Source organism: Xenopus tropicalis, chromosome 6, assembly GCF_000004195.4.
Source record: "Xenopus tropicalis strain Nigerian chromosome 6, UCB_Xtro_10.0, whole genome shotgun sequence".
Classification (NCBI taxonomy): Eukaryota; Metazoa; Chordata; class Amphibia; order Anura; family Pipidae; genus Xenopus; species Xenopus tropicalis.
The window spans coordinates 98,574,806-98,718,984 of record NC_030682.2 but is presented as its reverse complement, the minus strand read 5'-3'; the positions used below and the strand labels follow the sequence as shown (position 1 = coordinate 98,718,984).

The window sequence follows — 144,179 nt, the reverse complement described above, 5'->3', positions numbered from 1 at the left end:
GACAGTAGATCCCATACATGTATATACCTGTGAACAGCAAATCACAAACCTCTTGCTAAGCACTCATGTTATATGCACAGTACTTATGCCAAATTAGCTGTTACGGTGACATTAGACTTTCCTTCTAGGAAAAACAGCAGCAAGGCCTTGTTCTGTCTGCTGATACATTCAATATTGTAGCAAGTTCAGGTATGCTTTTTTTATGTCTATAAAAGATTATGACGACATTTTTTAAAGGGTAGCCTTGGATATTTTCCCTGCTACAGAGATATTTTATTTTGAGATTTTTTTACTGTATATTAATTCTGTCTGCTTCTTATTTACTTTATTGAAATTACGTTTAATTAAAGGGATATTGTGCCAATGAAGTTGAAAATAAAGTTGAAAATCCATACAGGAGGGTGCTGTATATTTAGGTTATTATCGCAGTGTCACAGTGTCATAGACAGAGCAAAAATTAAATAGAAATTAAAAGGGTGAAGGTGTAAAAATGAAAGCTCTTTGGATGCAGATGATTGTCTCAGGGGAAACTTGACCAATGTCTTTATTTACTGAGAACATTTATTTTGAACCAGATGAACAAGAGATAAGAGGTAATTAACTATCACCCCAGAAGCAAGCACAAGAGCACTATTGGGGTTATGTAATAAAAGACACTAAATTTGCCCAGGGCAGTAACCCATAGCAACCAATCAGCAGGATGCATTTACTGGTCACCTGTTTTAAAGGAAACATCTTATTGGTTGCTATGGGTTTACTGCTCCTGGACAGACTTTTATTGCCTATAGGGGTAAGTCTAATGCCAAATGGGACTGATTCTTGGGATGTGGATAAAGGAAGGACAAGAATCGTCCCGTACACTGGCAATAGCCTTTCCCTGTGCCTACACCTGGAGCCATGAAGCAGATTTTGGGGACAAATGCATACTTGCACATTTCTGTGCTGTAACCCAGGAAGTTACATGGAAGTTATGGGTTATCAGTCTATCTATTTTTCTATGTTGACTGGTTCACCCTGGTGCAATATCTGCATCCATCTTGTTATGCCAATATTTGTACTGGGTATCTGTGCATCACATTCTTGGCACTAGCTGAGTAATGGATAGCTCCTTTCATCTGAAACTCTCGTGATCTGGGGTTAGTAAACCTGAAATATTTGTTCATGTGTAAATATATGGAACTTCAAACTCCAAGACATAACAAATTGGGACTATCAATCATTCATAGTAATCTTAAATATTTGCACAAAGATATAAATTGCTTTACCAACCATTTCCTATACGTTGTTTTCCTTCCAGGTCATTACATGAGGAAATCTTTACAAAGCCATTATTCTACTTTGTAGGCATACTTTCTATGGATACTTTGTATCCTTATTCTAACTGGCTATATTATATGCTTCTCATTTAAATTATTACTTTATTTGTATTCATTTAGTTGCAAGGTGATTGGTAACTTGGAAGTACAGTTGTTCCAAAAAAAAAAAAAACAGGGTGCCAGCAGTTCTCAAAGACAATAACTTCCTTACTGGCAGGGAAGCAACATTAGTCAGATAATACAGCAAAATTGTTTAGCATATACTGACATACAGTCATATGAAAACGTTTGGGAACCCCTCTTAATTCTTTGGAGTTTTGTTTATCATTGGCTGAGCTTTCAAAGTAGCAAATTCCTTTTAATATATAACATGCCTTATAATGTCCATACAAAATCTCTCCAGTTCAGTTAAATGTGATGGCTGCCGAGCATGGACAGCCTGCTTCAAATCATCCCATAGATTTTAGATAATATTTAAGTCGGGGGACTGTGACGGCCATTCCAGAATATTGTACTTCTCCCTCTGCATAAATGCCTTTGTAGCTTTCCAACTGTGTTTAGGGTTATTGGCTTGTTGGAATATCGGAATGTGGTGTTCTTCTGCCATGCAAAACACTTTTTGTTATGACCAAATAACTCAATTTTTGTCTCATCAGTCCAAAGTACTTTGTTCCAAAATGACTCTGGTTTGTCTAAATGATCTTTTGCATACAACAAGCGACTGTTTGTGGCGTGAGTGCAGAAAGGGCTTCTTCCTCATCTCCCTGACATACAGATGTTCTTTGTGCAAATTGCGCAGAACTAGAATGATGTACAGATACACCATCTGCGGCAAGATGTTCTTGCAGGTCTTTGGAAGTGATCTTTAGGTTGTCTGAAACCATTGTCACAATCCTCTGCATATGCCGCTCCTGTATTTTTCTTGACCTGCCAGACCTGGGTTTTACAGCAACTGTGCCTGTGGCCTTTCATTTCCTGATTACATTCCTTACAGCTGAAACTGCAGTTTAAACCTCTGAAATAGCTTTTTGTAGCCTTCCCCTAAACCATACTGGTCAATCTGTTCAGTATTGTTTTCAGATCTTTTGAGAGTTGCTTTGAGGATCCCATGCTGTCTCTCTTTAGAGGAGAGTCAAACAGAAGCACAACTTGTAATTGGCCACCTTACATACCCGTTCTCATGATTGGACACACTTGCCTATTAAGTCCAAGGCTTAAGGAGCTAATCCAACCAATTTGGTGTTGTCAGTAATCAGTATTAAGCAGTTACATGCATTCAAATTAGCAAAATTACAAGGGTACCCAAATTTTTGCACAGCCAGTTTTTCACATTTGATTTAATTTCATATAGCTAAATACTGCTTCACTAAAAATCTTTGTTCAGAAAACACCTCAGTACTCAGATTTTCCTAGGAAATGAAAGACATACCACTGTCATCTTTTTTGTTGAAAGTGGAGTAAATTATTATGCAGGCTGAGAGGGGTTCCCAAACTTTTTCATTTGACTGTATATTTGCTCCTGTCTCAGGGTGTTGCTTGGTTTGAAAAAACACAGGAACTGGATGCTTGTCTTTCCAAAATTGTAGCCACATATGGGATGACTATGTTGTTTTGTCTGCTATGCTCCTCCCCTCTGTTTGTTGGTCTGGCCTTTTTGCTTGACCTTAATTTTGCTTTAATAAAGGCCCAGTCTGGGTATCCACAAGTTTAATCAAACAGCAAATACTGATCAGTATGAATGGGTTTCCTATATACGACAATATCCAGGTGCCCATCCTCTTTGATAACTACTGCATAGTCAAAAAACTCCAGTTTGCGGTTTTTCACATCTTCTCTTGTGAACCCGATGGCTTTGTCCTCAAGCTGATGTGGTCAGTGAAGGCTGGAACCTCATGTGTTCAAATTTTGACCCAGGTGTCACTTACATATCTGAACCAATGCCTTGGTGTTCAGGGTTTTCCATGTAAAGTTTTGCTATGATGGGAGACACAGGCAAACCCATGGCACAGCTATGTTTCTGTCTATACAAAACTTCTTTATGCTTGTAATAAGTGGAATTGAGACATAGCATGCACATATTTTTGCTGCTTTTGGTATTTTACCAGGTAATAATTAATCTTTTACTTATTACTAAGTAAAAAAGCTAAAGAGAGTAGGTGGCAACCCAACCCTCCAGTGATATCAGATAAGGGCAGACTTTGTGCAGGATTATGCAGTAAGTGAGGATGGAGCCCTGGATTGGGTGGGTTTTGGGCTAGGTGCGGGTTTGGGTTGTGGGGGTCATGCACGTTTTTAAAGTTCAGCACTTGTTGATGAGGAGGAAATTGCTATTAAGGGAGGGGACTTAAAAGACACGTCAACCCCTCCTTCTAAAATCATTCCAAGCAACCTTTCAATGTAAAATTTTTAGTGCTTTTAAAGTTATTTGTAATTTAATTGCTGTTGAAAGCAGTATTTGCTGAACATCTGGTTGTTACTTTTTTAAACAATGTTGCAAAGGTCTCCTCCAGCAAGTCAGGTCTGTAAAATATGCTGGCTTGTGTTACATTGTTTCAAATGCCAGAGCCATCAGGGCAGGAATTCAAACACTACAATGGCAAGCACTACTTCTAAATGCTGTTATATATACAAATATGTCAAAAACAATGGCAAATTTGAAATGAATGTATATTGCAAAGTTGCTTTTAGGCAAAAAAATATATTTTGGTTTGACTTGTCCTTTAAAGGACAATGGGGAATTTGAGTAGCAAGGACCAGGCATGGGTTAGCATTCATTTCCCTGGTTAGCTTAAGAAATAACAAAATCCATATTGTGATTAAATCAGTACACAAAAAGTATGTACAAGCCCTAATAATTGAACTCATGTTGAACAAGGGGTATACTGTGCCTTTAATGTAGATTCTGATTTAAAACATTTAATCAAACTAATGATGCATCTTATAAAACAATGTGATAGAAAATGAGATGGCTTAACTAATTTACGTTAGGAAATTAAGCATTTCATATTGCATTTGTCATGAAGTACTATACATCAACTTTCATTGTGTGCAGTTTATTTTCTCTTCTCGTTTAAAATAAATTGTCCTTGTCATTTACTACAGGTAATAACTACGTGAAACAGTAATTTCTTCCCAGAGCTAGATCCCATAGCTTTCAATCATTATCTATAGTTGAAAGCTATGGGACAGGGACCTGGCACACATAAGCAATAACACAGGCACTATTTATGAAGGAGCAAAATTCTGAGTATATGACATTTTCACTCCTCACAGCTACACCACTTTATTAGATCCTTTTCTGTCTAATAATAAAACACTACCTTGTACTTGATAATAATTACCTTCATTAATCCATATTGGTGGAAAAACAATCCTACTAGCTTTATTTCATGTTTTGAATGTTTATTTTTTAGGTGTTTTTTAAGGTATGGTAATCCAAACTAAGATCTCTTATAAGGAAAGCCCCAGGTTCCAAGCAGTCCAGATAAAAGATCCTATACCTGTATATTTCACTTTTTGTTCTGTTTGCATGTGATAGTTAACTCTTCAAAATATGGGGCATCAGATATACAACTAGGGCATCCTCAAGGATTTCCACATTTATCCACACTTTTCTGTCTGTCAGGAGCATTTTCAGAAAAGCCAGAAAAGTGTTTTAACACAAAGAAGATACGTGTGACAGTTTGTCTGAATACCATACTTCTTGTTCATCATGCACCTAGAATGGGACCTCTGTAATAAGTAAAGCTACAAAATGTTAAAATCATTTATAGCAGCCTTTTTTGAGTTGTACATTAAGGCAGGAATACCTTAATACATTTGAACAGGTGAGTATAATTCAAGTGCCCAGTATTTCCTGCACTTGAGACGAATGCAAATACATAGGAATTATTGCACCAGATATAGCTGACATGGATACAAAATCATTCCAACACTTAGGACAGCATGACAAAGGGACTCAAGAATTCTACTTAGAAGAAATGCCTCATGCACTTATGAGTAATATAGGTGAACAATAATTGTGACCTGGAAGGAGGGGTACATAATGCAATAATTATTATAGCACATATAAAAATACTTCATAGTACATAGAGATGTAGCAAACTGTTAGCCAGAGAACTAATTCGCACGAAAATCGGGTGTTCGCAAGTTCGCGAACTTTTAGCAATGTTCGCAATTTTGGCTTCGCCTTAGCTGGAGCCAAATTTTGACCTCTCACCCCAGAGCCAGCAGATACATGGCAGCCAATCAGGCAGCTCTCCCTCCTGGACCACTCCCTTCCATATATAAACCGAAGCCCAGCAGCCATTTTACATTCTGCCTGTGTGTGCTTGATGAGTTAGTATAGGGAGAGAGCTGTGCAGGGATTTGAGGGACAGTTTAGGTAGCTTTGCTGACTAGTGATCTACTTTCTACTGCTAGTCTAGCTATGTAGCTAGCCGTAGCCGGATTCCGTATCCACTACTGCAGCGTTTTGTCTTTGTGTGTGAACCGGCTGTAACCTTTACACGGCTTGATTGGCATGTAGACGCCGGACGTTTTAAAGCAGTTTATTACACAAGTTTAGAAATGTAGTGTGATTTCTGCCCTTTACAGCACAAAACGCAACGCTGTGTCAACAACGTATTTTTCAGATAAATTTTTGCCCTTGATCCCCCTCTGGCATGCCACTGTCCAGGTCGTGGCACCCTTTAAACAACTTTAAAATCAGTTTTCTGGCCAGAAATGGCTTTTCTAGTTTTTAAAGTTTGCCTTCTCATTGAAGTCTATGGGGTTCGCAAAGTTTGCAAAAGTTCGCACTTTTCGGCGGAATTTCGCGGACGGGTTCGCGAACATTTTTTGTGAGGTTCGCTACATCTCTAATAGTACACTCACTAAAACCTGTTAAGTAATGTCTGCCCTGGAGCTGATTATAACCTGCATGGCCAAAGATTTGGACACTTACAGTAAAAATAACCCGGGTCCACTGAATTTCTTGCACTGAAGTTGAGCCTAAGCAGGAGCTTGGACATAAGATGATAAGTCTAAAAAAAAAGATGAATGTGACAATATTTAGCTTAAACCAACTCTAGCTACTGCTCTTTTTCATGAGCAGTTTTTGAAATTTGAATGTTTATTACTGGCTATTTACATAATCATACATCACATCTTTCTCTCTTTTTTAGTTCACCTTTATGCCTCAGCCATCAAGGAGCAATCCAGAATAAACTGTAATTATCCCTGCAAGTATAAGATTCTTTTTAAATCTTTCCCTATTATCTCTGATTGACAGACAAGTCTTATATTCATTTTTAGATAATGGTTTTAAATGTACACTTACAGTTTTCAATTTCATTTCCAAGTACTTGAGATTTAAAATATGCAGCAAACACACGCATTTATCCTAATGGGTCATACTCTTTATATTCCTAGTCTTATCATTTTTTTAATTATTTCAAAACAACCTACTGATGATTTGTAGACTCAACATAAACCCTACAAAATAAATATACTTTTACACTTTATTTTCCTAGTGACAAATAAATTAAAATGACCTCTGTACTTACCAAGTTTCTTACAATGTAATAATGTAATCTTTGTGAGTATTCTGGAGTATGTAAGTTGTAAGGGGTAAGTAAACTTCACACATTGGCAGTGCACTGCCAATGTGTGAAGCTTTGTGATGAGATTTGTCCCCTGGCTATGGACTCAGGGCAGGAGCACCCGGGTCAACAGGACTGTTTGATAAGCATAATGCTTTCTTATTTGGAAGTGAGTTATCCTTGGCCGTGAGTTTTTTCACCTGAGTGCAGGGTCCGGGGCAGGTTGCACCTGGACCAGAGGATTTGAGCGGTGAGCAGATTTTGTGTGGGGGAACCTGTATTGCTTTTTCCAGACAGGCACCTGTATTTTTATACTAATTTCTATGTTTAAGCTATCCCTTAAACTGCTGTGGAAATATAATTTTTTCGTATGGGGTAAGTAGTAATACATATATATACTGTTTATATATATATATATATATATATATATATACTTGTGTAGGATTTTTTGTACATACACCGATGGGTGATATTTATAAGGAATTACTTAAAAATGTAAAACCTGATAATAAAAGATGGTTGCTTTCCTAAGATCCTTGATGTACAGTGTACAAAATAGTAGAAATTCTTCTCTTGGCTTCTCCCAGTGGTATTAGCAGATATTCAGCAACAAAAAAATCACCTGTGCTATTTAAGTGTGCTTATTTGCTAGAGGCCTTACCTAGTTTCCGGTACCTTTAAAGGGATTCTGTCTTTTGAAAACATGTTTTTTTTCCCCAAAAATGCATCAGTTAATAGTGCTGCTTCAGCAGAACCCTGCACTAAAAGATGTTTTTCAAAAGAGCAAACATTTGTTTTTTTTAATAATTAAATTTGAAATTTGACATGAGGCTTGCCATTTTCTTACTTTACTAAGTGCTCTTAGCCATGTGACTTGTGCTCTGATAAGCTACAGTCTCTCTTTACTGCTGCATGGCAAACTGGAGCGATATCACCCTACTCCTTTTCCCCCCCAGCAGCCGATCAGCAGAACAATAGGCAGGTAACAAGCTTCCTGACACCTATGCTGAAGTATTCAGCTGCCTAAACTGATGACCCCTTTGACTGATTGCACCTCCATGTTTCTGTGCAGCTGGCCCTACGCTGCTTTGGGCTAACAGCACCGCTGGTGGTGAAACTGTCTTGTGGGGAAATGGGGAAAACTGCCAATGCTGCCTCCCATCCATTTTTGGTTGATGACACACGAGAAAGCGTTTGAATGAACGATCCGAGCGTTCATGTCTTAGTAAATCTGCCCCAATATGTAGAGTAAGCATTTTTACCTAACTGCGTGGGTGTTGGGTATCACCTGCACTTTGTACTGCAATATTGATTATGCATGGTACACCAGGGGTTCATATTTGATAAAAGCAATTTGCACTATTATTTGTATTATTATTCTGTTTATATTTTTTATGCGCTTCCACCATGTCTCACATGTCTCTTGGAGTCTGATCAGAGGGGACTTTGTCAAGTGGAGGCTGCAACAAGAAGGATTTCATGGGAAATTGATCACGCAATTTTTTCACAAACCGTAACCTTAAGAAAAAATAATGAGGCGTGCTAAGCCAAAATAAAAAAAATTAACATTAAAAATCATGGTTTAGGTCAGGACTTTTCCAAAAAATACTGATAGCCAGCCTAGTGAAACAGTATTAATTAGACACCGGACATGCTGTTTGTATCACATCATCAGGGTACTCAGTTAAAAAATGGGTACCAAAATATTAATTTGATATTAACAAAGCAGTGGCATTTGATCAATAATTGGTGCCCTCAAAGGCTTGGGTGATAAGTTGAAGTGGCTTGGCATGTGGGAATACATTGATATCTAATTCAATATCACCAGTCCCAATGGGCCTGCCTACAGCCACTAAGTGGCATTAACAAAGTACTTATAGCTTTCCAGCACATACCCCAAATTCAACCTGCCTGTAGGGAAATCTGTGCTACCCACATGTGAGAAATCTCCTGAAAATTCCTTTGCATTGAAGGGAGTCTGAATCTATTTACAATAGGGAGTGTGGCATGGACCCCCCATATTCGACCTGGCTGTAGGGAAATCTGTGCTACTCACATGTGACAAATCTCCTGAAAAATCCTTTGCATTGAAGTCAGTCTGAATCTATTTACAATAGGAGGTGTGGCGTGGGTGGCTTCAAGCATTTAAATAATGGTACAGTGACTTCCAAGATCATACATACATTATATTGTGAGAGACAGACCATAGTGGCACCACAAATACATTAAATACAGTGAGAGGCAGTGGAAACTTTAGCCCCAAATATAATAAACACAGTGATAGAGAGTTGGAACATTACCTGAAGCCTGGAGGTTTCAACATCAAAATTAACTCAGATATCGTTTGCATTGCTGAAATGCTTCCAGGCCTCACCTAGAAGTAGATTTGAGAATACTACTTAAACAGAACTAACAGGAGACAGCCACATACCACCCGCATTGAGAAATAACATAATTTGGAGAAACAATAGGTTAGCTGAAAGCAATTCTGTTGTGCAGCGCTAGCTCTTTCTGGAAGCACAGGATTAGGCACAATGATCTAAGATGGCTGCCTACACTTAAATATTACAACTAAAAAAATACATTTATTTAAGAATAAAATGAATTATTTGCAATATACACAGAGTAATTCAGTAACAAAAACACCATACAAAAACACCATAAAAATTACAACTGAATCTCTTTAATTACACAGTGTTTTTATGACCAGCACTTCTCCAGTACTTTTTTCAAGCCAGGATGTAAAGCAATGAATACCAATATAAAATAATATAGTCTTGGATTACAGTTCTGTGAGACAACTGTAGAGTCTCAAAAAAATGTCTGACAGTGCACACCGGTAAGCCACACTTTGAAATGTCTGGCTAGTCCAGGTAATTATAACTGGCTAGTCCAGGAAATTGTAATTATAAATTATATATAAATATATTCAGTTACTATATTATTTATTGCAGTAGGTTCATGTAATAGGGTTCTTAATATCCAGCACTTGCATATAATATAACAGTACGGTAATTCTGTATATATTCTCTTGGGCTAGCCTTCTTCAGTGAACTGTTTGGGGGTAGGCTTAACCAATCCTGTAGGAATTAAGGAGAACTAGGAGAATAATGTGTGAGGACCAGTCCAGTCAATTATGGGATTATAGTGTAATAGCCAAGAGAAAGCAGGCATTATTAGAGTATTGGTTAATCAGCAAAGAATAAGAGAGGATGCTTTCTCATTTACTACTTGAATCCTTGAAAGGGATCTAAAGTGTAAGGCAAGTGCTTCAAATAGACTGCACCTGTGCACTTTGTAGAGATTGTATAGATTGTATATTTTGCAATAAATAACAATATGTAACTAAACAACTGTTCTATTGCTTTTTTTGCAGGGATGGGCTAATTCCTAACTGCAAAGCCAGGTGTCCCCATAGGGCACTGAAAAAGCTTCCCCTCATTAGAGAACCAGGTGAATTAACCAGGTGAATTTAGTGAGCCAGGAGGTGTCTGGAACTGTCAGTTTGACACGCGGAAAGCTTCAGCTATAACTCTTCTCATACATATGTTTCAGCTGATATTTTAAGGAAATTAGATTACCTTGGTTTAAATTAATCTTGATTCATATTTTTTGTATAGAGCAATTTTGGTCAGATCTGTATACTACATACTTAAATTAATATTCATTTAAAGAAAATTAAATGTCTCTCCCCTCACTTGTATAATCTCAAATTTTAAGTTGCTGTGATTAGTTACTTGCCTGCCAAGTCAAAGGACTAGGGTTCTATTTACCAAAGTGTACTCTAATCACTGGAGACATTCTTATAGTAAAATGCAAAAGTTGCAATTACAGAGCAACAGAAGCGAGAGACACTTTTTAAGCAATATTTCCCTAAGAATAAAGTACTTGGGTGTACAGTCGTGCATTTAAATTGTGCTTTAGAAAGCACCACAGGCATATATTTTTTACTTTTTCTGTTGAAATATATAATTCTCAGTATGCAGTAAAGTGCCCATGGCCTGCACATCTACTTTCTATTATAAAGTGCTATTATCTTTGAGAAAAGAGCTAGTTGGAACTGGTGATAACAGGGGCCTTTCTACATATCCACTTTGTATCACTTAAATTGCTTAGCTCCCTAGTAATGCTTAAGACTGCATAACATATGTGCAATCATGTAATCTTGCCGTGTTAAAAGTTTGGGCCACAATTTTTTTATCTGCAAAATGCACTGCACTCTGTACATCTACAAGAGCAATCTACATTTATGTACAGAGAAGATATGGGTTCAAATTGTATGGTAAAGATAGTCCATTGGGCCTAAGGGATTGGCAAGAGGAGGAAACGTTAAGTCAGGTTAATTTACATTGCAGAGGTTCTTTAGTTCAATATAAAGGCCTGAAGAGCTTGTCATTTCGTATAGAATCCAGAATCTGAAAAAGGTTTATGTCAATAAAGTGCTAAACTTCCTGAATGCATTTTGTACTATTTAAATCACAAATATCAGCAGCTCACAGTTCCTGGCTTTTATCTAAGGCCTTGCAACCCTTGGGAAACCAAATTCTCCAGGCAAAAATTACCATTCTTGTATTAGGGTACAGTAAGACTGCACATTGAGCCTCCTGGAAAACATCAAGGGCTTTTCCATAAAAGCAAATTAGCTAAATATTAATCCTTTCTCATAAACAGGCTTTTAAATATTGTCTTGTCTGATGAATAGTCTTGTCAATAGTTAAAGGACAGTAGTGAAAAACAGAAGGGAAAGCACATAGCAGCTGATACAATAGTCTGTTTTTCATCACTTGTATTATCTGCAAAAATACAAGATGCCACAGTAATGAGTGACTGTAAATGATCATGCCAACAGAGGTTCTCTCATCTACCTTTCTGAAAGTGATAATTTAGTCAGATGGAGCTTTATTTGGCTCCAGAAAAACCAGGTGTTTACTTGCACCTGCCGTATATATCACAACATTCTGCGGATTATACTGATGATCATTTCATTTACTTGCCAAAGGTTGCAGGAATTTTTCCACATTTGTTATTTTACTGTTTGGACAAAAAATGTACACATAACAACTGTTTGAAAACTTATTGCAGTTAACAAGGAGTGCAGGTAGCCAAGCCTGGGGCATCATCATCAGCATTGGGAGTGGGTTGACCGGAGCAGTATAACTGCAGAAAGTCACACACTGGAACCCCCTTTGACTGGATCCTTAAAAACATAAAATCATTGACATTTAAGATAACCCATAGCAACCTCCAAGTATTACTCCCTTCAAAGCAGCTGAATTATTAGTAATATTATTATTTTTATAGCACCATTGTTCCCCACAGAGCTGTACAGATTCAAGACCAAATGGTTTTCATATACAGGCAAGCATTCACAGTTACAACTGTATATTGTTAGGAGACAAAAAGCTCAATTTATCCCTAATTCTTGCTGTTGGATCTCCCTGCAATTTTTCATAATGCAGAACCTGCTCAGTTGAATATTACTGTGCCAATATTCACAGTCCTCATCTGCCTGTTGGTTGGGCATTGGTTTTCTAGGTCCATAATCACTGAGGCTTTAGAAGCATCAATAGAGTCATTTTCAGGTGGATTAAAATAAATCTTAGCACTTTATCAATAACTGCCGTAATGGAGGGAGTAACATGGTTTCACTGGTATTGCTTTTGTGTCTATTTGTACCTTCATAATTAGTGTTGCTAATTATGGGCAAAACCATTACCCTCCTATACTACTATTAGAACATTAAAGCAAGGGTCAAATAGGTTTCTATGTGCAAATTCAGTAATTCAGTAATGCAGTTTATATTCACATTTGTTAGTACTAGATGTTAAGATTTGAAAAGGGCTGAAAAGGGACAGTTTATTGTAAAATGTTCAAATGAGGGAATAGATTCTGATACATTAGATTTCATAATCAGGTAGGATTTTTTTTCCCTCTGTGGCAAATTAGAGAGGCTTCAGATGGGTTTTTTGCCTTCCTCTGGATCAACTAGTAGTTAGGCAGGTTATATATAGGCATTATGGTTGAACTTGATGGACATATGTCTTTTTTCAACCTAACTTACTATGTACTATGTTATCAGGCTTATCAGTATTGTTTGCTTTCATTAGTTGCAAATGTAAAAATATACTATAATAATTCTCCAAACTGGCAGATGCCTTAAATGAATATTGCATTTTGTGTGTTCCACCTCAGACCCATTGTACTGACAACTTAAAAATGCAATGTTTGTCATTACTTTCCTCCAGGTAAATCATTAATAATATATACACAGATGATTTAACTAACCCACTTTTAAGATGGTTGTAAATTTGATTAAAACAATTAACCACTGTATTGCATATTTTTCTCTAGCTCTAGTTTATATACCGTATATATATATATATATATATATATATATAATGAAAAAATATCCCGCACTCACAGGACTTACGAATACGAAAAACTTTTATTGGCAAATGACTAACGTTTCGGCTGACACAGCAGCCTTTCTCAAAGTGAGTGTGCAGCACACTTTGAGAATAAAAGTTTTTCGTATTCATAAGTCATGTGAGTGCGGGATATTTTTTCATAATGTCTATGCTTCTGACATTCTGCACCCAGGCATCTGTGACCCATTTATGAGACGTGAGTGCCTGATTTTCTGTGTCTGTATATATATATATATATATACTGTATATATTGCAGGAGTAATGCCAGCACACACAGGGTTTCATACAAATGTATATAAAATGATATTTGTTAAGAAAAAAAGAGCAAAATAAACATAGCAAGCCTCAACGTTTCAGTCCCCACTGGGACTTTCATCAGGAGGCAAAAACTGAAGCACCTGCAAACACATTCCAATACCATGACAGAAGGTACGCTTGGGTACTTGTGGCATTTGTGTCCTGCTAGAAAGCTCCCTGTGACAGAAGGCGCACCTCCCCCACCCCCTTCCTGCTTCTTGTTCCTCCTCTCTGGCTGTCGGCACCCTGCCCTTATTCTCCCTCTGTGACTTTGCGCTCTAATTTCCTTTCCTATAACTTATACCCAATAAATATATGAACACTTCTTGATCATGTTTAAAGAGACACAGATATTGTGTACATGGGTTGCTAGGCAACCACAGACTTAGGCGCCAAAACCTACCTGTAGAGGGGGTTTAAAAGGTCATGGTATTGGAATGTGTTTGCAGGTGCTTCAGTTTTTGCCTCCTGATGAAAGTCCCAGTGGGGACTGAAACGTTGAGGCTTGCTATGTTTATTTTGCTCTTTTTTTCTTAATAAATATCATTTTATATACATTTGTATGAAACCCTGTGTGTGCTGGCATTACTCCTGCAATATTTTAGTTTATATGGCTCTTGCACCCAGGTTGTATTTTTTTGTTAGTGGTGTGCACCATTATGATCTCTCTCTCTCTCTCTCTCTCTCTCTATATATATATATATATATTTAACACATGAAAAATCACGGATGTTAAAGGGGAACTCCACCCAAACATGACTTTTTGAAAAGTAAACATAATTTCAAGCAACTTTGCAATATACATCAGCAGCATCATGCAGCCTTTTAATTATTATTATTTTAATGTAATAATATGGTTTAAAAAAGTTAACTAAGCCCAGCCCCCTGTTCTCCTGCTGATCTGGCTGACATTGTGGGTTATGTAGTTCCTGCATGCTCCCTGTAAGCTGTGGAGAATTTGTAACATCAATGTTTTAGTCCCTCCTCCCCTGCCAGGATTTCAAATGATGCAAAAAGTCAGGACCTGTTTTGCTGCTGGATTTAAGCATATAGAAATGATATTTATTCATACTCTACAGTGATTACATTGATAGGAATATTAGGCGTTTTGGTGTTGTATGCAGCTCTTAAACAAATTTTGGTTTCGGAACCTGGAGTTCCCCTTTAAGATAGATTTAGTATCTGTGGCAATATTTTGTGCTTATTTTAAATAATATGCAGGAATTTACCATTTCTAAGTATACTTTAAAGTAAGTTAAAGTTGATTGAAACAGAAATGATTAATTGCCAAGTTTATCCATAGAAAGATGTGTTGCTCCATTAAACAATAAAAATTTCATAGCTGCAGGGGATAAAGAAAAGACAAATGCAGCGGCACATAAGAAGTACTTTCAAAGTAGTAGAACAAATGACTTAGCACAAATAAATTGCCTTGGTTCTTACAAGACATTGCATAAAACACATGAGAAAAAGCACCTCGGGTCTCTGAAGAAGTTTCAGAGAGTCTGGGTTTATCTGGAAAGTTAGGTCTTCTCTCACTTACAGTATATGGAATGCTTCCAATGCATATGCATGTATGTATATCTACAAAATATATATATATATATATACTTTTTGGTACAATAGTACAGCACACTGCAAGATAGAAAACAATGGTGCATGTCCAAAACAGGTTCCGATGTCCTTATATATAAAAGAAAATTCAAAAATGGACAGCACACATCTTAAAGTGCAAAAAAGTGTATTAGCAGATCATATCCTTACTGTACACAAAAAATGCGACGTTTCGAGCCCGGCCGGGCTCTTCCTCAAGGCTTGTGGCCAGTAATTCCTAAAACATATTTCCAATGGAAGATACTTATAGTCTATAGGGAGGAAGTGACCACATAACATATAAAATATACATAATACAGGGTTCCATCCCCATTTCAGTAAAAATCGAGCATATCAAATATACAGACATGGAAAAACAGGGTTCCATCCCTGCAATTTTTCACAACTTAGTAACAGAGTATCTCATTATATGGCAGCACAAATTCAGTGTAATTATGACAAATCCTTTGACGTTTCAAACAAATAAATATAGGTTATAATCTTTATTAAGTCCATTCGGATATAGAGAATTCAATCTTTTAATCCACCATACCTCCCTTTGTTTAAGTCTTAATTCCCGATCTCCCCCCTTCTTTTGTGGGGGAACTCCTTCCAGGACAGTATACCTTAACTGTTCGGGGGTATGGCCCTGTTCCTTGAAATGTTTTGATAATGGTAATATATTATTTCCCACATTAATTGTGGATTTGTGTTGTGAAATCCGCGACTTCACTTTCTGAACTGTTTCTCCTACATAAATCTTTTTACAAGGACAAATAATGGCATAAATCACATATTGGGACAAACATGTAAAGTGGCCCCTTAGTTCAAACCTTTCTCCTGTTGTGGGATGTTAAAATACCCTCCCCCGCCACACATATCTGCACTGTTTGCAGTCTAGGCAAGGGTACATTCCACTTTGGGAATATCCAAAGATTCCCCTAGTGTCCTGGCGACCTCCTCCAGACATAGAAGAGGTGACCAACTTAGAACCAATAGTCCTACCTCTTTTATAAGATATTAAAGGGGGCAACTTAAATTCTCTTACTTGTGGATAAGCATCTTGTAAAATATGCCAAAGTTTATGCAAAATCGCAGCTATCTGATTACACCCAGCAGCTATCTGATTACATCCGAGGGGATCTGTCCTTCACCCCCGTGACTGGGAGATCCGAGTCTCCGCTCTCTCCAGGACTTTAGTTGGATATCCCCTGTTAACAAATTTATGTTTCATCTGTTCAACCTGTGCTGTCCTGTAAAAAAGCTGCGGTTGCATCAGAAAGGTGACGCGGTAGCCAGATTTTGTGTGAGTGTGACGTAGGAGGGTGATTTATATTCACTGCTTCTATGTCAGAAAGCAAGCGGGGGAGATTGTTTATTATGCGCATGCGCACCAACCAACATGGCCGCCTGCACCCGGAGCTCCCTCCCAGTGCAGATAGCACAGCGCTGGCAGAGGGATATCTTTTTAAAAAATATTATTTCCCCCAACTAATTACCAACAATTTCTGGTGGAGGAAACAATATAGAGGTGATAGGTGCCCTTTAAGGCCTGCTTGAAGGTGGTGGAGCTGAGTCGCAATATGTTCACAAAATATTTGCCAGTTAGAGCAAAAGAAAGACTTGTTTGCACAGAAAAAGATGTTTGTAATGCAAATATTAGCCCCACGCAGGCCATTAATGAATCATTTTGCAGAAATTCCTACATATCTGTCTCCAACTATATCTGGAAAGCACAGGACATAGTCAATAATGGCCAAAGATTTTTATTTTTATTTTTTTATTGATTTTTAGACATAAAGCCACAACTGCATGCAAGACAAATAAGACTTGCATTGATTGTATCCTGCCGACTACAGTGTCCTGCTTGAACAGAAGTGCCTGCCAGTGGCTGAAAGATAAGAATTAACGGCGGCCATTCACAGGGCGACGCATCAGTAGATAACATATGCTTACGCTAGCATTATACCATAGCAAACATTGATTTTAGTAAACAGAATAGGCACCAGCAGAAGTACAAAATGCTGTTCTTTTAAACACCATTAATTTAATTGGTTCATAATGCTACTTAAGTCTATTACTTTGTTATTCTGTTTTATTAACTGATTATATTCATCTATTCATCTAAACAGTCATGTAAAGTATTATTTAGGATGATATGCTGGTTGGCAGGTAATAGTGTGCTGTGTCCTTTCTTCTGCGTGGGTATTAGGAAATCGCATTCCTTTACTCCTGTAATACCTGCAGATGGACTATCTTGGGCTTGGCGGCGCAAGTCACAACTACTGATGAGCAAATCAGCCCCATTCCGCTTTGGCGAAAAATTTACAAAACAGCAAAAAATTCAACAGGCAATTTTTCTGACGCATGACCAATCTTTACGCGTGCAACATTTTTTATGCACAACCTTTTTTCTTACTCCAAATGCATTAAAGTTTTTGTTGTTTTTTTCTTGTTGCAACTTTTTTGTGTCTGCAGCATTTTTATCTCGGTGACTTTTTTGTCTCAGCAACACTTTTTGTCTCAGCCACATTTTTGTCTTGGCGATTTTTATGTCTCAGCAAATCTTTTTTGCGACACATTTTTGCTGAAGTTTCGCAAGAAAAATCACTGATGGCGATATGCCAAATTTTCATGCAAATCCATGCCTGGCGAAAAAATTAGCTCATCACTAGTCACAACTCCTTACAAATACCGATAGAGCAGCAGGTACATAAGGGTGAAGACACATGGAGCTACTAGTAGCAGCTACATTTTTGTGGCTACTAAATGCTAGAAAATGCCCTGCCATAGACAGTACTGATAATTGCCTCTGCTAATACACACATAGATACAATTATCAGTAAATGATCAGCATTGTCTATTTTAGTAGCCACAACAAGTAGCTGCTACTAGTAGCTCCATGTGTCTTCATTCTTAAACTCTTCAACTTAGATGAGCCCTCTTTTTACTGGTGGTGGAAGAATTTACTATAATGAATAACACACACAGAGCACAATAAATTGGGCACCAGAGGTTCACAGTCTCTTTGCTGGTGCTGATTAGATGGTGCAAACATCAATCATTTCATTAATGCTTAAACACTGTCATCCCTCAGATGATACACTAATCCTCAGGCATAAGTGATGCTCACAGTGGTCCCTTAGGTCATAAGTGCCAATACTGACGGCTGACACCGCAAAGTACTAACCCTTCCTGACCTCCTGGTTGGAGCCTCTAGCTGCTCTACTAAGTATCCCAGTCCTGCCTCTCACCTTCTGTCACCTACTGAGGCCTAACTTCACCTGAGGCTTTTCAGCACACAACCTCTTCCAGCAAGTGGGGACCAAAGAGACAGAACATGTGGTGACTAAGGAACCCTGACATTCCGTCGCTGGATACTGAACTGCCATGGAAATACTTTATCCTAGAAATGTGAAACACTCCCTCTCCCAACTGTAAATCAGGGCTAGTTGTCCAAAACCCTCCTAGGGGGCTATCCTAAATAAAGGTAGGCAAGATCATTACCTTCCTACATTATTATTATTATTACAGTGTTATTATTATATATTTTTTATATTAATATTGCAGTTTAGAACTTGTATTTCTTTACAGTTTTAAAGACATACTGACACCACAAATTAAATTTTTTTTACATCTATTATAACATTGTCTTTGCAAGAAGTTTATAATTTTGCCATAAAAGTATTTGCCTGATGCTTTCACATTACCTGTCTGATCTCCCATGTTTCTCAAAGAGGGGGCTGCCATATTTGCTCGTTAGCATTGGAAGCTATAACTGACAGGCTGAGAAGGGACAGTCAGGTTTAGGAACTTCAAGTAACAATTACTTACAAAAGCAAACCGGTCAGCAAAAAACCGTCAACACGACCTATAGGGAGCTTTTTATGTATATTCATATTTTGAAAAGTAGTTTTTTTTATGTCAGTATCACTTTAATGAATAAAAGCATGTATAAAGTAACAGAAGAGCATAGAGAGGCAAGAGGTTAAAGATACTACATTTTTCCTTGAGAAATACAGTAAAAAAGAAAAGTCAGTAATATATATTTTGTCCGAGGCAGGATTGCTTACTGGCTTGCAGCTACAAGTCTGATACAAAACTGAACTATATCTCGAGGTAATGCATGTTATGAGGTCCAACTGATACACCCTAGGGCTCCCACTAGGAAAGAAAACAGACTGGCATATTCTAAAATGGTAAAAAGGCATCTAATACCGTATTTCAACCTATAAAGGAAACACTTGGGACCTGCCTAGCTAATCAGCATAACATAAGCTGAGTGGCTTCTCACATTGTCCATTTAAACATACAGTTACCTTATTCATTGCCAGATAAGTGACTTTAAAAGTAAAATTAAGTATTTGCAATACTAACATCGCCTCTAGGTCACAGGAAGCAAACTATAGTTACTTATGCAATGACATTATGCACCATTAAAGCTAAGTCAAATGTTTAAAACAGTGATTTTTAATCTGGTGCAAGGTGCAAAGTGTAACTAGGTACAAGTGCTTGTTAAGTGAGCACCAAGGGGCATGGAACCATGGAATTGTCAAAAATGCCATTGTATGCTGTAGCCTTAAGGTTTGCTTTCGATGGAACTAGGGGCCCTAACTCAAAACCAAAGAAATGCCCCCCTGACCATTTCCAAGCAATTGCATTAGCCATACTAACTAAATATATAAATCCAGGATTCAGCCAGAAATATGGATTTCATAAGTAAATAATAAAAGAGGAGGCGATTTAAACTTTGTAATTCAAACTTTTTAATGCACATTTGCTCATCTTTACACACATAAAACAGTAGCTATCAGTGCATAGTTGATATCATTCTTACAATAGGGTAATTAAGCAATACTTTGATTATCATAGTGCAGGATTTAGTTATGGCTATAACAATACATACTTATTCCCTGAAAAGCCAACTATACACAGAAAAATCTTATTCGCACAGTTACTTAATGAACCAATAAAGGTCTTGTCACATTGCCAAAGAAAGAGCTTGCTCAATTAAAAGTTATATAACTGACTAAATGATATGCAAAATAGGTACCTCTGTGCAGATTATATAACTGAAAGTGGGTGAGGAGGTAAAATCATTGAGGAACAAAGAAACTAAGGTGCATAAGGGAGCCGAGGGGAAAAGAAAACTGCATAAGGCAAAGCTTCATAAAGAGACAGAAGAGGGGCTACAAGAAAAGGTTGCATGAAACTGTAAAAGTGAAAAGAATAATGATTTTTGCCTCTATAGTGTGCCTGTTCCCAGAAAACATAGGAATTAGGTTATTAGGATATTGTTCTCAAAAACAGAAAAATCTGAATCACAAAAATTATTTAAATTGTCCTTTTCGAAATAACTCAGGCTACCTTAATTCATTCATTCACAGGTCCAGATTTATATCGATCACTATATTTAATTATCTCCCAGAGTTTTGCTGAGTTCCTAAAATGGTTGTCCGACACCTACAGTAAGGTTAATGGGCAGAAGCATCCTGCTTTAGAGCTGCTTCTTATCACCAAGGACTGGATTTCTTATTGCTGAAGTAATAACTGATGGTATAAAATACTTTTTCTTTAGTCCATGGATCATATTGGTTTCTAACACGTGCTACAAATAAAAAAAAATGTAACATGAAAAAACGGATGCCTTGTACCTTCTGCTGTTTCTGTAATGCACTTTTCTCATGCTACCAAAGAAGGTTAGCACCACAATATCTGCACAGCTAAACAATGGATGTGAAAGGCCTCATATTGTGCTGATATTTAGATATCTATATTAACACTCAGGATGAATATTGCCTTTTCGTATTTTCTAAATGTCCGTTCCATTAACTAACTGAGTACCAGTGCATGACAGCACAGTAAAACAACAGTATACTTAGTACATTTAATTAACAATGTTTTTCAAAGATTAGTTTCAGAAAATGCATATTAACACAGTTATATTGTGTGCTTGCACAAACTATGACTTGTTTATTTGAATTGCTACATAGTGCTAAGTCTATTTGGGCCCTATATTTAACCTCTGTTTTATTATGTGTAATACATATATTTTGATATCTATGTTCACTTAATGTCAAGGCAAGAAAAATTCAAGATAAGCAAAGGGACAGCATGACATGGGATCCAAATATCCTGCAGTAGGATCATGGTGTTTATGTTGGTACAGTTGTTAAGTACAGATATTTGCTAGAAGAAGGTGGAGAAAGAGAAGGAAATGTCAGACTAAAGAGACAGTTTAAGGTGGCCATGGAAAGGTAGATTCCTTTCTTTCTAAATAATTCTTTAGAATCCAGTGGGAAAACTAAAAGTTAAAGGCTTTATTATTTCGGCTATTTTTGGGTTATTATAGCTGCTATGCCATGTCCTCTCATGGGCAGTTAGATTACTAACAAAAATGTTGCCTGCATAATCAAGAAGAAGTAGTTGTGGTGGGCAGTTATACTGTACTGATATAGTACAGTAAACAGATGAGAAATGTCCCTCGCACATGCTGGCATCCATCTTCCTTCTGTCAACTGTCCTTAGTCCTGGGTCTCCCACAGGAGAAGTACATTAGCTACTAAACAAACAGACTGCACTAGGCAGAAGGATGGAAAACACAGCAAAACTATTTCTTTGGATGTGAATAGTCAGAATAAGTATAAGCCTTTGGGCAAATTACTGCTAGCTTACTGAATAAAGTAAACACTAGAAAACAAATACAATCATTATGAGGATTTTTGAAAACTGTGTATTTGCTGATGAGCTAAATGCTTTTTAAGTTTTCATATGAGAAACACATACAATTTACTGACATTTTAGGATTCATTCTCATAGAAAGTGGGCAGAGACAGAGCCATAAAATTATTAAAAAGAACATATTTATTTATAAGGGGTTTAATCATTTCCCATACTAGGCTTTCAAATGACTACAGATGCTTACTCTATACCCCAATTTAGAATGCAACCATTTACTGGAAGTATTTTCTGAGGTGGGATTATACTGCAAGTCACCTGCATTGCTGCTTACCAGCTGGCGGTTAGGCAGAACTGTGCCATGTAGTATTACAAGGCAATATTACTAGGCCTGGTGCCCCACCAGCCCACTCAACTCCCTTGCCACCCCTACTGCCTCCTCCATTATTGTTGATGCCTCTGCCACCATCACCTACCCTATTACATTCTGTCACTAATGTCTTATCACACATGCGATGCAGAGGCCAGATGAGAAGCAACTAGTCAGCAACAAACAGCCAATATTTAGACAATCATGATCACAAGGCAGAGGCAAGGTGAGAATGGGCAGAAGGTTGGCAACAGGCAGGATGGTCAAGCAGAGTCCAACAGGCAGGGTAAGCAACCAGAAGATCACAAGAAGAACAAGGCTCAGTAACGCAGCTAAACTGAAAAGTCACTATTAGCAAGGAATTGCAGCGCCGGTGTGTCCTTAAAATGGCTTTGTGCATGCGTTAGGGGCTTGTGGCAGAACTGGCACAGTATGTGGCAGAATTGGTGCAGAGTGTGCACATCTTTTGGAGCGCCAAAGTATACCACAATGAGCAGGATACACGTGCCTATGAGCACACACTTGCCAAACAGGATGCAAACCATCTGGATGTTGCGGAGCGTGGTAAGTTCTCTGATAGTGTCTGCCATGATTTGATACTGGAATGTGCACTTGAGAGTTTCTGAATACTGAATGGCAGAGCTGGGCTCCCATGAAGGTGAGTTTGGGTTGCAGTTCTTCTGACATCTAAATCTGCCCCATCCACACAGCAAGAAAACATTATCATCTGCCTGATCGGTACTGCTACCTAGGCACCAGCCAGCGCAGGCTTCCTTGTCCTCCCCCCTCCCCTCCCACATGTATCTGTACTTTGTATGCAGTTGTAATTTTATTGTTCTTCTGTATAGTATTGTGTGCATAAGTAGCACCATATAAATAAAGAATACACAATACATACATACGTATGTATATATGTATTGTGTATTCTTTATATGGTGCTTCTTATGCACACAATCCTATACAGAAGAACAATATGTAAGCACTAATGTATTTTATAGGCAAAGACAGGAGAAGAAGTTTGAGTTTTCAGTGATTCTCATAAGGCTTAAGTTGTTGTTTGTGTTTTGGCCTTGAAAGTTTGTAGTGGAGCCTCTAAACAGAACTTAACAGAATTATAAATAGAATTCTTAATTAAAGGAGAATTATGTAAAGCTAGTATCCCTTTTATACAACATTAGCTAGCCCTTGAATATATATATATATATATATATATATATAATCAGAGGCAATGAGAATATCCTTGAATTTCATTTAAAAGTTCTGATGCTTAGTTGGAAAAGGTTGATTACTTTATATTAAAAATGTATAGAATTGGAAAATCCATTTATGAATTGCATACTGTTTTGTTTTTAGCTTCTCCTGAAACTATGCAATTAAATAGCAATTTACTCTTCAGGGAAAAACACGTTTATAAAAAGTATTGCTTTTTGTTTACTTTGGGCCTTTGTATTTAAAACTGATTTAAAAGTAATAGATTTGCAAATACAACATTAAAAAATATTTTTTTTAATAAGCATATTTTGGAAAATGTTGTCATTTATCATTATGACAGGTGTTTACAATGTACAACCAGCAAGCCTAACCCTGGTGCTTGAAGGAGAAATGGCACTTAAAGTACAGAATATCCCACAGGATAGAGTAATAACTAACGTTCCTGCTTTTGGGCGCATCTGTGCTGTGGATTTGCACTTAAAAATTAAATTGGCTTGCACTGCGAAACATGGGGATAGGAGATTATGGACACAGTGGTGATACTGCCCTACAATCAGCAGAAACTCTCCAGTTCATTATATTCTGTTTGCTGCTCTGATTTGCTGAAAAGGATCCTCTATTATCTCTTTTCTCCAGTAATATTATTTGAGCACAGCAATAACCTGTTAGCACTGACACCTAGTAATGGATAATGTCGGAAAATGCACCAAAAAAACAAGGTTTGTGTTTTGACTGCCTTAAATCTTTGAACATTGGCAGAGTGGAATAATAGCATTATTTCAGTTTATTTTTAAACTTTTTTAACTTTATCGTTAGAATTCAGTTCAGAATGTTGTAAATATATCAGTTCAATATATTCAATAAACAGCCATATACAATTCATGTGTTCTCAAAAAAGCATATGCTTCCTGGTATAGCTAAAAGGGTCAGAGCTGGCAAAATATAGTTACAAGATAGCAGAGTTGAATCATTTCAGATAAATACAAACATTCTTGTAAGCACATATAGCTGAAATGTGCCACACTTAAGTGCCAGATGCCAAAAAATAATGTGGGTACTGGGAGTTTAAATAAACTTAGGCACAGTTAGGAACATCAAATCCTTTAGTTGTGGAAGTACAATTTACAGACGTTAGATTTATATCCAGACAGATTTATTGCAAAGTCAAAAGTCCACAGTTAGTCCCAAGTATATACTTAGCCAGTCCTTCTGTTCCTTCAACCACAGCCTACAGAACTATAACTCAGGAGTACACTCACACACCCCCATTACAAGGTAGAGCGTAATGGTACCAGCCTTGCCAGGTTCTTCTCCAATGGTTCTCTTGGGACTTCCTCCTTGGGCATTATGTTTAAAGCACATCAGGGTATCATTCTTTACCTAAATTGAACACCTGTCCCTAACTGTCAGGGTACCCACTGGGATACTACCTCTTCTCCCTCCTATGTGGGAGTTGTACTTATTAGCTTTTTTTTAGTTAACCATCTGCCTCTCACCACTGCAATGAGCTATGGCAATAGCTACCTCTATTTTGGCCTGAAGGCACCATTACCTGGAGTCTGGAGTTTCAGGCTTCCTGCTCAGGACCCCCTCTCCTTTTTAGAATTATATTGGGCAGCTTCCTACTCTAATGGTTACTAGTAGTACAGACTTATAATTAGCTACTTTATATTGGCGAACATTATACACTACACCCAATAATATTTAACTCTTTGTCACCCTCTTACATTCTTATTTAAGAATAAACTTAAATGCAGTGAAGTCTGATACTGAGTGTATGTGCATGTTTAACATACATATATACTATGCAGGTTATGTATAAATATATTTTATAACCCATATCAGCCAACCAATCCAGTGCCTCTATTGGATGTTAAAGGGGTAGCTGATAAATTAACTTTACGATGCCAAACTGCAGAGATGCTGAACAAAAATCCAAATCATGTAAAAAGAATCAGACCAACTGCAATGTGTCTTAAGGTTAACTATCCCTTTAAGGTATACCAGACTGGAGCAAAGATATTATTGTATTATTTTAGCAGTTGAATTGTTTTAAAAAGTGACTTTAGTGTACAGCAAATGACAGAATAAAGGAAGTCCAGAGACCTTTTCCAGGTAGTTATATATGAGTCCTGTGAGTGACATTGGCATTCTGCTGTTTGGGTAGTACCTCATACCTTATACTTATACTTATACAAGAACCACAGTCACACTTGTCTTCGGTTTGCCAGCTCCCACACAAAAGTTGCATTGTAGAGTAATTTCTGTTTACGCATAAAAATGACAAATTACATCATACGGTGTCTAAAATAAAAGAAAGGCAACTGAAATCTACACCCCATTAAGGTTTGTGTGGTGAGACAAAACTCGTTTCTACAGGGAACATAACAATGTAAAAAATATACAGTATTATATAATACACACTCAGGGTGAATGCAATTACCCAGTATTTCATATTTTATGAAAAAAGTAAAACTTTTGTTTTCATTTTTGCAATAACTTTATCAGCATTTGAGAGATAACTTATTCCTTGCCTGTTGCATGTTATTTATTGGTATCATTTTTACAACCTGCTCAGAAGAAATGATCAAACTGGCTCCAAGTCTGTATTCATCTTGATTATAGCAATATAAGTAGCACAATGAATGCCATGGAAAGTTTACATTTAGTAAATATATTAAATTAGTATAGAAGATACCAAATCATGTTTGCTTATGATGATAGCAACCCTGGCTAAATGCCCCAAATCTGACAAGATATATGCAAGTTATATAGCCAGACTAGGAGGGCTAGATTGTCATCCATTTATAATACACAAGAGCTATAAATATCCTGTAAATTATATTCTTATAAACAGAGCTTAGTGATATAATGTTATAATTGTTGCTTAGTGATGTAATTTCTGTCACATGACTCACTGAAACATGTATATTATAATAAATAATGTGCCTCCTGTTGTAAAATATGAGGAAATTGGAGTTCCATTACCTGTATAAAAGCATATATGGTCATTAAAGAAGAAAGAAAGGTAAAAACTAAGTAAGCTTTATCAGAAAGGTCTATGTAATTACAGCCATAAGCACTCACAGAAATGCTGCACTGAGTTCTCTGTGAAAAGATCTGTTTTGTCTGTTTTCCTCTCCCAGAGACATGCACTGTAGCTCTCTCCTCTCTCTGCTCCCCCCCCTTAGAAATTGTGGATCTGAGCCAATCAGCAGGAAGCTTCCTCATAGTCTTACACACTGAGCATGTGCACTGGTCTTGCTTTTGGTGCAGGAGTGAGGCATTATGGGAACTTTAACACAGCTTTCTTTACACAACTCAGAGTTTGGCTTCTGATCATCTGAACAGGAGAAATATGGGGAGACTTAAGGGCACTATTGAGACAACTGAAGGTATGCCTGCAGCTTGAGATTAACTCTTTATTAGCCTCTCCTTCTCCTTTAAACTCCTCGGTGAGTTACATTATCCCTTTATTTTACAACAGGGGATACATTATTCACTATATAAGCTTTGTGTCCAATTATCAGTTGGAATTTAATATACTGGGTATTATCACATGTTCCCAACAGTACTAGTTCAGGTGGTAGGAGTATTTAGTTTAGAACAAAACTTTGGTTTAACAACACATGTTTTGTCTGGTAGCACCTACCACTCAACTAATATTTCCAAAAGGTATTCTACTATGGGTGAGATGTATCATGTCATATGAGATATATATTAGGGTATGCAATGAAATAATTAGAACCTATAGAAAAAAACTGTGACAGAACCTCTCTAGTCAAAGGTTTAAGGTAGTGTTAAACAGCCATCAAAATGGTGATAAGCCAGATCCAGTGAAGTAACAATACGCCACCGGGCCCCCTTGCAAAAAAGCCTACCCATCCCCCCACCACGGGTAGACACACATGTACATGTCTCCTATAACTGGCCAGTGGCTGTAGCCGAAGCAGACCCCACGGTCTGGGCTCCCCTGTTCCAGAGACCCCACCACCACTGTGGGATCACCATATTTTATGCCATTATTTTACAGCACAGATATTTTTAATGGATAATTTCCATAATCACGATGGAGTCTAATCACATAAAACTGAATGTCCGATGTTGTTTCCAGGCTTATTAGCAAGTGATTGGCTTATTCAACGGCAATGACTGTTTCATTTACTTTTTTGTCAATCATAATAGCTGGATAAATTAATATAACGTATAAGCCTGGATTGCTCTTTTGCACCACAAATAGATTTTATAAAAGAGCAGTGGACCGTTTATTTAGAAAAAAATTGAGTTTTCTCTCTTTTCTATGAATTATAAGGAGCGCTTTAAGAATACTTGTTATTTCCAGCTCCCCTGCTACTTTTGCTTTTCTCCTTTCATAGCAGTTTGTTTAAATCTGTATTTATTTTGCAGTTATTTAATGGCTGAGATATGATCATGGACTAGGATACGGTTTCTTAATTCTGTTTTCATTAATATTTTGGAGCAGTCTGTTGAAGCAGTTGTGCTTAGCAATCTCCAACAAAGCCTATAGATCAGGAGCTTAATGATCCCCAATGACAAGCAGTTGATGCTGGGGGAAAAAATGACTGCGGCACTTTTTAGTAAATGTAAACTGGTCTTTACATTTTTTGGGAACCTGCGTGGTACATGAAATGCTTCACTCACCGGAAATGTTTTACTCCACTTTTTACTCTGCATGATAAATATACTCCTAAGTGATTGCAGTTGAGGTGCCAGGTTAAACATGCCATTAGTCGCTGTAGTCTTGGGATGAAGGGCATCAGCCACAAATATATGGTGATTTAGACAGAATGTTCAATAGTATTAATTCTATTATTATTGTTTCAACATTTTTACACCATGAAAACTTATGATCAGCAGTGATTTGCTAAATATTTATGAGCATTTGATATCTGCATTTGTATTTTGGCACTGCTCATCCTATAATCTTTATATGTGTTTTGTATTTTGAGTGCAGATAATATTGCAACTTCAGGTCCTCTGACAGTAGATGGTAACCTACCAACACTAGTTGGGAGGGTTATATAAAACCCTTATAAGATTATGTAGCAAAAGGTGCAAAGGTTTCTACAGGTCTTATCCCCTGTACCAACCAATAAGCAGGTATCAAGCAAACATCTTAACAAATAACATATTGGTTGCTATGGGTTACTGCACCTGGACAAACCTTATACCTTTTATAAGATATGGGGGTTAGTTCTCAGAAATTATTTCTGGCCTGTGAGAAATAGTATTTTCAGTGTAAAGTCAAAGATCATGAATGGATTGCAAGATTGTTTTATACCTGCTGGTGCACTTCATTGTACCACATGCTGGGAGTATTACATTTGTGATACATTTATTTTTAACCATGATAGGGGAAGGAAACTCTCAGGTCTCAGACCAGTTATAAAAGGTTGTACAGGAGCCTTATTCTGTAGAAGGGTTGCCACCTTTCTCTTTAGATATATCTGGATGGATCCGCGGCAGTGATGTCAGGGGGCTGGTGCTGTGACATAAGGGGGTGTGGCAGTGAAGTTTAGGGGCGGGATATGACCTAGCGGCCTGTAATTAGCTGTATTTCTAGTCAATCAGGGGACAGTCTTGAACCAGGCATCCCACCATCATCCTAACATTTTGGCACCCCCAAGTGACTTAGACTTTCCTTCTCCTTTAATTCCTTCTTAACGAAGAAGGAAAGGCTAATAGTCACAGCCAAAATGTTAGGCACCCCCAAGTGACTTTAATCGCTTACCTTGTACCCCCCCGGGCTGGTGCCCTTGTTAGGAGAGAATAGCACCAGCCCGGGGTAGCTGCAGCGCTTCCTCCTTCCTGTTCGCTCGCGCTCACGCGCGCATGCACAGTAGTGTGAAAATGCCGAAATTAACCTATAAAGTCGGCTTTTCACTCTACTGCGCATGCGATTGTCCTGGGAATTTGCAGCAGAACGAAGCAGGAAGAAGGAAGCACTCACTACAGGTACCCCGGGCTGGTGCGGTTTTCTCCTAACAGGGGCACCAGCCCGGGGTACAAGGTACGCGATTAAAGTCACTTGGGGGTGCCTAATATTTTGGCACCCCCAAGTGACTTATCCTTTCCTTGTCCTTTAAACCAGTAAAATACAAATAATGTTTTCCTGTAGCAACAATGAACCTGTGGAATTTGTAGTAAATTCTATTTATTTTGGGTATACACCTGAATCAGTTAGGTAAAGTATCTCCCATTCATTTAGGTTGCAACATGGATCTGATACATATAGTGCCTTTTGGAACTTAAGTCTGTATCTTTTATGTGCAAGGTCTGCCTTTTATTGGTGCTACAGGCATTGATCTGCTATACTCAGTACATCTAATTTATTTGGGATATAGACCTGTATCTGTTATATACAGTATCTACCTTCAGTTGGGGTTAAACACTGGAAGCTTCCATGACTTTACATTGACTGGGGTGCATATATAGTCCTTTCTATTTATGTGGGTTATAAACCTGGATTATGTGCAATACCTCCCATTCACTGTATAGTACCTCCCTTTTAACTGTCTTGGGTCTGTTACATATAGGTATACTTTATATCCAAGATACAGTTTGGTATTAGCCAAATTACAACTTTTTTGCATGATTTGGATTCAGCCAAACCAGAATGGCAGCTTAAAATTGGCATTTGGAAAATTAAAGTGATTTTTAACAACAGATGCATTTTGTTCAAATAGGAATACACATGGAATACACATTTTAAAGGTATAGTGACATGTTTGAGGTTTTCATTAAAACTCACCAATATGTTCTATGATTTTTTTCACAGGTGTCACCAAAGTGACTGCCACTAAGGGGGCCATTTACTAACGCTCATTTTTTTTAACGCTCATTTTTTTCTGGTTCAGATTTTTAGCTCTAAAAGTCACAAAAAAATTTACTTTGCATCCAAATGCCTAAAATACTGAATCCGACAATTGGCCAGGTAAAACTTGCTGAGATCTTGTAGAAGTCAATGGCAGAGGTCCCTTCCTTTTCTTGAAGATCCTTTTTAATCTCAAAACTTTAGAGTTTTCGTATTCTTGACACTGGTTTTGTGCAGCAATTCTAAAAAGGCACGGTTTTTGCGCAACAAGTTGAAAAATGTGGGTTTTTCGCAACTATTCTCATGTGGACTTTTTCAGTTAGTACATGGAAAACTTTGGTGGAAAGGAGTTTATTTTAATTTGCCCCTTTAAATTTGTAAAGTGTCGCTATCTCTTTAAGGTTCAACTTCACTTCAGTATTGAGTCAATTCTTTTGTTATGGATGTTCAAGTATTTAGCTGAATCCAAAAGTTATGGAATATCTGTATCCCTAGTTAAATACCATAAATCCAAATTATCTGGGTTCTAATTTTGATTTAATTTGATACACCTGGATCTGTTATGTACAATACTTCCTGTTTATCTGATGTGGTTCTTTTATTGCATGAATTTATGAAGCATTTCCAAATGCAATAACCTGGCCATCCTGTCTTTGTGTTTATTTGTATTCATTTTCGAAGGAAAATGAAGACTATAATTAACTAAGACAGATAAAACATTATCATGGAACAATTGGATTGTTGCCAAGTCCATACAATCCTGAGATTAAATAAATCCATAAGGTTTTGAAACTGTTCCAGCAAGGGCATAAATATTATTTTTTTTTTATACTACGGAAGTTTTTCAGTGACTCTAATATGTTTGTTTATACTTATTGCATCTGTCAGAAGTCTCAAATAAATATTGGAAGGTGCCTCGATCAGCTTTGACATACCCATGACTGGCGAATAATAATATGAAAACAAAAAATGAGTGTGTGGCTTTGCATACAGAGACATAATGGGCTGAATTAGAAAACAGTATCTTAGAATCCCAGTTTAACATTAAATTAACCAAACCATAGCAAAGATTTACACTAGAAATGCTACTTCTTATATGTTTGGGTTTGTATACAGGAAACTGACCCCATTATCTGGAAACCTGTTATCCAGAAAGCTCCAAATTAAAAAAAGACCATCTCCATTTTAGACTCCATTTTAATTAGATAATTCCAATTTTTAAAAAATATTTCTTTTTTTATGTGTACCTTGTACGTGATCCCAACTAATATATAATTAATAATCCTTATTGGTGGCAAAACAATCCTAGTGGGTTTATTTAATGTTTAATTATTTTTTAGTAGATTTAAGGCATGGAGATCCAAATTACGGAAAGATCCCTTATCCAGAAAACCCCAAGTACCAAGCATTCTGGATAAAAGGTCCTATACCTGTACTAAAATAAGGCAATCACAGCCTTTAAATTGCTTTGCTGTCACTTTCCATAGCTTAGTGATCAACTCACGATATACAGTAATTGTACTTCACCTTCTGCTTATTGTTTATGATGTCTTAGTGTCTCTATAGCAGCTCCGAGATCACTAATCACTAACCTCTGGCATGGTACCGTAAGTTCAGTATTTAAAATACAGCACTTCTAGCCATATTCTTCTTACAACTTTAGTTTTGCTTTAAACAACATAGCCACAGGGTATACATTTGCTGATGTCCTTTCATCACCTTATAGTTGGGTTTATTTTCAGGGAACCACTTAGTTCCTTGCAAATTTAAGCAAAGCAGCATACAATTATTACCTATTAAAGGAGAACTAAAGCCTCAAAGGCTCAGCAGTCTTATAATAGAATTATAAGGCCATCTTTTAAGCACAAGCTCAAGTTTTGAGAAGCTAAGTTTAGCCTTGTATTGCAGTTATGTATATATATATATACACACATTACCCCACATCACATCATCACCACAGATTGTGGTGGATTATTTGAATTATTTGAAGTAGTAGGAAAGCTTCTGGAAGGGGTAATAAGGGATAGGGTACTTGAATACATTGCAAATCACAATACTATAAGTTTGTGCCAGCATGGTTTTATGCGTAACAGATCTTGCCAGACTAATTTAATTGCCTTTTAGGAGGAGGTGAGCAGGAAACTAGATGCTGGAATGGCAGTGGATGTGATCTACTTAAATTTAGCTAAAGCATTTAATGTGACTCACAGAAAGTTAATGATAAAATTAAGGAATATTGGCCTAGAACATAATATTTGTAATTGGATAGAGAACTGGCTGAAGGATAGATTACAAAGAGTGGTTGTAAATGGAACATTTTCTAATTGGACCAGTGTGGTTAGTGGAGTACCGCAGGGGTCAGTCCTTGGTCCTTTGCTTTTTAACTTGTTTATTAATGACCTGGAGGTGGGCATAGAAAGTACTGTTTCTATTTTTGCTGACAATACTAAATTGTGCAAAACTATAAGTTCAATGCAGGATGCTGCCACTTTCCAGAGCGATTTGATTAAACTGGAAAACTGGGCAGCAAAATGGAAAATGAGGTTTAATGTTAATGAGGGTGCACTTTGATAGATATAGAGAGATAGAGGGTATCAGCACTCACAGGGTTTCAGCAACAATTTCAAGGACAACAAATCATAAATAAATGCAAAAGGTGAGATTTATTAGTCCTACGTTTCAGTTCCCTACTGGAACCTTTGTCAGGGAAGCAAGAGGGTGTACAAAGCAGTGTTTAAATACATAACTTGGCGCCAAAAGTCGTGTTGCTAAGCAACGGAGAATAAACAAAACCTGTAAGTGACATAGAACGAAAGAGTAAAGTAAAGTAACAAAAATAAAAATAAAGTGTCACAAACTTGTGTGCGATGTCGTTATGGAGCCCGACCATCATAACCTTTTAACCTACTGACCGATGTTTATTCATGCCCCGCTCACTGGAACGAAATAGTATAGTATATAGTTTATGTAGAGTATGTGAGTGTATAGATAAGTCAGTATGGGTCTGTATGAGTGTATAGATAGGTCAGTATGGGTCTGTATGTGAGTGTATAGATAGGTCAGTATGGGTCTGAATGTGAGCGTATAGATAGGTCAGTATGGGTCTGTATGTGAGTGTATAGATAGGTCAGTATGGGTCTGTATGTGAGTGTATAGATAGGTCAGTATGGGTCTGTATGTGAGTGTATAGATAGGTCAGTATGGGTCTGTATGTGAGTGTATAGATAGGTCAGTATTGGTCTGTATGTGAGTGTGTAGATAGGTCAGTATGGGTCTGTATGTGAGTGTATAGATAGGTCAGTATGGGTCTGTATGTGAGTGGATAGATAGGTCAGTGTGGGTCTGTATGTGAGTGGATAGATAGGTCAGTGTGGGTCTGTATGTGAGTGTATAGATAGGTCAGTATGGGTCTGTATGTGAGTGGATAGATAGGTCAGTATGGGTCTGTATGTGAGTGTATAGATATGTCAGTATGGGTCTGTATGTGAGTGTATAGATAGGTCAGTATGGGTTTATGTATGTGAGTGTATAGATAGGTCAGTATGGGTCTGTATATGAGTGTATAGATAGGTCAGTATGGGTCTGTATGTGAGTGTATAGATAGGTCAGTATGGGTCTGTATGTGAGTGTATAGATAGGTCAGTATTGGTCTGTTTGTGAGTGTATAGATAGGTCAGTATGGGTTTATGTATGTGAGTGTATAGATAGGTCAGTATGGGTTTATGTATGTGAGTGTATAGATAGGTCAGTGTGGGTCTGTATGTAAGTGGATAGATAGGTCAGTATGGGTCTGTATGTGAGTGGATAGATAGGTCAGTATGGGTCTGTATGTGAGTGGATAGATAGGTCAGTATGGGTCTGTATGTGAGTGGATAGATAGGTCAGTATGGGTTAGTATGTGAGTGTATAGATAGGTCAGTATGGGTCTGTATGTGAGTGTATAGATAGGTCAGTATGGGTTTATGTATGTGAGTGTATAGATAGGTCAGTATGGGTCTGTTTGTGAGTGTATAGATAGGTCAGTATGGTTTATGTATGTGAGTGTATAGATAGGTCAGTATGGGTCTGTATGTGAGTGGATAGATAAGTCAGTATGGGTCTGTATGTGAGTGTATAGATAGGTCAGTATGGGTCTGTATGTGAGTGGATAGATAAGTCAGTATGGGTCTGTATGTGAGTGTATAGATAGGTCAGTATGGGTCTGTATGTGAGTGGATAGATAAGTCAGTATGGGTCTGTATGTGAGTGTATAGATAGGTCAGTATGGGTCTGTATGTGAGTGGATAGATAAGTCAGTATGGGTCTGTATGTGAGTGGATAGATAGGTCAGTATGGGTCTGTATGTGAGTGTATAGATAGGTCAGTATGGGTCTGTTTGTGAGTGTATAGATAGGTCAGTATGGGTCTGTATGTGAGTGTATAGGTAGTATGGGTCTATGGGTAAAGTGGGTCTGTATGTGAGTGTATAGATAGGTCAGTATGGGTCTGTATGTGAGTGGATAGATAGGTCAGTATGGGTCTGTATGTGAGTGTATAGATAGGTCAGTATGGGTCTGTATGTGAGTGGATAGATAAGTCAGTATGGGTCTGTATGTGAGTGTATAGATAGGTCAGTATGGGTCTGTATGTGAGTGGATAGATAAGTCAGTATGGGTCTGTATGTGAGTGTATAGATAGGTCAGTATGGGTCTGTATGTGAGTGTATAGATAGTCAGTATGGGTCTGTATGTGAGTGTATAGATAGGTCAGTATGGGTTATGTTTGTGAGTGTATAGATAGGTCAGTATGGGTTTATGTATGTGAGTGTATAGATAGGTCAGTATGGGTCTGTATGTGAGTGTATAGATAAGTCAGTATGGGTCTGTATGAGTGTATAGATAGGTCAGTATGGGTCTGTATGTGAGTGTATAGATAGGTCAGTATGGGTCTGAATGTGAGCGTATAGATAGGTCAGTATGGGTCTGTATGTGAGTGTATAGATAGGTCAGTATGGGTCTGTATGTGAGTGTATAGATAGGTCAGTATGGGTCTGTATGTGAGTGTATAGATAGGTCAGTATGGGTCTGTATGTGAGTGTATAGATAGGTCAGTATTGGTCTGTATGTGAGTGTGTAGATAGGTCAGTATGGGTCTGTATGTGAGTGGATAGATAGGTCAGTGTGGGTCTGTATGTGAGTGGATAGATAGGTCAGTGTGGGTCTGTATGTGAGTGTATAGATAGGTCAGTATGGGTCTGTATGTGAGTGGATAGATAGGTCAGTATGGGTCTGTATGTGAGTGTATAGATATGTCAGTATGGGTCTGTATGTGAGTGTATAGATAGGTCAGTATGGGTTTATGTATGTGAGTGTATAGATAGGTCAGTATGGGTCTGTTTGTGAGTGTATAGATAGGTCAGTATGGGTCTGTTTGTGAGTGTATAGATAGGTCAGTATGGGTTTATGTATGTGAGTGTATAGATAGGTCAGTGTGGGTCTGTATGTAAGTGGATAGATAGGTCAGTATGGGTCTGTATGTGAGTGGATAGATAGGTCAGTATGGGTCTGTATGTGAGTGGATAGATAGGTCAGTATGGGTTAGTATGTGAGTGTATAGATAGGTCAGTATGGGTCTGTATGTGAGTGTATAGATAGGTCAGTATGGGTTTATGTATGTGAGTGTATAGATAGGTCAGTATGGGTCTGTTTGTGAGTGTATAGATAGGTCAGTATGGGTTTATGTATGTGAGTGTATAGATAGGTCAGTATGGGTCTGTATGTGAGTGGATAGATAAGTCAGTATGGGTCTGTATGTGAGTGTATAGATAGGTCAGTATGGGTCTGTATGTGAGTGGATAGATAAGTCAGTATGGGTCTGTATGTGAGTGTATAGATAGGTCAGTATGGGTCTGTATGTGAGTGGATAGATAAGTCAGTATGGGTCTGTATGTGAGTGTATAGATAGGTCAGTATGGGTCTGTATGTGAGTGGATAGATAAGTCAGTATGGGTCTGTATGTGAGTGTATAGATAGGTCAGTATGGGTCTGTATGTGAGTGTATAGATAGGTCAGTATGGGTCTGTTTGTGAGTGTATAGATAGGTCAGTATGGGTCTGTATGTGAGTGTATAGATAGGTCAGTATGGGTCTGTATGTGAGTGGATAGATAAGTCAGTATGGGTCTGTATGTGAGTGTATAGATAGGTCAGTATGGGTCTGTATGTGAGTGGATAGATAGGTCAGTATGGGTCTGTATGTGAGTGTATAGATAGGACAGTATGGGTCTGTATGTGAGTGGATAGATAAGTCAGTATGGGTCTGTATGTGAGTGTATAGATAGGTCAGTATGGGTCTGTATGTGAGTGGATAGATAAGTCAGTATGGGTCTGTATGTGAGTGTATAGATAGGTCAGTATGGGTCTGTATGTGAGTGTATAGATAGGTCAGTATGGGTCTGTTTGTGAGTGTATAGATAGGTCAGTATGGGTTTATGTATGTGAGTGTATAGATAGGTCAGTATGGGTTTATGTATGTGAGTGTATAGATAGGTCAGTATGGGTCTGTATGTGAGTGGATAGATAGGTCAGTATGGGTCTGTGTGTGAGTGTATAGATAGGTCAGTATGGGTCTGTATGTGAGTGTATAGATAGGTCAGTATGGGTCTGTATGTGAGTGTATAGATAGGTCAGTATGGGTCTGTATGTGAGTGTATAGATAGGTCAGTATGGGTCTGTATGTGAGTGGATAGATAAGTCAGTATGGGTCTGTATGTGAGTGTATAGATAGGTCAGTATGGGTCTGTATGTGAGTGTATAGATAGGTCAGTATGGGTCTGTATGTGAGTGTATAGATAGGTCAGTATGGGTCTGTATGTGAGTGGATAGATAAGTCAGTATGGGTCTGTATGTGAGTGTATAGATAGGTCAGTATGGGTCTGTATGTGAGTGGATAGATAAGTCAGTATGGGTCTGTATGTGAGTGTATAGATAGGTCAGTATGGCTCTGTATGTGAGTGGATAGATAAGTCAGTATGGGTTTATGTATGTGAGTGTATAGATAGGTAAGTATAGGTTTGTGTGTGCTGGGTTTTCTTGGAAGGGTTGAACTTGATGGACTTGATCGTCTTTTTTCAACCCTTTGTAACTATGTAACAGATTGTGGGGGATTATTGGAATTTTCAATAAAACTTGTTTTTCTACATTCATGAATTATTCCAGTCTGTGGAACTAATTGACTTTACTAGGAAGTGTGGTGAGTGCTGGTATCTAGGTTTTGGCTTGACACAGTCCTCTGTATTCAATTGGGTTGTGGTTGCCACATAGTTTATGTTAGGAACTGTGGGGAATTGAATGTTGGGTTGTATGCTGAACTGTGATTGCTGTGATCAGCCACAGGAGGCTTTTTAAGCAGAGCTTGGTCAGTTGCCCTGATGTGCATCTGGCAACTCTTCCTGCTTCCCTATCGTCTCCAGCAATTTTGTTAATCACATGTGTTGCTGGTCTAGCAATTAGGGGCCTTTATAAACCTGCTCCTTGCAACTCACAGTTGCTTAATTATTGTTGCTCCTGAGCCTGATCTAACCTGGTATCCTGTCATTCCTGCCTGATTCCCAGCTGGTTGTTGTGTCCTGCCTGATTCCTGTCTGCTCCCTGCTCCCAGCCTGGTGCCCAATTCCTGTTCCCTGGTTTTGACCTCCAGGCTGTTTACTCAACCTAGTTTGCCTACTGCCAGCCCCAGATCTCAACCTGTTTCAGACTCTGTTTGTCTTCAGCCTGCCCTGACCTTTGGCCTGTTACAAGCCTTGGCTCAGCCTGATGTAAGCCCCAGGCCTGTCTTTTAATGTATTTATTTTATTCTGTTTTGCTATTTCTGTTTTGTTTATTAAACCTCTTTTCATCATACCATGGCCTCCAGTCATTATCTAGCCATAAAAGGGCATATTCTGGGTTACTCAGCACACTGGCTTCTACTTAGTAATCACTCATCAGTGGGAAGACCTGACATATTAGTTTTCACAATCTTTTTGACATGAACTCATTCAGTTGGCCTTGTGTAGAAAATGCATAAACACTAAATTTACTTCCCAAAAAAATATACACCTTATTTCACAGATTGAAAGGAAGCCATGTTACTCTAATGAACCAATCCCAACACCCTTCCATGTGCTTTTATAGTGGTTGGTGCATAGAATCTTTAGACAGCAGAGATACTTCAAGTTCCAGAATCCATTACAACACAATGGAACATGATAAGGGTAGGGTTGCATTAAAGGGCACCTATCATAATGAATGAATTTTTATAGGGCTTTTATAGGTCATATTGAAGCACATAGACTTGCACATACAGTAGACCAAGCAGACTTGGACCCTTACTAAGATGATTTAAAGCTATGTAAGTTACTATGTGGCAGATTTAAGAAACATTAAACCGGGTAATATAGAGCGATTTCCAGCTGTTTTAGAGTTTTGCCAAGATATGAACATTCCCATGACAGAACGTGTTTGATAAATTGCAAGATTTATCAAAACATTTACTGCTTTGATCAAAGTGCCAGCTCATCAGAAATGTGTCTGACTGCTTTGAGCAGTTCTGCTCCATTCTGTGCACGGGAATTTAGTGCTTAGGGGCATGAATAAGTCACAGGAAATTAACATGCTTTTAGTTCAAATCAGCACAGTGTAAGTAATATACAGTATATATATATATATATATATAGAAACTGGACAGGAGTATTTTGGAAAAATGCTAATTATTAAGTGCCCTTTGTCTTGCAGGCATTCTATATGCATATATATCAAGGTGAATATGTTTGATAGAAGCAAAAAGTTGCCTTTAGAAGGGATATCTCATTTGCTTTAACTCTTCAGTCAAAACCATCTCCTGCAACCAGCTTGAAGCAAACTTAGTTGCTGTATCCATTTCTGTATAAATACTTGTCAACCTTTACTCGCACATCTCTCAGCATTTCTATCAAGCACTTATCTGTCATTTGGAGCTTTCATTAGCACCACAGTGACAGCTCTATCAGTCCAACACAGCTGTCACAAGGCAACAGAAACCATACTTGTTAATCCTGCCATCATAAAATCATACACACCTGGAATTACTGTATACCATAGCCACAGTATATGGCGGCTTTACCTCCGACTACCACACGTACATCAGGCCAATAAACATGAGCAGAGCATTTATAGCAGCTATATGCAAAACACCGCAATTGTTTGTATATAAGTCTAACATAAGTCTCACATAAGACCCAAGACTGCTTTAATTTATATAATTTTGCCATCCTGCTGCACTCATAGTACATTTACATTGTAAGCTCTATAAGGTTGAGACTCCCTCTTGTCTCCTTAAAACTATTTTTGTTCTATTGTATTTTTCTGTTGTACAGTGCTACATGCACATGTAGTGCTATATAAATAACAAATGCATACAGTACATAAATATTGTCTTCCATAGAGCCATATGTTCCTTTCTCTCAACAGTAAGTGGTCCTAACGTAATAACAGATGAATCTGTAATCTTGTTTTAATCTGACATAAGGAAATGACTGTGGGAGCAGTGCTGTTTAGGTATTCAGTACTAACATCAACACAGAGTAATAATACTCTACAAAATCTGTCTATTGTGGTTCTGAGCAGAAATCAGTAGAACCTCAAACAATGCATTTTTCTTAAAAAGGAGTATGCCTATTACAGGTTTTCTAGATCATGCCTTTAAGCCTTTCAGTGCTGCCAGTCAGCTCTTTGATCTTTGCTATACGGTACATTACCATGTGAACATCGGCACAGCACGAATCAAAGCCCCGGCTGGGAATGTAACATCTACTGTGCTGGGGCTATGGTCTTTTTATGCTCTGAACATAAGATTATTAGTTGTATATTTTACAAAGGGATAATACCAGGTATATATGAAATCCACATGCTACAGGGCTACTAGCAATAAATGTAGATTCATGCTGCACACAGCACTGATTTCTATGTAGCCATGTAGAATCTATCCTCTGATTTACTGCTATTATCCTTTTAGTTACACATATTTAGGAAAATATCTAATAAAATACTGTGCAAACTCTTAATTTCTATTAATGTCAGCAATTGAAAGGCTAATTTGGCAAGCCTTGCTGTTAAAGGGGGAACTAAAGCTTAACCAAAGAAGTAGGGCAGAAATGTTGCACATTATGTTTTGGGGCTTCTGTACCAGCCCAAGGCAACCACAGCCCTTTAGCAGGGAAAATCTGTGCCCCCAAATTTGCCCCCAGTAGCTCCCCACCTTCCTTTTTTATGATTTACTGCACATGCTCTGCGCTGCTGTCGGTTACTGAGCTTAGGGACCAACAATATACTGTATATTTAGAATATAAAGGTCAAAATTTAAGGCTGATTAGTAATTATACAGATAATTACTACATGGCAGTTCTCAACCAGTGGAATTGGCAGCAGATTGTAATATGTAACATGCACACTGAGCATGTGAGTATCACTGACACTTCTCACAGAATCCAAGATGGGGAGTTCCTGTAACAACTGTAAAGGCCTGAATCATTGCTGCTATGCTGAAACTTTGGGCTGGTGCAGTAAGTTCAGTATATGAAATATTAGGGTTGATTCACTAAAGTGCGATAACGCATATCGCATGCTTTTTTGTGTTACAATTGACGTGGAAAAAAAATGCGCAATTCGCTAAAGTATTATCACGTGCGTTAAGTCTCATATCGCATGCGTTAAATTTTGCGCTACCGCATGCGTTAATTTTACCGCTTTGCGTTAATTTGTGCGCAGAAATAATACTAACGCATGATTCACAAACACTTGGACCCGCTAAATATCGCATTTGTCTGTGTGAAAAATAACACCTACTACAAGTACAATTAAAAATATGGACTTTGCAGTGTTATTTATCAAGTATGTGTTGGCCCTAGAGTGACGCAGCCTTCAGTTTGCAGGGAAATGGTCATTTTCATAAAATTAGTTTTACGATACATGGGTATTGCTAATATGGCGTGCATTTTTTCGTACGCGGCGCGCGTTCCGTCAAATACCACACAAAAAAAGTCTTTGTGACTTAAATAACGCAAACAGCATTGAGTCTAAATTAATAGAAGTATCCTTTTAGTGAATTGTGCTTTAAGACACGAAGAATTAGACGCGGTAACATTTTTAACGCATGCCATAAATAGCGCACGTTTTAACGCACTTTAGTGAATCGGCCCTATGGTATTTTTAGCCACATTCATTTTTAGGGTTTAGTTCTCCTTTAAGGATATTGCAGCACAACCTGAATGGCTTTGTTACAGGACCTACTGTACCTGTCCCTTTTGGTCAGTTCTTCTCCCACATTCCTGCTCTTATAATCTTGATGGAGTTCTGCTACATACAGTCTCTTCTATTTATTTTCTTGCCTCCCCTTATGTCTCTCTTTCTTCTCTACATATTTCTCTTCTCTCTCTCCCTTGTAGATGAAAAAAAGTTCAGGGTAGAGGGACATAAGGGTCACTGTTTGTATAACAGTAGGACCTGCTGACACTTAGACCCACAGTTTGATTCTGAGTCTGACCAGAACAAATGATTAATAGTTGCAACTGTAGATCAGATTTATGCAGCTTTATTTATGACAATGTATATAGCCACTTGATATGTGTCAAAAGCATCAGTACTTTCTCATGTCTTGTAGAATTCAGGATAGCAATGTCCAGATGGGGCAAAATAATGATCAAGTGCAAGTACAAATGGCTCATCAATCAACTGTGCCGAGGAAGTGAGAGGGGTGACTCTACAGTAAAATGTATAGAGTTGATTGATGAACTGTTTGTATCTTTACTTGATCGTGACTTGTAACCATACCTTCCCATTAAATAACACAACACAGTGGTTTCGGTGATTTTAAGAAAATGAAATATAACATTTACTAAACCATACCTTGAGTAGCTCTACTAACAAACAGTATGTGTTGCATTCCACTAGCAAGATCTGTAATACGAAGTCAATCTACAAAACAATGAATCAACTTATTAGTGATTTACTATAAATATTTTCCTTAGACAGACAGATAGATAGAAAGATGATAGATAGATGATGATAGATAGATAGATGATAGATAGATAGATAGATAGATAGATAAAGTTATCTCATGTTTTTTTATGTGAAAACTAGTGGATGAAATTCAGTTTAAGGAGAAAAAACTTTTCTTATAATTCAGTTCCAGATTTTTCCCATAGACTTCAATAGAGTCTTCATGTAATAAACCATGAGATAAATTTTTCTGAATTGAATTGCATCTCAGATTGAATCTCGTGTCGTTTCACTTGATAAACCTTTTCTCACTAAATTGAATCTGGCCCATGGTTATATATCTAGACAGACATACAGACATGATTGGATGGATGGGTAGACATACATAATAAATGGATGGTTGGATGGATAGATTAGTTAGATTAGAGAGATGATAGATAGATAGAGATAATTTTTGAGCTATGGAGTAAATGCAAAACACTGGGTAAATAAAAAACAATGTAGAAGCTAATTTTCTGCCTTTTACTGCAATTCAGTCCCATAACACATTAAATTTGATTCATTTATTTTAAATGAGCTTCCCTGAGGCTGCTGCAGGGCGAGGGCTTTCAGTTTAACAGTGTGGATCTCTGTGCAAAACATCTTTATGACACACAATAAGCAAAACCCTGACACCCAGACTCTAACCTAAGAACATGCAATTTAATGAAAGTGACATTACAGTGAGACCGTGACAGCAATGCTTCAGCAAAGGCAGATGTGACTACCAGGCTGTGGTTAGAGAAATCAAGTTAATAAGGCAACTGGCTGCTGCATTCTTTTCCTAGCCATGGACCACACTGCCTCTCCCTGTTAGCAGTCTGAAATGCAAGATATTACATTTCTGGAAGCTCATGTACAAGGAAAGACATTAAAGCAAATGCAAAGGGCATGTAATCCCCAAATACTATGTTGCCAAGTAAAAGAATTATGAAATTCTCAGCAACAGTGATGAGCAAACTTGCAGTGTAGTCATTTGGGAAACCATAGAAAAGTTTTAGACAAAGTGCATTGGAATAAATGGAAAGGCAAAATTAAATTGGAGTAAATGTATATTTCAGCTCTGCAGTAACCTATACACTATTAGATATGCTCTTTCCTCTATGCTACCACTGAAAAAATGACTAGAGGCAGATAATAATGATGTCTACATCAACAGATTGTATTTTCCCCAGTAAAACTGGGTCCATGGCAAAATTCTAGCAAGGATTCACAACAAAATGACTGATTTTGATGTAAAACTGTACTTCTCTTGGTAAGAACCACGAATGCAGAGAGTAGAAAGGGGCAAACAGACACTGCTTTCAATAGCTATTACAATTTCAGAAAACAATAAAATATGTTAATAAGGTGCTGACATTACATTATTTTGGGGTTTATATCCCCTTTAACTTTGGCAGCTATCCATACATATAGTTATTAGCTAATACAGATCAGGTACATCGCACACCTATAAACGTGGGGCTGGATAAATGAACAAGCAACAGCCCAGACTCCTGTTCTCCCCCCACAACTGGATTTCCAGCGAAACAAGAGTAAAAGGCAACGTTCCATTAAATGGCCAAATCCGTCTGCAAATTGATGGTATAATCGTGGGCTGCTGCGAGGAAATGAAGCATGTTGGCAGTCGTACATGACACCGCTGGAAATCGCCGGTGCCTGCATCTATTGCAAAGTAGACTGCGACTGATTGGACAGAGGGAGTTGCAGGGCACGGCACATAAAATCGCAAGTAGTTTCGCTGCGCGTTCAACAGGCGTCAGGCAGGGAGAAAGAAAGAGGTGCTTAACTGAGGGCATTGCAGAGAGGGGCAAGCACACACACACACATATACACACACACACACATATACACTCACACACACACACAAGCTAAGCACACTCCTCCTCTCCCTCCTCTATTCCAGCTCATGGACAGTCGCAACAAACTTCATACCGTGTGTGCTGCCCCTACACGCTGCCACTTGTTAGCTTCCCGCTGCGGCTGCCACCTGCCTCCCCACAACCGGACCGGGCAACGTTACGCACGGCAGCTCCACTAGCGCACAATTACGCGCAGTTAGTTTAAAGCGATACAAACACTTATTGTCTAGTGGGCACAAGATAAGAGAAGATGGATCAAGACACAGATGTCCGGAACGATAGCGAAGGGTTTGAGCTGGACCCAAATAGTTCAGAAGTGCCATCAGCTGTAAAGCCACTTCTCGGAATTGGCATTGACAATGTTATCACTCTGGTTGTGTTCGGGATGATATTCGCTCTAGGGGTGCTGGGTAATTCCTTGGTTATAACGGTGCTGGCTAGAAACAAACCCGGGAAGCCCCGCAGTACCACCAACATCTTCATCCTGAACTTGAGTATCGCAGACCTGGCTTATCTGCTCTTCTGTATCCCTTTCCAATCCACTGTCTATGTCCTGCCAACCTGGGTGCTGGGAGCCTTCATCTGCAAGTTCATTCATTACTTCTTCACCGTGTCCATGCTGGTCAGCATCTTCACACTGTCTGCCATGTCGGTGGATAGATACGTGGCCATAGTTCACTCCAGGAGGTCATCTGCTATCAGGGTGTCTAGAAATGCCCTGGTGGGAGTAATTGTCATCTGGATCCTCTCCATTGCCATGGCTTCTCCAGTTGCTTACAACCAGGGTTTGGTTTATAAGAACAACCAGACTTTCTGTTGGGAATCGTGGCCAAATGCCCAGCAGAAAAGGATCTATGTGGTGTGCACCTTTGTCTTTGGATACCTGCTGCCTCTTCTTCTTATTTCCTTTTGCTATGCCAAGGTAAGGTATTATCTCACTGCTTCATTTACATGGTGGGACCACCTGGGTATGTGGCTCTCCTTACTCACAACCACTGGCAGCATTTGCTTCTGCCACACTAGTAAGAGATTCAGCAGTTCTAAATAATAGTTATTACCATATATCTCCTGATGTAGTTAGTATGCTTGGGTACAATACACTGTACTTTGTATTGTATCTCTTTGAGTATAATGATACATATTACTATTAGGTGATCCTACATATAATGTGCTGTCATTTATAATGGATATCCTAATATATTCTTTATTGGCCCTTGGTATAATACACTATAATTGTATTTGTATCCTAGAATATAATGGCCCAGAATTACTATTGGCTTTTCTTGGGTGTAATTCACTATATTGAATTTGATATATTAGGATTCATTGACAATAGTTGCTATTGGCTGTAACTGGATATAATGCACTGTAATTTGTATTTAGCATCTTCGGATATAAAGGTACATAGTTGCTATTGGTCGTCCTTGGGTATACTGCATTAATATCTGTATTGGATGCCACCAAATTTGTCCAGGTCCAGTAACTCATAGCAACTTGCTTTTAAACAAGTGTTATGTAAATGTTACCTGCTGATTGGTTGACCTGTAGAAAACTTTGCTCCTTTTTTTACATAATGCATTGTCTATGAATTTTATATAGCAAAGTTAGAACAGGTATTGGCTGCCTCTGGGAGCAACATTTAACAATTACTGTTGGCACTCTAAAGGTGGCTATACATGGACAGATTTAAGCCGCCGATTAGAGGCCTTTAAACTGATTCGCCACCATATCTGCCTGTGTATGGGCCCCAATGAGCTCCCTTGACCGATATGTGCCTGAAAATTTGGCAGGTGTCGATCGGCAGGTTTGATTTTCCCATTGGGTCGGGGTCAGCTTCAGCTAATTGATGCAGTTCTCCCTCAGAAGGCTCCTAAACCTGTCATTGTAATTCTGTTGTTTGGCCCTAGTGCAAAACAATTCAATAAGCCCCATATCGTCCACCTTAGGTAGGCATATATGGAGAAAGATGCACTCGTTTGGCCACCTCACCAAACGTGTATGGCCACTTTAAGTACAGTGGTCCATAATTACTTTTAATAGAGATGATAGTAATATCCTTGGATAATAGTCCATAGAGGGTCCTGTGTTCTATAATGTTATGTTACAACTTTATAATTCAAATTAAATGATAATTTCTTAATACACCAGTCTCCATATTTTGAGTCTGTAGTTATTACTGGCACTTATTATTATTATTGACTATCTCAGAATTATCAGTCCATATATATAGTTATTTCTGTGTATTGATAATTCTGTAGTTAGTAATGCCTGTCTGGAGATAATAAGGTCCGTTGTTAGTATTTGCTGTCTCAGGACATATTATTTCATGGTCAGTAATGGAAACCATTTGATAGAATACTCTGTAGTTAGTATTCAGTATCTTTGTAGAAGATAAATAAGTAATTAGTATTGATTCTATACTGATACTGGTAATTCAGCAGTTAGTATTGGCTCTATCTGGATAAAATAGTCCAAATCTGGTTCTGCTGTAGCTGTACTTTGGGTGTATGGTATCAGTCCATAATTGGTCTCTAGTTAAAAATTATAGGTGGCAACATCATTGTAAAAATATGTAACTGTAAATTGTCAGGATATGTATTTAATAAATATATGCTGATCTGTTGCTCAGTGTTTCCAAATTTTGCTTTTGTCTTCCGGCTGTGCCTCTTACCTATTTGCACTTGTTTTATGCTGTGTATTTATCAGTTCATGGCTTAGAATTGCCAGCCTTCAGCAATAAAACACAAGCAACAATTTAATGGATGCACAGTCCCATCCTTATCTCACCAGACAATGGCTCTGTTCATGATATATGGCATTTCTCTACATCCCAAACAAATAATGACGGGAGACCTTACAAAATAAGATACAAGTTAACATCCATCAGTTATAGGCGCAGGTTCTGTTTCTCGGAAGAGCTGACAAGGTCAGTGTGGTGCAGGCTTCTTCTTGGCTACTTTCTTTCATTTGATGAATCATCTAATAGTTTGATGAATGTTTTTTTCTCCTAGGACTGAATAGAGAACAATTTCAGTATAGGCGTTAGAGCCCATGACACAACACTGGCCTTATTATAAGATGAAGTTTCCTATTAACTAAGTAAAAGGAATCCTGTAGCTTTATGTTTTGTTTTTTTTACTTAACCTGCAGATAAGGACACACACTCAGTGCAGACCGGTGCATTTACATCTGCCATGCTATTCTCTAATGATCCCTCATGGAGTACAAGTGTAAATGAATATACTGATTCTTGCTTAGTGTTCCAGGAACATGTCCATATTAATGTGCAATATACCTATCGTTGAGTATGCAGGGTATTACTATTGCATGGGATTTGTAGAAAATACCTGCTATGTTCATGTGGCCTCTTCTCAGAGAAATGCATGTCAATAATTCATTCAGCCAGTGAGGTTACAAAGGACATAAGTCCATCAGGGTTCGCCTGCTAAACCCTCTTTATCCCTATTCAAACCATATAAAACAAAATCCCCAGAAATTCACCTTCCACTGGATAATTCTCAGTGTGTGTGAAACACCTTAATTACCTTAAATCTAAATGCAGATATCTCCCTTTACCAAATATTCTAATGAATATAGTTGCTGAACATTGCTGCTCTTGTCTGAATAAATACGATGATACGCCTATGAATTAAAAGATAGGAAATATTGCTGAATTGTTGCAAATAGCTATATAAGGATTAAAACAAAATTGGGGTTGAGGGTTATGTAAACTACAGAAGAGCCTGGACAATACTAAGTATGGCAGCCATATTTGTAATTGTAGCCACTTTCATATGAAGTAATATTTGTAGTTCTCTAGCTGTATTGGAAATATCCCATCATTCACAGATGCATTGGGTTTATTGCAGCAGAATAAAATTTATATTAGGCCACATGCCAAGAAGACTTGTCAACAGCTTTGGTGTTGGGTGTATTTCTTCTGCAATAATAGAGCAGTATAGTCAGAGCTAAATGACATATTGCACTGCAGAGCACAACATGGTTTAGAGCTGAGAGTTGCTTTAAAGCCTTTAAAAACATACACCTGTGCCTGGGGGATAGTTGCACCACTGGGGCACATAGCAACCAGTCAGATCTTTGGTTTTATTTTTTTTTTCAATAGACTGATCAAAACATATTGATGATTGGTTGCTATGGGCAACTGTACTTGCGCAGTGTATCATCTGCTTTAGGCAATGAGCCCCTTTTAAGAAAAATATTACAGTAAAGGCTGCCTTTCTTTGCCTTCATTCTATATAGGGATGGTTTTGGGATTGGAAAGGTAATGTATTTGCTCTAGGCTTTTTGGCCAGAGAAGGTCCTTGGAAAAACTGAAAATTGCATTTTATCACATTGTGCATTAACTGATATTTAAAGGAACAGTAACACCAAAAAAATTAAGTACAGCTGTATTTTACAAAGCTGTTATCTGCTATGTAACTCATGTAATTTAGCCCTAATTCGGTTTGAATAGCAACCCCCATAGCTACACAGCAGCTTATTTATATAAACTATATTAGTTTTTATATTAGTTTTTCTGAAGCAAACACACAACTATTACATGTATAGGGCAACAGTGCATTTTATTTGAATACTTTAAACACTTTTATTTTTGGTGTTACTGTTCCTTTAAGTATTTACATGACTGATGTCACAATTGGTGCTCCATCTGTTGTTGAATTACTACTTTAGCTCTTGCTGTTGGTGCATACACCTTTTCAACACCTGCTGGAAAGCCATAAGATTGATATGATTTATGTTGTTTAGGGGGCTGTGTGGCATGTACATGCAGGGGTAGGGTCAATCCAAGTAAAAGGGGTCAACCCCACTTTCCTGGGCCCCTCATAGGGAACATTTTAGCAGAAAGAGAATTGGAAAGTGTAATAATGCATCAAAGACATCCCTACCAACTGCTCAGGTAACACATGTAACATTAAGGAAGGCATTTACTAACACAAAATTTTTTCAAATCAGATTTTTTGGCACAAAATACGCTTTTGTCATAGAAAAAAAAAATTAGATTTTTTCTGTGATTTTTTTTTTTGACAAAACCGCAACAAATTTAAAAGCAACAATATGCCTTCTGAAACCTGCCGAGATCATTTAGAAGTCAATGGCTGATGTCTGGAAGATTTTTCTTTGCTTTGTGGTTTTAGAGGTTTTCGTTTTTTTTTTTTACACTGTCGTTTGTATGACAATATACAAAAGTTGTGTTGTTTTGTGTGACAAATCGATATAGTCTCAGTTTTTATTCGTTTGTGCTTTTTCAGTTTGCATCTTTTGATAAATGACTGGCATTCATGGAAATAAGTTTAGTCTTGGTTTTAAAAATCTGAATATTGAATACCGAGTAATATCCTATAGAAAAGGACATCAGTCTAGAAAAGCAGGAATAGTATGAGAAGACTTTATTTTTGTCCAGATTGTGGCCCTTCAGCTGTTGTTAATATAAAGCATTAAGGAATATTGTAAAACCCAGGCTTAAATAGTGCATAGCATGGAGCTTCATTTATTAAGGCAATGTTTCTGCTGTTATTGAGCCTCAGCTCCCGGAACCTCCTGCTGTTAAAAAAAGCTGAAAAAAAACTGAAAAGCCCTACTTTAAATATTGAGGTCTTATAAAGTCTGTTTCGCCACAGGTCCCATCGTTACTAAATATGACACTGTGTGTAATGAGGTGAGACAGACAAAACTTTCACTTATGCTAGAGCAGAATGCATCATTTTGTTGTAGTTTATTCTGTGCCAGAATGTAAAATAGTATTCCAGCTATATTGCATTCCAGATAACAGCAAAATTAATTTTAGATCACGTATTTCAATAAAATACTGTGCAAAATAAAATCATTGCATGCTAATATGGCAAGAGATTTTGCAGCTGAAGTAGACTACGTAATCCATACCTATATATTTCATGCATTCATATATTTCCATCATATGTCCAGATACAGTATCTGTCCCTTTTATGGCACCGTTTAATGGATATAAAACCGCCTAGACTCCGAGCAGCAGTAAAGCATTTATTTTGATTTCCGGATAAATACACATTAAACAGGAGTGAAATAAAGCCAAACACAATTTATTCACGGAAGACAGATTCCTTTCTATTTTGGATGACCGTTTACCCAGTCGAGTGGAAGTTAGAAATACAATCGTTTCCAATTTGAAAAACAGCATTGATCGGGATATTTTTATAGTTCTCATAACTCACTGGCTGTAAAGTGATAGTTAAATACAGTTATGGAATATAAAGTTGAAGCAGGAGATCAGTAAATAATGATGTACAATAAAGGAACAAAGAGATCCTTAACCAAATACATTCATTTTGCACAGCAAGCAGCCATGGGCAACAAGTATGATTCAGTGTTTAGTTTCTGAATCCGGAATAAATGTCCTTTTTGTGAGTAATATGTACCCATGATTATGTGCAGTTTCAAAGTTTATAATTATCTACACAAGACCATGCCATCTGACTTTGGAAAATAATATTTCTTTGTCAGGGTGCCAGTTTCCATGCATTGTCCTTGGGGTATGAAATGACACAAGATGTGCAGAATGAAATGAAGATCCATAATATTGTAACTTATGTTTAGTGCACACACTGGAGCAAAATGGTGAAATTCAACAGTAACTTTACAACCCGCACTGTGTGATATTAGGGTGAAGACACATGGAGCTACTTACTAGCAGCCTCTTGTCATGCCTACTAAATGCCAGGAAATACATTGCCATAGACAATACCAATAATCAGTAAACTATCAGCATTATCTATTTTAGTAGACAAGACAAATAGCTGCTACTTGTAGCTTTGTGTGTCTTCACCCTTATACTGCACTGTGTTATATAGATAGTAATTCAGCTTAGACTGTAAATTATTTCTGCTGAGGCTGTGTACATACGGGTATAGGATCCCTTATCTGAAAACCCATTATTCAAAAAGCTCCAAATTACGGGAAGTCCTTCTCTCATCTCAGTCCATTTTAATAAAATTCACATCTTTAAAAATCATTTCCTTTTTCTCTGTAATAATAAAATAATACCTTGTACTTGATCACAACTAAGATGCAATGAATCCTTATTGGTAACAAAACAATCCTATTAGGTTTAATATGTTTAAATCATTTTCTCAGTAGACCTAAGGTGATGGTGATTCAAATTATGGAAAGACATTCAGAAAACCCCAGGTCCTGAGCATTCTGGATAACAGGTCCCCTACCTGTTGTATAATAGTGTCTCTAATAGTATATCAGGCACCACAATAGTGGTATTAAATGAATAGAAAAGGACCAAGATCATATTCTAACTCTAACCTCTGCTGATTAAGGTAAAGACATTATGAGGGTAATGCAATTACTCATTAAAATGTCCACCTCTTTCTTGTTTGTTTTCAATAAGACACTATTGCCAAAGTATATAATGTGAGAATTGTGGCTTGTTAACACAAATCAATGCTTTGCTACAAGTGTTAAGGATCCACTGATAATGATACATCAATGCATTACACCAAAATAAATTAAACAGACTTGTATCTGAATGAACATCACCCAGTTATCAAGGCTTTGTATTCAGAAGAGAGCAATTCTTGTATTTAGTGTTGGGAGCTTGGAATCTACTAGCAATAATGTCAAGGTCTACTTGTGCATTGGAATTTACCCTCACATAGTTGTTTATTATCCTTTTTATTCCAACAACTGAAAAACATTATTGTGTATTCTAAGTGGGAAAACCTTGTGTGGTATATCCCAAGGTTCAGGTTATCTTTGTCCATCTAATATAAATAGCACTTCAGAATTAATAGTTAAGAGAATTTCATAAACATGTGTTGTACTAGCACTGTGCGTTGATACATACGTCACTAAATTATATCCCATATTACTAGCTGGAAACTATTGTTTCTGTGGCAACATCTTTGTTAGTTCCAGTGGGTAACAATGTAATAGACATACAGTAACACATAAGGAATAAAAACCAGCATTAGGGTTGTAACCTTGTGGCACAATATTTAATTGAGGTCAACTAACCTCCTTAGATGAAAAATTACTACATTAACAATGTCCAATGACTGCAAATGTTATTGAAATAACAGTGTCAAACCAAATCCTAATATGATTATTCAGACTTGAGTTAAAAAATTGCATCACCAGTAAACAAACATTTATAATGGGCAGTTCAAGCACTTTCATGTCACATTACTTTAACAGGTTCTGATTCTACTGATCCAATCCTGGATGTTCTCATACAACACACTGATCTTGAACATTTGTTCAGTGCTGTAAATTCTATAGAATGTCTATTAGGGCTTGTTAGAAAAGGCAAATGGAATGCACAAGGCGCAAACAAATATTGCAAAACACCATAATTCTTATCCATAATGCAGTGGGTTTCCCCAGAATTCCAGCATAAGGTGTAGATCCCCAAATAGTATACTTGTACTCAATTTACTGATGTATCTATGATTTCCCGCATCATGTTGTTGACTAACCGCACAGTTTCTAGCACAGATGTTTGTGGTGTAAAGCTGGCCATACACGTAATGATTTTTCCTTCCTTAACAATCAATGTCAGTGTTATCCAACAAAACCTGCACTGAACGTACATCTAGTGATTGGTCAGGTTTAAAAATTTTCATCTAAATTTATTTTCCATTGTCCAATTGTTTGCAGGACAAGCAGGAAGTTTTCCTAGCTTCAACTAGACAATATTGCTTGAAATGGTAATTTTTGTTGATGGACAAATCGTACTTTTAAACAATCATTTCAGGATAAGCTTGGTCCCACAATAATGAAAATATCTTTTAAAAGTCTTATATATAGCCAGCTTTAGAGAGAGCGGTATTCACTAAGCGCTTGTAACTTGGTGCAACAGGCAAAGCGAACCTTGGAAGTAGCATCTTCTCAAGGAAGGTGGTGCCTCCCAGGATTTCTTATTTGGTTGCTTAATACTTTGCACCTTGTGCCCTTATAAACAAGGGGTAGGTAGCCCACATTTTGTGCAAGGTGCATGTTAATTGATGCATGGATCTTTGTGAATAGAATATAAAAATTTGCGGAAATTAACAAACAAAATCGCAGAAAATACGCACAGTTCTAAAAGTTAGAAAAAATGTTTTTTTTCCATTCGGACTCAATCTTACTTTAATGAATAGGTCCATACGTGTGTGTTTTTCCAGCCACATATTTCCACATTCAAAAAAAATGTTGGAAAACCTGAAATCATTCACTCTTTAGGTCAGTTGGGTCTTAGGTGAAAAATTTGTGTGGAGAAGTTGCATGTAATTCTTGTCTAAAAGTGTTCATTGTGTGACAAATTACTCATTTACTTCATTGTGTGGCAAATTACTCTTTTTCATGGGGCTTTATTGTCATCATCAGAGATGTTTAATCTCTTGTTACACACGGTGAGCCAAGAGAACCATGGGCTGTTGCTTTTTGCCAAAAAGATAAAAAGAAAAATGAGCACCAAGAAATACACTCACAGGATGAAATACTTTTAACTGTTTCTCAAGCTAATGAAGGCAGCACTACCTGCAAGGAGTTTGAATGTTCTTCCAAAGTCTGCATGAGCTTTCTCCTGGTACTTTAGTGTCCCCCCCCCCCTCCCAATACAGGCAGGTTATCTGGCTTCTAATAAAAATGACCATAGTGTGTGCTTGTGTCTTAGACTGTAAACTCCACTGGGACAGGAATTGATGTAAGTGATGTATAATCTCTGCTGTCAGAAGAGCAGTGGCAGAGATGCCATTCCCTGTATACAGTAAGTGGAGGAAGGGTATTAGCCTGTCACTTTGCGTATGGGGCAGATTTTGGCTAGAAAACACTCCTGTCCATTTTTCCTCAAGTGGAGAACTAACATAGGGGGGATTTTCTATCGGTTACTTTTTTCTAGCATTAGAAATCGCTGAACTTTTCCGAGATTTACTATGTACTACTTACTCACTTCTTAATAAAGTACAAATGAGAAAATATGAAACATTAATAAATCTGCCCCATAGTGTGACATTCACCATAAAGTAAATCTCTATCCCTTGCACAAAAATACACACAATTTTAATACAAAGTGCATTTTTTTTATTTAGTCTTTACGTATACAATTTGTATTCTGCTGACATTATACCCAAACAGGATTAATTTCTATATTAATTTTGATAATTGAACGTGGTGTTGAAGCATTTACTGATCCTATCTTAATTATCTTTTAACAGCAGATTATTCAGTTCCCTTTCTGAAAAGCACGATGAAAAATGCATTTAGGCTTTAACCCTCTATGTCTGAATCAGTCCCTGGTGGTGGATTTCTTTCTCTGTTTGTTTACTTAACATTTCATAAGGAATCATTTCTAATTTCTGATTAGAAATCTTTAATCAGTTCTGGCTAATATTCCTGCTGTGTGTGAGAACATTGGAAATAATGACATGCCTGATATTAAAAAAAAGTTTCAGCTTTCAGTAATTTACAACTGTAACCCGCAAAGACAGACCAATGCAGGGGGGGGGGGGGGGCAGTGGCCCAGTGATATTGAAAATACTGTATTTGGCTCTACAGTTGTCCTCATAGGCATGTACCAGTCTGGCCTCCCTCTTGTCCTAGTTTTGTTAGCCCAATGATAACACCAGTTGGGGAGTTAAATCTCCCAAGAGTAGAAAAAGAGAAGAAGAGAAAAAAAATGACACTGGTGTACCCCACTTAGAACCCTACTCTAGTTGGAGGACACACCTTTGATAAATTCTCTAACCCATTATCCAGAATGCTCGGGACCAAGGGTATTCTGGATAAGGGGCCTTTCCATAATTTGGAGCTCCATACCTTAAGTCTACTAAAACATCAATAAAACATTAATTAAACCCAATAGGATTGTTTTGCTTTCAATAAGAATTCATTATATCTTAGTTGGGATCAAGTACAAGGTACTGTTTTATTGCTACAGAGAAAAAGAAAATCAGTTTTAAAATTTGGAATTATTTGATTAAAATGGAGTCTATGGGAGATGGGCTTTCCGTAATTTGGAGCTTTCTGGATAACGGGTTTCCAGATAAGGGATCCGATACCTGTACCTTGTACTTGATCCCAACTAAGATAGAATTAATCCTTATGGGAGGCAAAACAATCCTATTGGGTTTAAATGATGTTTAAATAATTTTTTAGTAGACTCAAGGCATGGAGATCTAAATTACGGAAAGATCCCTTATCCGGAAAGCCCCAGGTCCCGAGCATTCTGGATAACAGGTCCTATACCTGTAGTAGCAAAACAATTAGAAGGAAAATATTTTAAGCCTGACTTTGTCAATTTTTATTCTTAGACTGCAGAAATATATGTGTTTGAGTTATCTGTCCAAAATCAGCTGTAAAAAAGCAGGGGGCACAGGGGCTCAGGTCTAACTGGAAAACAGTGAGCAAATTCTCAAATCCACATCAATCCATTTCACTTTTTTTAAAGCCGAAGGCCTAATGTTTGAGCTGCAGCTAGAACAAGCTGGCTTCTGAACAACAGGATATTGAAATTATGCTTTGTTTTTTCCCAAGTGTCTCTTAGAAGACCCTGGTTTTATCTAGAGTGCCACTTGTTTAGTCAGAGCTCAGATTTATTTAATTTTTGCTTTATTTTGTGAAACCGCTTTGATGTTTAAATAAAACACGGATTCTCACTTTACAGATTTTGTTTCCAAGACCAATAGGTTTTAGTTTAAACAACAAATGTGGCTTGGCAAGATGTAGAAAGACCACATCTGCTACAACACTGCTGTCCAGCTTCCTACACATTATATTATAAAATGCAAGTAAATTTGGATGAGTCTTTCATAGAATCAATTTCAGACTTCAAAACATCGGGCATTAAATCTACGTCTAGAATTGTGAGGCTGTAAACATGTTCATAAACTTTCTCCTAATCTATTGGTACTATATCAGCAAGAGGACAGTTGTTCTTGTTATTCCAGGTCAGTAACTATCTGGATTTCATGCTGGATCAATAGTCTAATTTTACCTAGAACTTTTACCTATATAAACTTGATTACAGTAGTGATATTAGTGTGAATAAAAAAAAAACATAAATCAATCAAGTTTAACCAAACCTTTTATAAATTTGTCCAAATGAATGGAAACAAAATCCTTAGCAGGCAAAATTGTTGTAAGTCTAAAAATGTTCAATTCTACTTGTGCATTATGCAATTTTTTGTTAGCATTTGCATAAAAAAGAATGCCGATAGTACATGTTTGAATGAAGTTTTTTTCATCTTGCAAAAAAAACGAATTGATTTTTAATAAATCTGACCCTACATTTTTTTTCCTAGAGCAATGCAACACCCAAAAAATGAGCAAGAATGAATTCGCAAAACACATTAAAGCCGATGTGAGGTTTTTTTCCTTGCAAAATTCACTGAAGTCAGTGAGCATTTTTTGTGGGTTTTTTCACAAAGTACATTGAAGTCATTGAGCTATTTTCAGGGTTTCTTTCCCCCCAGTATAAAAATTGGAAGATAGCAAGATAGCAGCTACCTGTATTGTGGTAGATATCAGAATAGCACTCAATATTAAAAAAACCCAAGTCAGCTTGGGACTCCTCCAGTTACATGGGAGTAGGAGAAACAATAGCAGTGTTGGACTGGCCCACCAGGATACCAGGAACACTCCCAGTGGGTCTATGTGTAAGTGGGCCCTCCTGCTCCTGTCCATTTTGCCTGCTTCATGGTCATTCCCTATTTCTGAATGAAAACAAAGACAAAAAATAGATGGAAGAATAAATGCTAGCATGTACAGTAAATAAAATAGACTAAAGGTGGCCATACACGTGGCGATCCGACGATGTTTCGTACGACCATCGGTCGCACGAAACATCGTAAGATCCGCCACACACCATTCAGGGCTGAATCGGCAGGTAAGGAGGTAGAAACAATAGGATTTCTACCTCCTTCTGCCGATTCAGCTCTGAAGGGAGAATTTTGGTCAGGCGCCTTCTATGGCGCCCGATCAAAATTTTCAAACTTGTCCGATCGGCGAGTCGTCCGATATCGGCAGCTTCCTGCGATATCGGTCGACTCGCCGACATGCCATACACGCACCGATTATCGTACGAAACGAGGTTTCGTACGATAATATCGGTGCGTGTATGGCCACCTTAAGATAATAAAGAGGTTGGGTGAGGAAAGGAGGAAAAATAATTTGAAGAGTGGACCTATGGTCTAAGGTTTTTGTAGTGGGCCCCTGGGGTCCAGTCTGGCCCCAGTCTGACACTGAACAAGGTTATCTGAAAGCAGTTCTAATGTGTAGCGCTGGCTCCTTCTGAAAGCTCAGACTCAGGCACAATGCACAATGCACAGATGGCGCCTATTTACCAATATTACAGCTAAAAATACATTTGTTGGTTCAAAAATAAAATGTTAAATGGCAGACAATAACATTGTCCAAATGTAATCCTTAGACAGGCGTGGAGGATGAACTTTTGCTTTACTGCACATATTGAGGCTCATAGGCATATCTTGCCCCTGCAAGCTGTGCCGTATTTATAATAGGGCACCGTGGACCTGTGCCTAGGGAGGGAGGTTTTGGTGGGCGGCCCTTGGGTGCCTATATTCTCTTTCTTTTTTAAATGCCCCCAGCCACTCTGTGGAAGTGACACCACGTACATGCTGTAGTAGCTTTTATAAGGGCTGTATCAAGTTGTGATACAGGTTAGGTGCTGTCTACAGGCAAGAAACATCTTTTGTATAACAACTATTTGTCTGTCATCAGCAATCAGTGACCATGAATAGTTGGCATTTCATTGTATAACTATATCAGAACAAATAAAACAGTTACTCTTTGCAACTAAAGCTGAGTAGCTCGTCATTACTGGGATTTTGTAAGATAAAGACAGGACAATGTATTAGCACAGCACAATCATTGAAGTAAATGGCATTAAGAGAAGCCTATGATGCACAGTTAATCTCAGTCTATTTAGATAGCTTAAATAGAAAAAGGATTCATCGTGAGAAGGAGAGTAGTTAAGCCATGAATTTCCACTCGTCTGGTGTAAGAGCGGTTGTAAAAAAAAGTTGCCCCTGTTTAATGATGAAACTTGTGCAATAGTGAGGGCCCATCAGGCACCCAGATGTTTTATTGATGCAGCTATAAGGATTCACTATTTGCACAATTAACACAGTTGTGCTTGCCACAAGTGTGCCCTGTTTTAGTTTTTATTCTTTAAGCAAATATCTTACTTTATTAGTGCAAGGTATTAGTTACAACTAACCTTTTACAAAACTATCAGTAGTTGTGTTTCCCAAGTCATGCTGACTTCACCTGAATCAAAAGCTTCTTTTAAAGGAAAGTTACCTAAATTCTTAATTAAATACACAGTCTCTGGTACTTTTTATTTTATAATATATTCACTTTTATTTCCTTGGATAATTCCTGGTTAGGATCATTTTAGGATCCCTTCAGTTCCACCAAAACTAAGGGACACAAAAAGGCTTATTTACAACGTGGAAGGTAGCATGCAAAGTGCAAATAATAGGTGCAGTTGGTCATTCTTTTGCATTTGCACTGTGTCTTCCATGCTGTCAGAATAGCTGTAAGGTGGTGTTTCAGAGACCTGTGGCTAGCCCCATGAATACAGTGCTTCTTCCATTCTGCACCACTGTATTTTTGACAAGAGGTGGGGGGAGGCACATAGGTGTTAATGGACATGCTACCTGAATCAAGGTTGAAACCTTTCTGTTCCTGACAGGGGATGGCACAGGTGACATCAGGGGAGATGATGTTGGTAGTGGGATGATAAGGTTTAGGGGACAGGCTTGTGATGTCAGGAGGCAGGGGCAAGTCAATCAGTGTAGCACTTGCCTGACATGCACTTGATCTTGCACTTCTTAATTAGGTCTTTGTGAATGACCTCTTATATTTATGCTACGCTGGCATTTAATACAGGAACTACGTGCAAGTATGTTTCCACTGATAGTGCCTTTAACATGCTCTTGTGGCCATAGTCTGATGTTTTCAAGTCCCCTGCATATATTTTTCAAGGATTTCAGGCAAAAGGATTTATAAACTGTCCCATGATACTGTTTTCTTACTGCTATACTTACAAATTGGCCAGTGCCCCTAAAAAAATTACTGCATAATAGAAATATAATTTACTTTTAATTTTGCCTGAGGTGAAAAAATTGCCTAACTGAGCTCCCTAATTGAGCAATGCCCCACTCTCACCCAGTCCAAGCACAGAAGAGAAAATTGGGAGGCGATGGCTCTACTGTCTCAGGAGCAGATATAACAGAATCAGTCATGTACCTATTTCTCCAAAACTCAATCTTTAAAATGTTTTTGTTTTTTAAAGGCTATAGTGAGGAGGCTCCTGATGTGGGGCAAGTGCCCCAGCTCACACATTATCAACATGCATGTAATGTAAGATCATATAACATTCACCAAAGTTATATGTATGTGCATAATAAGCAAGCTGGGGAACTTGCTTTCTATGTGCATATGTATTTCCCACCATGACTGCCTAAACTGGGAGCTCCCTACTAGTGCAGGTAGCGTAACAAGAAGGGGGTCTTTCCTTAACAAAATATTACTGTTTTTCGTAGCCAGAGTCCAGACACTATTAGCTTGCACCAATTTTTATTGCAAAATTGTTCAAATCTTCCACACAGACAATCTTTAGTCAGAGAATATTTTATAACCTGGGTTGGATAAGCAGTTATAGAACATGTAAAATGGTTGCTAAATATTCACACTAAATGATAACTGATACAGAGGGTAGGGGTTAAAGGTCAGCTTCCTGGAGCTACAGGGGGAGGTAAAATGCAAAATATATAAAGAAACAAACTAAAGTAGAAAGCTAAAGTTTTGTGTACACTTTCCATCTTAAATCTTTATATTTTGCTATTATCTAAGCATATAATAAAGCAATCAAACCCAATAAATGGTGATTTGTGTACTCAAGGGATCTAACAAGAAAGAGAGAACAACAAAAATATGCACAGCAATACTGGTAGTAGAGTCTCTTAAGGGCACCTTCCTCTGATACATCAGTCTTGCTGCAATCTGAAATCAGGGTGCTGAGTCATTAGGTGAAGGGGAGTGTTCCACCATTAAGTAAAAAGTCTAAAGAAGACCCAGGTAGTGTCACGTTAGGTCTCATAGCCAAATTGTTCAAATTAATTTCTCTGTCCTTTTGTAGAACAAGATCACAGGTTAGGATTAGCCTCTTGGCACTACTTCCAAGTCTGAAGAACAAATCTCCTTTAACAAGTGGTTCAAAAGCACATTTAAAGATGTCAAATGTTTTTCCATTGACGATCGTAGAGTCGGCTCCTTGAGGAACCACATCAATGTTATGACTGAAGTTGAAGTTTAAGCAAGATGTTATTCAGATCTTGAAACTTCAGATTGTCTTTTCCGGCTATATTTGGAAAGCTTGCAGTCTTTTAGATAAAGTGTTTTTGATGGATTCTGGGCTGCCATAGCTCTGTTCTAGACATTTCCAAGCAACGGTGAGATCTGCAGTTACATTGCCAATGTAAACTAAATTCAGAGTCCAATTGAGTTTTGAAGATTGGGGCTGAGCCACTGAATCGGTAGACCCAATTCTTGTCCAGTTATAATACCAAGATCTGATATGGCAGCCTAATATATGCTATTCCAGCCCCTGTAGTTTTTTTGGTTGTTTTGGTTTTCAGACTTTGAAAAACTAGTGCTAGTGAGTTTATGGCGAGCCATGGCAATAGCTTTTATTCCAGTTCTCTCAGGCTTTTGGCAAGGGGCTGCTGTCTAAGGAAAGCCAGGCCTATTATACATATTTGTTTAGAATGATTTAGGTAAGTAACTTAATGCAGAAGCATTTAACATAGGCTTAAAGCCTATTGCCATTGGGCAGTACAGTGGCTCAGTGGGTAGCACTTCTGTTTTGCAGCATTGGGGTTCTGAGTTCAACCCCAGCCACAGTGCTATCTGCAAGCAGTTTGTATGTCCTCCCTGTTTCTGTTTGGGATTCTTCCAGGCACTCTGATTTCTTCCCACAATCCAAAAACATATATGTAGTTTCATTGACTAGATTGTTAGCACCTCTAGGGCAGGGAATGATGTATAATCTCTGTGGAAATGTGTTAATGCTATATAAATAACAAGGAGGATCACAAATAAAATAGTGGGAATGTGTATCTGCAACTGTGTTGTAGTTGCCAGGTAAATGATTGGTCATGTGTGATACTGGGTTAGCTAGTATAGTAGTACCTTGAATTCTAGTTTGTTGGATTACCGGTATTAAAGCAGAAGGAGAAAAATATTAATTGTGTTATATAATGAGCAACATTGATTAACAAATTGCTTCCCATGGCCTGTGATCAGCTTTTACTTTTGTTGTATAAATTTGATTTTTTATTCAGGACCCAAGAGAAGGAGGTTACAGATGTAAAAGTCTTGCTACAATATTCTTCGCCTCATTTGATACAAAAGAACTGCATTCCCAATCAGCTCCGAACTTAACAATCATGAAACCATTTTTGACAAAATGTTATATTTGTATGTAAACTGAGAGAAAATAAGCCACTCTTACTTTTTAACACTGAAATTCATTCTTTATTTGGTCAGGGATTGGTGAGAGTCTTGTGCCCTTTATCTCTTTTGTATACTACCTTTTAGTCTGAGAGTGTGTTAAAAAACTGCTATTATGTACTTTATGTGTGAAGAGGTAGCTTTATTGGCAGAGCCTGGCCTGCTTTATACATTCATTTAACAGAATGTAAAGATTTTCTGCAAATGCCATTTCAGCTAATTAATTTGATCCCTGCCTGCAATGTCATAGTTGGATCTTTGCTTTTTGTCACAGTTGAATATACTATTACCAAACAAAAGGATTAAGTTAGTAGGAGAGAGTAGCTTAGAATACACCTGCCAACTCCGGAAGTTCCAAATTGCTGCAGGGTTCATTCAAAACCGTACAAAAACCCTCAAAATTATAATTAGTTGCATTTTCATTACACATTTCATTTTGTGCAGGCACAATTAGAAAGCATGTGGTAATAAATGCCATTAAAATCTAACAATTAATGAATGAATGTAGGTAGTTATCATTATAATGAATGCGTTATCATTTATATGATAGAAAGATATTTGAAAATTGAGAAAACTAGAATTATATTAACATAGATACAATTAGTGTCACTGAATCTAACTCTGGCAGTATTATAACTCAGGGTACACTGTAATATTATTGTAGAAATGTCTATGCCACTTATCTATAATGTTTATTCCAGTGCTGAATAAATTACAAAGTTTTTCTAAATCTGGTAGTTGAAAACCCTTCTCAAAATCAGATTAAGTCTTAATGAGTGCTTCAGTGAACGTAATTATTTTGCAATAATATCTCGGTAATAAAACAAATAAGCTCAGTTACACTGACACTGAAACCATAAACACGTAAATGAGTAAAAAAACAGTTTAGGGAGGTAGGAATTCAATGAAATGATGTTTTTAGCAGTTGGAATAATGTAATGTCTCTACTGAGCTTCCTAAGCTTTTGTAATAGTAGAATCTGGAATCAGATTTGCTCAGAATTGTTAAGTATGTACAATTAAAGCAAAGCTGACAGTTTTGGAATTGTTGGGAGTAAACTCATATCCCTGACTGCCAGTGTCATAAAAAGTGGGCCTTTTTGCAAAACAGTTAGCTCTTCTTTTTTTCTGCTCATACTGGGATAAAGAAGAAACTACACCCTTATTCAAACTGTGGTTTTACATAGCAGGGCATAATTTACAGCCATTTAATCATTGCCAAGTCCTAAAATTAGATCTTAATCTAATCTCATGTGACAAGTAACCAAAACAAATTTTTAATTTGTCATTATTTATTCAACTAAAATACAGCCAGCAGCAGGAAGCCATACTCGTGGATCTCTCTACAGCATTCAAAACAGTTGACCATTGTTTTCTTTTAAACCATGTCCAAATGCTTGGTATCAGTGGTTCTGCTCTATCATGCCTGGCATCCTATCTCTCTATGTGCACTTTCAGTGTAACAGTTTCTGACACTACCTCTCCATCTGTCAGTCTCTCTGTTTGGGTGCCCCAAGGGTTTGTCCAACGGCCTCTTCTGTTCTCTCTTTACATTCTCTCTTGCTGACCTCATCAAATCTTTTGGCTTGGATAGCCGCTCACCACCTTAAGATTAACATGCCCAAGAGTGAACTGCCTATATTCACACCTAAAGCTGTCCCCCTCCCTCTGTTTAACATTACAGTTCACAACGTCACCCTACATCCAGTCTCCCAAGACAGGTGTCAGGGTGTCACCTTAGTCCTATTCCTCACTTTCTTAGCCCACATTGCATCCCTCACCAGAACATGATGCTTCTTTCTAAGAAACATTGTGAAAATACACCTCTTCTTCTGCCCCTCCACTACTAAAACACTGGTCCAGGCCCTTATACTCTGCAGGATAAACTACTGCAACATATTACTAGCTTGTCCCTCTGAATCACATCTTCATTCACTGCATTTAATCCTCACAGCTTCTACCTGCATTCTCTCACCCACATTCACTCCCCACCACCTCACTACTAAAGTCTCTTGGCATTAAATATAAAATTCTTATCTGTCTTTGTTCTTCCAGTTCTCTCTATATATCAGATTTCATCTCCCCAGCACTGTCTCCTGGGCCTTGCGCTCAGCTCAACACAGTCTATTAACCATACATATACTTCTGGCACATACTGCTATTTGCCCTAGGAGTTAGATGTTCATTTAATCTGTTCTTCATTTCATCTGTAGGTGTTTTGCGAGTGAATGTATAGCATGTATAAAAATCACATGACAAACATGGTGTACCCTATGAAATATAGCAAAAAAATTTCAACAGCCTATAAAATTGTATTTTTGGAATTAAGCCCTGGTCTGTTGTGCATTCTTTATCTCATGAGATCCAAAAGGATTAATGTACAGTTACACAGTTAAGTTGAATTACAAAAAGACCAAAGTCCATCAAGTTCAACCCTTCCAAGTGAACTATATATATAAATCTTATATATATATATATAGACTTATCCCTACCTATCTATAAACTCACATATACCAATATCTATACTAACTGTACATTTTAGTATTACAATAGCCTTGGATATTATGTTTGTTCAAGAAAGCACCCAAGCCCCTCTTAAAGGCATTAATAGAATTAGCCATTACAACATCTCTAGGAAGGGCATTCCCCAACCTCACTGCCCTCACGATAACAAAACCACCTACGCTGATTCAAATGAAAATTTTGTTCCTCTAATCCAAATGGGTGGCCTCTAATAATTTTTATGGGAAATAAGAACACCCCTATCTGTCTAAAATACCCTCTAATGTATTTGTACAGAGTAATCAAGTTCCCTTGCAAGTGCCTTTTTTCCAGAAAAAGCAACCTCAACCTTGACAGTCTAAGCTCAAAGTTTAAATTTTCCATCCCCTTTACCAGTAGAGATGTAGCGAACTGTTCGCCGGCGAACTAATTCGCGCGAACATCGGGTGTTCGCAAGTCCGCAAATTCGCGAACTTTTCGTGATGTTCGCAATTTGGGTTCGCCGGCACCGAAAAAAATCGCAAAACTTACGATAACGGTACGAATGCTCCGAAAAAGTCGCAAAACTTACGATAACGTTACGAAAGCTCCGAAAAAGTCGCAAAACTTACGATAACAGTACGAATGCTCCGAAAAAGTCGCAAAACTTACGATAACGTTACGAAAGCTCCGAAAAAGTCGCAAAACTTACGATAACGTTACGAAAGCTCCGAAAAGTCGCAAAACTTACGATAACGGTACGAATGCTCCGAAAAAGTCGCAAAACTTACGATAACGGTACGAATGCTCCGAAAAAGTCGCAAAACGTACGATAACGTTACGAAAGATCCGAAAAAGTCGCAAAACTTACGATAACGGTACAAAAGCTCCGAAAAAGTCGCAAAACTTACGATAACTTTACGAAAGTGCCGGAAAATACGAAAAAGTCGCAAAATTACCGATCATTTCGAAAAACGGCGCGTGTCAATTTTTCAGAGGTTTTTGGGGGGGTGCCCCAGCCGCGTCCCCTAACCCCCCCAAGGGCCCCCCTAACCCCCCCGAAGGGCCCCCGCCTGACGTCCTCCCCGAGCGCCTATAAATTGAACGCGTCAGGGAGGAACAGTCAGTAGCGGGGAGCGCCGGCAATGGTCGGACTGGGCCGCTGGGGCCCACTAGGGCCGGGGCCCACCGGGATTTTTCCCGGTGTCCCGGCGGCCCAGTCCGACCCTGCATGCCACTGTCCAGGTCGTGGCACCCTTTAAACAACTTTAAAATCACTTTTCTGGGCAGAAATGGGTTTTCTAGGTTTTAAAGTTCACCTTCCCATTGAAGTCTATGGGGTTCGCAAAGTTCGCGAATATTCGCAATTTTCGGCGGAAGTTCGCGAATAGGTTCGCAAACTTTTTTTTTGAGGTTCGCTACATCCCTATTTACCAGTTTAGTTGCAGTCTCTGCACTCTCTCCAGCTCACTAATATCCTTTTTAAGGACTGGAGCCTAAAACTGCACTGCATACTCAAGGTGAGGCCTTACCAGGGACCAACCAAGAGGCAAATTTATGTTTTCATCCCTAGAGTTAATGCACTTTTATAAACAAGACAGCACTTTATTTGACTTAGTAGCCATGGAATAACACTGTTTGAAATGGTTCCTGGTTTTCCAATTTTATCAAATCGCTTTGCAAAGCGGCAGCATCCTGCATGGAACTTATAGCTTTGCGCAATTTAGTCTTGTCAGAAAAAATAGAACCAGTACTTTCTATACCCACCTCCAGGTCATTAATAACCAAGTTAAAAAGCAAAGGACCAAGGACTGACCCCTGCGGTACTCCACTAACCACACTGGTTCAATTAAAAATGCTCCATTTACCGCCACTGTTTTGAAATAAATAATTGAACATGCTCTGTTGTCAGCTGCAGTAAAAACAAAGTCAGACGCTGAAAAAACATTAATATTATTGTTGAACTATAACAATAATAAGCTAGTTCTAACTAAGGATGGCAGTAAGCATGTGTGAAATGTACATTAACAATACAGGAGGTAAAAATAAAGTCAAATATGTTTTACATTTAAAGATTACCACTTTAAATATGAAAAAATGCACACGTATTTGTTATCTAGCATCATCAATTCGCAAGTCAGAACCAGGCGAAATAGACTTTGGCAAAAAGGGTAACTAATTTTACCCTTTCATAAATTACTGAATTTTCGTTTCTTCACCTGGCGAAACAGCGCAAATATTCTCTAGCGCTGAGGTTTTTTGCTAACAAAATGTCTTATTCACCTTTTAGTAAATCACCAAATGCACTTGTAATTTTGCTGAATTTCTCCTAATTTACCTGACAATGTCTGCGCATTAGCCAGCATAATAAACACATGTAAATCTGTAATTACTGTTTTCAATTAATAAAAATTGGTTCAAATCAAAAGGCTCTTTATGGCATAACAGTCCAAACTGCTGGCAAAGCAACCAACTGTCTTGTCTCACTCATTACCTTCTATATTTTAATGCTAAAGAAATACTAATACTTATAATAAATTAAACGTGTCTTTTTTCAAAAATATATACAGAATCAAAATATGAGGTTTAAATATGAAGAAAAGGTTATAGAGGAAGTGAGATGAACAAATGCAATTTAATCAAACAAGGTTTAAGTGATAGTGATGAGGAAGTTGCTAATGAGTTTGTTGTTCCCATATACGTACAGTAGCACTGAAAAAAGTAAATATTTAAATTTTAGGTCATAACACCTCTAAATATTTTCCTGAAAAAATATATATAATAGGGATTATTTACTAACGCACCAAGAAGTGTGGGTGCCCTAAAATGCATGCAATGGAGAGGAAATATTGGCCAAACTTGCTCCTGCACCTGAAGCTACTGCCATCCCGGACCTGGTGAGAGCTACAGGATTCCCACCATGGGTTGCATCAATAGTGCAACAGATTTGATTCCAGTGAAATGAATGTAAACAATGGTTTGAATGAGGGCTGTGGAAATGACACAGCCCCCACTATAAATGTGTTAGATGCAACTGACATTTAAGTTGCAGCAAAATGCAAGCCCAATGGTGTCTGTTTCAGCCAAAAAATATTAACTGCACAAATAAAAGTCCAAAAACTAACCTAGTAATAAAAATGGTGCACGTGCCTCAGGGGAGCACTTATGATTAAGTGCTTTAGGCACAACAGGCGTAAGGCTCTATTCTTAAATACTGTAAATGTTTTTTCTACACATTGGCTTTAGCCTTTTGGATTCCTAGAGTGCCCTCTTTGCTATATGTCTTATCAGACATAATTAAGTGATATACAAGGATTTTGCAATCTAACTGGCAATGCAGATATTGAACATATTTGTTTGACATAACCAGGATATCCATGTATGCCCATCAGATTGTGCTTTGTGCAACACTGTGCATTCTACAGCATGACCCAGTGCAGATTGATACTGTGGAGCCTGCAAATATTCAATAGGGTAGTGAAAACTCTAGAGCACACCAAGGATATAGCATGACCCCCAGGGTCCCACAGTGGAAGATGATGTTCCAGCTCTTATAACATCCTTCAGAAGCTGTCTTGAATCAATAGACTATTAAGGAAGGAAGTGGGCAACTGATTTTTAAAAACATAATATTATGCCCAAGGTTCTAATCCTGACAGGAAAAACTGATCTGCTGCCTGACTAGGTAGCAAATGCAGGAGAATACCAGCACTTCTGTTAAGTGTACCATACCAGGATGGCTGCCTGTGGTCTCCACTGTAAGTACCCTTGTGACTGCCCCAAAGTGATTGCTGCCATTTGCCTCTTGATAAACAGGTGTGTTGCACCTGGGTTGTACTAGGAACTTTCAAGGAGGTGGTATATACTTACTAAACTATGTATTCCCTTTTAAAATTAGTTACATTAAGATATACATTATCATATAATCTTCAGTGAATACTAAACATATAAAGCAATAAATTACCGATACAAGAGGTGAAGAGAGTCCTGCCCAAAAGAGCTTACAATCTACAAGGAGAAAGGGTTGAGACACAAGGTGTGGGAATGGGCATGACCAGAGTTGTGAGAGGTGTGGCACAGGGTATTGCTTTTAGCAGCACATTGAGGTTATGTTAAACTAGATTAGGGTAAGCTTCTCTAAATAAATGCGTTTTTAGAGATCTTTTGAAGGCAGAGAGATTGGGAGAAAGTCTGATAGTTTGTGGGAGCAAATTCCAGAGAAGGGGGGCAGCCCTTGCAAAGTCTTGAATGCGAGCGTGTGAGGAGGGAATGAGAAAGGAGTTGAGGAGCAGGTCAGTAGAGGAGTGTAACAAGCGGGTTGGATGGTACCTAGAGATGAGTTCAGAGATGTAGGGTGGGGCAGAGTTATGAACTGCTTTGAATGTAAGAGTCATTAGTTTGAATTTTATCCTGAATGGTAGGGGAAGCCAGTGCAGGGATTGGCAGAGCGGCATGGCAGAGGAGGAGCGGTTGGAGAGGTGTATGAGCCTGGCAGCAGTATTCATTATGTACTGGAGAGGGGACAGTCTTTGAAGGGGAAGGCCAATTAATAGGGAGTTACAGTAGTCCAGGTGAGATATTATAAAAGAGTTCTTAAATTGGAGTTGTAAACTGAATTATGTGGTTATGTGGTTTCTGTAGCCAAGCAAATTGTGTTGTCTTTGATTTTTTAGATGATTAAGTCAAGTGAGAGAAAAGGGAAGTCCAGGGGCAAAGCATGAGTAGAAGAAAGGATAGAGGCAAGACACAGTGGAAAAAAATGCTATGTGCCTATGTCTATGAAGATATTCATTCATCCTGTATCTAGTATCTAGTAGAATTAATCTAAAACAACTGGACTTTTCTGAGTTTTTTCTTGAAAACATTTCAAGGGTTTAAATGTTGGGGAATTCCCTACCAGTCATTTGAACTGAAGAAGCCACTTGGATGAGTGGTGAAAGTTTTCAAGAAAAAACTCAGAAAAGTCCAGTTTTAGACTTAATTCTACTAGATACTGTATGCTATGTGCCTATTTTGTACTTACTTTACTACACTTGCAAAAATCTATTTTCAAGGTAAACTTGCGTTATTTGGCATCATTAACTTTAATATAATATTTTTTGCCACTAAAATCTGTTTCTATTTTGTGTTGTCACACAAATTATAAAGGCATACCCTGCCCATCAAACATTCACTTAAAAGTATAGGCTTGTTTGTAAAAAATAGTAAAACAGTCAGCTTGGGCCCCTTTGCCTTCACTTACCATAGCAATGCCATATAGGTTAGTAGAGCATTCTGCTATCCTTATGGAACCTGACCGTAGGTCTGTGATCAGAAACCTTTCATAGTGTTAATGGCTTTGTGCTGTCATAGCAGAGAATTTAAGGAGCAGAAGGCAGCTCGGAAAGACACAAGATGCATATCTATGAGAGTATATATTTTATTTTATGGCAAAGAAGTGTAGAGTTTGGCATATAATGAAATTTATTAGGTGGCTGTGTTTAAACTAACACCAAGCTTGCCCTCTAGCATTAATTCCCTATGTTGAGATTTGAATATGCTATTTATACAAGAGCGTAGCTAATGAGTTTGGGCAGACTCCTCCATCATGTAGAGCTGTTTAAATCATAAGAAAACTATGTCTGATTAGAGTTGCCATTGCACTCACATAAGCCAAAGCATACATACCACCCTTACGCTCTGTGTTTTATCAGCAATTATATTATATGTACAGTACATGTAACCTGCTGACTACATTTTCTTTTATGTATTAACTCTGCCTAGTAGCATGGGATATTTAGGTGTCTACTAGAAACCCTTTGTGTGCTCATTACGTATTTCTTTTAATCCATGGGGGTGGGTATATTAAGGGTTAACAGTACTTTGTTCTTGTTTGTTATTCCCACAGAAGGTCACAGTGCACAAAATATGCTTTTTTCATGGCCTGAGGTGTGCAGTGTAGTGTTGTTGAATAAATTTGCATTTACTTATACCCAGACAAGCTAGAAATTATTTATTGAGTTATCTTCCTCAATCACCAGCTCACTGTATGTCTATGAAGATTCTCATTGATCCAGGGCATGATATACTGTATCTAGTAGAATTAAGTCTAAAGCCACAGAGTTTTCTTGAAAACATTTCACCACTCATCTAAGCAACTTATTCCGTTCAACTGAGTGATAGGAAATTCCCTCCAAAATTGTGGATGCCCAGACTGTGCCTTTATAGAAACAAAATCAAAGCCAAGCAGAAAGACCAGACCGAATCAAAGCACCATGTGGCACACACTCAATCGGACACCAGGGCAGCGGTGAAGGTTAAACAGCTTTATTCATAAATACATTCTGACACGTTTTGTTTGTATAAACGTAGTCATAGGTATATCTTTTTATATCTATGACTAACTGTGCCTCAGGGCTCTGTGCTTGGTCCCCTGCTGTTCTCCCTGTACACTCTCTCTCTAGGAGACCTTATTTCTTCTTTTGGTCTTAAATACCACTTATATGCAGAAGACATCCAGATATATTTAGACACCCCTGCACTAACCACTGATGTTCAAACCCAGATTGGTAACTGCCTCCTGGCTATCTCCTCCTGGATGAACCGACACCAGCTCAAACTTAACCTAGCTAAAACAGAGCTCATGGTCTTCCCGCCCAAACCTGGCCCTCCTCCTCCTTTCACCATTACTATTGATGGCATGACCATCAACCCTGTAAATTCTGCACGCTGCCTTGGGGTTATCTTTGACCAGTCTCTCTCCTTCTCTAACCATTTTAGTAACACTGCCAAAACCTGCCGCTTTTTCCTCCGCAATATTGCCAAGATACGCCCCTTTCTTTCACAAGCAACGGCTAAAACACTAATCTATGCCCTTATCCTTTCCCGCTTAGATTACTGCAATCTCCTACTAACCGGCCTCCCAGACTCCCACCTCTCTCCCCTGCAATCAATCTTAAACTCTGCTGCCAGGATCCTCCTGCTCTCTCCTAAGAGGGATCCTGCTCAGCCTCAATTAAGCTCACTAGCATGGCTGCCTGTCAAGCAAAGGATAGCTTACAAAATCCTTCTGCTGACATTCAAAGCCCTTCACTCCTCTGCTCCTCACTACATTTCTTCACTGGTCTCCCTACATGTTCCTGGTCGTCTCCTCCGCTCCTCTCAGAGCCTCTGTCTCTTTACACCATCCACACCCACTGCGCTCTCTCGTCTTAAACCTTTCTATCTCGCTGCTCCTTACCTCTGGAACTCTATCCCTGAATCCCTCCGTAGGGAACACTCACTAACTCTCTTTAAGAAAAAACTCAGCTGTTACCTTCTGGAGCACTAAGACATTATTTTGCCCAGTCCTGCGCTTAAGGGCAAATGCCCATACCTGGTGCACTCTTACCTTCCAATTTGTGCCTGTATGTTACCCAACCACTCAGATTGTAAGCTCTACGGGGCAGGGACCTCCTTCCTACTGTGTCTCATACCACATGGCACTTATATATATATATATACATATATGTATTTATTGTATTTATTTATTATATCACTCGTCCTCCCTGTGTGTAATTTTGTATTCTGTAAGATTTTACAGCGCTGCGTACCCTTGTGGCACTTTATAAATAAAGTTATACATACATACATACAAAACACATCAGGATGAATTTATGAATAAAACTGTTTTACCTTTACCGCTGCCCTGGTGTCCGATTGAGTGCGTGCCACGTGGTGCCTTGAATCAGAGTTTTTCCCTTTGCTGCGGGTCTGGGGCATTGCACCCGGACCACCGATAAGGAGCGGTGAGTGACACTTATCTGACCTGACTCTTTTAAAGATTGTGTGGCTAATTGTAAACATTTCTAGTGAAATCTGGTGAGCTTGTCTCCGTATTTATAAATTGTTTAAAATTGTAACTGGTAGCCAACAAGTTCCTTTATATGTATAAAAAGGTTGTTTTAACCTAAGATAGGTTTGGAGCCTCCTTTTGGTATAGTAATGTTTAATTTAAAAAGACCAGACCAACAAACAGAGGAGAGGAGCATAGCAGGTGAATAGTGATGGGCGAAATCATTTCATTAATGGTTTTGTTTAATTTCACCATTGGCGGATTTTTTCGCAAAACAGGCAAAAAATTGTCGCCCGTTGATTGTCATCAATTTTTTTGACACAGAGCATTTTCGTTGTTTTGCAAATTTTTCGCTGATTTGTGAATATTTCGAAATATACCGTATAGTAAAAAATAGTCCAATATTGGAGGGTAACAGCCCAACATATCCCAACATTGAAGGGCTAACTTTTCAGGACAAGACTCAGCAGTCTATCTTCATCTAATGGAAAAGGGACACTTCTTTGAGGGCAGCAATGTGCATATTTTTGACTGAGAAGACATATGGTTTAAAAGAGGAATGTCAAACTGGAACAAACATCCCTGAAGAGGGAGCTTGTAAGCAACATGCAATGATGCTTTGACATCCTTACCCTTGTGGTTTCACAACAGTTCACACTTCCAGTCATGTACATTGAAAGATTAACACCTTCCTCAATGAGAATCATGGTACAATTGTGACTGGATCACACTTTCACACCTCTGTGAGTTTCATCCAACACCTAACTGAATAAATGCAATCTGACTGTTCTCCCCTAAAGGTGGCCATACACGAGCAGATCCGCTCGCTTGGCGATGTCGCCAAGCGAGCGGATCTTCCCCCGATATCCCCACCTACGGGTGGGCGATATCGGGGACCATTTAGGTAAAAAAAATAATAATCCGATCGTTTGGCCCTGGGGCCAGACGATCGGATTATGTGGGCGGCAATGGGGCAGTCGGATCGGGGACCGCATCAACGAGCCGATGCGGTCCCCGATCCGACCAGATTTTCTAACCTGGCCGATCGAGATCTGGCCAATTTCGGTCGGCCAGGCCGCTCTGCTCTCCCCATACACGGGCCGATTAGCTGCCGAATCGGTCCAAGGGACCGATATCGGCAGCTATAGTCGGCCCGTGTATGGCCACCTTTAGTGTTTAAATGCTGGGGAATTCTACTAGATTACATAGTTACATAGTCCATCAAGTTCAACCCTTCCAAGTAAACCCGGCACACACAAACCTTTACTGACCTATCTATACACTCACATACATAAACCATACTGACCTATCTATACACTCACATACATAAACCATATATACCAACATCAATACTAACTGTAGATATTAGTATCACAATAGCCTTGGATACTATGCTTGTTCAAGAACTCATCCAGGCCCTTCTTAGGCATTAACAGAATCTGCAATTACAACATCTCTAGGAAGGGCATTCCACAACCTCACTGCCCTCACCGTGAAAAATAACCTACGCTGCTTCAAATAAAAGTTCAGTTCCTCTAATCTAAAAGGGGGGCATCTGGTGTGCCGATCGTGGTAAAGTTCAATTTTTGTTGTTTCAGATAAAAATACCTTCACTGCAGTTTAAGGGCTCTGGCACACAGGGAGATTAGTCGCCCGCGATAAATCTCCCTGAAATCGTGGAAGTTTCCTCTCAAGGCAACTTCTGCGATTTCAGGGAAATCACGGCGCCGTGTATGCCATCCCACCGGGGATTTACATTTTCGCCGGTGGGATGGCATTTTGGGGAGATTAGTCGCCTGCGAACAGGGAGATTTGTCACGGGCGACTAATCTCCCTGTGTGCCAGAGCCCTAAAAGGGTGGCCCACTGATCATGCATCCCTTTTTAACATAAGTTGATAAATTATCTTTAAATAGCCAGATGAGAGGTAGTAGAGCATTACGTCCTTATTTCTGATTTGCAGAATATGTTATTTCTTTGCATGTATAATGAGAACAAACTGAAACACAACAGAAAAATATAGTGTTGTGCAACATGCAGGCAGAAGTGTACATCTTAATAAATCCTAATACTGTACATATTTGCCAGGATATCAAGCATTACATTCTAGATAAACATACAAAGTCAATACTGAAACAGGAAGTTTTACTAATCAGGAAGTATTTTGTAGTTATAAATCTTTTGTACATTTTAATGTTATTTTCCAGTCTTATCAATAAATAATACATCACAGTTGTTTTTAATTTTAATACTTTAGTATCATAACATCGATTGTCAGCTTAACAAAAAAAATTACTAATTAATGCTGATAAATCTGCACTAACATAGCTCAAGGTTAATAAATGACCACATTTGTGTCCACCAAGAAAAATCCGGGTTTACTATCAGGGGTCAAGTTGCTGTATGTGTGGTGCATTAGTATTTTGGACTTCGTAGAGCTCCAAATTTTTAGGTGATGTAATGTAATGGTGTTTGTTATATGATATGAGTGTATGTTTTGTGTAACTGTCCACAGTAGGGATGATGTCTGTAAGGGAGCTATAGAGACATTTTCAAAGTCTACCCAAGGTATTGTGTTCGGGCCGAGCATGCTGTTGGATGAGTTGAGCAAGTCTAGCTGCCTTATAATATGAGAGGAGATGAGGAACATTTTGTCTGCCTTAATAGGCTAGTCAAATTTTTAAAATAAAAATATGAGAAATGTTAGAGTTTTAGTAAATGTGCCCCAAAATATCAATATCACTATACACAAATTCAACATTTTGTCACAAAAGGCCCAAAACGCCCGACATCAGAAATGTCTATATTTGAGTCTTGCTGCAATTCTCCCACGCGCCTCTCAGGATCTATATCTCAGATATATGCTCATCTAATGTCAGTGAGTCCAGATACTCCTTGAAAATACATGAACGCTTGGGAAACAGATATACATACTCCATTTTCTTATCAGAAATGGGAAAAAAGTTGCCAACTGTAAAAAGAATTTCCCCTTGCAGAAGTATTAGAGAAACAGTATATAAGCTTCTCTTTAGAAGATGGTATGTTACACTAGTTCAAAAAAATAAGTTTATACCTTCTTTTCCATCAACTTGTTTCAGGGGTTGTAAGATGCTTGGAGACTATTTCCATTCCTGGTGGTCCCGTCCTATAGTAAAAAATTTTTGGACTTTTTAACTGATCACACAAGTGTTACAAACTGAAATCACAGCTGACCTTGAGTTAGCATTATTTTCACTTCTTTCCGAAAAGCTAACTAAATCTCAGAACAAATTGACATTACAATTTATAGCAGCTGCACGCTGGGTGATTGCTTTGAACTGGCTTGCTCCACACTTAGCTATTTCTCAATTAAAAACTAAATTGGATTATATTCATACAATGCATTACCTCTCTGCTATATTTTTAGACTCAGTTGAACAACATCTAGTAATTTGGGAACCCTGGATATCATTGGAGCACAAGAACTCCAACATCAACCTATATTGGATACAAATTGTACTCCCTGATTTTTTGTTTATTATACGTTATTATGTAAACTCTGTTACTGCGACACAACTCTTTCCCTCACTTATGCATTGTGTTGTAATCATTGCCTATTTCACCAATGATGTTATCAATCAATAAGGAAAAAAATAGTTAAAAAAAGAGATTATAAGGGCTCTGGCACACGGGGAAATTAGTCGCCCGCGACAAAACTCCCTGTTCGCGGGCGACTAATCTCCCCGAGTTGCCTTCCCCTGCCATCCCACCGGCGACAATGTAAGCCGCCGGTGGGATGGCACACGCGGCGGCGCGATTTTGGGAAATCACCGAAAAAGACTTGCGAAATCGCGCCGCGTGTGCCATCCCACCGGCAACTTACATTGTCGCCGGTGGGATGGCAGGGGAAGGCAACTCAGGGAGATTAGTCGCCCGCGAACAGGGAGTTTTGTCGCGGGCGACTAATTTCCCCGTGTGCCAGAGCCCTAAAAAAAAATGACTTACCTAATTTCCACAAATGTCTGAATGTCATGTTTATTTAAAGCTGTATGTTACTAGCCGGCCAGAGGAACTGTGTATGTTACAGGGGAATGACATATTTCCATAAGGTAGTTCCTACCTTCATAGTATTTAAGTAATCATGTATTTATACTTATTTATGGCCTTATTTTATCATACCATTTCATTTAATAAATGATCCCCACGTGATATTGTGTATGCTAACCACTGTTTGCATCCAACACACGTAGTGGGGATTGTGTCCTCAAAAATTGTTGAACACAAAGGTAATGCATTGATCTGGCTATAGCAGTGAATCTCCTGAGATGGAAGACATGGGGGCCCAGTGCTAAACGGTTCCTTACTTTTAAATGGATGGTTCTTTTCCTTTAAAGGCATTGCTAACACTGGAGTGAAAATATATTTTCAATCCAACCCAGGGCATCGGGATAGGGGGTGGGGCCAGCACATCCTGTATTTGCTCCTTCAGGTGGCAGAATGGCCGGAACTTTGCCTGGATCTTTTTATGGAATAAACTCTGTTTAATCTGTAATCACTCTAAAAATCCAGGTACGGAAGGGAAATGGTCTGGGCAACAAAACATCCTTTAAATCTTGATTTAGGTGGGAGATTGAAGGCTATCAAGACATAAATACTTTATGCATGGGCCTAAAGGCTTTCCCTTAATGCAAGTATTTGTTATCATGAAAAACAGGCACTGTTCCGTATTTTTATCTTCTAAAAAATAGAATTATTCAAAACACAGTAAATATCTATTGCAGGCGTGCAGTAATGCTGACATTTCCTCCCTTGTCTATTGTTTTTTATGTATTATCATTTTTTCTTGCCTTCTTGTTTTTCTCTTAGGCTATATCTGATCTGTCTGTTATGTTTTCTTCTGTGCCTCTTTGGTTTGTTACATAATCTTGATGGTATTGTCTGAAATCTGGTAACAGACATAATTCCACTCTTTAAGGTCTGGCCTTAAAGAGCCAGTATCACTTAACTTTTTTAACCTAATTTACTTTACACTGAAGGTATGTGATACATTATCCAGTTACCTCAGTGATTATAAAACCTTGTACTTAAGGGCAATTAAGTTGCATAAATCCACATTGGTGGCACAACAGTCCTATTTTTAGTTTTATTTTTTTTTTAAGTAGACTTAAGGTATAGTGATCCAAATTGTGAATATTTCTTATTCATAAAACCAAAGGTTCCAAGCATTCCATGTAATAAATCCTATACTTTTATCAATATATATATATATATATATATAAAATATTGTGAATGTGCACTCTAAGTAATATATGGGGTGCTAGACATAGTTTAGGAATATACAGTATATAGGGTTTGGTGGGAATCAAATGAATCCGTCTATTTTTACAAAGAAATCATCCGGTGGTTTGTTTAAAACCAAGGCAGTCGTGATCAATAACAGATGCCCCATTGCTCAGTTTCATTATAATTTTTCCATAGCCTATACATATTCTTAATGTTGGCTGGTATTGATTGAAAATTATTACAAACATCAAAGAATATCCAATGCACACTGAGCTTTTTGGCTTGGTTAAAGCTTGAATTTGGTTGGAAACATGTACAGATTGTTGTCCTCGTGCTAAACATCTTACAAAACAAAGTGTGTATTGTCTTTCTATAACAAAACAGATGTGAAGTTCTTTTAACTATAACACATTGTATAGATTTGTTCATTCTCACTGTGTGTGTTTAGCTTTCTGTAGCACTGTGTAGAAGCTTGGCACCATGTGTATGACAAATTTAGAAGACAGCTGATTATGCACTTCTTAATGTGCCTAACTATTATATGTGTCTTCACAGTTACTGGATAGCTGTATTAAAAATGGGCAGTGTTCTATGCGTATTTCCTTTTCTTTTTCTCCTTTTTTGTTGACTTTGTTTCCATGACGTTTATCATGTCAGATTAAGGAGTAACTTTGCCAAAAGGTAATATAATCTTGTTTTATCTGGAAATCCTAATGCTTGCTGACTTTCCCATTGCTTGGGTCAGGTTTTTATAATAAACAAACCATGAAGCTAATACATATCATACTAATCTATAAAGAGAAACCAAAATATAACCCAGCACTACACAAAGCCCCAAGATTAGGATAAATGTAAAGGCATGATGGGTAATATTTTGAATACTTTCCATTGCTGTGGTTTCTTATGGCTGCTCAAAAAAATTCTAAATATTAACTATAAAAGAATTTTAGTAATAAACTTATTTTTAGCCAAGATAATATGCAGTAATGCCTTTCTAGTGAAAGCAAACTCTTCAGTTTGTATGTTTTTCTTTATATGATTTTGGCAGCTTGGAACATGTATTTTTATATAGTTACTAAGAAATAGTCTGCTAGTCCTCTTTTAATTATAAGAATACAATGAGTTGTGTATTAGCATCCCAGAATGATTGCATCTCTTATATAACAGAATCTTAATCTCCAGCTTTAGCACCAGGAATAAATCAATATAATCTGTATGGGCAATAAAATAAAAAATAACTTAAAGGATATGTAAAGCCTACTTTTGCCTACAATGTATTTCAGTTGGGCTTGTCTCCCCCCCCCCCCCCACCCCACCCAGCACCATCACATCTTCCTAAAGCAAATAGCAGCTTTCACCCAGTGGCCATTCTTCCTCTGATACATAATCAGATACATTTAAATCTGCAAACAGCATATACACACACAGACCCTTATTCAGCATACATTTCATCAAGAATACAGACTCACACAGGCACAACTGTCTCTGATAAAAGTTCTGCTTTGTTTGAGCTGAGCTCAGGAGAGGAGGTTTGGAGAAAAAAACTGAAGCAGACAGCTAGAGCTGAGTTTCTATGGGAACCAACAATGCCATCTCTTCACTGCCTGCTAGACTGGGGGGCGTGTTTAGTAATCTTAGTTTAGAACAACTGAGCATGTCTGACAAGCCAGAAGTCAAAGCAAATTCCTGAGGGAGGGGGCTGAGTGGGTTACAGGAGGAGAAGCAAATCTAAGTGATTAGGGGATGTTGCAGCCTTACTATTAACCTCTGGACAACCAGTGTGGCAGGTATTGAAAGATTTCAAAGAGGCTATTCACTGATTAAATTTTTGTGTGTGGGGTTTACATGTCCTCTAACTCATAGGTTTATACCTTTTTATCGAGTGTTAGGTTGCTTAGTTTAAGAAAGTAAGATTGCAGCCGTTCCACCCAACCAGTGGCTTGGGGATTCTTTATTAAGGTGTTATTAGAGCCCTATGAAATATCTAATGCACTTGTAGTAGACAAAAAGCTTTGTAACATGCTGGCTACAATGCGTTCTGTGTTACTAGCCATTGAAGAAAATAACAATGGGCATGAAAGAATGATTTGATTGTTTACTACAAACAGGAGTCAGAGTTGATTTCCCCACATAGTTATTGTGATTAAGTTGCAAATGAATACAACGCTTTGTGATATTTGTGATTGTGATATATGTGTTTTGTAATATTGTGGGAGAGATGTCCAAGGGTGCAAAAAAAAAAAAAACTTGTGTATAGTTATACTTGCAACTTATATTGGTTATTTGGATCAGGTTCAGCCCGATGTCCCCAGTTCAGCCCCATGTCCCAACACACACACATAGCGCCTTTTATTACATATAGGGTATGAACTTTATGGAGGCATTCTCTGCCCTGCCTTAGTTTAATTTAATAGCCATATTTTGAAAAAGAGATAAAAAAATGTGTCACCAACTGTAATTTGAAAACAGAATATTTTAAAAGATCTGAAAAGAAGCAGTCTTTTTAAATGTTCATCATTTACTTAGAATACATCAGAAAGACAATCTTTGTATTGTTTCTGTTTCTAAATTAACACTTTATCTTGATCTATAAAAGCTTCCTAATGTATCGAGAATAAATAAAACATTTATTGTGCAGATGTCAAAACACCCTAACAGCAAGCTGAGTGTTGGAAATGGATGTGAATTTGTACTAAAATATCCTATGTGCAATTAAAGAGATTCAAATACTTTATAGATTTTTAGGCTATCATTTTTAGTTCTAAAAGTAGCAATCCTGCTGAAGATCAAAAGTAGTAATCAGAATATCAAAAGTAGTAATCCTAATGAAGATTTGGATAATTCTGTAACTCAATAGTACATACAAAACCGAAGTGTGGTATTTCTCGTTTAATTGAAAAGGAAACCCTTGTGATAACCTAAGACCCTGACAGGCCTCCCTCGCTAACTGCACCATCAGGGGCTCATAAGCAGAAGATACTGTTTTTCCCAACTGGAAAAATGAAAAGGAGCGCAGTAGGGTTGACCGGCACCATCATGGGATGCTCAGGTCTTCTTTACTACAATTCTTGACACATAGCATGTGCAGCGAAATAGTGATGCAGCCTTACTACTGTCCCTTACTACTGTACTAATCTGTCCCGTTTCGCTTTGCAATAAAATTTGTGAAACAGCAAGAAAATCCGCAAAACAGTAAAAAATTCACGAAACGCATTTATCGCGCAATTTTTTTGTCGCCCACGTAAATTTTTGGTCGCCCGCGCTTTTTTGACACGTGACAAAAAATTCCACGCGTCAATTTTTTCTGCGGCGAATTTTCACGGAAGTTTCGCTCTTCACTACAGCTAGTGGTGTCAAGGCAAGTACAGTCAAGGCAAGATCTACAACTGCACGTGCGAAGATTGCAATAAAGATTGCATGTACTTAACATGGTTACTGCCAACATGACTAGGCTACATTGCATTTTTCAGCTAAAAAAAATAAAAAAAAGCTAAGCTTAAAATATATTAAAACATATTAAAATATGTCCATAAACTGGTAGGGTGGAATGTAACCAGTTCTACTATTGATCTTACCAGGGTATGTATGTCATGTCCTTTTCCCTCTGTTTATCCTACACCGTGTGTGTGTTTGGACTTAATGCCTATTTATGTCCAAGTAGCTAGAGATGCATGGGATATAAATGAAAAAAGGTATACATTCAATAAATGTACGTACTACGTATATTTACATAGTACACATACATATATTTTTATATAAATAGTGCTAGTAATGATGCACACAGCGCTGTACAGCACAAAAATAGGTGCTATGTGAGTGCTCCAAGAAGTAGTCTTTGAGTTTAGTTCTGAAAACACTGAGGGAGGATTCTCTCCGGAGGAATTCAGGGATGGCATGCCAAATATAAGGAGCAGCAAGGCAGAAGATAATGGGAAACAGAGGTGGTATTGGGGGGTTCAACTAAGCGGTTGCTCCGAGAGGAGCGGGGAGGAGTCAGTCAGGATGGAGACACAAGGGAAGATATGTATTGAGGTGCAGAGAAATGAAAGGCTTTGAAGGTTAAGAGAAGGGTTTTTTAAGTTATTCTTTATTGAATAAGAAGCCACAATAAGGACTTCAGTAGGGGAGGAGCCTGTACTCTCTTTGATGAGAGTAGAAGATTTCTGGAAGCAGTATATAATACAGACTATAGGGGGGAGAGATGGGAGTTAGGGAGGGCGGTTAGTAGCAAGTTAGTAGTCTACTTGGGATATGATGAGAGCATGCATGAGCATCTTAGCTGTTGCAATTGAAAGAAAGGGAAACATTTTGGCTAAGAAAAAGGTCAGGGTTTGACCCAGACAACATGCTGAGTTGGCAGTGTTAATGAGCATGCCATCAATAGAGATAGTAAAAAGGGGGAGTAGGACCAGGCTTAGGTGGAAAGATGATCAGTTCAGTTTTTGTTCTGTTCAGTTGGCGTTGATTCCTCCAGTTGGAGATTGCTGTCTGTTGACAACCCAGACCCCCAAACCTCCTGTAAAAATTCTTCTGGATGCCACCGTACAGTCTACCATTTTGTTGCCAATGTACAAACCTTAAAATGAAGTTGTAGCACTAGTTTCAGATTTACCTGTTGAAACTATTAAATAAGTGCTTTATGTGGCAAGTTGCTTTAAAAGGGGTTTAAAGGAGAAGAAAAGGTACAATAACTGGGGGGGGGGGGGTGCTATAATGTTAGGCATCACCCCGTGATGGCTTTTTCACTCTACTGCGCATGCACCGGGGATTTCAAAGATAGACGAGAGAAAAGGATCACTTGTTTGTAGCTACCCTGGGCTGGTGTGGTTTTCTTCTAACAGGAGCACCAACCTGGGGTATAAGGCAGACAATTACAATCACTGGGTGGGGGTGCGCCTAACATTCTGAACCCCCCCAGGGATTTTACCTTTCCTTCTCCTTTAAAGAACTTTCTAAAAACATTTATTTGTTTATGTCAAAAAGCCAAATATAAGTCACGCTAGAGTCTATTGGAAGCAGATGTATAAGCCTCTATGTGATCCAAGTAAATTGTAATGGTATGACAATGAATTTGTTTCATGCCAAGTTTATTTATTGTTTGTAATAACAATTGGCTGTGATTATGATCCAAATTATCTGCTCTCCCAAAGGTTCCACCTGAAGCAAAGGCTGATGTGCTAAACACACTTGTGGGGTAATTTCATCAATTCCCTCTTCCCCATCATTTATTGGGTAGGGATGTGAGGGAAAAGTAGTTAAAGGTGGGTAATTGATAATGAGCTTTACACTCATGCATTAAATTAAAATTGTTGTATCAAGGGACATGTAATAACAAGGGTTATGTAAATATAAAGAAAATCATTAAGTTTTATGGTTTTCCGTTAGATTTTCAGCTAATGTTTTGGTGCAGAACTAGGTCACATTAACAAAGACAAGTCATTTTATTCAGTGGCAAATCAACAAGTTTGAGGATATGAATGCATGTGAAAACAACAGAATAGAACTATAATAGCAGAATTTTGATAAATAACGCCTTTAAACATAGGGGTTACTTTTTTGTTCAGGGTCTTCAGATTAGTTTTATTGAGTTAATATCCAGGAAACCACTGATCTAAATGTTTTATTCATATACATGTAAGTACAGGTATGGGACCTGTTATCCAGAATGCTCGGGATCAAGGGTTTTTTGGATAAGGGGTCTTTCCATAACTTGGTTCTCTATATCTTAAGTCTGCTAAAAAATGTAATAAAACATTAATAAAACCCAATAGGATTATTTTGCCCCCAATAAGGATTAATTATATCTTAGTTGGGATCAAATATAAGGTACTGTTTTATTATTACAGAGAAAAAGGAAATTTTTAAAATTCTGAATTATTTGATTAAAATGGAGTTTATGGGAGACAGGCTTTGTGTAATTTGGATCTTTCGGGATAACGGGTTTCCGGATAACGGATACCTGTACATATAAGTAGGTCATACATCCAGGAGTACAGTCTTATTTGAAGTTATTGATAACATTTTTAGTGTTTGCAAAGGTTAGATGTTAGTAGAAGGGAGTATATAAGCAAATGAAATAAACATAACAAATGTTGCATAACCACCACCCTTCCTACACACACATATATGTCACTCTCTGTGTATATGGTAGTACATGAAGCTAAACTTAATACACTCCAGTGAAAACATTCTCTCTATTGGCAACCCTCATGCTCCGTATTATTTATGAGTTTGTAGGGACCCATAGGGTTAATATGTCCCTATGGCTTTAAACCCTACAACTTCCTAGTTTATGCTGTTACTGGGGAAGACCCATGTATCAGTTTATAGTTTTGCATATGTGCCTTATTGGTTTACAGGTTGACTCCACCCTTTGCACTCCAATATAGTGTTTAGTAAAGGGTTGGGTCTTCCTCTTTGGCTGCCTCTGGTGTCTCAGGTGAAAGGTACACTGAGCCTGGGATCAACCGGTCCCCAGTAAAGCCATTCCTACCCTAGAGTATCCATCTAAACTCTTCACTCTACACTTTCTAGGAAAGTAAGGCAGTTAGGAAAAGGAAGCAAGAGCAGTTTCTGGCTCCAACCAGGAAGTTGGCTGGAAGTACCCTTCCATATAGGCACTGTTGCCTTACCATAGGGCCACGGTTAAGACACAGGATACAGGCTAGTACCTAAACCTTGATCCATTGTCGGCTGTAAGGATCCTTAAAGCTAAAGGTATTCATCCTGAGGGCTGAGGTATCTATTAAGACTGCCCTCCATAGTGGTGCCGTGCAGACTAGGTGCTTTTACCCTGCCCAGTCTCAAAAAGAGGTGGGATAAACCGGTGGGCATCATCTCTTGTTGTCCTCAGAGTGTGCTACTGTATTTCTGCATTTGTGAGTATGATCTAGTGCTGTGAACTAATTGAGACAATAAACCAAGTTTTCATTTGTTCATCAGCAAGAACCTTCTGGTGTCCATTATTTTCTACTTTACTTTGCACACAGCATCAGTGAGTTGTAGTTGTACTACACCCAGGGATATTTCCACTTAGCAAAAGCCCATCTGAGGGATTGAGTCCTATGTACCCCATGCTCTAAACCTATTCTAGCTGGTGCTGCCTGTTTTTACAGCCAAATAGGGGTTACAGTTTATGAGGTATATTGATGACAATTGAGACATGGCAAGGTCTCCATCTTAGTAAGTACTTGGAACTTGGAAGTTATTGGAAGAAAATATTAGATATTGTATTAGCGCATGGCAAGATCTGTAGCAGAGCAGTCTGTATAACATTATTTAACATCATTTTAGAAGGCAAATAAGTCAAAAGAATAAACAGCACAGAGGGTGGAAAAACTGGCAGAAAGATGCCATTGTTTATAAACAGTAATTATTAAGATTCACTTGTGTGTGAGTACCCATTAATTCCACTAAAGATAAAGATTTGAACTGAAACTTCACTTTTGGTTCATAAAATAAAATTAAAAACCTTATTACTAAAATTAAAAAAACTATTTTTACTTGCTTGGAGGGGATGGACAGTAGGCATTTAGGTCTTTCTGACCTGCATTCCATTGCCATAGACTCAATAGAGGAACTCTGCTCCAAGGCATTGTTGTTTATCCAGAGACGAATGAGAAAGATGCTGCTAGTTCTGGTTTCAATGATATCAGGAACCTTGTGCAGCATTTGTAATTTGTCAGGGATTATAAGAAGAACTTTTGCCTGCTATTTACGCTGATTGCTCTCTAGTGGCCTAATGCAGTATCTCTTCATAAATATTAATATTTATCCAGATGTAGAAAAAAGGGAAAGAATGATTCATAAGCCATATTACTCAGACTGTCGTGAAGTCTAGATTGTGCACTTGCTTTGAGATTTTTCATTTTTGCATGATATTGTACATACAAAGATCATCAAAAAAAGCCTAGTAAAATATATTTGTGTGTGTGTATATATATATATATATGTAACACCTTTTAGGCTATAAACACAGACGAGACCAGCTAAATAGGCTATAGAGCATGGGGTACACTGGACTCTAACTTACAGGATGGGCTTTTGCTATGTGGAAAGATCAAGGGGGAGGTAGTGCAACTACAACTCACTTAGGCTGTGTGCAAAGTAAATGAATAAAGTACGCCAGAAGGTTCTTGTAGCAAACTCAAACTAAACTGGTTTTATTGTCGAAGACAAATGATCCACAGGGTAACAAATGATGAACTACTATAGAGAACCAGCTGGGTTAAGTAGATTTATATCCTTAGGGTTTCTACCTTAATGGACCTGATACCCTTGTCACTACTGTAGTCCCTACACTAAGGTAGCAGAGTCTGTAAAGGACAACACTTCCACTGTTCTCCTGGTTGGAACTGATCTTGCTAACCATAGCTGTCTATCTCACTTTTCTAGAAAGTGCTGTGACAAAAGTAACCTGCTTTTACTATTCCTCGTTCCAGGGTCCCTGCTCCACAGCTTCTCCAAAGGTAATAGCCCCAAGGGGGTAGAATGGCTTTACTGGGGCTCAATGGGACATACACCTTGTTCAGCAGATGCAAGCCAAAGAGAAAGATCCACTAAACTATGTAAATAGGAAAACCTGTTACATCGGTCTCTGCCCAAAACAGTGAAATAAGGGTGTAGGGTTTAAAGCTATAGGAATTGTTAACCCTATAGGTCCCTATATATAACCTATATATATTGGTTTGCAGTAGGGATGCAGCAAATCCCCAAATCCTTGGGTATGGATACTGAACTGAATCAGAACCTGGAAGCAGAAATTACTGAAAACACAGGGGAAAGTGCTGGTACAATATATAGGGTTTGGATTCGAATCCTTCTAAAAATGACTTGGATTCAGCCAAATCCTGAACTGAATCCAGTATCCAGTCATCCACAGTTTGTGGTAATACTGTACTTTCCTTGATGCTATCTTTGCAGGAAAACATTCACTTAAGTGGACTTTTTTGAGATATTAGTAAGTACAGTATGTGCCTGCTAAATGGGACCATATTTACCTTGATAGTTTTGATCCACTTACCTTCTATGCTGTTTGCTGATCATTAAATCATATTGCCATTTTTTGTATTAATTTTATTTAGCTCAACAAGTCAAAAAGACTAATTTCCCAATAACAGGGCAAAGTACAAAGTGCTGAAAACAGAAACAGGTTTTGCTAATGCTAAATGTATTTAAATTGGCATGTAGGTGATGGACTATGAGATACAACTCCATTGCTGCCTGCAGTCAGTGTCCTGTACAGCAGAATCATATTTAAAGTTAATATCTTGTGATGAGCAAAACTGTCCTGTTTCTCTTTACCAAAAAAATATATGAAACCGTGAAAAAATTTGGGAAATGCTATAATTTTGCCAAAAGTATTAGACTCATTAGGCATTTTTTCTTGTGCCAAATGCATTGGAATCATTGGACTTTTTTTGTAAATGTATTGGAGTCAATGGGCACGTCTTCCTGAAGTTATTTCTCATGTCAAATGCGTTGAAGTCAATTAGCTTTAATGCTTCTATATGCTAAGCCTCTGCTAGACTTCATCCTTTCATTTAATCGTAGGTCAGAGGACACTGGAGAGCTCACACATGATTTGTTTCCCTTTATCCCTCTATGAATCTTTTTTTTTTTTAATTTAAAATTCATTAAAATGTACCCCCCTCCCCCAAATACATAGATTGCAAAGCGCTTCGTTTTGCAGGATCAGTTTCTGTATTGTGCAGTGTGAATTATGATTAACTGCAGTTTTGCTTTTAAACAGAGTGTTATTCCAGTATTATTCATAATAACTGATTTTAATCCAATGAAGAAAAAATAACCTACTTTCCTTATCTTTGTAGGTACTCAACCACCTGCATAAAAAGTTAAGAAACATGTCAAAGAAATCAGAGGCTTCAAAGAAAAAGGTAATCATGTCTTTTAGATATAGATGCAGAAACCCTTTATTTAAGGAAATATTATACCTATCCAGCTTGACAGGCTTTGGAGGAAAATGTAAATACTACTGCAAACCCTTCCACTGCAGCTTAGAAATGCCATCATTTTTTCTTTCTCCCTCAGTATTTACTGTCTGACCATCCATGTCTTAAAACTGAGCTTGCAAATACATTTTCTTGCAACTTGCAAATACATTTTCACTATCTTACTAATGTAGATCACCATACATTAAGGGGCCTAATTATTGTGCTGTGTAAAAAGCTGTGTAAAATAAATTGAGAAGTCGCCATCTGGACGCCAGATTTTACGCCATTATATTACGTAAGAAAAACATGTAATAAAATTAAGCTGATTTTACGCTGTTTTTTAAGCGGTGAAGCCTGCCGATGTGTGCTGAATTTTGATGCCGTTTTGTAAACTGTATAATAAATCTGCCCCTAGTTCTACTTAAAAAAAAACCATTTAAATATTAAATATACCCTATATGATTGGTTTTCCACTAATATGGATTCATGCAGTTTAGTTACCATCAAGTTCTCTATATCCTACATGGGGCCTTAGTGGCACTCTGTAAAGTAGAAGAATAATCCCTTCCTCTCGTTAATCTATACCCCTTTTAAATACAGCTCAAAACCTTGTTATCCCTTGTAGCTTCTGCCTGGCATTGCTGGCTACTGCAAAGTTTATTATCTACAACAGAAATCCCCAACCTTTTTTACCAGTGAAAATTCAGAAATTCAATAATGGCCACCAACTTTGAGGCCATTGGGAGCAACATCAGTGGGTCTGGTGAGCCTATGAATAAGTGCTCCTAACGCACGAAACGCGTCAGGCACACTTTTGTTTTTAAACATGATGAAATAAAGTACAGAATTTTAACGGATTCCTTGTGTCCGAAGTGTGCTCGATGTCCTTCCTTCCACTTTGAAGTTATTCCTCCTCAGCTGCGGGTTCGGGGCTGTGAGCACCCGGACCATTGCCGGACTTTGGTGAGCATGCTGTTTCTCAGACTTTAAACTACATAAGAGATAGACTCTAAAACTTGAGCGGCAGGCCCGGGGTTTAAACACCCGGGCCTCATCGAACCACGTGGTACTTATAGTTTGTTAGTTTATTATACTGTTTTCATTTTTTCATTTATTTGTTTATTATTTATTTATATTGTTTCTGAGGAATTTTTGTTTCGCTTTAGGGTTTCCCTTAGAGCGATTCTTTTTCTTTTTGTTTCTGGTGAGCAACATGTTGCTCACGAGCCACTGGTTGGGGATCACTGCTCTACAAGGACCAGGGGCACTGTTGCCATAAGGCGAGTTGTGCTCGGCAAGGGTGGCAAAAAGCTGCTCCTGGTAACTTAAAGAGCCAAAATTCTGATTTTTAAATCTGAATTTGTCTTTTCTAGTGCAGAGAGCACACTGACATGAAATAACTAAACGCGGGGGGAAAGAGGAGGGTGACATCAACTTGGCCATCTCAGACAGCTAGGACCCCTGAGGTGGCACTGACTCCAAGGTCCTTGTCCATTATGGATTTGCCTAGTGCAGTCCCATTAAGGGTATATGGGACTTGTATATTTTTACATCCCAGGTGCATAACATTTTTTTAAATTAAATCTTATCTGCACCTTAGCCACCCATTGTGTCAGTATAAATAGAACCTGCTGAAAGGATGCCTGCTGGATGGAATTAATTTGGCTGCATAGCTTTGTGTAATCTGCAAACAATTATACATTACTTATAAAAACCCTCCCCTTAAGTCATTAATTACATTAATAAACAAATTAAATATAAAAGTGTAGTATATAAAGTGTACCCAATAATAACTAATTTTGATCGACAAGGAAATCTGTTTAGTCTGTTGTTACACCAGCTCATTTATGCAGTAACCAATGGATCAGTCTGTTAATAACCCTATTTGTGAAATGTCACCAACAACATAGAAAAGCATTTCAAGAGATTGAAACAATTTAGGGATTCTGAGGAATCAAGGTGAGGGTCAGGTAATTAAGCTTAATTATTCTTAATTTTAGCTTTATGTTCCCTTGGGTTCCCACACTGGGGGTGGACATAGTGAGGAAAGGCCAACCAAGTGTTTGGGTGTCCACTAGTTTCTTTGAATTTTAGTGGAAAACAGGTGCTTCTTAAATTAAACAGAGAGCTTAAACACTACATGTGCTTAAATGATTATCTATATAGAGTATATTCAATCACTACATCAGTTTGGTTGTATAAAAATTCTGAAATCTAAACCTCAACCTCTTAAATCTGCTTTTTGCCAACTGTGGCCACCATCTTTGTGAAGTTTCTTCACTCTTATGTTCTTCTTACTTTTTAATTTTGCATGCACGACAGTTCCCTGACCGCACTGCCCTGATTGGATCACTGGCATTCACATACTAATTCATGGGAGTAGTATTAACAACAACAAACAGACTGACTTAAACATGCTCCTTTCCTGGGGTGAGAAATTGTTCTAATTCACTGATGTTGCCATACTATTAGGGAGAGGTTTGAAATACAATGGCTCTCAGAGGTAACAAAGGTGAATTTTTGAACAGCATTAAGTGCTTTGACAACATTTAAAAACTTTCCTTGTTCTTTAAGTAAGCATTAAGAGGTGCATACTTGTGAGCATTTGGGTAAAGGTAAAGGGTAGCAAACCAAGGGAAAGTTGTGCTCACCGCTAAATTTGAAACCACTAGGTAGGGGTGCAATGAGTCTGTGACCACAAAATTCATACAGACAACAACAAAAGGTCCTCAGCACTCACCCATTATCAATATATACTGTAGGACATTCTGTATGTAAATGAAGCTCCCAAGATATGCCCTCCCCTTTAAGCAAAACCGGATTGTTTGTCCGTATATTGCAATATATTCAAGCTGGCCAACTATGCCAAAGTAATCCCCAGTCTGGCCAGTCCTACACTCACTTTCAATATACAAACCAGATTCCAAAAAAGTTGGGACACTAAACAAATTGTGAATAAAAACTGAATGCAATGATGTGGAGGTGCCAACTTCTAATATTTTATTCAGAATAGAACATAAATCACGGAACAAAAGTTTAAACTGAGAAAATGTACCATTTTAAGGGAAAAATATGTTGATTCAGAATTTCATGGTGTCAACAAATCCCAAAAAAGTTGGGACAAGGCCATTTTCACCACTGTGTGGCATCTCCCCTTCTTCTTACAACACTCAACAGACGTCTGGGGACCGAGGAGACCAGTTTCTCAAGTTTAGGAATAGGAATGCTCTCCCATTCTTGTCTAATACAGGCCTCTAACTGTTCAATCGTCTTGGGCCTTCTTTGTCGCACCTTCCTCTTTATGATGCGCCAAATATTCTCTATAGATGAAAGATCTGGACTGCAGACTGGCCATTTCAGTACCCGGATCCTTCTCCCACGCAGCCATGATGTTGTGATTGATGCAGAATGTGGTCTGGCATTATCTTGTTGAAAAATGCAGGGTCTTCCCTGAAAGAGATGACGTCTGGATGGGAGCATATGTTGTTCTAGAACCTGAATATATTTTTCTGCATTGATGCTGCCTTTCCAGGCATGCAAGCTGCCCATGCCACACGCACTCATGCAACCCCATACCATCAGAGATGCAGGCTTCTGAACTGAGCGTTGATAACAACTTGGGTTGTCCTTGTCCTCTTTGGTCCGGATGACATGGCGTCCCAGATTTCCAAAAAGAACTTCGATTCGTGACTCGTCTGACCACAGAACAGTCTTCCATTTTGCCACACTCCATTTTAAATGATCCCTGGCCCAGTGAAAACGCCTGAGCTTGTGGATCTTGCTTAGAAATGGCTTCTTCTTTGCACTGTAGAGTTTCAGCTGGCAACGGCGGATGGCACGGTGGATTGTGCTCACTGACAATGGTTTCTGGAAGTATTCCTTAGCCCATTCTGTGATTTCTTTTACAGTAGCATTCCTGTTTGTGGTGCAGTGTGGTGCGGAGATCACGGGCATCCAGTATGGTTTTACGGCCTTGACCCTTACGCACAGAGATTGTTCCAGATTCTCTGAATCTTCGGATGATGTTATGCACAGTTGATGATGATAGATGCAAAATCTTTGCAATTTTTCGCTGGGTAACACCTTTCTGATATTGCTCCACTATCTTTCTGCGCAACATTGTGGGAATTGGTGATCCTCTACCCATCTTGGCTTCTGAGAGACACTGCCACTCTGAGAAGCTCTTTTTATACCCAATCATGTTGCCAATTGACCTAATTAGTGTTATTTGGTCTTCCAGCTCTTCGTTATGCTCAAATTTACTTTTTCCAGCCTCTTATTGCTACTTGTCCCAACTTTTTTGGGATTTGTTGACACCATGAAATTCTGAATCAACATATTTTTCCTTTAAAATGGTACATTTTCTCAGTTTAAACTTTTGTTCCGTGATTTATGTTCTATTCTGAATAAAATATTAGAAGTTGGCACCTCCACATCATTGCGTTCAGTTTTTATTCACAATTTGTTTAGTGTCCCAACTTTTTTGGAATCCGGTTTGTACATTTAACAAAGGGACTGAGTTTTACCTGCAACTTGCTTGCTTTCAAGGTTAAACTCCCCATATGGTTGCCCTTTTATTGGTCCATTGGGATCACCTGACTCTAGCTGGAAAGGGTGAGAGCTACAACATGGAGCTGGCCACTGCTCCTGTATAAACTATAGCAAAAAAAAAAGGGGATTTGTGCTCACCCCTAAATTGTAAACTATTAGGCGATGGGTGCAATGACGCTGTTACCTCAAAATTCATACAGACAACAACAAGCGGTCCTTTGCACTTACCCATTATCAATATATTTAGGGCATTAAGGCATTCTGTATGTATGTATATCTTTATTTATAAAGCGCTACTTATGTACACAGTGCAATACAGTAAAACAATAGATTACTACAACAGGGGGTTATTAAAATAATAATAGATACAAATAAATACAAGGTACAGTTGCAATAAGTTAAGCATTAAAGAGACAAGAGGATAGAGGTCCCTGCCCCGTAGAGCTTACAATATACAATCTTACATTCTGTGCATTAAGCTACCAAGATATGCCCTCCCCTTTAAGCATTTGGGATGGTACAAAACATAAACATTTCTTTTTTTTCCTCTGTAAGTGTCTTGAGGGTTTTTTTTTTTTTTTAACATGGACAGTAATATGAAAGCTCATTTGGATTGTTTTAAATATTCCTGCCATGTTCAATACAGAGCATATTTATGATGGAGTATAAAAAATGGCATTGAAATGATCCCAACACTTCAACGCCAATAATGGGCATTCATAAAACTATGTAATGGTTTTATGCGAATGATAAACTGAGTGTAAAATTCTGACATAAAAAGATGGGATAACTGGAAAAGAGCTGTATAAAAATGATTTTGTGCTGTACACAACATTTAACACCAATTTTTACACAAGAAAATCTTTCACAAGGCTTCGATGAGGTGCTTTAAAAATATGGTGTTATTTGTTATTGTGGCTGAAAATGGACATAGTTTAAGGAAAACCATTTGCTACAAAATATCCTCTAGGTTTGTGCATATTCTACAGCATGGCTGCCAGGATTGGAGGCTCCTTTCCACAGCATGGGGCACACAATAGGGAGCAATTCTTTGAAAAATACAGTTGTTTTCCCTATCGAGGGTCTCTGAATATATCTGTCTCTGTTAGATTGCACATTTTTATGTGACAAATGCCCTTTAACTAGGAAGATTACACATGCTAATGTGGGGCAAGAAAGAGACTGTATTGGGGGTATCAGGCTTTAATTAGTCAGACCAATCAATATTTGTATTTAAAGCCAATTCTTTATGACCCGAAGGTGAATAAAAATAGGTCATAGAACCAATTTATGTAATATGTGAGAAACATTCAAATGGATAACATGAAGGAAATAATTTTTTAAGCAAGCTGTGTCAAAACAATACTTTAAACTAACAGGGTTTTTGATTTAGTACAATTAAAAGTAAAAACAGCACCCCTGCCCAACACGCATTACTGTATACACACATACCTGTATATTTATTTGTGCACCCCATTCAGATTCCCATCATGTGCTGTCTTGTATATTAATTCATCTTTTCTAATTCTTTTCTACTATAGCCTCCCCAAGACCCTTAATAATCAGTGAAATTCATGCTGTGGTACTGTTTACTTTAACTATTTCTGTGCTTCATGTCATAAATCTACATCACCAACACTGGTGTATGGAAAAACAAAAGTTACCAGGCAAATTTTGGCACCCATTGTGCCAAACCCCATGGTGAAAATAGTAGAAGTAAAATAGCAAAGCAAAAAACTACCTTTTCAACAATGATTCAGAGCAGAAAAATTGTGTTTTGATTTTTGATTGACAATTTTAAGTTTAGAATTAAGTTCCGTCATTTCCTTTTTTTGTGCACTAGTGTGCCTGGTGATAGCTATCATTAATCTTCTGGTTATTTGTTTTTTATTATCAGTAATAATGTAGCAATCTGTCTCAATAGCAATCACATTGACTGTTTACAGGCTTCCTGCCAAACATAATCACAAGTGAGGGAAGTTTTGGTTTGGGATTGCCTCTTCCAGAAGGTTGGGCTTAATGGCTGATACAGTATCTACATATTAACAATAACAAACACACCTGTGCTAATATGGTTACTGAACTTTTCTAGTAACATACAGTAAAAGCAGACACTACTTAAAAGGAAACTATACCCCTGAACATTGCTGGTCTTTTTAAAAATATATTACATGAATCAGCTCATGTGTAAAACATTGTGACACTTCTAGAATGTATCTACTTTGTTTTCACCAGCTATGGGGCTCTTGTTGAGCATTACAGTGCATTTCATCAGTATGTTCATTGCGGATGTGCACATGCATTGGATACACCGCAGACCCCTAATCGCCTTGTGTGGCAATTGTATGCATTTCAATGCAGCGGCCAAGTTTAGTTCCTGGTGCAAGCCCAGCGGATGTTGGACCTGTTACTGGTGACTGGTAGTGATGGGCGAAATGTTTCGCCAGGCATGGATTCCGTGTTTCGCAATTGACGGATTGTTTTGCGAAACGGATGAAAAAACTTGCTGCGTCAAAAGAATAGTCACGCGTCAAAAAAGAATAGTATCGGGCGTCAAAAGAATAGCCGTGGTTGACAAAAGAATAGCCGCGGGCGACAAAAGAATAGCTGCGGACAACAAAAGAATAACCGCGGGCAACAAAAGAATAGCTGCGGGCAACAAAAGAATAGCCGCGGGCGACAAAAAAATAGCCACAGGTGACAAAAGAATAGCCGCAGGCGACAAAAGAATACCGCAGGCGACAAAAGAATAGTCGTGGGTGACCATTTTTTTTGACACGTGACATTTTCGCTGTTTCGGCAAAACGGCGAAAATGTTGCGCGTCAAAAATTTTTTTCCAACGAAGCAAAACGGACAGATTCACTCATCACTAGTGACTGGGTGAGAGGGACAATCGGTGAGTTCCAAGAATTACAGGTGTGTTCAAATGTTGGATAACAATTTGGGGAAAATATCTTTTGCATTGTGAACTTCACAGTCAATTAAAATTAACACAATTAAATCCACTTTAAGGATTTTAAGAGCTGAATTTTAGATAATGGCCACCATAATTGTCATCCTTACTACCTTGGACAAGAACCATGCCCCTTGTATAAGTGCCTGTGTCTAGTTTTATGCCACCTGATCATTGACCTATAGCAGTGATTCCTAACTAGTGGCATGTTGCACACCAAACCCTTGGGTGTTGCTCTCAACCAGGTAGTTATCTTTGAATTCCTGACGTGGTGAAGTTTTGATTGAAGGAAAACAAGATTTCCTACCAAATAAAGCCCCATGTAAGCTGATAGTGTGCATAGAGGCTACCTAATAGCCAATCTTAGCCCTTATTTGGCTCCTCCATGAACTCCATGCTTGTGCAGTCTTTTTACATTTGACTGTGGTTCATGTGTAAGAAAAGTTGGGGTCCCCTCACCTATAGGATCAGTAAGTAGCCCTTCCTGTGTCCAGATTCATGCCACTGGATCTTTGCCTTAGGGAAAAGGAATTCATTTAGTATGGATAGTGTTCATTCCAGATCCTAAGGGTACCCACTCAACCACACCTGTGCTACACAATCACAAAGGAAAAATAAATTAAAACAAAATAAATTTAATGACAGGGCAGGGTGCAGTAGCTGTAGTAATATTACCCAGTATTAGGTCATATATGCTGATCAGGGGTGCTGCAATCATGACTGGGAGAACTGAACCTTTGTCTGGTGTACCTAAACAGCAAAGCCCTCCTCCTAGCACTATTGTTTAGACCCCAAATTAAAATCTACTATATAGTTGTGTTCAAGAATTTCCCTATGAGGTTTTTAAAAGATTGTTTAAAGAACATGTCAACCCCAAAAATATTTTTTTGCCTAATAAAATAAAACATAATTCTAAGCAACTTTGCAATATACATTCATTACATATTTGTAATGGCTTTGACTTATTAAAAGCAGTGTCTGTCTGTCCTTTCTATTCTCTGCCCTGGTGGCTCTGGCATTTGAAACAATCTAACAAATGGCAGCAGACTGACAGACGTTTGCAACATTGTTTAAAAAGTAACAACCAGGAGTTCAGCAAATGCTGCTTTCTATAGCAATTACATTTACAAATAACTTGTAAAGCACTAATAATTTTGCTAAATTGATATTGGAAAGTTGCTTAGAATAATTTTTTCTTTTATTAAACTTAAATGTTAGTGTCCATTAAATTGTACATCCTACAAGAAAAAGAAGTCTTAATTAGTCATAGAAGTCATATAAGAAGCCATAAAAATCACTGAAGTCCTATAAGAAGACACAGAAGTAATTTAAGAAATCACAGTCATACAAGTTATTTAAAAAGTGACAAAAGTTATAGAAGTCTTGTCACCATACAACCCACTGCCCCCTCCCATCGTGCTCCTGCCCACTCACTGTCAGCTCTCATGCATGCGTTTGTTCCTATGCGTGCACACTGACAGTGAGTGGCGTGTGAAATGCGTCGGGACAAGCGTGGTGATGACTATGCGCCAGAACCAGTAATGAGCCAGCAGTGGGGGGACAAGGGCACTGAGTAGGAAAGTAGAAGAGGTATACACCTAGCCCCCCCACCCCACCCCAGTATTGTGCCCTAAGCATGTACCTCTTTTGCCTACCCCTAGTTCTCTCCCTGGAAGTCATATAAATCATAAAACATAATAAAGTTTATTTTTACTGTTTATCTGTTACTGCAAAAGGTGAATGAATAAATTAATTATGTTTGCTTATGGAAAAAAATATCTCAAACATCTGTACAATTTTATATAACGATATAATCTGCGGCTAACCTTCACAAAGCCAGAGAATTTTATTGCATATACACACGTATAGGACCCATTATCCAGAATGCTCGGGACCAAGGGTATTCCGGATAAGGGGTCTTTCTGTAATTTGGATCTCCATACCTTAAGTCTACTAAAAAATCATTTAAACATTGATTAAACCCAGCAGGATTGTTTTGCATCCAATAATGATTATTTATATCTTAGTTGGGATCAAATACAAGGTACTGTTTTATTATTACAGAGAAAAAGGAAATCAGTTTTAAAATTCTGAATTATTTGATTAAAATGGAGTCTATGTGAGATGGCCTTTCCATAATTCGGAGCTTTCTGGATAACGGGTTTCCAGATAAGGGATCCCATACCTGTACATGTCTAATCTAGACTCACTCTTAACTGTTTTAAATTAGTACATCTATGGATCTGTTGGAAGCAGTCCAAACAATATTCATAATATGCAGTATTTACCTGTTATTTAATGTAAAAGTAAATCTTGCTTGAATACACTGACACCATTTCTCTATCTACTGTATTCTCCATATATGTGAGTATCTACTCTTATAAAGTGCTGCCTGCAACAAGATATCATCATTCTAGATTTCACTGTGGTAACCATTGTAATAAAGTCTGTACTTCAAAAACAATTAGTAGTTGCCCACAAAGTACGCCCTAAATGTTTTTACCCACAAGGACTTTTCAATGATGTTTCTGTAAATACATATAATTATATCTATTCTATACATTCTCTTTGTGGCAGCTGAGGTAAATTTTCATTTTCTTTCATAAAACAGATAGTTATTGTACTTTATAAAACCTTATTATCCACTTGGGGGGGTGTTTATATTCAAGTCATGTCTGGCTTCCAGGAAACTTGGTTGTCCTTGGTGTCCAATATGCTACATGTGAATTTTCACGAAGGACATTGACTAAAACCTTATTCATGTTTAGAATATGGGAGCACTTGTTAATTGTCCTAGAAATGAAATGAGTCCTTATTATATGTAATAAAAAAATCTAAATGGTCTCAGGGTCTCGGAATTGTTAACCATTGCATGGGATATTCCTATTCTTATATTTATATATTCTTCTTAATGATCTTTGGTACTTTGGGATAAGACTCTCTTTCATATATTTCTTCATTTGATTTTGGTTGGTCTGGTGGTTTCCTGTAATATGTGTCCTTTTTCCTGTGAATATTTATGTGTAAATCTAAGCTTGTGAGGGTTTGGTTGGTAATAGATTCTTCCAATGATATACCGTATGTTTCGCCCTATAAGACGCTCCGGAATATAAGACACACCCAATTTTAAATGAGGAAAATCTAGAAAAAAAAGATTCTGAAGCAAATACTGTAGTAAAATATTTTATATCAACTGTATAAAGTTAATTGTCTCTGGGCTCGCACATAATGAGGCTTCCCCCAGGGCCCCCCCCCAAGCATCCTTCAGCTTCCCCCAGGCCCCCCCCAAGTATCCTTCAGCTTCCCCCAGCCCCCCCCCCAAGTATCCTTCAGCTTCCCCCAGGCCCCCCCCCAAGTATCCTTCAGCTTCCCCAAGGGCCCCCCCAAGTATCCTTCAGCTTCCCCCAGCCCCCCCCCAAGTATCCTTCAGCTTCCCCCAGGCCCCCCTCCAAGTATCCTTCAGCTTCCCCCAGGCCCCCCCCAAGTATCCTTCAGCTTCCCCCTGGGCCCCCCCCAAGTATCCTTCAGCGTCCCCCAGGGCCTCCAAGAATCCTCCAGCTCCCCCCCGGGCCCCCGAGCACCTTCCATTTCCCCCCAGCGGCCTCCGGCTCCTGTGATGTCTTCCTCTGTGCCGCGGCTCCCAGCGGTTCTGTGCTTTTATAAGGTTGCGCCCTGTGCGTGTGACGTCATTACGCATGGGCGCAACCTTATAAAAGTGAGTATGCGGCAGAGAGCCGCGGCACATAGAGGAAGGAGCATTCGCCGTATAAGACGCACAAACTTTTCCTCCCAAGTTTTGGGGAAGAAAAAGTGCGTCTTATACGGTAAGTATAATATCCATGCTTGTTTATGTTCCTGATAATAGTGGCTTTATATCCTCTTCCCAAGAGTAAACTTATTGCAACTTGGAACAGACCTACTTCCTAACCAACTGAAGGTAAAACTTTCCACTAAAAATTGTTAAAAGTTAAATTATTTATATTTTTGATTGTTCCTTGAAAAAAGAAAGAATCGTCATTATCATTTATTTATATAGTGCCAGGAAGTTACACAGCACTTTACATTAATTAAACAACAGTTTGTATTTTAACATATTAATAACAAGTAATACTTTAACAATCAAGCGTACGAATATAAAAATAGGATAAGAGGGCTCTGCTTAAAAGTGCTTACATCTATTACGAATACAATAGCCTTTTTCCTAGTTGCTGTTAAGGGTGGTCCTAGCTGTTTGTGTGTGAAGAGAGTTTCCTATGTTATTCAGCAGCAACCACTAGGTGGCAGTGTGCTGTTATATAAAAAGGGATTACACACACCATGTGGAGGTCTTTTGTCCTGGGACTTCCCCTCTTTCAGAGGCGAGATACAGGATCAGTTAGATAATTCAGTTAGACAATTCAATAGTCACTTTAGGAGTGAAAGGGTAGATAGTGTATTTAGCACACACAGCTCAAAGACACTTATAGCCAACACACAAGGGTGTGCTACATCTATATTAGGCATATTGAGAATCACACTCCATTTTCTTTTATCATGACCCTGCTGGTTAAGCCTCCTATCCCTACCTTCTTGAATTTAAGTGAGTCCCTCTTTCTGGCGATAGTTTGTTTTATAGTCTCTTTATTCACCCTTAGTGGAAGTTCCTCTATATTCCCAAATCTCTTAATATTACATTTTAAATAAATATATATTTCCTTTTTATAATGTTTCAGATTTTATGTTATCAATCTCATTCTTATGGTCTAAAAAAAATGAACCTAATATCAGATGAAGCCCATTTCATAATCTGGTTCCATCTTTGAGGAAATGCTTACTCTTCGGGTGATGAAAGCATGTATACATTAAAATGGTTAACATCGATAAAGAATTTCCCATTGAAAAGAAGGAAATGATGCTACCATTCTGTTTATTACTAGATGCCATAAGGGCCCTTATCTGATTTCTATGATCCTTAATAAGTACTGGCATATTCTATAAATGCACAAAGATCCACATGTGGTATATTGGAAACCAAGGACACTTAAAGAGATCTTAGTACGTAGTTTCCTAGAAACCAAATGTGACTTGGATATAAATGCTCTAGCTGGATTGAAAGGCTTTATTAAGCATAATAAGCATGAAGCAAATAAGCATGGGAAAAATAAGAAGAAAAGGGTAGAATTTATTGACAAAAAAATTACAAAAAATACCTTAATTATATGAAATTCTAGCAATGTGGCATATACAAAGGCTAGTTCTTGCTGGCAGCATCATGTGGGCAGGACAACAGAGAAGCAAAGTCAAACTGGGTATACATGAGTTGTTTATTGAGGGCAGTCAGAAAAAAGTAATTGGAGAGTGGCAGTGATACCTAGGTTATTTTAATAGACAAAACAAGATGGATTCAAAAACACTCTACACTTTAGTAAAAAATTAGCATGGAGAAGAGGGTATAGTACTTTATTACCTAATGACAAGCACTAAATGCATTATCCTGGAGTATAAGGGTGAGTATGCTTATTACATGGTTATGCTTTTTGTTCATGAATAAATATTAAGTGAAGTTTATCCCCCATATTCCTTGAGGTTTCTGTTTTTTGGTTCTAGCTTTAAAGGGCGTGTATCATACACTTAGAAGTATGTTGGGCAGCACTCTATCCAAAAGCAGCGGGGGGTAGGAATGAAGTGTCCCCCTACATACCCCCTAACTTACACCATTCAGATGCACAAGAGAGCGTCAGGATGTGTTACCCACAGTCGGCCTTGTCCTTACCACTTGCCCAAAGCACAGGGCTAGCTGCACCTTCTGACATATACTTTAGATCTACCTTTGTAGATTTCGGTGCATGTTATGCAATATTGTAATGCGTTGGTATTTAGAAAAATGTGTGATAGACTAGTAAATTATTATACGGCTGATTCACTAAAGTGCGATAAAATGAGCGCTATTTATAGCATGCGTTGAAAATTTTATCGTGTCTAATTTTTTGCGTCTTAACGCGTTTTAGACACGATGCCGTTTGCGTTAAGTCGCGAAGACAATTTTTGTGCGCTAATTAACGCACGTGCGCTACTTTTCGCACGCACGCCATATTAGCCATACACACCATTACGTTCCTAAAATTACTTTTTTTTTTAAATCACCATTTCCCTGCAAACTGGAGGCTACATCACTCTAGGGCCAACACAGACTTGAATAAATCCCACTGCAAAGTCCATATTGTGTTGCTAAAAGCTCATGAACTGTACTTTTCTATAATTACCGCCTGCCCCAAGTAGGGGTTAATTTTCGCACAGACTAATGCGATATTTAGCGCATCTAAGTGTTTGTGAATCATGCGTTAGTATTATTTCTGCGCGCGAATTAACGCAATGCGGTAAAATTAATGCATGTGGTTGCGATAATTAACGCACACGATATGCGACTTAACGCATGCGATAATACTTCAGCGAATCACGCGTGTTTTTCAATTTTAATGCAAAAAAGCATGCGATAACTCTTATCGCACTTTAGAGAATCAACCCTTATTTGTTTCGATTTATAGCACAACAACATTTTACAGATCACTTTAAAGGAGAAGGAAAGGTACAAACTAAGTAAGCTTTATCAGAAAGGTCTATGTAAATACAGCCATAAGCACTCACAGAAACACTGCACTGAGTTCCCTGTCAAAAGATTAGTTGTGTCTGTTTTCCTGTGCCAGAGACACGCAGCTCTTTGCTTTCTGCTCTTTCCTGCTCCCCCCTCCCTCAAGAATGCTAAGAACTCACTCCCCCCCCTTAGGAATGTGGATCTAATTAGTCTGTTTACAGGGTAACCCTTTTGAAATAAAAAATAACAAAAGTGGTATAAAGGTGATACCTTTATTGGCTAACTAAGATAACCATAGCAAGCTTTCAGAACATTCTAGTTCCTTTTTCAAGCTGATTACAAAGAAGCTGTGGTGCTCGCTGATATATATACAACATTCAGCTCATAGATCAAATAACCAGAAAAAAAGGAATATCTGTGTGGAAGGTGTTGACAAAGTCATATAAACGGGGGGGGGGGGGGGGGGGGGGGGCAAGGGACAAATAGATACAAACAGATAGTCCAATCAGCAGGAAGCTGACTCAGAGTCTTACTAACTGAGCATGTACACTTGGTCTGAGTGTCTGTGCAGGAGCAATGCATTATGGGAACTTTCTTTACACAGCTCAGCATCTTTTCTTCCTGTTTGGCTTCTGATCATCTGAACAGGAGAAATATGGGGAGACTTAAGGGCACTATTGAGAGAACTGAAGGTATGCCTGCAGCTCGAGATTAACTCTTTATTAGCCTTTCCTTCTCCTTTAAAGAAATTGTTCATCATATCTGTCCATGTTCAAACAGAGCTTACAATCTAGTTACATACTTAATGCACATGCATGTGTTAAATACGAAGGCAGCACTTTTTTTTTAAACGTTTAGTATACTTTTAACAAACTGTGAAAAAAAACAACTGCTAAAATGCAATTCATTTGTGACACTAGATAAATTATTAATAAAAATAACTCTAATCTAATACATCCTTGTGGTGCGCTACACTTGGAACACTGCCCAGGGTTTCATTAGACCAGAAAATTTCTCATTAAGCCTTACAATAGATTTGCTATCATCTTCAAAAGGAGAGCCTCGGGATCAATGGAGTGTGGCATTACTGAAATATAAGGCACATTTTAGTTTCTGGGGCCCCTAGATCATACTGTAGGTTTCTAAACTGTGGTCCTTTGACTGACTCAGAAGCAGTAGCCTTTATTGAAGAGAGAAGGTGTACTACACAGTTACATTAAATATTTATCAAAAGGTCTAATTGCTGATTGGTTGCTATGGGTTACTCTGGGGCAAATTTGTATCAGTCTGAAAAGTTGCACAGTACAAAAGTATTATATATTTTTTGTTGAATTACTTTGTGCTTTTAAGAAAATGAAATATAGTGGGTGATTTACTAACCTAGATGTGGAATTCATTCAGTGCTGGTAGATCAGCAATTAATTTTGATTAGTCTACTAAAAAAAAACTACATAATGAAACCAGAAATCTGATTGATATTGGCTATTTATCTATGTTAGTCACATTGTAATGTATATAGACATGTGCCTTGTTCAAATGCAATATACTCTTAAATATTTTAGCAGCAAGGTCTTTGTACCCCACTGGGCATATCAGCTGATTCACTGAACAAATTCAGTGTGATAGGCAGAATGGAAACTGTCATAGTGCAGGCTAAACATCCTACGTCCAGCTATGGGGATATGTAGCTCAATCATTTCTAATGGCTTTGCTTTGCCGTTAAACTCTAGTGAAGAGTACTCTATTTTAGCCCAACTGTGTATATATATATAATTTACTTTCCTTGTTTATATCAGAAGTAATGCCAATAGATGATATCAGTAATAAAGGAATGATCAAAAACGTCAAACAAATTAAATGTGCTAAGATGCTACATACAGAAATTGTGCAAACTTTGATAAAAAGAGAGACCAAATAAAGGTCAAGGTGGTTCTAAGGATCCACTGGAGAATTATAGCTGGTATTTGTTTTCTTTTAGTCTGGAGAACATAGCAGTCCTCTTTCAAGTCACAGTGCATTGTGTAAGCCATAAATAAAAGGTTACAATAACAACCATGATTACCATATGTTTGGCTTAGCATCTAATATGCTTCTGAGAGTGATAGAATGAGTAAATGATGTAGTAAGTATATGAGTGTTGATGAATGATGTTACCATTGTATTTGTACATTCCTTAGACTAAGGACATTTTAATTCTTAATTCTTCTGTACAAGTTTGTCTTTATATTTGTACTTTAATATAAGCATATGTTTTATTTTGTGTGTACTTTTATGGAGTTTGATTTTCATAAGTTGCCTGGTTTCTGTATGTTTTTGCTGTCATACAGTATATACATATTTTGTCATTTATGTGTAGCCATTAAGTAAACATTGCAGCTACGGATTTCCACCTATTGTGCTTCATAGTGGACCATCTTTAAAAAACCATGTTTTGGACCTTTTTTTTTTCTTTCATTTTAGCATTGTAAATAGCATCTCTAACATAATAATGTAGGGATCCCCAGATTTGGGCCCCTTAGGTGGGTTCCCGTTTAGACAGGCACTAGAGGGTGGCCTTATGTGATTTAGACACCTAAAGGTGGTCCTAGATGTTTATGTGCTAAAAGGGAGTTTCCCTGCAAGTTAACAGCAACCACTAGATGGTGCTGTGCTAAAAGTATAAAAGGGGATGACTCCCATGTTCAGCAGGTTTTAGTCCTGGGACCTCCCTCTGTAAAGGTGTACAACAGGCTTGTGCTCTAGTTAGGAGAGTATGATAATAGGTCGCTCTAGGAGTGACAGGCAGGGTACTTAGACGGGCAGAGATCGCCCCACCAGGAGTAAGAGGGGTACTTAGGCGTGAGTACCGGGGTGAATCCTTGTGGAGGGTCAGCCTGGCGTGAGTACTGGGGAGAGCCCTAAGAGAGGGTATCTAGTATAAATAAATTTATAGCAACTGGACTTGTTTGGTAATCATTGAAGACGTTTCACTACTCATCCGAGCAGCTTCTTCAGTTCAACTGACTGGTATGGGAAGTCCTCAGCATATATACTCTTCCACTAATCCAATCACAATGGCACTTTGTAACTCTTCAGAAAGGTGACATCTGAAATTCACAGTGGTGTGAATGCTGTGGAGTTACTTTGAAAGGATTACCAAAGTATCATGCAACTCTTCAAAACAGGTGTTACTTGTTAGAGTTACATGAATGGATGTGTGAAGAGTTCTGAAACTGCCGGGGTACAGATGTTAGAACAGCATTGTATGTAGCAGACAGATGGTGTCGAAGTCCCCCGCCTCTGTTTAGGGATGGTTTCTCCACTTTGACATGAATGGCCTCTTTTACACCTCTTTCAAACCATATGGCCACAAGTCAATTTGTCTCTACATTCTGTTGTTTCATTTAGAACAACATCAGTGGCATGTCTGTTATATAATAGAGGTTTTCATCTGGGTCACTGATCTCTACTTTCCTCAAACTGTTTTCTGGGCTCTAACTTCCTTTGTGGACGAGGAATGCTCAGTGTCACTCTCCCCAGTTGACATCATTGTTACCAGTCTATTTTCTTGGATCTCTCAAACAGACTTAAATCAACAATGTCATATCTGTTCGCAATTTTGTAAGTTAATTGACTCATTTTTGGTTATTTGACAAGATATTCAGTCATTATCATATACCTTTTGTTCCCTTTTGAAACACCAGAACACATTTCTTGCATATGCAAGACACTTAAGACACTGATACTCCCTAATTATATCCAGCTTCTGCTAGTGTAGGATTGCATGCATGCACATCCTTTAAGTTCACATATGGAGCACTGGGGACAGGATGCACTGAAGTTTTTCTGCGAGTCCCATCCCCAGTGCTCCATATGTGAGCAAAATTTACGTGCTGCCGCTAAATTTATGCCACCCTAGACCCTGGCCTTTGAGGCCTCAACACAAATCTGGGCCTCAGTGTAATGTATGTAAAATGTTCTAACTGCAGCTTTCTTACAGTTCAGCCCAGGGCTGTCGCTCCCTATAAGCAGAGTACGCAGTCTGCATAGGGCACCAACTCCCAGGGGGGCACCATCCCAGCTGCTCCAAAAAATTGTTTTTATATATTATAACATACCCCCCAACACTGTCCCTCCGGTTTTTATAGCGCATCCCGCTGTCCCGGATAGTTCAATCAATCTATGGGGGCAATTGGGGTAACTTACTATGGGGGCATTGTCTATGGGGGCTATTGGGGGCACTGTGTGTGGGGCCCCTATAGTAGGTGTTTTTTTTTATTATTTTATTTTTACTTCCGTAATATTTGGGGGAGGGGGCACAAAAGTAAATTTCTGCTTAGGGCACCCATTTGGCCAACAGCGGCCCTGGTTCAGCCCATGCTCATTAAGGCAGATGCCTCTCTAATCATAACACATTGGCGCAAACAGTGTAGACAATTAAATATAGTAAAATGTAAGCTTCAGAAGTGATCTTTATATATGTTGTATGGTAATTCTAATATTGCAATATATTTCTCTATAGTAAAAAAACATATTTAGCAACAAAAAAAAGTAAGACACCAGCTTTACTTACCCAATAGTATTGGCAAAAGGTTAACTATATTGCTTATTGGCACAAGTTAGTTTATATTTGCCTGAATATTCCTATAGAACATTCTGTTCTCTTGATATATACATAAAATTCTATTCATACATGAAAAGATGCCTTCTGATAATCTCCAATATACCATCTGTTGTTAGTTTTCCTTATTGAAACCATACAGTAGATTCCTAAAATCTGTAATCAATAACTCTAAAACATACAACCTTAAAACCACAAATATAGTTCTTATAAATAGTAGAATGGTAGAATAGGTAAATGATAGACTGTAGCAGTATACAATAGCCTGTCATATGTCAGTTCAATCAAAAATAGCTCAATTTGATTGACTAGTTTAGTCTTTTTTTACTCATTAGCCTGACCATTCCTTTCTATGAACACATCTCAAGCAAAATGTCTCAACGACTCAAAATCTGAGCAACCAGTGGCCTGGGTTGGTTTGTGTGTAAGAAGTGATAGAACAATCCAGAAAATTATATGGTAAAACTCAACAGCCTTTTTGCAGTCCTATTTAAATAGCACCAAGAGTTTGTGTTAAGGGGAATCCTTCCACCTGCACTTGACAATGCTGACATGAATTCATAGATTGCAAAGGAAAACCGGGCTTTGTTTGTCCTCTTCAGTCCAGTGTTTACACTTTCATGCAAAAGCATTGTTTTGATTATGGTTATGTGCATGATTAACTTAACAGGAAACAGGTATTTAACTTACACATTTGACTAAACAAGTGCACTTCAGACAATTAGCAGTTCCTGTAACCAATCTGCTTTGAATGGTTACCCAGGAGGTGATTGGCTCCAAGAAGTACTGTAGCTTTTGATCTGAAAAGAATAACTTTATAGATGGATGGTTACAAGCTGGCAATGCTCAAACATGGCCCTTTAGAACCAGGATCTTCCCCAGATGCGTCAATCATAAACCTTTAACCCATTAGACCTTTCACGATCATGTTGAAGCTCAGCTCCACCCAGACAAGGATTTATGGGAGACAGAAGCTTAATTCTGCTGTATGTTTTGTCTGTACATCTAATGTTATTTCTAATCCTGACCATGGCAAGTTACACTCCCGTCTACTTACGAGAGAGCTTCAAGATCCATAGGAAACGTTGTGTTTTCAAGGTGTGGATTTGTCCTATAGAAGCAATAATATTACCCATGGGGCTATATGAAGTTCAAAATAATATGAGACTTGGAGCAGGTATAAGGGAGTACACCATATATATTACATGCCTTTGTTTTTAATTTAAATGTTCATTTCTAACTTGTATTATGTGCTCTTTAAGGGATAGTCTACCTTTTAGTAAGTAAGAATATCCTATTACTTTTTTACTTATTTGCCATCCACTCCTGCCTCTCAATCTTTCAAAAGGGGGGTCACTGTCCTCAGCAGCCGAAACAACTATTGCTTTTTGAGGCTACAATTTTATTGTCAATTTGAACTAATCTTTCTATGCCGGCCAGCTCCTATTCATATTCTTGTCTTCCAGTCAAACCACTGTCCACTTGTTAGGGTAAATGGGACCCTAGCTACAGATAGATAGCTAGATAGCTTCTGAAATTCCAAAATGAGAGGGCTGCTAAATATTTAAAAAAAAAATTACCCAAAATACATTAGTTCATTAGTTAGAAATGTGCAGAGATGGAGCTTGAAGGAATGTATTAAGAGAACCTTTTGCTAAATTTTTAGGAGTTCATAAAATCACCCAAGAGTAAAATTTGCTTCATTATTTTAAAATATACATATGGGGCATATTTATATATACAGACAGAAATGATTAGTCCCTTTTGAGTCTGGTACTGGCATTAATACAAAATCTAAAGGCAGATTGTGCTTTAGGGAGTGCACTTCTATTAACTACTACTTTTAACTTAATGTTTTCTTGTTGACCGACGAAAGGCATCACTTTTTAATCATTGTAAACATTTCATTTTAAGATCTAGAGCACTATATAAAAGCCACTGCAGTGCTGCTTACTGCCTTTTCTTTTGATAAAAGAGTAACCAACCTTCTGAACAAATATATAAATGACTCTTTGATGCCTTTGAAAATTGTTTTCCCCCTCTAATCAGATTATGAAAACTTTGTTTACTTCCAAGTATATGAAAGCATTTTCAATCAACAAGCAAAAATAGTCTCCTGGTGTTTCCTTGGTTACAAATGAATACAGATAATGTACTAAGAGGTGAGCTTTGGAATTAGCCATAGAAATGAAATGGAATAAAACAGATGTTACAAGAATGTGCAGTCAGAACAGGCCATTATGTTCAATTAATGTAGGCTGCATCATATAATATATTTACTAAGAGGACATTTTACCCCATATCACAGAAAAAAATAAAGAGAAATTTAGTTTTCCAGTCAACAGTAGTTGAAAGCCTGTAGCTATACTGAATATTTATGTTATTATGTATTATATATAGTAACATCAGCCATTTTTTAGCATCTCAGATTAAACAAACATTGACATATCCAATGACTCCATCCCCCATATGTAATAAACTAAGTTTGTCCAGAAGCAGTTATCTTTAGCAACCAATAAGATGTGTGATTTTGAATAGGTGACCAGTAAATGCTTCCCGCTGATTGGTTGCTCCTGGGCAAATTTAGTGCATTTTATTACATAACCCCCCCAACTATCTATAATTTTGGCGTGAGCCTGAAAGGGGAGACATTTGCCTGACATGCAAGGGTTTTAGATTTCTATAGGTTATTTTTATGTCTTATCTCTCTTTATGCTGTATGTGTGCAGTGTTGTTTCATGTCTAATCAGTAGCATCATTATGTGGTGCCATCCCCCTTCCCCGGTTTTCTTCAGTTTGTAACCTGCTTAGCACTACACAAAGGGGCACATTTACTAATCCACGAACGCTCCGAAGGCGTCGGAATGCGGTTTTTTCGTAATGATCGGTATTTTTGCGACTTTTTCATCGCTGTCACGACTGTTTCGTATTTTCCCCGACTTTTCGTCACCTCACCGAACGAATGTTCTTTCGTGCGCAAGTGCACTGATCGAGCCCATGCAGACATGCACTGAAGGATCAGAGTGAGAAAGGTTTTCCCTGCGTTTACGATCGTTCAATATGAAAAATTTGCTACGAAAAGTCGTGAAAAATACGAAAAAGTCGCGCCGGCAACTAAAAAGTTCAGAAATTTTAGTTTCCAATATGAATTTTTGCCGTTCGGGATTCGGATTCGTGGATTAGTAAATGTGCCCCAAATAGTAGTATTTTGTGTTTGCAGATATCAAAGTGCCAGTCATGAAAATTGCTTGTCTTGTTACAAAACCATGTCTTGTTATAGAAGATAAATAACACAATACTGTAGTTCAATTACATCAGGATTTTTGCTTTTTTTTTCTTAGGAAAACTAAAATGCAACCCCAGAAAAATGCCCTCACAGTGAAAGAGCAAAACATGTAGAAAATGTGCTGAGCAACCAGCCTGCCAGATGATATAAACTGCCAGTGAAAGAGTTAAAAAGTAGAAATTTGTTTTGTTTATTGTTTATTGATTTTTCTGCCAAGGATACAAAATGCACTTATGGTGCTGATAGAAATTTTTTTTTTTTTTTATAAAGTAGTGACTTAATTGATCCAAACGGAGTTGTGTATCAAAGTAGGTTGAATTTGTTCATGTTTTTTACCTAAAAAAACTGTAGTAATTCCTTATTCTTCTGGCTTTATATTCATTTCTTTTGGTAATTCTTCTGGATTTGTAGGGGATGAAAGACCTTTTCGTGAATAATACGTCCTGGTTGCCGAGTTATGACAGCTGTCAGATTTGTTTTGTAAGAGCACAGGTCAAAATAAATTAGCCTTTGCCTGGTATGCTTTTGTTTGTAGCATATTGTGCGAATGAAATAGCAGAATGGAAGAGATAAGCCAGCTGATATTAGTGAGTTTGCAAAAGGATCTTTAGATCAGATTCTGGTTGCTGAGATTTCATACAGCTTGGTTTGTGCAGAGCAAGAGGCGACCATAAAAAGATCAGCATCGTGACTAGAAATATAAACAAATTTGCAAGATAAGATGGTTTTTAAACAATGAGAGCTAATCATATTTAAATATAAGGTTAGTATATGATTAAAAAGACTATAGTGTGCCCATTAATTAATTATATTCTTCAAGTATGGTCTTAAAGGAATATATTTGTGTAAAATTAAAGATGCTTCTAATATAGTAAGTTAACCAAAATGTAATCTATAAAGCATGGAGTGAGCTGATGTCTAACATAATAGCTGAAGTGAATGGATAATCGAAAAATATATATAGGGGGGAGCACAAGACAAACTGCTAAATTTCTGCAAAAAAAGTGCTTTTATTTTTATGCCATACACGACATGTTTCGGGCCCCTTTTGTGCCCTTCATCACACTTGATAATGGGCACGAAAGGGGCCCGAAACATGTCTTGTATGGCATAAAAATAAAAGCACTTTGTTTGCAGAAATTTTGCATTTTGTCTCGTGCTCCCTCCTATATATTTTTCGATTGGACATTGGCTGAGAGTGCGGTTGTATTGCTGGGGGTTTGATGCATGAGGTCTGGAAGGCTGAGCGCAGAGGACCTATCTAGTGAAGTGAATGGATGCCTAACTTACTAGCCAGAATTCAATTCCTCCTTTCGGCTCCCTAACCTGTTACTAGTCAGTAATCAATCAGTGACTTGAAGGAGGGCCATAGGTGGCATAACTGTTTGCTTTTGAATCTGACCTGCGTGCTCAGGATCAAAAGCAAACTAACTGAACAGTTATGTCCCATGTGCCCCCCAATAAAGTCACTGACTAACTAAGAGGTTAGAGAGATGAAAGTAGAGGTCTGGCTATTATGTTAGACATCTGTGCACTCCAGCCTTTATAGATTAAATGTTTGGCTAACTAACTATATTGCAAACATTTTATATTTTTCACAGTCTATCTATTGTATCCAGTTTCATTTTTACACTGAACTGTTCCTTTATAGCTGAGGCTTTCTTAGTCCCCCTAGGCCTAAGCTGACTAATGTTTGGTCAAGTTGTTTATGACATGCTATATAAGTTGTTTACAGATAGAAATGCTTGTTATGCACTTGTTTTGCAAATACTTTAAGGACATGCTGAGTCATTTATCATCACCCCACGCTATCAAAGCACCCCAGATGTCACATGATGTCTCGGAAAGTCCAGACCACTGTTATCACAAGAAATCATGGTAACTTCAAATGTTCTAAACCTAAAGTATGCATCATAGAGGATAAACTGATATCAACAAGAACACTGGACATTAATTGGACAACTTATGGGGGGTGCAGTGGGGGCAGTTGGAAATTCCCCACAGACGGTTATAAATAGGCATGAAAAGATGCAAACGTCGGAAGATTGATGTACAATGTTTGAGTTGTACGTTGGTATTCCCCACTGGTGTATTAAACGCTTATCTGATTTCTGTGAGCTGAGTCCAGGTTGTGTTTGTGTTTCATAGCCCAGTCTTGGGCCAGACAACCCTCATAACAGAGGTCAGTAATACACTAAGGGGCATATTTATTATGCTGTGTAAAAACCGGCGAGAAAATTCGCCACACACTAAAAATGGCGTAAAATCGGCGTAATTGTTTTACGTGTTTTTTCTTCCACCGGAACTTATGGAAAATAACGGTGTAATATCCGGCATTCAGATGGCGATCTTTTCCATTTGTTTTACACAGCTTTTTACTCCGTTTTTTCTGTGAATTAGTTTTACACAGCATAATAAATACGCCCCTAAGAAGACATTTCTACTCTATCCCTATATTAAATGGAAAAAATGTGCCTGTTGCTTAAAAGCTGCAAGCTAGGAATGGTATATAGCTGCTCCTAAGCTTTTTTATCAGCCTGGTGTTACAGCATCCTAATGGCAGTTATTGGCCCTCCAGACAGGGGCATTTTTAGGCTTTCTCACGATGTACATCATAGTGGTATAAGTACAGATTATGAGCCTGGCAGTAAAACATGGTATAAAACATGCTCATGTTAATATTTTAAATATTTCTTTAACCACATTTGATTCACTTTTTCTAATTCCTAATTCCCAACCCCCTAAAAATACATAAAATGCCATTTGGTTTCAAAATGAACTTGAAGCAGCACAATTAACATCTAAATCAGAAATGCATTTCAGACTACTCTAATCTTGTTCGCAACTTTACCCTTTTAATCTGTTCTGCATTTATATCTTACAATGGTGCAGCAGAGCTTGATAAACCTTCAGTCATATCATAGAAATGAATAGCTATTCAAATATTCATAAACAGTAAATACATAGGAGAGTCACAGCCAAATATGATGGGTGCAACATGGTAGCTTGGGTTATTTAGAATATGTGGTGCTTGCTGTATAGTTCCAGGAGTCATTTTTGCACCCTGGTTGTATCTGCATGAAGTGAGCAGAGATTGTGGGGAGAAAGGGCAGCAGTGTGGAGGGCTTTTGGATTCAGAAAAGGGGATTTTTGGTCTTAGATAGTGATGAGCAATTTTTTTGCGCCAGACATTTATTCACACTATCAATGGCCATCTTTTCTCACATTTTTTTTTCTCGAGCCAAGTGCATTGGATTCAGCGCCTATTTTTTCTTGTGTTTTTTCCTCACACCAAATGCATTAAAGTCAACGGACGTTTTTTTTTCTCACATCAAATGCAATAAAGTCAATGGGCATGTTTTCTTGCTGATTTACCAAAATTTGTTTTTTTCTGGCCTTCACAGTCGTATAAACTCGACATGGTATAAATTTGAAAGAGACTCAATCAATGTTGTATTTATAAAATGTCACAATAATGCTGTTATCTAGCTACGAAAATATTGAATTTTCATTTAGAAAAGCACAAATTCTGGAGTAATATTTGGCAGTGGAGTGAACCACTTCATTCATATACCTTGCTTATCCATGGGACCACATGATCACAAGCCCATGGTTATTTATCTGAACTGGGTTTCTGTTTGAATACATTTACTGAGCCCACAGCACAATTCGACCATTTTGGCTATTACCAGTGTTGGACTGGGAGGCAAGGGGTCCACCAGAAAACCTTAGACCATGGGCCCACTCTCCAAAGGACTTCTACTTCACTCCTAACTCAAGTCTCTTTGTTCATATGGAAAAATAAGGAATGACCATGAACTAGGCCAAATGGTTGGAAGCATGGAGGCCCCCTGACATCTGGGTCCACTGGGAGTTTTCCTGGTATCCCTGTGGGCCAGTCTGACACTGGCTACTACTTTAGAAACACTGACCCCTACATTTACTGTTAGGTTGGTGGTTGTTCTCTATAATTTTATTTAAAGCCTGTAATCCAAAATGTCTGAAATTTTAATTATCCCAAGGGTGATAGCTGGTTTAAGGGATGGGGTGAATTTAGTAGGGTTACACTGGATAAGTATGAATATATTGAGACAATGATGAATATAAATAAATTGCTAGGAAATCTAGCAACTCTAGCTTGGTTGACAGAACATAGAATGTGGTGTAGTTTTAATTTACCTGCAAAAGTTTGTAAATACATTCATGTAAATACAGAGACTTATTAAAAACATAGCAAAAAAAGGGAAAGTTGTGCTCACCACTAAATTTTAAACCATTGGGCAGGGGTGCAATGAGCCTATGACAACAAAATTCATATAGACAACAATAAGAGCCCCTCTGCACTCACCCATTATCAATATATAGGACATTAAGACATTCGGTGCATTAAGCTACCAAGATATGCCCTCCCAAGATACCAAGATATGTCCTCTTAATGTCCTATGTATATTGATAATGGGTGAGTGCAGAGGGGCTCTTATTGTTGTCTATATGAATTTTGTTGTCATAGGCTCATTGCACCCCTGCCCAATGGTTTAAAATTTAGTGGTGAGCACAACTTTCCCTTTTTTTGCTATGTTTTTAATAAGTCTCTGTATTTACATGAATGTATTTACAAACTTTTGCAGGTAAATTAAAACTACACCACATTCTATGTTGTTCTGTCAACCAAGCTAGAGTTGCAGAAGACCTCTTGTTTTTGTCCTTATTAAAAAAAACATACTGTATCTTTAGTGAACTGTATATTGAATATATATAAATGGTTTAGTGGACAACCTTCGTGTTGCCTTTAAGTGTCAGTATAACTAGAAATTCTCCACAACTAAGTACATGTATTTACAAAAACGCATTCAGATTTAAGTTTCTAGGACTAAATCATTTATGAATAGTATGTGAAATATCAATATTGGCAGATCAGCATGCTATATTGTCCTATTCAGAAAAAAATGTCAGAAATCATTATATTTTAGACTTCCACGTATGAATACCCATTTGAAATCTAATTGATTTTCCCTTGAATATTGTTAAGTGTCTAAATTATTAAAACCAAATCAAGATTCAGTTTTGTATGTATACTGGAGAGTTAAAAGCCTTTTTCTAGCCGGGAATGAATGCCACCTGGGGCTTCTAATTCAATTTTTATATGTATTAAAAAGTTACATGTACTCTAAGTAAAACGACTGTAGGAATAACTATAAACTACTAAAATATTTTTCTAATTGCATGCATGCATTTATATACATATGTACAGTTTCTATTTATTATTGTAGTGCTCCTTGTGATGTACATTTTAATAGTACAAACATTGCAGTAATTATAAAAATAAATATAAAAAGCTACAAAGCTTACATCCCATGTGTTAAGATAAAAAGAAGAAAGGAGGACTCTTCTTCTTCTTTTAATGGGCTGGAGGGAACTTCTAGCCACAAATGGATAGATAGCTATGATGACTGAGACATTGCCCCATAAATGTAAAGACTGATACAATGCTAGTGTTCCAAGAGGTAGATTTCAGGACTAAGGTATTCAAGGGCAGAATCCCATAGGTAAGGGGCAGCAAGAGAAAAAGGTTTGAAATGGCATTGGATGTTGGTGGTGTGGAAGAAGAAGGCTCTGAGAGGAATGGAGGAGATGCACCAAGAAACAATGTAGACACGTAAAGTGATAAAGTGAGTTGTAGAGGAGTTAAACAGAATTGTACAGCTATACAGTGTTAGCAGGATGTATTTTGTAAGTCATTCTTTGCTTAAAGGGGCCATAATAAACATGTTAGCAGCAGGTTTTGTTTTAGGTGAGAGGAAGCTGACTGTAGCAGAAGAGTACAGAGTATTCTGAATCATCAAGATTATTAAGCTTGCCAACAGTAATATCAACTTCACCCTACTTCTCACACTGGATGTACTGGCAAGGGCACTTGCATATGGGTGAAGAGTGCAGTTGATCTACACAGGGACTGGGGGCACTCCAATGTTTTTGCATTGCATGCTAATAGGTCTAGTTTTACCCTTATCAATGAACATAGTGTTTGGGAACAGCATCTATGAATAACCCCCCATATTCTTCCTCAGTGCAGCATTTTACCCCAGAATTCTTGCTGCATTGTGATTTTTCAGTTGCAGGTGCACTGATCCTGTTGAAACTAGCACTAAGGGCACCCTGGAGCTACCTCTTGGTCAGTAGGTGGCAGTAGACCCTGGGTTCCCTTGCATCAATAGGCACAGTCGAGTGTAAGGAAGGCAGGAAGGACTGAGCAATGCCAATCACAACTATACAGAAGTGCGAGAAGCACCCTTAATGAAAGATGTTTTTACATGCAACTATCTGCAGGGGAATTGCTGGGCTGCTTTGTGGTTGTACATGAACTCTGTAGTTTAATAGAAACAAGACGTGCACTTATACAAGCAGTAAATGTATATAGATCTTTTTGTAGGTATCAGTACAACAAGCATTAGGCATAATGGGCATTGTTATATTCTAGTGTGGGACTAAATCAATCATTATGTTTCCTGCTTCTGTTTGTTGTTTTCTCAGATTTTATGTGCTTAAAAAGTAGACTTTCTATCTCTTTTCTACTTTCAACAACTAATCTCTCTCCCTCATCTTTCTTCATTAATAAACCGAACCATTGCCTCTAGCACTTGCTTTGCTTTGTAATGATTTATGCTACCCCCCCATAAGGATTAACATCACAAGATACTAATTACAATGGTATTTATGGCATACTTTTACTTACAAATCTGTATGTTGTTATGTATAATAATTGTCTGACCAGATGGTAATGTCAAATATAAAGATGCTCAGGCTGTCATCAGTTACAAACATATTGCATGAGTGAAAGCAAAGAGCCAACCCATATGCATACTCAATACTTTTAATGAATGTGTCACACAAGATCCAGACATTAGAAATGGCCTGTAATGAATGAAAGGAAACTAAAGTCACAGTCTTAACATATATTGGAAGCAGGAAAATGACAAGCATATGTGCCTTCTCTATAATTATCTGACCTTAATTGAATGCACACAAAGCAAGGTGCTTATTGAATGCCATGCTCTTTACATTTGTGTATAATAATTGATAGTATAATAGGTATGAACATAATTTTGAACATAACGTTTTCTGTTTCATGTATCACATGTTAATAATCATTGTTCTTTTTTCCTATTTTATACAGACAGCACAGACTGTGCTTGTTGTGGTTGTGGTATTTGGAATCTCCTGGCTTCCTCATCATGTGATCCATTTGTGGGTAGAATATGGAAGCTTTCCTCTCACCCAAGCCTCTTTTGTCTTCAGAATAGTTGCCCACTGTCTCGCATATAGCAACTCTTCAGTGAACCCTATCATTTACGCTTTCCTCTCCGAAAATTTCCGAAAGGCCTACAAGCAGGTATTTAAGTGCCAGATTGGTTGCGACTCCAACCAGAGTGATGCGAAAGAAATAAAAAGCAAGTTGGACACTCCACCATCAACGAACTGCACTCATGTCTGACCCAAATGAATGCCATACGCTAAAACCAAGTGCACGGTTTGGAAGCACAAATTCATCCAATCAAACTACAAGTACTTAGTCTCATTGTACAGTACATCAGTAGGTGGTGATTGCTTCAGTCATTTTCTACATCCCCTCAAAGCTATAGGTTACATTAGGTGGGAAACCAAAGACTGGCACTCTTGATAACCATGTGCATAGGAGAGAGATCTCTGTTGCTTTTAAACTGTATCATATATTATTTTAAGTCATGCAGTGTACAATGTGTGCATGTTTATCATGTGTTTTCCATGCTGGAATGCAAATATGGGATTTTTAAATATGCTAATTATATGTATATATAAACACACACTTTTAAAATATTTGCGCTGCTGGAAAAGGAAAATGTATAGACAATAATGTACCCCTATTGTAATAATGTAAGGATATTAGATATTCTATGGTCATATGAGGCCTCAATCCTTTCTGTGGATCTTGGAACTTGGAGTGGACTTCTAATATTGTCCTATTTTACAACATAGGGATACTTTTTTTAATATAATGCAAAAGCTATTTCACTCAGCACTGTTTATAGGGATATAGTTTACAGGTTATCTGTGGCTCTTGTGTATTGTAAGCATATAAATAAAAACTTTTCTGAAAATGTAAAAAATAGTGGCAAAAATGTGAACACACACACAAATTCATCAGTATATCATAATAAAGCTTCTAAAAGTTTGTATATACTATCTGTGCTTTCCAGCTGCATAGTACACAACAGGAAGGATTTTATAGTACACAAAGGTGTTGCACATATCTATGCTATGAAATAGGATTAAGTTACACTTGATTTAATGTTCTTCACCATACAGGCTAATTGTATGGGGAACATTTACTAATCCACAAACGTCCGAAAAGCGTTCGATCGCTCAATACGAAAAAGTCGCGACAATTTGCGAAAGTCGTAATGGCTATGAAAAAGTCGCAACAATTCACGAAAGTCATAATGGCTATGAAAAAGTTGCAACAATTCATGAAAGTCATAATGGCTATGAAAAATTTGCGACAATTCACGAAAGTCATAATGGCTATGAAAAAGTCGTGACAATTCGCGCAAGTCGTAACGGTGCAGAAAAAGTCGTAACGGCGCCGGAAAAAATTGCAAAAAATACGAAAAAGTCGCAAAATGTTCGTTTCCAATCCGAATTTTTCTCATTCGGATTCGTGGATTAGTAAATCAGCCCCTATGTATCCACATTTATAACAGTTATTTTTATTTATAAAGTATGATAACCTTTACTCTACAGCAGTACTTCACAGTAATAGTAGTGGTACAAGGAAATGTCACGGGGTTGGGTATGGCTCAAAAGAAGAGAAAATGAAAGCGATTTCAATGTTGATTCATGACAAGTGCAGCATCAAGACTTTGCCCCCCTTTTGTACACCCCACACAATAAATGAGCACCAACCACAGTGGGGAGAGAAGCTGCAACCGTTGTCTATTAACAGTGATATTTAATATAATTCAACATACATAAAAACCATAACTTATTGTAACCATTTGTACTATCAACATTAAACTTCAGTAAACATCTTTCAAAGGACTGACAATGAGCTCAGGCCTGAAGCCTGGGTCCTGCCTCCTATCTAAGTCCCCTTCAAAGGTTATCCACCTCCACCTACGGTTGCCACCTTTCCTCCTGCTGAAATCTGGGCAGGCAGTGACATCATGGGGTTCAACAGTGTCAGTCTAGTCAGTCTAGGAAAGTCCTGCCAGGTTTTCCAAACTAGGATGGATAGCAACCTTACCTACTTACCTTACCAACTGTACCTTTAAAAATGACCCTTGGGGTTCAGAGTCAAGCCACCCTCACCAACTGTGACTACACAGCCTTAACAACATGTAGGGAGCAATGGACACTGTTTAGGTCCTGGTCCTCCTGCCTGTGGAAAGATCTGGTAAGCTAACTTCAGGCACACCACCCTAGTCCCTTACCCTGGAAATCCTTGCCCATCAAATTCTAACATAGAGTGGGAGGGGGCTGCTCGTTTACCACAGTCATGCCCCTCTTGCCTTCTTTTCTCTAAGGTCATTGGGCTTTTTTACCATTGCATACATTATGAACGCAAGCTCTTTATTTAGTGTTTTATCAGACAAATTATGTAAAATGAACTTAACAGAAAAATGTTTTGTAATTGTATAATTCATACTGAATTTATTATGTATATGGAAAAGTCTTATATTCACACCAATGGGATCCCCAAATAATTGCTTGCACAAGGTTTTTTTTTTTTCAGACTGCTATTTTCATATTTTGTATGTTGTGAAAATATTCCGTATAATGGATACACACATTAGAGAGAGTCAGTGATGCTTTTCTCCCTCCATACAGACAGTTCATATTCCGCCATCAGAAACTGGGGCCTCACACAAGTTATTTATAAGCGTGAACACAAGCGTGCAGTAATGAAATTTTGACCATGCCCCTTGTGTGTCCAATATAAACAGCTGATGTTAATCTACAATAAGCAATTCATATGAAGAATTCCATTGATTAATGTGCTAATATGTCTTTCAGTTTATAGCGGGTCAGTGTAGTTTTCCTTAAGTTTAACCCCTTCCCACCTACCTGTCAATGGTCTGTGCTGTCATTGCTTGATATGGAAGTTACGTAATTTTTTGCATAACTTAGGTAAACTGCATATGTTTAGAGGCCCAATGATATTGATGTGAGGCCCAATAACTAGTCAGTAATAGTTCATAAAAATAGTAATAATAATTAATATGCTAAGTCATCCATTAGCACATTTTTGTGAGCCTATGATTAAGGGCATGATGCTCGAAACACGTTGAGCCCATGTCTTCAGCCTTTCCATAATAACGTTTTTGTGGCTTTTTACCCCGGAGTGCTGCTCTTTGATCTTTATTCTGTTGCACAAAGTGAATGCTGAGGTGCACCTGGGGAATTCTGCAACACACTAAGGAAGTGCAGGAGATATGTTCTTAACTGTGGCTTGCACAGAATGTTTAATCATGAAGAGCAGAGGAAACAGCACAGATTATTTATGTGAGGGGGGAGTTTTAAATGGCTTCTCAAATCTTATGCGTAACATGTAATTTCACAGGGCACAATTGTACCCCCTTCCCTTCTGATGGCAGCCCTGTATTGAAGCACGCCAGTCATTACCAAGTGTGACATACATTGTGATGCCACACGAGACACTCATTAGCATTGGCTAAAGAGTGAGGGATGGATCAGAACCATTGGCTTTTATTTGCATATAGAAACAGATTGCTAATTATATGTGGATTTTGGTCGTGATAAGGAGATTAGTTCAGGTAAACTGCACTTTCCCAACAACCTGATGTAAAGAGTAAGGATAATACGATTTATAGAGGAAATTTGCCATTTATAAATCCTTTTCTCTGAAAAGGAGCACCGGCTCAAGGAATAATTTAGCAATTTATTTCACTGGGGGTTAGCTAACATTTTGGCACCCCGTAGTGAATTAGGCTTCTCTGTCCTTCTGTGACATAGTGGATGAAATAGCTGTTCTTTGTGTGCTAAAGACAGACCATGTAGAATATAATTGCTTTATTCCTCGGATTCGTTATTTCGTTGATTATGTAGGGTTACAAACCAACCAGTATTATGTTTGCATATAATGTACTGAGCAAAAATGTTTTATTCTTAAGCCTAGAATACACAGAACATAACTTGGTTCTATTATCTATCTTCAGAAAATCTATGAAGTTATGCATTATTCATTTTTCCTGTCTGTTCCTCTAATTAATGTTTTTTACAATTTAAATGACATCTTGACCTGTCTAATGTCCTCATGACATAAATGAAATGCAGAAGCAAAGCCATCAGATGTTTTCCAAATCTTTATGACATGCATTTAGTTTAACCTCTTCTTTCTGCTGATGCCCCTTCCACCCCAGCACCCTATCAGCCATAATGATTTCTCTGTTCAAACATATCCTTTATGTCGCCTTCTTAGCAATAAATGTAGATCAAATATTTGTTCAAATGGTCATTGAGACATTTATAGAAATTCATTATGAAAGATGCTTCTTGTACCATGATGGAAAGACAAACACTTCTGTGAAACAACACAGCAAAGGTTTTATGAAACAGCTCTGCTCTATACCCACTAAGGTACAATACAGTTAATATGCACACAAATATATAAGGTTTATAAACGATCATTATCTGACCTGCATAGTGCCAGTCCTGTAATGAAGATCTCATTTTTATCCTGCTTGTCCTGCCCTGTATCCTTTTTCTTTGTATATATCATAGAAAAAAGAAATAAGGGTTTTCTTCTTAAAAAGACTGGAAATGGAAGCTTGCTTATAGGATCTTTTATAAGGAAACCCATTATCCAGAAAGCTCCAAATTTTAATGTATCAATTTTAATTAATTTATTCTAATTTTTAAACATTTTTCTCTGTAATAATAAAACACTACATACTTGATCCAGCTATAATTAATCCTTATTGGAGGCAAAACAATTCTATTGGGTTTATTTAATATTTAAATGATTTTTGTAGACTTAAATTATGGAGATCCAAATTCCAGAAACAGCTCTAATCCAGAAAGCCCCAGGTCCATAGCATTCTGGTTGATAAGTCCCATACCTGTATTTATTATAAGAACATTCTTCATTTACAGTATATAGTGGAACATGTACTGTAATTAGGTAGTATACTAAGAAGTCTTAAGATTGCCCAAGCAACCAAGTAAGTTATATGTTAAAAAGAAACACCGTTTACAGCTGCCACCCTAGTCATGGGCTCTCTAGTGCCTATATGGTAAAAGACTCTAGATACACCGTACGACGACTGCATGCAATATTAAAGTTAAATATGTTATTGAATGTAAATAGCTGTCTATAAGTGTCTCCCCTGGTTACATCATGTCTGTCATAAAAAAGCAGAGAGAACACATACAGTACAGTGGAACTTAAATCAACGTAAATTCTGAGAAAACATAAAATGCAGGAAGAAATGACCACTGCTTACATGCAACGGACCGCCAATAATCGGCGCAATTACCAGTAAAACATGAAATCCGGGTACATAATAGCAGGGTTCTACTGTATATTATTTCTATTACTGTCCAGCTTTTAAAGTTTTTTCTTGTTACAGACAGGTATTTATGTTTAGCATTTTTACATTATATCCATGGGCTTTTTTACAGTGTAACATTTTAGTATATCAATGTGATATTACATTAAACCAGCAATTATGTAAGTGGATTCCACGTAAATGGAATTTTACATGTAGCAATATTTTCTAAACAATGCCTTTAATGTCACGTTTATTTAGCTTAACAGAGAACATCATCAAGTTAAAGATTTGCAAATCAAAGTAATCATCTTCAATGTAACAAGCTGTGATGTGAAACACAGCATTGCAATCTGTTCATCAGAGACATTAGCTGGGTGCAGCCAGGCAGTCTGTTACAAGCTCTTTTGACAACAAACAGGTTCTTGCAAAACTGCTCAGAGTCTTTAAAGTAAAAAACATTATCATAGAAAGTAGGAAACTATACACCCAACTGGAAGATATGTACATATAAAACTTTATATTCATTTTATGTGTGACAGTGGTACAGGTGTGGGACCAGTTTTCCAGAATGATTAGGACTTGGAGATTTCCAGATAAGGGGACTTTCCATAATTTGAATCAGCATACTGTTAGGGGCACATGTACTAAGATGCGTTTTTTTCTGGCCTTGAAACACGGTATGGTATAAATTTGGAGTAGCCATGATAATTTCTGTAGTTCTAAAATGTCTCGACAATGCTTTTATCGTTCGTACGAAAATATTGTAATGGCGTTGGGTTAGAGCGGTTAAGTGAATAAGGGGATGCTGCAGCCTAACTATTAACCTTTAAACAACAGGAGTGGGAGGTGTTTAAAGCTGTCAAAGTGACTGTTCACTGATTAAATTTTTTTGTTATACATGCCCTTTAATCCAAATATGATTGGCCCCTTCCATTTCCATTTCTCACAGTCATAATGAAAGTGTTAGAAATGTTGGGAGGCACTGGATAATGTTATTTGTGCATTAATTGTTGGTAATTTAGATGTTCTTTTTTTCATATTGTCTTTCTTACACTCGAATACTGTACACTTTATCTTAAAGGTAAATAAAATGTGCGCGTTTGCATTTTTCCATATAAGTTTACTAAATAAACAGTATGTATCCCTTTCATTGCTGCAGGGAGTAGAAGTAGTGTGCCTACTGTCTTTTTCATTGCTGTGATTCAGCCAGGAAAGAAGGCTAGTTCCAAAGAGGCTTTAAACATTATAGAATCCCTGCAGCGACTAAAGCAACAAGAAGGTGATCAGATCTGCAATAACTCAGGATGGACAAGCTGGGGAGACTCATGCACCATTTTCCAGAAGAAAATCCTCTATGTGTTTATATGCATGGAACCCTGATCTCAGATTTACAGGAATTAAAAAATTGAATTCACTTATAGTGACGCTGGTGTTTTTCTTAAGGCAGACTACTTAACTGGTAGCACAATGTAGTCACTGCACTTTTGCCATTTACACCAAAACAAAATGTCAGGAACATTGGTAGATGGGAAAAGATGTGCATATTATTTCAATCACTAGGAAAGTATGACAGTATGACATTCAGGTCATATTCTCAGTTCCTTATATAATAAAAATTGGATTCTCGGTTTATCTATCTGGTAAGACTACTGAATGGTTTGGTGATTGCTAGTTAGGATTGCATTATTTCAACTTGAAGACAAGTGCCCAACTCTAGCCTAGTAAAAATACTGCAAAAGAACCCTAGGAAATTTGGTTTTGTGGCCTGGAAATCATGCTCAGTAGCACTGCATATGTTACAACCCACGTCAAACATCCCATCAAGTTTCTCAAACGACACTTGGTAGGTGAATAAACCTTCCTTCAGTGGTTAAGCTTAAACACACAGAAACCAACTGGGAAAGCTTGTAAAGGGTATATAGTCCAGTTTGTCAGGATAATGTACTACAAAATATTGCATCAAGAGGTAAATATACAATACATTTAGCATTTAGTATACACTATAGCTCCCTTTAAATTAAATTATAAAAAGCAGGACATTGACAATATTTATAAGTATATTGATCATGCTCCAACATGTAAAGGTCCACAGACAATGTTCAAACTGCAAAAATGGGTGCTGCCCCGCCAGATTTGTCTTAAAGAAACAGTAACATCAAAAAATTAAAGTGTTTTAAAGTAATTAAAATATAATGTGCTGTTGCTCTGCAAAAAAACTGGTGTTTTTGCTACAGAAAAGCTACTATATAAATAAACTGCTGTGCAGCCATGGGGGCAGTCATTCAAGCTGGAAAAAAGGAGAAAAGGAACAGGTTACAAAGCAGATAACTAGTAGGTAAGGGGGTTTATCTGTTATCTGCTAAGTAACCTGTACCTTTTCTCCTTTGAATGGCTGCCCCATGGCTACACAGCAGCTTACTTATATAAACTATAATAGTCTTTCTGAGGCAAACACACCAGTTGTAGAAATGCAGGGAGACAGTACATTATATTGTAATTACTTTTATACACTTTCATTTTTTGGCGTTACTGTTCCTTTAAGCCATAGCTCATTGTGTTCCTAGACTGAAGATCTCTGTACCATACTTTAGCACTGTTGTACAGTTCCAATCACACAGATTATTTTCATGATTACTTAAAAAGACATCTTTAGGTTTAATATAGCATTAGGCATTCCTAGTGACTATTTTTTAGAGAAATCCATACATAAGTGTACAATATCAATAAATAAATGGATCAATAATTGATCATTTAGCCTTAGACAATCACTAGTGAAAATGCAGAAACCCAACTTGTGGGACCGTAAGCTCTACGGGGCAGGGACCTCCTTGCTACTGTGTCAAATACAACATGGCCCTTAATCTCTGTGGATTTATACTTATTTATTGTATTTACTTGTCCTCCCTGTGTGTAATTGTGTATATTGTAAGATTGTGTAGTGCTGCTTATCCTTGTAGTGCTTTATAAATAAAGTTATACATACATACATAGAAAAGCTAGGCTGCCCGCACTGGGAGGGAGGTTCCAGGGTGGGTAGCCATGTTGGGGCACACGCGTGATGTAAGCTTGTAAAGCACATCCACCTTATCTACATCAGATGCATGTGCATAATGAGAAACTGGAGTGAGAACTCTACTAGGCTGCATCTCTGGTGGGGGAAAAAATTTCAGGGTAACAGGTGACTTTTAACACTCCCCACAGTCTCCTCCAGGATCAGGTTTAAAGCCCTTGCTGCCTGTGTCTCGGATTTCCAGGAGGCGTTAGTTGTAGTAGTGAAGGATAATTTGATTGACTTACTTCACCAACTGCCATAATCGCTGTGCGCTATGAAGACAAAGGAATACTATTATTTATTTTGTAAAATGGAAGTAAATTTGCCTGTTCTGCGTTGTGGAAAAAATATTAACATAATTAAATATAGAAATGTAGATTTTTCTTAATGAAAACAACAAGCAAAATAACAGGAAAATATATGTTCAGCACAAGTCTATTTTAATTAATTGAACTCATGTTGAACAAGGGGAAATTCGGACCCTTTAAAGATAGATACATTTTATCATGTACTAGCTTTGCATTAGAGATTTTAATTAATGATATATCATATCATTTAACTCATCTTTGCTAACACAGTGTTGATTTGTTATTTTACATGTGCAGTCTTGCAGAATTTTCATGTGTGCTTACATTTCTTAATACAAATGACACCATTGTTCTTTGCATCTTGTTGAAAATTGGATATTGATGGAATCATTTTCCACAGACAGTTATAGAGCCTTAAAAAGCTGCATGGAACAATAAAATGCTGCCAGTGTTTGAGTTGCTTGAATCAATGCTCAGTGCCTATTGCTGTGTTCTTTGCAATATGTCTTATTTATGTATACTCAAAGTAAGAGAACTTTTGTGTCCAGTGCCATATATCGATAAAGCTTGCTGTAGTCAAGTACAGGTCCACTGCAAAACTTTAGGGAAAGAATAAAGAGTCAATTAAGGTTTAGTTGTATTTCTAAACAACAAATAAATAAAGAAAACTAAATGAGCAGCACTCATAATTACCAAAGAGTAGTCTGAGGGATAACAAATAGAGATTACCTATTTTGACTTGATATCTGAAGACTTTGATTGTATAAACAGATAATCAGGAGAGGAGCCGTCCATCAAGGCATTAATTGTAAAGTTAAGGTCCCCATACACTGGCAGATGTCGCCAAGCGAGCGGATCTTCTCCCGATATCCCCCACCTACGGGTGGGCGATATCAGGAGAATCCAGGGTAATTCGATCGTTTGGCCCTGGGGCCAAACAATCGAATTATAAAGGCAGGCATAGGCAAAGTCAGTCCGGGGACAAGCCGATGCGGTCCCTGAACCGACTAGATTTTCTAACCTGCCCGATCGAGATCTGGGCGATTTCAGGCCAGATATCGGTCGGGCAGGCCCGTCGGGAGTCCCCATAGATGGGCCGATTAGCTGCCGACTTGGTCCAAGGGACCGATATCGGCAGCTACTATCGGCCCATGTATGGAGACCTTTACACATATTAGGTATTATAAGAAAACATATTTTATGCAGAACAATTCAAATGCTTCTGTTCTGCAAAGCAACTGTTGGGCCCTAAGAAACTCGCCTGAGGTGACAGTGCCCCCAATGTTACCAATAGAGCTCTCTACACTAGTGATGAGGCCCCCCTGGACCCCCTCTGGTGCTGTAAAGGGGGAGGCCTGAGGGAGGGGGGGACAAAAAAGGGGCCGCCTCAGGGGCCAGAAATGTCCCTGGCAGTTACACTGGGTGTTGCGACCATCGGTCGCACGAAACATCGTCAGATCCGCCACACACCGTTCAGGGCTGAAACAGCAGATAAGGAGGTAGAAACAATAGGATTTCTACCTCCTTCTGCCGATTCAGCCCTGATGGCAGATTTTGGTCAGGCGCCTTCTATGGCGCCCGATCAAAATTTTCTAACCTGGCCGATCGGCGAGTCGACCGATTTCAGCAGCTTCCTGCAATATCGGTCGACTCGCCGACATGCCATACACGCACCGAATATCGTACGAAACGAGGTTTCGTACGATATTATCGGTGCCTGTATGGCCAGCTTTAGTCACCAGTTTATGGTTTTTGGGTTTTGCTAGTAATTAACTGGTTTTTCTCTCTCAATGGCAAAACTCCACACACCACAAATCATAAAAAAAATATGAGCTTAAAAATACACTCCTGCTAGATAAGCTGACAGTAATTTCAATGTATTTGTTTAACTTAATGTAGTTAATTATTTAATATAATCCAAGACTACATTTTTAATAGTGGAGGTTTTTTAGCCATAATTAAACCGTAATTTCGAAAGCAGGCTTGCAGTTATTGTCTTCTTTCTGATAAAGAAAACTTCCATTTTACCACCAAGCATTCTGCCTCAGGCTGAAGTAAGGTAGGTATTATAACTGGAAGAATACATTAATAATTGGATCTGAAAAGCAATATCCACCAAGAAAATGTTTGTGCGTGAATTGCATGATTTATTTTGTTTCTCTCTTTTTTGTTAGCCAAGGAAATGTTTTCTACAGTCCTATTAATTTACTGAAGAGTTATGATGGTGTCTTCATGTTTGTCTAACTAAAACACAATTAAAAGTAATTTTAAATGATATGCTGAGTCGTAGGTTTATAAAATATTTTAATAAATATTACCTCGCGGCTCTTGGCTCTACTTTCAATCATCATTATTTATGACACTGCCAGGAAGAGGAGGAAAAAAGAAAACATTCATTTCAAATATATTATTCCCTAGCAACGGAAGCTACAAAGGCTAACTAAGTGGTGCAGGGAAGATACAAGGCAACATACAATGAAAATTACTTTGTTCCAATATTTGTAATGGATTTTGAAATAACCAAATTGTGTTTTGGATAGGTACTTTTCAAAGTGAATTATGGGTTATTTTATTCTGAACTAAATAACAGTGTCTCAGTTACAAATGTGGGGTTGATGGGATGACCTAGAATCCATAAAGGTATTATTAGGTAAGAACTGTACGGTTCACAGCGACATATACTTTAACCTACATAATCCATGACAATGTGCCAGACTGATTTAAACAAATGTACCGGTAATTTAGGCAGGTGCTTCTGAACACATAGAGATAAGACGATATTGACTGTTTATTAGGCAACCATGCAGGTCTGTTTCCATGGTCATGAAATATGCTAAGTACTTTTATATAAATACATTAGTGAAATGACCTTTGGTATCAGATCCAAAGTGTCCCTTTTTGCAGGTGATATAAAAATGTGAAACAGAAGGTGAGCCAAATGTGTAATGATTATGGAAAATGTAAGAAATTTCACATTGTGTTCAGATATTGGACTCTTAATGTAAAAAAGTATAACAATCTATATAGAGCACCGAGAGCAATACAACATACAGACTGATGTACTGCCAATGACAACAGAATAAGAAAGCAAGCAATGTATTAGAGCACAGGGAACCGAACCATCTGTCCAGGCTTTTTAGAAGTTATATTACTACAGGAAACCTGGAAACCCATTATCCAGAAAGTTCCGAATTACGGAAAGGCCATCTCCCATAGACTCCATTTTAATCAAATAATTCACATTTTTAAAAATGGTTCCTTTTTCTCTGTAATAATAAAACAGTACCTTGTACTTGATCCCAACTAAGATATAATTACCCCTTATTGGAGCCAAAACAATCCTAGTGGGTTTAACTACAGTTTATTTTTTTTTTTTTTATAGCAAACTTAAGGTAGGAGATTCGAATTACGGAAAGACCCCTTATCCGAAAAACCCCAGGTCCCAAGCATTCTGGATAATGGGTTCCATACCTGTACTAGTGGGAGAGACCTAACAGATCGAAATGAAAAATAAAAGAAAGAACTTGGAACTAAATATTAAACATGCCTAATTTTTCATCTGTATATTACAGGTATGGGATCTGTTATCTGAAAAACTATTTTCTAGAAAACTAATTTTTCTCTGTAATAATAAAACAGTATCTTGTACTTAATCCCAACTAAGATATAATTAATTCTTATTGGAGGCAAAACAATCATATTGGGTTTATTTAATGTTTAAATGTCTTTTTTAGTAGCTATGGAGATCCAAATTTTGGAAGGACCCCTTATCCAGAACAGCATTCTGAATAACAGATCTTGTACCTAAAGAACTTTTTAGATCAATGGTGTGACCTCATATTGAATATAGTTTTCTCAAGGGTGTATATAGTTGCCATTTTCTTGTGGATATATCTTTTGTTTACAGGGGCTGCCATAAACCCCTATCTGTAGAAGACCTTGATCCGATCCTTTAACTATTGGCTTAGGATCTTCACATTATTGATTTAAGAAGAAACTTATACAGTTGCCATGTTTCATTATCAACTGACAGACATGCTGCTAAAGGTGGCCATACACGTACCGATATCGTCGTACGAAAGGTGGCTTCGTACGATGTTCGTACGATTTTCGGCCCGTGTGTGGACTCCGAATTATCGTCCCGACAATTGTTGTACCATGACGATCGGTCGTTTAGCCGATCGGTCAGGTTAGAAAATTTCTGTCGGATGACGATCAAATCTGTGCATGTATCTTGTATCTGACGATAATTTGGGCGACCTATGACGTATGTGTGACCTGTGACCTATGACGAAAATTGCGCGAGCATAGAAACGTACGTACGTTCGTTATACGTACGTTCGTACACGGACTTTAACTTTAACAACCTTGTATTTCCTGCTACACAAGTTCCCCTGTTTCTATTTTATGGGAGCCAAATCACCCAAATAAATTGATAGGGAAGCAGGGCTTGACTAGTTAGGACAACCTGCTGTTCAATGTTTGCATTTACAAACAGGTCAAAAACAGTTATAGTTGTTTATATAATTGCTGATTTATATTAAAAAATTGATAATAAACAACTGTAGCCTTCTCTCCCCAAAAGAAGTAGTCCGTTGTTTTATTGCGATCAGGGGGAGGGGAGAGGGGCAAAACAGGCTCGACACTGCATTATTATTATGAAGTCATTTATGTTATGCCTGCACTACCTAACTATGGTATCCTGCTTTATGAATTGTTCTTCTTTAGTAAGTGAGGGGTTGCTGACCAACTATAATAAACAAGTCAAGGAAATTTGGTGAGGTACAACAAATAGAATGTGTTTATTTTGGCATGATTTTCTAATATGTTGTTTCTTTCACAAGCACCCAAAAATTTGAAGTATTTCAAAGATAAAAGATATGCACAAAATATTTTGAAAATCTGCACAAACTTTGTAGAAGATCTGCACAAAAGATATGCACAAACTATTTAGAACATATGCACAAAAAATTAAGAAGATCTGCACAAAATATTTAGAAAACTTTGTAGAAGATCTGCACAAAATATTTAGAAAACTTTGTAGAAGATATGCACAAAATATTTAGAAAACTTTGTAGAAGATATGCACAAAATATTTTGAAAATCTGCACAAACTTTGTAGAAGATCTGCACAAAAGATATGCACAAACTATTTAGAACATATGCACAAAAAATTAAGAAGATCTGCACAAAATATTTAGAAAACTTTGTAGAAGATCTGCACAAAATATTTAGAAAACTTTGTAGAAGATATGCACAAAATATTTAGAAAACTTTGTAGAAGATATGCACAAAATATTTAGAAAACTTTGTAGAAGATATGCACAAAATATTTTGAAAATCTGCACAAACTTTGTAGAAGATCTGCACAAAAGATATGCACAAACTATTTAGAACATATGCACAAAAAAATTAGAAGATTAGCACAAAATTTAAAATTTGGAAAAACATGAAAACTATTCAGATTTGTTTTCAATCTCGTCAATAATTTCGGCGATTTCTTGTTCCAGGAATACTATGGCTTCCCCTGCACACTGTATGGCTTTCTTTGCCACTTGCAAGCGATCAGCGCAGCTTCTCAGTTTACTCAGGAAGTTGTGTTTTGTACTGGTTCCCTTGTTGGATTCATCATCCGAACCTTAAATAAGAAACATACATTAAAATATATGCAACTAGACAAACCCTAGTCCATAGACCATCCATCTATGCACAAACCTGATACAGGTAGCGTGTCTTGCGAGGAGCTGTGTGGCTCTTCAGTGTTGTCTGTTTTCAGAGATTCAAAACTCACATCCAAAGCAGCATCTGTAGTGGAGTTATTCTCTTCAGTGCCTTCTGTAAGGTCAATAGCTGTATCCTGAGTATTTTGGTTAACATCTGTTGGTTGTCCTCTGTTTCTTTTCATGGCAAGAAGTCTTGCTCTCTTGATTTGTTCTACAAGAACACAGTTATTAAAATATAACACATCATACACAAGTTATGGTAAGCTATTACAGGAACAGAGACAGCACTGCAGAGAAGGAAAAGACAGTGACAGAAACAAAGAAATCACAACACAACCATTTAAGCCGGATATAGGGAAGCTGTATCAGGAGAGAGAGTGAAAGTAGAAGGGAAAAGGACAACAGCAATACAACAAATAATAAAAGAACGTTAAAAGTACGGTGACGTTTTAACGAACGAACGTTCGTCCTGACGCGGCGTTAATTTTGTTATACTTTTATAACTTACTTTTCTTTATAGTCCGATGTATGCTTTTTAACTGCTCTTCCTCCCTCAACTTCAGATCTGACCAGCGCTTCCGTAGTTGGTCTTTAGAGCGCAGCACGCCAAATTTTGTTTTCAGACCTTCAATTACCTTATTAAGAATATTATCTTTCCGGGAATTTGCCCCATGGTATACTGCTTTTTTAGCATCATAATCATGCTTCTCAAGGATTTGTACCATGTATACCATTTCTGAACGACTCATCGGTGTCGCTCTTGCCATAGTTGTAGCACCCCTCTCCATGGACAAGCCGAGAAGAACTGGCGCCAGAACCCGTGTGACGTCAGCGGAAATGACGTAGTATCGCGTGTCTTTCCGGAAATACTTTGTGTTCAGCGAGTGTGGCGGGTGTCCGAACGATCGTTCGTCTTCGTCCCGTATTTTTTTACCTTTGGAGTCCACGGTTTGGAATTTAGGTGAGTGTGTTTGGAACCATTACTTCTTTATTCATAGCATATCGTGGGTGGGGTTTTCGTTTAAAAAGTAAAAAAGTAGATCTTTGACAAGATCGTTCGGACGAACGAACGTACGAATGTTCGTTTCTGTGAATATGGCAACTCCTTTAAACTGTATAGAATGTTTTTAACCATGGCCCAGCCCACTACATTTTTCAGTTACAAACTGTTGCTTACTACTTGTAACCCAGTGTTTTGTCACTTACATGATTGTATTGTGAAATATGTATGGTACCTATACCCGAATATGCAATATTATATAAACCATTGTTTTGATAGTATATTTTTTTTTCCCCAGGATGGCTGAAAATTTCATGAGTCCGGATTTCTTAAAAGAGTTCATTGAGGCTTACCATGGTCAACCGTGTCTGTGGCAAGTTAAGTCTGCGGAATATGCAAACAGACTAAAAAGAAAGGAAGCCTACGACGTTCTGGTCGAATTATGTAAGAGGGTCAATCCCTCTGCTAATATTGCCTTTGTGAAGAACAAAATTTCTAACATAAGAACTGTTTTCAAAAAAGAATTCAACAAAGTGCAATCATCCAAAAAATCAGGTGCCTCCACAGACGATATATACACACCAAGATTGTGGTACTATGGGCTGCTTTCATTTGTAGTGGACCAGGATGTCCCACGAGGCTCTATTTCTAATTTTGGAGAGCAGCCGGAAATTGATGTAGCATCTGATGCAACACAAGAAGATGATATACATTGCGAAGAACAAGCATCACAGGTAAATAAGCTGTGACATTGTAAAAGCTTACATATTTTTGGTTGTTATGTGTTATAACCATATTGTCAATGTTTTCTTTCAGAGTTTGTTTTCTACCAATTACCATGAGGAGCCAGCACAGGCCTCAGAACAATGTCATAGGCCAGTGACAAAGGCCAAAAAAAGAAAAACACCGCCGGGAGAAGAGAAGAACACACTTTTACAGAACGCAGCAGCTATACTTGAGAAACCAGAAGATGAACTGGATGCGTTCGCTTTCTCTGTGGCGTCAAAATTACGGAGGATGGACGAAGCTCAGCGGCTCAAATGTGAGCTGCTAATTACAGATTTGCTACACAGAGGGCTGCAGAATGAGCTGTCCAGTAACACTGCAATAACCACCCATTCTTTGCCAATAGTTACACAACCGCCACAACAATATTGGGCCAACTACCCTCCATACCCACCCCATACATATCATAACAATCCATGTTCCTCAACCCCCTCTCCAACAAATAGGAGTATCCCCTTTTTCAGTAGCCCTTCCCCAATAAACTCTGAAAACAGTTTACAGTTACAGGAAAATGATTTGACCAGGTACACAAATTTATAAAAGTTGCTCTTGCACTTGTGTTTACACTGCACTTGTTTTTCTTTTACGTTTTAATGAAAGGTTGTTTTTTATTTAACGCACTAAAATAAAAGTTTTGAAGTTTCAACAAACGAATTCTTTATTGTGTAATTGGTAATAGAATAACTGGTTCATTCATTTACATTTCGGAAAACTCTTTAAACCATACGAAATTGCCAGTCAACTTTGCCAACACCATTGAAGTACTGTACATAATTTTCTCTGTTGGTTTTAGCATCATTTGATGTGTTTCTTGATTGTGAACTTTGCAGTTGTAGAAGCCTGTTGCTCTCATTACGCCATTCAGCTGGTACTATGGTCCCTGCTTGAATATCTTCATGGTCCACCATGCTAACAGGGGCATAAGAAGCATGATTGTCCTTGCGCAGGAAATTATGTAGAACACAACAGGAAAGAACAACCATATCAATTTTCTCAGGGCATAAATTTATAGAGGTGTGGAAAATACGAAAACGATTTGCCAGTATTCCAAACGCGTTTTCAACAACTCGCCTAGCTCGTGACAGTCTATAATTGAAGATCTTTCTTTCAGGCGTTAACACTTTCTGCGGAAACGGTTTCAAAAGGTTTTCATGTAGACCAAAGGCCTCATCACCAACAAATACAAAATTGAGCCATTCCTTGGTCTCTGCATTAGTTGGCAAATTCAATTGTTTGCTCTTCAGTTTTTGATTGAAATGTGTTTGTTCAATAACGCCACCATCAGATAGTCTTCCATTCTTGCCAATATCAACCATAATAAATTCATAATTTGCATTCACAATAGCAAGCAATACAATACTAAAAAAGCCTTTGTAATTGAAAAAATATGAACCGGAATTTGGTGGTGGGTTTATACGAATGTGCTTCCCATCTATTGCACCGCCACAGTTTGGGAAATTCCAATAATCATTGAACTGCTGTGCAATTACTTGCCACTCTTCAGAAGTTTCAGGAAACTGTAAAAAAAATTTAAAAAAAGTGTCTATATGTTAATATATCAACACATATACAGTATATATCAGCAACTTCCAAACATGCATCAACTTACTAATATATTGTGGTATATTAAAGGCAAGTATATTAAAAACCACTCCTTGCAGTGGTCATTGCATAGTGCTATCTTTAAAAACACTGCATTGAAAGGTACGGTTGCATCCACTGTGTATATATTGATAGACAGTTAATAGATAGATGATAGATACATAGGGGCCGATTCACTAAAGTGCGTTTTAACATGCGCTATTTATTACAAAATTTCACTATAAGTATACTTGCGCTATTTTACGCGCGACATTGCATGTGTTATTTAACTAGCGATGATGATTTCATAGTACCTCATTGTTATGCTATTTTATACATTATATTAACACCTTACCTTTAAATACTCCCCCTTTAGAGTTTCGACAATGGCATTGCACGTTTCAGGTATAATATGTCCTAGAGCTTGAGCAGAAATTCCTGTTGAGAATTTGAGATCTTCAAATGACCTCCCAGTTGCCAGAAACCTCAAAGTAGCAATTAGCCTTTGTTCTGCTGAGATAGATTTTCTCATTATCGTATCATCTTTTTGAATAAGTGGACCCACCTTCTGGAGTAGGGATCGGAAGCATGATTCAGACATCCGCAAATAATTTTTGAAATCATCAGGGTTATGCGCTTTTAACTCCTGCAGAAGTGCCATATGAGACAATGTTTCACGCTTTAAAAGCCATTGCTTACTCCAACATGAACGCTTTTTCTTCTTCTTCTTCTTCTCCTGATATGTTGATGCCAATACTATTGCAAGTGCTGCTCTGTATTTTGCACCCATAAATATTGGACTCATAGTCGGAAAAAACAGCAAAATAAAACCACAAACAACGAAACCTCGTGCACAAACGAAAGATCGCTCGTACAATGAGCACGTCTTTTCGTATACCGCCGTACTGTATGTACGTACGTATGTACGTCATTTCTGGGGTCAACCCACAACAGTTCAGTTCCGGGGCATAAAGTTCGTACGACTATTGTCTGTGCGTTTGTGGTTACAAAATCGTTCGATTTGTGTTTTTAGCCAACTATTATCCTGCTGTTGTGATCGGACTGTTTATGTTGGATCGTTGCAGTTTAACGTACGACCAAAATACGGACGATCGGCGATCGTTCGTCGGCGCGAGACTGAAATCTCAACGTGTATGGCCACCTTAAGTGCAGTTTTTTTATTTAAAGCAATTATCTATAGCACTACATATCTGAACTATCATGGATATTATATAATTTTTGGTATAGACTAGAGTGTTAGGGTTGCTAAGTCCTTCCTCTCTAGCTAGACATTACTTAAAGGAACAGTAACACCAAAAAATGAAAGAGCTTTAAAGTAATAAAAATATAATGCACTGTTGCCCAGCACTGGTAAAACTGGTGTGTTTGCTACAGTAACTCTACTATAATTTATATAATAAGCTGCTGTGTAGCCACGGGGGCAGCCATTCAAGCTGGAAAAAAGGAGAAAAGGCACAGGTTACATAGCAGATAACAGACAAGTTCTGTAGAATACAATAGTGTTTTATCTGTTATCTGCTATGTGCCTGTGCCTTTTCTCCTTTGAATGGCTGCCCCCATGGCTACATAGCAGCTCATTTATATAAATTATGGTAGATTTTCTGAAGTAAACACACAACTTTTACCAGTGCAGGGCAGCAGTACATTATATTTTAGTTACTTTTATACACTTTAATTTTTTGGTGTTACTGTTCGTTTAAAGCAGTGAAATCGTCAATTTCTAACAAAATGGGGAAATCATCTAATGGTGAACTGCTTATTAGTATTTTGCATGTACCAATAACAAGCCTGGCTGCAAACAAAGATTAAGTTGCTGATTTATCATCACCTAGCACAGAAAAATAGCATTTTAGCATAATACAAGCTCTCTGTCCTTTACCTAGAAATAGTCATCTCCCATTTCCCCTCCCCACTGAAGTCCAGGCAACAATCATCAAGCTATAATGGTGGCAATTAATGTCACAGCATCTGACTGATCAGCCTACAGGACAAATGGACAGATATTGTATGAGGGGCCATACATACATACATACATATGGCACCTTTATATCATTCTGGTTTGTGGGGCCGACCTTGTGAATGATCAGCTAATCAGCATTCAAACAATTATGTGTAGAGTTAGGCATACTAAGTGCTGTAAGATATACTTGCACATACTACCTTACTGTCAGATTTATATTTTGCACCAGCTCTATATCATATCTTGTGAAGACTATTAGTACAATCTGCCTATTATCAGCTTAGCAAATAAATAATTTCCTATTTCCTGTAACCTGTACTTTTTACTTTGATCAAGTTAAAAATGTCTAAATACACTGTCATTGAAATTTCCACTTTCCATTGAGTCTTTATAAATGTTAACACATACCATGTTTTCCTTTATTAACCCTATACATATGATATTATTCTAATCATTATACAGGATTATTAAAGAGTTAAAAGTGATGCCACCTTAATTGCTGATAAAGATCAAAATGATGAAAAAGAGTGTCTAGTTGATTGCAAATTAAAGCTTTATTATAAAGGTGGTAAACAACAATATCATTCTTTCATATAAAAATAGTAAGTATATTCAAAAATGGCATCAGTTTGGTCATCTTGACATTAATTATTTATAAAGTGCCACTGTTCCCTGCAGCGCTTTTCAGAGTAAGGGGATACAAATACAAGACCACACTGTTTACACATACAGATAAACATTTTACCAAAATCGATTTACAGTTCCTGGAACTTGATATAGTTAATAAGTGCAGAGAGAGAGAGAGAGCAATGAAGACCAGTAGTTAGTGTGTTTGAGTAAAGAGTAGGAGGGCTCAGTTGGTGGTCAAGTTGCTGGGGGCTTAACCTGTAGACTTGAATGAAGAAAATGGAATGGGTCGGAGCATTCTAGAGACTGGGGGCATGTGAAAAGTCCTGGATGCAGGAGTGAGAGGAAGTAATGAGGGAGGTGGAGAGAAGGCGGTCATGTGCAGAATGAAGGTTATATCTGGTGTACGTGAGGATTATGGTGGTTATACTGTACATAGTGGTGCATCCCTGGTAAGCACTTTGTATAGGAATCCTAAATTGAATCCTGTATATGACAGGCGGCCAATGCAGGGTCTGGCAGAGAGGTGCAGCACTTGTGGAGCGGCAGGAGATGGATCTATTCATGATGGATTGGAATGGGGTCAGTTTAGACAGGAGGAGTCCATACAGCAGTAAGTTACAGTAATCTAAGCAAGATATGACAAGGGCATGGATGAGAATTTTAGTAGTGTCTTGTGTAAGGAAGGGTTGAATGGGAGAGATGTTCCTTAGGTAAAAGCAACATGATTTAGTGAGTGTTTGACTGTGGGAAATGAATGACAGTCAAATGTGTTTCTTAGGCAGCAAATTTATGAACTGGGGTTATATTGTTGCTTTCCACACCGATAGTGATCTCAGGCAGGGAAATAGATGTGGAAGGTTGGAAAATTACCAGTTTAGTTTTTTTAATGTTGATTTCCAGGCAAAGAGAGGGCTTGAATGCAGAAATTGCTGTTAGACAGTAATTAGCTAAAATGAGGGCAGGTATGGAGAGGAGAGGTACATTTGATGTCATATGCATATAAATGATACTGAAACCCAAATGTGCTGATTAGCTGACTGGTGTCCACTGGTGTAGATTGAAAATAGGAGTCCAAGAACAGAGCTTTAAAAGGATTCTGTACCTTAATTAATTCTAATTCTAACAAATGTATTTTTTTAGTTGTAATATTGATGTGTAGGCAGCCATCTCAGTGCATTGTGCCTGAGTCTGAGCTTTCAGAAGGAGCCAGAGCTGCACATTAGAACTGCTTTCAGGTAACCTATTGTTTCTCCTACTCCAATGTAACTGGAGGAGTCCCAAGCCGGACTTGGATTTCTTACTATTGAGTGCTATTCTGCAATCTTGCTCCCTTCCCATTGTTCTGCTAATCGGCTGCTTGGAGGGGGGGGGGTGATATCACTCCAACTTGCAGTGCAGCAGTAAAGTGTGACTGAAGTTTATTAGAGCATGTCACATGGCTGTGGCACCCTGAGAAATGAAGAATATGGCTAGCCCTGTGTTAATTTCAAAATTAAATATAAAAAGATCTGTTTGCCCTTTTAAAAAATGAATTTCAATGCAGAATTCTGCAGGAGAAACTTTATTAATGAATTTGTTTTGAAATAAAAACATGTTTTTCCATGACAGTATTCCTTTAAGGCAGGGATCCCAATCCTTCTATACCTATCAGCCACATTCAAATGGGAAAAGTGTTGGGGAGCAACACAAGCATGAAAAATGTTCCTGATGGTTCCAATAAGAGCTATAATTGGCTACTTAATAGCCATTATGTGGTCTGGCAGCCTACAGAAAACTCTGTTCAGCCTTATAGGAAAGAAATTTAGTAAGGTCTGTTTCTGTAGAAAGATGGGAGTGGAAGCCAGATTGTAGTGGGTCTAGTAGGGAGTTCAATATTAGACAGGATGAGAATTCATTGTGTACAGAGACTCTCCAATAGTTGGAGTGATCCAGGGAATCTATTTTAAGGATAGGCTTAATGACCACATAAAGCTTCCTAGACAGTTTTGTAGATGATGGGATGTCCTTTAGAATGAGTATCCATGTCCCAATTTAGTTACCGTGGCTCTGCCTTCCTTTTGCGTTATGATAAAGTACGGTCTGTTGTTGTAGGTAAACATCGAATGAAAGGGGGGCCGAGGTTTATCTCTTCTAAAGGGTTATAGGAGAGAGGTCCGCATATAGCTGGGTGAGTTTGATATACAAATTTACTAACATTTCTTGCAGCTGCAAGTATGGCCACTTGGGATTGATGATAATGGAGGGATAAAATTATGTCCCTTGGAGAGTCCTCTGGCCTGTGTGGTTGAAGAGCACTATGGACTCCATTTCCTATCCATTTCAAGTCTAGCAACAGGAATAAATACTGCAAAAGTTCTAGGACCAATTGCTAAAGATCTCTAAGACTTTCTGGGATGCCTCAGAACTATTGCCTTTGAACTATTAAAAGTTTCCTTCATGTTGTCTTGTATATCTTGTCCTGTTCAAGGGAGTCAATAACTGTTATTATATCATCTATCTTTGCTTTGTTTATGTGTTGTCCAAGCTCTGCCACTTGCTTAGATAAATCAGTAGTGATTTTATTTGCTGTGACATCAAGCTTACGTTGGAAGGAGAACTTTAAATCCATCCAGCATTACCTTGTCAGCTGATAGTATTTATTCCGTCTGTGCTGGGGTATCTGGGGGCTGTCAAAAAGGCTTGTTTGAGATACTATTGTGACCAGAGTATGCACTGGCATAGTTCTGCCTAGTCAGAAACTCTGTACAGGTATGGGACCTGTTATCCAGAATGCTTGGGACCTGGGGTTTTCCGAATAAGGGATCTTTCTGTAATTTGGATCTCCATAACGTAAGTCTGCTAAAAATCATTTAAGTATCGAATAAACCGAATAGGCTTGTTTTGCCTCCAATATAATTATATCTTAGTTGGGATCAAGTACAAGCTTCTGTTTTATTATTACAGAGAAAAAGGAAATAACTTTTAAAATGGAGTCTATGGGAGATGGCCTTTCTGTAATTCGGAACTTTCTGAATAACGGGTTTCCGGATAAGGGATCCCATACCTGTAACAGGAGATAAAATGGCTGCCGAATGCTTCTTATGTGTGCGTCAGGTTCGCTGGCTAGCCATAGAAGTAAATTGTCACGTCTGCAATAACGGGTTTCCGGATAAGGGATCCCATACCTGTAACAGGAGATAAAATGGCTGCCGAATGCTTCTTATGTGTGCATCAGGTTCGCTGGCTAGCCATAGAAGTGGATTGTCATGTCTGCAATAAGGGAGGGTAAAACATTTAGGAGTCCTGCCTGGTAAGGTGCCACCTTTAGTGCGTTATTTCTTTGTTGATGCAGAGCAGTGTTAAGGTGCATCAATCTTGGACTGCTTGCGCATGTGGCCCCAAACCTCATCATTTTTGTATATGAATATTCCTATCCATTCTATTTTTATGTTTATATTGTTATAGCCATATCCTAACCATACACCATTGAGGTAGTAAACCAAGTCCTGAAACATTTACTAGCAAATTATTTCTCCTTGCTTCGAATTAAGTAATCCTGGAGGTCACTGCTTCTTAGTTTTTATTTGTACATACAATGAAAACCCCTCATAATTTAAAACCAGTAAATATAGTGAGTCATATCCACTCTGAGATTTGTTGTCTCTTTGTTTTCATGTGCCAGAGACATGCAGCTCTCTCCTCTCTCCTGCTCCCCCCTCCCTCAAGAATTCTAAGAACTGACCCCCCCCCCCCCAGGAATGTGGATCTGAGCCAATCAGCAGGAAGCTTCCTCATAGTCTTACAAACTGAGCATGTACACCTTTCTTGGTCTTGGTGCAGGAGCGAGGCATTATGGGAACTTTCTTTACAGAGCTCAGCATTTTTTTTTCCTGTGAGGCTACTGATCATCTGAACGGGAGAAATATGAGGAGACTTAAGGGCACTATTGAGAGAACTGAAGGTATGCCTGCAGCTTGAGATTAACTCTTTATTAGCCTTTCCTTCTCCTTTAAACCCAGATGGAAGTTTGTCCATTCTACTGTGGTGTAGCACCTCCACACACATCCATTTTAATGGTGGTCTCATGCCTTTAAACACTGTATATGTTGGTCTGGACAGTCTCTTTCCTTTAAAAGCCACAAGTGGGGGATGATTAAGGCCGTGTCTTGCAATTTCTCACCTATAAAAGCTAATGGCAGGGGAGGACTAAGTCCTATGACTAAATAATGCCCTGGTCAGGAGACACTTATCCTGAGAAATGCTAAAATGTAGGAAGGTGCCAGCCTTTTAAAAATATGACCCCAGGTAAATAGTTAGGACCACTATGTGAGGTTTACCGTGGCATGGTTAGAATACATTAACATCACTTAGATGTATAAGTGGGTTATGATACACTTTGTCTTTTTAAAGCTAATTCTATCCAATGAGATATTGTTTCAAATAGATGATAGAAGGATTACAATGACTTATTGCTGTGCACTGGATGGAACACAATAGGAGGAAGGAAGGACTTACAGAAATGTATATAGTGTTCATCTTACCTTTGGGACACCTTCCATAGCAAAAAGTGAAATGTTTTAACACGATTCTCATTCATTACTGTAACTGTACTGTTATATAATGTTATATATTATAATGTTATATGTTAAATATGCATTATATGTAATGATGAACAAATCTGTCCCATTTCGCTTCGGCAAAAAAAATCATGAAAAACAGCAAAAACAATTGTGAAATGGCGAAAATGTTGCATGTCAAAATAATTTTTTGGTAGCACAACAAATTGGTGAATTTTGTCTCCAGTTTGGAAAAAATCTGCTAATAGCGTATGGTGGAAATTCATTGTGAATCCATGTCTGGCAAAAAATTTTTGCCCATCACTAGTTATATGTTAAATGTTATATAATGTTATATGTATCACACTACATAATATCTGTATACAGAATATTCTGTCTGCATCCGTGTAGTTACCTTTGTTTTTTCTATGTATTTTCCAGTATTGGTAACAAAACACTTGGAATTTCCCCTTTATCAAGTTTGCATGGCAGTCACCTGAACCCTGGTGGTGCCATTGTGCATTGCATTTGATTTGCCTGAACCCGGAAAATTAAATTCTGCGGTGCCCATTTACTAAAGTTCTTTTTCTTCAAATTTTTTTTTATGTTTTAAAAACCACAAATGTACGACATTTATAAAACTTTACATTCTGTTAGACTGACAGAAAGTGCACCAGATTTTAGCTGCCAAGAACCATTCAGTCCTATGAAGTCTTAGAATAGTAGAGAACTAGAATAGTCAGTGACAGCCTTTGGCATATTTTCAAGGGAAAGTTAAAGGAACAGAAACACCAAAAAATGAAAGTGTATAAAAGTAACTAAAATATAATGTGCTGCTGCCCTGCACTGGTAAAAGTTGTGTGTTTACTTCAGAAAGTCTACTATAATTTATATAAATAAGCTGCTGTGTAGCCATGGTGGCAGCCATTCAAAGGAGAAAAGGCACAGGCACATAGCAGATAACAGATAAAACACTATTGTATTCTACAGAACTTATCTGTTTTCTGCTATGTAACCTGTGCCTTTTCTCCTTTTTTCCAGCTTGAATGGCTGCCCCCGTGGCTACACAGCAGCTTATTATATAAATTATAGTAGTGTTACTGTAGCAAACACACCAGTTTTACCAGTGCAGGGCAACAGTGCATTATATTTTTATTACTTTAAAGCTCTTTCATTTTTTAGTGTTACTGTTCCTTTAAATGCATGTTTTCTATTCCACACACTTTCCAGGGGAAGTTAGTCACATCATTATTTTTTATTTTACACACTTTCAAGAGGGAGGTCATTGTTTTCTATTTGACACAGTTTCAAGTGAAACTTAAACACTATTGTTAATGTTACTGTTTTCCAAGAATGAGTGGCAATGCTCCTAATATGGCCGTTCGAGCACTTCCTGTTTGGGAAAAAGAGGATTCATGGAAAGGAGCCTCCATTTAAATTTCATGATTTTTTCAAGAAATGGCAATATATTCTCAAACATTTTATAAAACTGTCACTATCAAACAATCAACTTACAAATTATTGTGACTATTGATAAATACATCATTGATCAACAAATCTGATTTTTAGTAAATCTGCCCCTATGTGTCAGCACTAAAGGATTTTATATAAAAAAATTGAAAGGGTTGATAATTATTGTTTTGTAGCATAAAAGTAACAGGTGTTGGTTTCTACTGTTTAAAGTACTGGCAAAGGACACATTAAAAATGTAAAAACAGAATAAATCAATTTTTATATAAAAGGTCAAAATGTATTTGAATGGAGTCTTTGGTGTTATAGGGCCACTATAGTTTACACAACATGCCAAAATCATTTAAAATTTAATATCATGTTTGTGTAAACTGTCGGAAATCTGCAGATTTGAGGAGATGAAACCAACATCTGAAAAAGAATCAAGAAAATTTGCACAGAAATGGTTCTATTGGAACCAATTCAAACACTCTGAACAATATCTAAGATTAACTGCAACTTGAGACTCCACAACTAAACAGTTCCTTATGGCACAGACCCTATCGATCTGACAACCTAAATATAAACACTGTACGCTTCACTGGCTTTCGCCCCCCCTCCCGGTTTCCGACGACCACACTTTCGGACGCGAGAACATCCATCAACGCCTTTCTTCGACTAGCAATCTCCAGCCCGACGTCTGCAAAAAGACCAAATAAGATGCAAAGACCCTACCCTGACGGCCCCTGCCTGAAGCTGAGCAACTAGACCATGGAATTACAATGGACTAAACCTTGAAACGACTGAGCAAAATGTTTACAACACTCTATTTTCTCTATATTTTGAATTTGTTATACCTGAAAAAAACCAGACAGCGCACTACTGATACTCACTAGCCCACAATTTTCAAGGTAAATCCTATACAAATATCTGCACTGAGGAGCGCACAGACGCTCTTTAATGACGGGAATCTCACTTCTTGAAACTTTGGCTACTTTTTTTCATGCACTGGATTGTTGTGCTACAAATTTCAATAAAAATAAAAATTAAAATAAAAAAAAAAATATCATGTTTAACATACAATGATATGTATCATTGTTGTGAATAATGGTGCAAAAAACATATTTCAGATTCTATGTAATATTATAGGTGATGATTATTTTCCTCCTCAGGCTACAAATGGATTTCTCATTGGAATTTTTTGTGGCTTCAAGAAGCTGAGCATATGGTTTCTAGTGTTCTTATATTCAGAATCTGTATAAGTATGCTATACTATTTAAATGAAGAAACTTAGCATAATTGCTGCAAAAGTAGCTGTTTCACGTTTTCACATTTAGCCAAAAACATCCCTTTACGTGTTTCCAAATTTTCTATGCACATAAATGAAGCAAATG

The 144,179-nt window shown here is 38.0% G+C and overlaps 1 protein-coding gene across 1 annotated transcript; it reads left to right on the top strand.

Annotated features, from left to right (window-relative positions):
- Positions 1–44,340: 44,340 nt before the first annotated feature.
- On the top strand, positions 44,341–117,325 carry galr1 (galanin receptor 1). The gene is given in 3 exon segments (NM_001113883.1): positions 44,341–45,125; positions 87,108–87,173; positions 116,367–117,325. Coding segments are annotated over 3 exon segments (1,056 nt in total). The 5' UTR covers positions 44,341–44,453; the 3' UTR covers positions 116,685–117,325.
- Positions 117,326–144,179: the final 26,854 nt, after the last annotated feature.